The sequence below is a fragment of the Plecotus auritus genome (genome assembly GCF_963455305.1).
Source record: "Plecotus auritus genome assembly, chromosome: 4".
In the NCBI taxonomy this organism is placed as follows: Eukaryota; Metazoa; Chordata; class Mammalia; order Chiroptera; family Vespertilionidae; genus Plecotus; species Plecotus auritus.
Genome location: NC_137775.1, coordinates 10,379,320 through 10,523,498, shown reverse-complemented (window position 1 = coordinate 10,523,498; position 144,179 = coordinate 10,379,320). Strand labels below are relative to the sequence as shown.

Genomic DNA, 144,179 nt, shown 5'->3' with positions numbered 1-144,179 from the left:
TGCAACCCTCCCCAAGCTGTCAGGTGATAGGATGGGTCTTCCTGTCCATCAGAGCTCCCACCAGGTCTTTAGTCCCTCTGGGCCCGGCCCCCCCCTCCCCCCCCCCCGGAAGTTCTGACTTGAGTGAAAGAAGGCTAATGAGCCATTCATTACTCACTTTAGCCTGAGCCCAGAACATCTGTAGCAGGGCTGGGGTGACGCTGTGATGTGCAAAGGGTGGGCAGAGCTTGGTACAGGCAGCTGGTCCCAGGGCAGGGTGGCAGGTTCAGGGAAAGACATGACTCTGGTGGGGGCAGGGCTGACAATAGGGAGTGACTGGGGTGCTGTAGCCCCAGGAGAACTGACCCAGGATTTCCTCAGCCACTGGGACCAACACTCGCCCTTTTCTGCAGGCTGCTGATGCGATGCGACCAAGGAGGCCCTGGTGCTGTGGACTAGCTCAGCGACTGCCTTTCGCTTGGCTGCCTCCGGATCACCTGCTGTACTTAAAAAAAAATTCATTTATCTTTTTAAATCTTTATTGTTGCAAGCATCACATATGCTTTTCATTTTCATTTTGTTTTAAAAATCATTATATTTTGTAGCTTATTGGGGTGGCAGGTTAATAAAATTATATAGGTTTCAATTCTATAATACATCGTCTGTGTCCTGTATTGTATGTTCACCACCCCAAGTCAAATCTCCTTTCATCACCATTTATCTCCTTCACCCTCGTCTACCTCCCCCAGCCCCCTTTACCTCTGATCATCACCATATTGTTGTCTGTGTCTATGAGTTTGTTGGGTTTTTGCTTAATCCTTGACTATTTTGACCCAGCTCCCCTCTAACAGCTGTCAGTCTGTTCTCTGTATCTAAGAGTCTGTTTCTATTTTTTTTTGTGAGCTTATTTTATTCTTTAGATTCCATATATACGTGAGATCATATAGTATTTGTCTTTCTCTGACTGGCTTATTTCACTTAGCATAATATACTTCAGGTCCATCCATGCTGTTGCAAAAGGTAAGATTTCCTACCTTTTTTACAGCCAAGTAGTATTCCATTGTTTAAATGTATCAGAGCTGTTTTATCCACTCATCTATTGATGGGCACTTGGGTCTCTTTCAAATATTGGCTTTTTTTAAAAAAAATATGTTTTATTGATTTTTTACAGAGAGGAAGGGAGAGGGATAGAGAGTTAGAAACATCGATGAGAGAGAAACATCGATCAGCTGCCTCCTGCACACCCCCTACTGGGGATGTGCCCGCAACCAAGGTACATGCCCTTGACTGTAATCGAACCTGGGACCCTTCAGTCCGCAGGCGGATGCTCTATCCCCTGAGCCAAACCGGTTAGGGCTCAAATGTTGGCTTTTGTAAATAATGCTGCAATGAACATAGGAGTGAATATATTCTTTCCTATCAGTGTTTCAGATTTCTTTGGATATATTCCCAGGAATGGAATGGCTGGATCATATGGCAGTTCCACTTTTAATTGTTTGAGATATGGAGATTTGTTTTATAACCCAGCAGAGAATTCACAGCATCTCACTGTTCCTCCATGTTAGGGGTAAACATTGCCAGTGATTCTGCTAGAACTTCTTGTGGAAACAGAGAATGTAAGGGTCACTCTTCAGTTAGCAGGCATCTTGCATTGGTCTCAAATATTTCGCTGATGCTCTGGATGCAAACAAATGTTCTGGGACTTAACCAATGAGAAGATCATGATTTCTCCAGTTCCACCACCCAACACAGCAACTTTCCTGTTGGTGATCTCTTCCTCCCCTGACTCACCTCCTTCAGTGAGAAGTAAGCCTTCATGCAGAAACACCTGTACTTCTCAGAGTTGTATAATCCCCTTATAACAAAGGATCAGTATCCGGAATATATAAAGAGCTCCTCCAAATAAATTACAACCTGTCAGATTCCTCCAAGTGCAGGATAAAGGATGTGAGGAGTTTATAGATGGAAAATACACTTTGAAATGATTGAAAATCTCATAAATAATATAATACAAATGAAAAGTATGAGAGATACCTTTACACACCCATGAAATTGTTAAATACTTTAAACTATATGAACCCTAATCGCTGGGCAGGAAAGAAAACAACAGGAATTCTGTGCATGGTTGTTATGTCTATGAATTGAATCAACCCTGCGAAATATAATGTAATAACATCTGGTACCGTGGACTGTATACTCTTCCTGCAACATGGCAATCTGAGTGTTAGTTCCAGTCTTACAAATTTGGACCAGAAAGTATGTGGATACTATATGGTTTTTTATTGTAGAACTAGAGGCCTGGTGCATGAAATTCATGCACTGGGAGGGGAGGGTGTCCTTCAGCCCTGCCTGCACCCTCTCCAATCTGGGACCCATCAGGGGATGTCCGACTCTTAGGCCTAAACCAGTAGTTGGACATCCCTCTCACAATCCGGACTGCTGGCTCCTAACCGCTCGCCTGCCTGCCAGCCTGATTGCCCCCTAACCACTCCCTTGCCGTCCTGATTGATGCCTAACTGCTCCCCTGCTGTCCTGATCCCCCCCCAACTGCCTTCCCCTGCTGGCCCGATGACCCCTAACTGCCCTCCCCTGCCGGCCTGGTTGCCCCCAACTGCCCTCCCCTGTCGGCCATCTTTTGTTGGCTATCTTGTGATGATGCGAGGGCATGAGGACCACCTAGGCTTTTATTAGTATAGATTGCTTTTCATAGCAAAAAATTTGCAAAAGGTTAAATATCCAGAAGAGGAAAATCTATTGAAAATATCAGCAAAATATTTCTATTTCTTTCTACCTGATAGACTAAACAATCTAAACCACTGTCAAAAATGAAACAACCAAATTGTTGGATGAAAAATTTTAAATAACCTATAATAATAAAAGCGTAATATGCTAATTATACCAGAGTGCTAAACGACCCTCTGGACGTCATTTCAGATGTCCTTCTGAACATACGTGCCACTGCGGGGGCCGAGGCAGAGGCTGTTAGGGGTGATCAGGCAGGCAGGCGAGTGGTTAGGGGCAATCAGGCAGACAGGTGAGCAGTTAGGGGCGATGAAGCAGGCAGGCAGCGTGGTTAGAGGCGATGAGGCAGGCAGGCAGGCAGGCAGAGTGGTTAGGGGCGATGAGTTAGGCATTCGAGTGGTTAGGGGTGATGAGGCTGGCAGGCAGGTTGAGCGGTCAAGTGCCAGTGGTACCGGATTGCCTGGGATCGGGCCTAAACTGGCAGTCAGACACCCCCTCGGGGTCCTGGATTGCGAGAGGTTGCAGGCTGGGTTGAGGGATCCTCCCGCCCCTCCTCCCCTCGTGCTTGAATTTCGTTCACCTATAATTTTGTGCACCTTGAATTTCTAGTCTATAATAATAAAAGTGTAATATGCTAATTAGACCAGAGAGCCGAAAGACCTTCCAGAAGTCCTTCCGCATGACTTTCTGGACAAAGCTGGGGCTGCCAGGGCTGGCCAAGGTAGGGAGGGCTGCGAGGGCTGAGCCCCTTACATGCCTTTCGTGCATCGGGCCTCTAGCTCAGGAGTAGACTTTCCATTGTGAGTGTCATTAGGTCAGCTAGGCCCAGCAGTCAGAGAATAGAAGTGAGCAGGGTCACAGGGAACATCCTATATAATAAAAGGGTAATATGCTAAAAAGATAGAGCGCAAGTCATTCTGGACCTCCGCCCTTCCTTCTGGACCTTCCAGCTCCTCTGGGAGGAATGAGGCTGCAGGATCCAGGGAGCTGCTGTGGCTGCGAGGGAGGGACCTGGCCCAGGCAGCCTGCCACCTGCCCGCCCAAGGCTGAGAGGGAGGGAGCCAGGCAGCCACCCATGGTTAGGGGTGATCAGGAAGGCAGGCAGAGTGGTTAGGGGTGATCAGGAAGGCAGGCAGGCAGGTGAGCAGTTAGGAGCCAGAGTTCCTGGATTGGGAGAGGGATGTCTGACTGCTGGTTTAGGCAGGAATGGACCATCGGGTCTAAACCGTCAGTCGGATATCCCCCAAAGGGTCCCTGATTGTGAGAGGGCATAGTCCAGGCTGAGGGACTCCGCCCCCCCTCCCCAACACGGCAACCCGTGCATGAATTTTGTGCAGCAGGCCCTCTAGTGTAAGAAATAAAGAGAGACGTCCCTGATCTCCATACCAGAAATGTTGCACCAGCACTACTCTCAGGTTGCATCGATGACTTCCTGCAGGGTCTCACAGAACGGAGTGGAGCAGGTGCCTATTGCTGCACGATCCACATTCTCTCACTCTGACTGTACCCAGAAGCCACAGGCTGGACAGTGATCAGTTCTGGCTCTTCAGCACCGAGGACAAATTGGACGGGACACCCATATGTGTGACTCGCTACATACTCTAAATGTTCGGTCCACAAAGTAGTACAGTGGCCACATCTGGTCCCCCATTCCTTCGCAGGTGGTCTCTGGCTGCTACTGCACCGTGAAGGTGGAGGTGTGTGGTGTGTACGGAGACAGGCACTACGTGGCCTGCGAAGATGATAACACTCACTATCGGTCAGTATATAGAAAGCACCAGCAGACGTGAGCCTAAATCCATGACCATCATGTGCTGTGCCTCCTCAGTAGGTGGAAAATATGGGTTTGGGACCCCAAAGAATTGGGCGGTAAAACCAGTTGAGCTGGGGAGAAGAGCAGTGACGGGTGAGGGCAGGTGTCTGAATGAGTGCCTGGGGTTGCAGGTTCTGTAATCCCTGGAAGAGTTCGCTTTGAAGCTCTAGGTGAAGAGAAATGGTTATGATGGAGGGTTTGCTGTGTGTGGCCAAGTGTGGGAGCAGGGAAGAGGCAAGGGTTGTGTGTTGGTGCCTGTGGGTGGAGACCCTGCAGAACATCCCTGTCCTGATAAACCTCTTGTTCCTGCTTCCCCAGATGTGGGCTGGTGGAGGGAAGGAGGGGTCCTGGGGTGGAAGAGTGTGTTGGGAGAGTGTGGGGAGAGTTGGGAGAGTGGTGGTTTTGTGGGCCTAAGCACCGCAGGCTCCGTATTAAGGAGGCATCTCCCTTCCCCTCTCCTTGGCTGCTGGTGGTGGGAAGGGTGGGGGTAGGAAGTGGACTGAGCTTGTGTGTCCGTGGTGCCATCCAGAGAGGCTGCTTTGGGGAGGGGTTGCCAGAGGAGTGGCAGGGCGCAGGGTGGAGGCCTGAACTTAGCCGGAGGGGGAAGTGGGTGGGCGGGGCCAGGCTGCGCAGCTCTGATTGGCGGGAGGAAAAGTGGTGCGGGCCACCGGTAGGTGGCGGGAAGGACAAGACCCAGATTTGAGGCTGGCATTTCACCTGCGCTCATTCACCTGCCGGCACTCTTCGCCGGGCGCCTCCTGTCCACCTCTCCTTGTCGCGAAAGCGACAACACCGGAAAAGGGCGGGGGGAGGAACGGTCTCGGCCTGGGACACTTTTCCCCGGCCCTCTGCGCCTCACGCCGCCGCAGCCCGCCCACAGCCGCCCGCCAGCCCGGAGGGAGCACATTCAACCGCTGCTGCTCGCCATGGCGAGGACCACGGGCTCCGCGTTCAGCCCCGTCCTCCTGCTGCTCGCGGCGCCCTGCGCCTGGGGGCGCGGAGGTGAGTTCCCGGGTAATCTCAGCGGCGGGCACGGGGACAGGGGCGGGGAGGGAGGGAGCAGAGGCTTTAAACTCGCGGGCGGTGCCCCTGGCAGGTCCAGAACCTTCCCTCCTCAGTCCCCTCCACGGGCTCCTTCCCACCTCGGCGTCCGGGCAGCGTGTCGTCTTCCGGGCAAGACGGGGACCAAACGAGTGGCCACGGGACAAAGTGCTGCGGGGCCAGCTCGCCAGGGAGCAGAGAGGAGAGGAGGCCTGCGGCTCCCAGTCCGCTCTCCGCCCGCCCCAGTGCTTCTGGGGAACTGGGACCCCTGTCCCCGCACCCGGCGTTTCTCGGAGTCGGGACCCACAGACAGGAGCCCACTCTTCTCCCAGCACTTTCACCCACGCCCTGCATCTCCCCACTCTGTCCACCTCTGAACTTCCCAAGGGCGCTCTGCCCGCACTTCCAGGAGGAATTGCTGAGTTACCAGGGTGCCTGTCATTACAGGCCTCTTCTCCTCTGGAGGCCCTGCTCTGCAGGTTCTGCCTCCCCACCCCTCTGCAGCAGCCAGCCTGTCCCACTCCTGTTACCTAGGAGCCACTGCTGCCCTCACCAGCCCACCCAGGTTAATTACCCATTTGTTTATGGTCCGGAAAACCAGTGCTTCCAATACCTTTTTATCCCTGACGTGAGCCCAATCACTCCTCAGCTAAGTGGCAATTTTGCCTGTTGCCTGAGGACACACCAGCCATAGCCTCAGCTCCTGGAGCAGGAGGGACAGCAGCGCATTTTTCCAAAGTATGACCCTGGCATGCTCCTGACACAGAGCACCTATACCTGTGATTTATTATGTTGACAGTGTCCATCCCCATTATACTGGAAGCCATTTTGGGGACTATAGACTCCAACCACATTCCTGACCTTCAGCTAAAGTCATCAGTGAGCTTCTTGAGAATTCTGGTGCTCTTCTCATCCATGCTTTCCTCATCAGCTTGATAAACAAGAGTTTAGCGTTAGGCTTTCTCAGGGAGCAGGTTGATTGGACACTTTTCTGCCTTTTCATATTATCTTCCCCTGGCATATTCACTCTTGTGAGCCATCTGGTCCCTTCCTCCCCTATGTGCCTCAGAAGTTCTGGCTTTTCTGTTCCACGCATGGTAGCCATGCCTTCTTCCAAGCTTGCAAGATCTATCCTAGCAGCAGGTAAGCACTACCTCCCTGGGCCATGCAAAATCCCATGACCCATAATTGTAAAGTCTCCCTTCTCCAACCTTGGACTCTATCCACATTCCCCCACCTGCCACCCACCTTCCCCAGCAGCAGCCCCTCCATGCTCTCCATGTCCCTGGAGGGTACTGGGCTAGTTTCTGACAATCCTCGGGCATCGAGAACTATCCTCCCAGCCACCTGGCATGTCCCTGCATTGGTTATGGGCTGATGATGAGTTTTGGCCTGGTGGACGTAGGGAGGACGTATCTGGAGATGTGTGGTTTCCTGGCAGGCAGAGGCCTCCTGGTCCTCCTCAAGCAAGGGAGGGGCACCAACCTTCCCCTGGTGAAGAGAGGCACTGGGCAGGGTCAGGCCTTGCTCTGCCAGCCCAGCCATCAGGGAGATTGTCTTGCTGTCACAGAGATGGGGGAGTGGTGTTTTGGGTCTTTTTCTTCCAACTGCAATCCTCAGCAGCATTTTTCCTCCACAGAGTCTCACTCTCTTCACTATGATTTCAACATTTCTTCTCATAAACAACCATGGTGTACGGTCCAAGGACAACTGGAAGAAGGGAAGTATCTTTTATATGACTGTGGCCACAATAAGCTCATTTCTATGAATCTCCTGAGAGAGGAGGGAAAGGCCATGGATTCCTGTAAAGAAGAGTTAGGTACCCTGAGCGACATGGGAAACGAATTAAAAGCATTACTGCCTGACATTCAACAGGAGAAATACGCAGATGGAGGTAAGTTTGAAAAATCAAAGGGCAGAAGTGAGCAGATTGTGGAGCTAGCTACATGGATTGTACTCATTAAAAAACAACAACTGGATGTTGGGCCTTCCCACGTAGCCAGTAGAAAGGTCAGGGAGAGCAGGGCAGGGTTAGAAGTGTTCAGAAGAGGTGGACACCAGGTGGGGCAAAGCATTTGTCAAGACCAGAGGCGGGCCCTAGCCGGTTTGGCTCAGTGGATAGAGCGTCGGCCTGTGGACTCAAGGGTCCCAGGTTCGATTCCAATCAAGGGCATGTACCTTGGTTGTGGGCACATACCCAGTAGGGAGTGTGCAGGTGGCAGCTGATCCATGTTTCTCTCTCATTGATGTTTTTAACTCTCTATCCCTCTCCCTTCCTCTCTGTAAAAAAATCAGTAAAATATATTAAAAAAAAAAAAAAAAAAAGACCAGAGGCTGATGTCTTTCCCATGGGGACTGTGGGGCAGTTTCTTTCACCCTGCAGGTCAGGATGACGTGCCAGGTCAAAGTTGATGGAAGCACCTGTGGAATCTTGGAGTTTTCCTTGGGTGGACAGAGGCTCCTTACCTTTGACTCTGAGACAGGAGAATATAGAGCGGATAATTCTGTAGGTGAACGGCTGAGAAAGAAGTGGGAGAATAATGAGGATTTGAACAAGTTCTTCAACATGACCTTAAGTGGAGACTGTAAGAAATTGCATCAATGCTGGGTGCACAGGAAGACAGAGCCGGAGACAACAGGTATCAGGGGAGACAGGGATGGTGTTGTTCTCTTGAGATAATCTAGACCTACATTTGTGTGAATGTGTGCATGTAAGTGTGTGTGTATATGTGTCTCAGCGTGTAAGCGTGTGTGTGAATGGGTGTGAGTGTGTTTGAAAAGTGACTAATCTGCGGTGAGTTCTTGGGAGAGTAATGGCCATGGGTGTGTCTACCATCTCTCTTTTCCCTTCTCATCTCCTCAGGAGTCTGTTTTCAGACCTGTTCTTTACTGTTCTCTCTTCTCGGCATCACTTTTCTTCTTCATCTCACCTGGCCTATTTCTGGAAATCCTTCAATATGACCTCAAATCAGCTCCTGGGAAGACTTCTTTCCCACCTTCCTCATGAGTGTCCTCCTCTTCTGTCGCAGCAGGAGTGACTGGTATATTATAACCCTTACTTCCCTCATTAGCTTTATAGACCCAAGGGGGCAGTGTCCATCTCCTATCCTTGCTCCAAGCCCAGGATCTGTCACTATTGCTGTCACACGTAGAGGGTAGAATCTGTCTGCATAACAGGATTGCCTGGGATTGTAAGGGCTGAGGAGGCATATCCATAGAATTGGGTTCTGTACAGATGTCACTCTTGTGTTCCATTGTAGCTGCATCACCCACTGCCCCAGCCACAATCCCGTCCAAGGCCACAACCAATACGCCCATCGCCTGGATCTACCCTGTGATCCTCACCTGCGCAACCATAGTTGGCATCCTAGGTGGGTCCTTGCAATTACAGTTACTGAGGGCAGGGTTGAGTGGGAAGTGAGGGGCAGATGGCCTGCAATGAGGTTATGGAAAGGTGAATTCCCAGCCCGAACACTGGGACACCAATGAAACTTCTCCTCCTGGAAATTAGCCCAAGAGTCTAACACATATTATCACGTCATAGCCATTACTTAGACAAGCTCAGCCCTGAGTTGGGCATCTGCTCACTGTTAATGCCAGTGGGACAGGGAAGGGCCCAGACCAAGCTTAAGGCCTGTAGGTGCTGAAGGGGTTTAGCGAATTCAGTTCTGACTCAGATTCTCTGTTTGGAAAGGGTGTTTGGGCCCAGTGTGGGTGGTGTGGGGCAGAGGCACACAGGGCATGGGCAGTACTCGCATTCAGGTGAGAGCAGCATGCTGGCGCATGTGCTGTGTCCAGGGGAAGGGAATATCCAGGGGGCTGAGAGGAGAGGGGCCTGGGCCTAATCCCAGGAAGGGGTGGCAGGCCTTGCAGACCCAACTCAAAAGGCTGGAGTTCACATCCGCCTTCCCAGAAAGTGGCTTAAAAAGAGCCAGTAAGGAGGGAGGCAAACAAGAAGGACTGTGTAGGGGGGCCAGAGTAAGGTTAGAAGGAGGCCAGTTCTCAGGGAATCCTTGGGATTCCCGGCTGAGCCCTGGTGCAGTCCATCACCTGGAAGCCAGCCTCCTCCTCACTCCAGATCCTGAGCCTCTGAGTGGCTCCTGCCTTGAGCTGGGGCTGACCATGAATGGATGGGGAAGGGTTGGGACCTTCATACTGAGAGTTCCGTGTGCTGCTAGGTAACAGGCTGGGAGTGAAGGGAAAAAAAAGGGTGTTTGTCTGCAACCCTCCCCAAGCTGTCAGGTGTTAGGATGGGCCTTCCTGTCCATCAGAGCTCCCACCAGGTCTTTAGCCCCTCTGTGCCCGGTCCCCCCCCCCCCCCCCCGGAAGTTCTGACTTGAGTGAAAGAAGGCTAATGAGCCATTCATTACTCACTTTAGCCTGAGCCCAGAACATCTGTAGCAGGGCTGGGGTGACGCTGTGATGTGCAAAGGGTGGGCAGAGCTTGGTACAGGCAGCTTGTCCCAGGGCAGGGTGGCAGGTTCAGGGAAAGACGTGACTCTGGTGGGGGCAGGGCTGACAATAGGGAGTGACTGGGGTGCTGTAGCCCCAGGAGAACTGACCCAGGATTTCCTCAGCCACTGGGACCAACACTCGCCCTTTTCTGCAGGCTGCTGATGCGATGCGACCAAGGAGGCCCTGGTGCTGTGGACTAGCTCAGCGACTGCCTTTCGCTTGGCTGCCTCCGGATCACCTGCTGTACTTAAAAAAAAATTCATTTATCTTTTTAAATCTTTATTGTTGCAAGCATCACATATGCTTTTCATTTTCATTTTGTTTTAAAAATCATTATATTTTTTAGCTTATTGGGGTGGCAGGTTAATGAAATTATATAGGTTTCAATTCTATAATACATCGTCTGTGTCCTGTATTGTATGTTCACCACCCCAAGTCAAATCTCCTTTCATCACCATTTATCTCCTTCACCCTCGTCTACCTCCCCCAGCCCCCTTTACTTTGGATCATCACCATATTGTTGTCTGTGTCTATGAGTTTGTGGGGTTTTTGCTTAATCCTTGACTATTTTCACCCAGCTCTCCTCCCCTCTAATAGCTGTCAGTCTGTTCTCTGTATCTAAGAGTCTGTTTCTATTTTTTTTGTAAGCTTATTTTATTCTTTAGATTCCACATATAAATGAGATCATATGGCATTTGTCTTTCTCTGACCGGTTTATTTCACTTAGCATAATATTCTCCAGGTCCATCCATGCTGTCACCAAAGGTAAGATTTCCTACCTTTTTTACAGCCAAGTAGTATTCCATTGTTTAAATGTACCAGAGCTGTTTTATCCACTCATCTACCCTGTTTCCCTGAAAATAAGACAGTGCCTTATATTAATTTTTGCCCCCAAAGACACGCTACGTCTTATTTTCAGGGGATGTCTTATTTTTCCATTAAGAAGAATACGGTACACATTTATTGTTAAATGAAAATAAAGGAAATTTATTACCCGTATACGGTACGGTAGTACGGTAGTTGTCAATACAAACCAGACAAACTGTGAATCCTACAGTATCAAGAATTTACTCATTTATTCAATGACAATCATGTCATCATCTTCTGGAACATCATCATAACAATCCAATTCCTGAATTTCCTGGTGAATTTCTTGTGACTCCATTTCTTTCAGAATCAGTGGACCAAATCTCTCATGTTTAGCAATAGCACTGTCTTTAAATGAGTACTTCTTGTCAAGGTAGCCTGCTCGCAGTGCATTTGCAATGCAACTGTCAGTGATTTTCTCCCATGAATTCTTCACCCAAGTCAGAACTTCTTGCAGTTTAGGTTTCACAAAGTTTCCACGCTGATTTCTCTCCATTCTATTTTCAATGTAGTCATTAATTTCCATGCGCAAATTGTCTTTGAATGGCTTGTTTATTGCAATATCAAGAGTCTGGAGATAGGCTGTCATTCCTGTGGGAATCATTATCTGATCTATTTTTCTTTCGTGCAGAAATGTCTTCATGTCTTTAGTGCGGTGAGTGCTGGCTGCTTCCCAGACTAGCAGACCTCTTTGGCTCTCTCGCATAACAAGCAGCAGTATTAAATCGACCCACTTCCTTATAACTGCTTGTGTGGCCCAGGCTTTTTCAGTTTCAAGAATAAAAATGGATGTTTTATTTTCGGGGAAACATGGTATTGATGGGCACTTGGGTCTCTTTCAGATGTTGGCTGTTGTAAATAATGCTGCAATGAACACAGGAGTGAATATATTCTTTCCTATCAGTGGTTCAGGTTTCTTTGGATATATTCCCAGGAATGGAATGGCTGGATCTTATGGCAGTTCCACTTTTAATTGTTTGAGATATGGAGATTTGTTTTATAGCCCAGCAGAGAATTCACAGCATCTCACTGTTCCTCCACGTTAGGGGTAAACATTGCCAGTGATTCTGCTAGAACTTCTTGTGGAAACAGAGAATGTAAGGGTCACTCTTCAGTTAGCAGGCATCTTGCATTGGTCTCAAACATTTCGCTGATGCTCTGGATGCCAACAAATGTTCTGGGACTTAACCAATGGGAAGATCATGATTTCTCCAGTTCCCCCACCCAACACAGCAACTTTCCTGTTGGTGATCTCTTCCTCCCCTGACTCACCTCCTTCAGTGAGAAGTAAGCCTTCATGGCAGAAACACCTGTACTTCCCAGAGTTGTATAATCCCCTTATAACAAAGGATCAGTATCCGGAATATATAAAGAGCTCCTCCAAATAAATTAAAACCTGTCAGATTCCTCCAAGTGCAGGTTAAAGGATGTGAGGAGTTTATAGATGGAAAATACACTTTGAAATGATTGAAAATCTCACAAATAATCAATATAATGCAAATTAAAAGTACAAGGGATACCCTTACACACCCATGAAATTGTCAAATATTTTAAACTGTAATAACTTTAATTGCTGGACAGAAAAGAAAACAACAGGAATTCTGTGCATGGTCGTTAAGTCTATGAATTGTATCAACCCTATGAAATATAATGTAATAACATCTAGTACAGTGGACTATATGCTCTTCCTACAACATGGCAGTATGAGTGTTAGTTCCAGTCTTACAAACTTGGACCAGAAAGTATGTGGATGGGCAGAGCTTGGTACAGGCTGCGGGTCCCAGAGCAAGGGTGGCAGTTTCAGGGGAAGATGTGACTCTAGTGTGGGCAGGGGTGACGATGGGGAATGACTATATGGTTTTTTTTTTTATCATAGCATTGTTTTTCATAGCAAAAAATTAGCAACAGGATAAATATCCAGAAAAGGAAAATCTATTGAAAATGTTGGCAGAATAGTTTTTTATTTTTATTTATTTATTTATTTATTTATTTATTTATTTATTTATTTAATTTAATAAATCTTTATTGTTCAGATTATTACAATTGTTTCTCCTTTTTCCCCCCATAGCTCCCCTCCACCCGGTTCCTACCCCACCCTTTGCCCTTACCTCCCCCCACACTGTCCTCATCCATAGGTGTATGATTTTTGTCCAGTCTCTTCCTGCACCCCCCATACCCCTTTCCCCCTGAGAATTATCAGTCCACTCCCTTTCTATGCCCCTGATTCTATTATATTCACCAGTTCTGTTCTTCTTAAAGAATACCTTTCAGCATTTCATATAATACTGGTTTGGTGGTGATGAACTCCTTTAGCTTTTTCTTATCTGTGAAGCTCTTTATCTGACCTTCCATTCTGAATAATAGCTTTGCTGGGTAGAGTAGTCTTGGTTGTAGATTCTTGCTATTCATCTCTTTTAATATTTCTTGCCACTCCCGTCTGGCCTGCATAGTTTCTGTTGAGAAATCTGCTGACAATCGTATGGGTGCTCCCTTGTAGGTAATTAACTGTTTTTCTCTTGCTGCTTTTAAGATTCTCTCTTTGTCTTTTGCTCTTGGCATTTTAATTATTATGTGTCTTGGTGTGGTCCTCTTTGGATTCCTTTTGTTTGGGGTTCTGTGCACTTCCTGGACTTGTAAGTCTATTTCTTTCACCAGGTGGGGGAAGTTTTCTGTCATTATTTCTTCAAATAGGTTTTCAATATCTTGCTCTCTCTCTTGTTCTGGCACCCGCATAATTCTGATGTTGGTACGCTTGAAGTTGTCCCAGAGGCTTCTTACACTATCTTCAACTTTTTAGATTCTTTTTTCTTTTTTTTGCTTTTCCGGTTGAGTGTTTTTTGCTTCTTTGTATTTCAAATCTTTGACTTGATTCTTGCGTTCCTTTAGTCTGCTGTTGGGTCTCTGTATAATATTTTTTATTTCAGTCAGTGTATGTTTAATTTCTAGTTGGTCCTTTTTCATATCTTCGAGGGTCTCGTTATATTTATCAGCCTTTTCTAGGATATTCTTGAAAAGCCTTATAACCGTGGTTTTGAATTCTATATCCAGTTGTTTGTTTTCCTCCATTTCTTTATTTTGTGATCTGTTTCTTTGTCTCCCCATTTTTCACTGCTTCCCTGAGTTGGTAGGGTGGCTTTGTGTGCTAGGTTTCCAATATGGCCCAGTGGGTTGGCCTCCCCAGTTAACCTGAGGTGGACACTCCTGGTGCACCCCTTTGTGGATTGTGTGTACAGCCTTGTTGTACTTAAGTCTTGATTGTTGTTGGTATCACTGGGAGGAATTGACCTGCAGGCCAGTTGGCTATGAGGATCAGCTGTGTCTACACTGGGAGAAGTTTGGTGCTGGAGACAGCCTTATAGGATTAGCCTTGCCAGATTGCAAAAGCCTCTGTGCTCAGCTTGGAAGGGGTAGAGTCTCAGGGCGGAGCAGACAGTCTTGGCTTCCTGTCAGCCCTGCCCTTGCGCGCGTGCCTCCAGACCTCTGCCTTCCGCGACCCTCCTGAGTTTTTCTCCTGGCAGTCCAGATTCCCCCTGTAAGAGCGTGGGTCCCCAAGGGCTCGCCCGGAACTGGGGTTCAGTGCAGTCGGAACTAGGGTTCAGTGCAGTCAGGAGCTTCCTACTCCCTTCCGCTAGGGAATGCCTGTGGCAACCTCCGCATTCAGCTTTCTCTGCGAGCACTTGCATGCGCTCGCGCGAGTGCACTCGCGCCTCCAGACCCCTGCCGCTGCAGCTCCCCTGAGTCTCCGAGTCTCCGTGTGCCTTTCTCTCTACCTGACAGTCCAAACTCCTCCTGTATGAGCCTGGGTCCACAGGGTTTCGCTCGGAACTGAGGTTCAGTGCAGTCGGGGGCTTCCTTCCCCCTCCCGCCAGAGAAAGCCAGCCAGGCACTCCGCCGCTCTTCTTCTCTGCGCGCGTGTCTCCGTACCTCAGCTCTTTGCTGCTCCTTCTCCGTGAGCTTTCCTCTTTCCTTCTAGTTGTAGAATTTCTGCTCAGCCAGCTTTGCTGTGGTTCTGGATGGTGTCTGTTCTATCTTTTAGTTGTAGTTTTGAAATTGTTGTGCGGGGCAGCAGTTTAGGTGCTTACCTATGCCGCCATCTTGGTTTCTCTCACCGGCAAAATAGTTTTTTTTTTTTTAAAATATATTTTATTGATATTTTACAGAGAGGAAGGGAGAGGGATAGAGAGTTAGAAACATCCATGAGAGAGAAACATCCATCAGCTGCCTCCTGCACACCCCCTACTGGGGATGTGCCCGCAACCAAGGTACATGCCCTTGACCGGAATCGAACCTGGGACCCTTGAGTCCACAGGCCGATGCTCTATCCACTGAGCCAAACCAGTTTAGGCCAAAATAGTTTTATTTCTCTCTACCTGACAGACTAAACAATCTGAGTTCTGGGGAGGTCTTAGTCTATTGTGAAGACTGGGGGAGTCCCTCAACCCCACTCTGTCTTCATCTACTGAGCCCTGTCTTCACTTACATGAGAGAAATAGAGAAAACCTCCTATTCTACACACTCAAAATGTAGGAAGTGTTTTATTTGCCCCTTCTATTGTCCAGACCTGACCCACCTCTCAATCTGCCATCTATTACTAGAAAGAGAAGCCAAGATCCAATGAGAACTCACGTCAAATCAACAAGTGCAAAGGTTCTTCTGGCCTTTCCCAAAGAGGCTCATGGCCATTGACTGGGGTATGTGGGTACTAGAAACAGATAATACCCTGACATTCATATTGGTATGTTCTGTTTATGTTCTTCACACATACACACCCACACCCACACACACACACCTACACACACTAATCTTCACCCGAGGATGTTTATTGATGAGAGAGAGAGAGAGAGAGAGAGAGAGAGAGAGATTGTTTGCTTCCCATACGTACCCCAACTGGGGATTGAATCCACAACCTTTTGTTGTAAGGGACAATGCTCCAATCAACTGAGCCATCCAGCCAGTGCTTTTTAGATGCTTTTTACTTTTCTTTTGAATTCTTCTTTGACTCATTGGCTGTTTGGAGTTTGTTGTTTAATTTTCACATATTTGTTGTTGATTTCTAGTTTCATACCATTGTTGCTGGAAAATACACTTGGGTAATTTCAATCTTCCTAAATTTGCTAAGACCTATTTTGTGTCCTGTCACATTGTATATCCTGGACAATGATTGGTGTGTACTTTAGAGGACCATGTATTCTGCCTCTGTTGGATGAAATTTTCTATAAATGTCTATTGGATCCATTTGATCTAACATACAGTTCACATTCATTGTTTCTTTGTAGATTTTCTGTCTGGATGATCTAGCCATTGCTGAGAATGTGTTATTGAAGTCTTCTACTCAAAAAAAAAAAAAAAAAAAAAGAATAAAGAAAGAAATCCATGATGCTTCTATCTATCTATTATCTATCTATATCTATCTATCTATCTATCTATCTATCTATCTATCTATCTATCTATCTATCTATCTATCGATAACAGATAGAAGCATCATGGATTTCTATATATCTTCTATTCCTCACCTAAGAACATGCTTAGAGAGAGGCAGGGAAAGAGAGAGGGAAACATTGATCGGTTGCCTTCTGTATATTCCCTGACGGGGGATGTAACCTACAATCCAGATGTGTGTCCCGACCAGGAATCGAACCTGCAACGTTTGGGTATATAGGACGATGCTGAACCAACTGAACCACTACGGCTGGACAAATCCCCTGCTATTATTATATTGTTGTCTATTTCTCCCTTTATATTTATTAGTATTTGCTTAGTATACTTAGGTCCCCATATGGTTCCATATATACCCGTAATTTTAATATGTTCTCTATGAATTGACCATTATATAAAGGTCATTATGTAAAGATCTGTGTCTCTTGTTACTGTTTTTGGCTTAAAATGTTTTTAGTCTGATATAAATATTGTTACCTTTGCTGCTTTTGTTTTGTTCTCGCACAGGCTGTCTTTCTCATCCCTTTACGTTGAGCCTATGAGTGTCTTTAAAGCTGAAATGAGTGTCTTGTGGGCAGCATATATTTGAGTGTTTAAAAATTTTTGTTATCATCCTGCCATTCTGTGCCTTTGTTTTTTGGCCTTACTAGTATTTCTTATATATACATGCCATCAACAGGTATCATTCTCACTTTATAATGAAAAGGGCCAAGTTAGGTAATGGGCCAAGGCCTCTAAGTGTCTGTGCTATCTCTAGTACAGCGGTCGCCAACCAGTGGTCCGCAGACCACTGGTGGTCTGTGAGGTCCAAAAGGTTGGCGACCACTGATCTAGTACACTTTCCTTCTCGGGAGGGTTGGCAAAGGAGTCCAGGCCCTCAAACCCTTAACACTAGGACCTATTAGGCAGGTTTTTGATGTCCAGGTAGGTAGGTAGGTAGGTAGAGGTGCCCCCAAACCTACACTCAGATCAGAAGAGAAAAGCACTTGTAAGCATGTAATGAACTTCCCTCCACGTGGCTTCAAGCTACCTGGACAGAGGCCCCCTCCACACCATTAATCTCGTCAGCCCTCCTGTTGAAGAACTTGGCCTACACCTTGACAAACTGTTTGGGGAGCTTCCCCTTCACCAGAACATTGCATTGTGGGAGCCGGTTGCACCACACCTGTGATAGGGCAGCTCCAGACTTGTTTTGGGCAGCACTTACCCGTCTGCTCATTGACTAAGGCCACAGTTTATCAAGGTTGATAGTTGGGCAGAAGCTCTGGTTCCTCTTGAAGTGGCAATGACTCATTCCACTTTTCCCACGTGACCTGGGTGATATTTGTCTTACTTAATGTTGTGATGATGCATGCCACCAGCATTACCTCAGCCTCCCGGGGGCTTCTGGGGTTTGCTGAGGCCACTGCCCTGGCCCTCCCTGGCCCAGGCTCACAGGACCCTGAAGTTTCTGGGTCTTCCTCAGCCTGGATGGCATGTCAGCAGATGAGATGAAAGCCACTGTGCGCCTTTTATTTTGTGCACTCAACCCGTTTACATTTACTACATTTATTGATGTGTATCTTTTAAATTGTTTTCTGGGTGTTTCCTTCCACTGTTTCTTTTCCTTTGTTTCTGCAAATTGGGGATTTCCCGTGCTGGCATGCTCTGGGTCCCCCATCTTTATCTTTAGTGCCTCTACTCTGGGTTTTACTCAGTGGTTTCCATGAAGTTTACATGAGACATTTCATTGACGAAACAGTCCATTTTAAGTGATAGCAACTTGACTTAGTCTACAAAAGCTTCTCTCCTTTATTCTTCATTGATTTTTGATGTTCCTTGTAGTTTTGAGTTGCTGCTTTTGCACATGAAGTGTTAGACACTTCCTGAAATCTTTGCTAGTTACCTTCAGATGGGGTGTTCTGTTAGATGGTGGTGCTATTATTAGAGGTTTTCTGTGTTTCTATATGGTACACCTGCTTCACTCTTCTTGTTCTTTTAATGGCAGAATTCGTAAGCATTTTTGTTTTGTTTTTTGCATCTCATCAGCCTGGCTAATAGAAACTCCTCTTTAGTTTTCCAGAAGATGGTGCTGTAATTCCAGCTTGTGGTTTCTCCCTTGCTCTTGCACCAAGGCATGCTTTCAGAGTGATTTCCTGATTCCTGGAGCTCTCCCACACCACACACAGAAGCTCACACAAGGAGCCAGCTGAAGAGTTGGGGGAGGTGTGGCTTTAGCACTTGCAGTGTTGGGGTGCTCACAGACCTGGTAGGGATCCTGGGGTGTGGCACTTCCTGTTTGTGGTGAAGTATAGTCACCAGGAATTACCTTCTTTATCTACCTTTTTCCCAGTCTCCTCCTGCCCCTCATTCATGCAGGTACCGCCTCTGAAGTCTGGTGTTGCTAGAGAGAAAGGGGTGTTCTCCAGCCACATCTCTCACAACTGAGGTAGCCAGGGCACTAACTTACACCACTATCCCCCATCCCCGCAACTCTCCCCAGAAGTCCTGACCCACAATTATATCAGCCTTGGCAGTGATTCCTTTGGTGGGAGGGGCAGCTGTGTGACCAAAGTCGTATATTTTTCCTCCAATGGCATGCTGGAATCTGCCCTAGAGAATACTGAACTTCTGCACCTTCTCTCATCTGTGGGTATCTGCTCAAAGTCAGCACTCTCTGACTGCCCAGAGAGAGGCCTTGGCAGGTTCCTCAGCCTGAGCTGGGGTCTGTCTCCCTATTACCAGGTGCTCAGGTGGATGAGACTTCTTGGTCCCTTAGCATATGGTGCTAGGTCCAACAATACCCACAAAGGTGCTTTTGTCATAGATAAACATCTAATCCATTGTTAACAAAGAGGGATACAAAGGAAGAATGTCTTACACCACCACGACATCACTCTTTGTAAATGACTCAATTTTTTAATTCCCAGTACACTGCATCTTAATCAAATTGTTTTATTGAGTCTCAAGAGATGTGGGGTGGAGAGGATGGTTGTGTTAGTGGGAATAGGATGTGCCAATCTCACAGAATAGATTTCTAGAGATTTCCAACCCTCAATGTTGTCCTTGATTTTTATGAGCAGAGTTCTTGCTGACCCACATTGGACATAGGACATGAGGAAGATATTAATGGCTGTTGAAAAAATAATGTAAAAATGTAAATTGTGATCAAAATACATAAAATGTATCATCTTAACCATTTTTTGGTGTATAATCTAAAAAGTGTACAATCTAAAAACTACCTAGTTTAAGTGTTGCTATGAAAGGCTTTGCAGACATAATTAAAGTTACCAATCACTGGCTTAAAAATAGATTATTTTAAAAAAATAAAGATAAAATAAAGAGATTACCTGGGGTTTTCTGAGTGGGCCCATGTAATCACACAAACCCTCAGAAGAAAGCACTTTATCAGCCCAGAAGCAAAACAGATGCTGTAGAAGAAGTCAGAGAGAGTTCACGCACCGTTGCTGGCTCTGAGATGTAGGGGACTAAGTGCAAAGACAGGAGAGAGGCCCTTAGGAGACAAGGAGAGCCTCCAGCTGGAGCCAGCAAGTCAGCGGGGACTTCATTCCTGAAACCCCCAAGGAACTGTATTCTACCAGCACCCTGCATGAGCTTGCTAATAGATTTCTCTCGGGGACTCTGGCTAAGAGCCCAGCTGGTCTACACCTTGATTTTGGCCTTGTGAGACCCAGAGCAGAGAAACCAACTGAGCCAGCTCAGACTTCTGACCTTCAGAACCATGAGGTCATAAATAAGTGTAGATTCAAGCAAAGCAGGTAAGTTTGTGATGATATGTTATGGCTGCAATAAAAAATGAATACACATACTTTCTTCATCTATCTATCTATCTATCTATCTATCTATCTATCTATCTATCTACCTATCTACCTATCATCTATCTATCTCCTATTTAATGAGAATTTGACTGGATATAAAGTTCTAGGCCCACAGTGCTTTTCCTTCACGTCTCTGGGATAATACGCCTTGGTCCTCTTGCAACCAGGATTGCTGTAGAGAAGACTGCTATTAATCTGCTTCTTCTATAGTTTCAGGACTCATGGGGCAGGGGCGAGGGCAGGAAGATTGTGCTCCTTTGCCCTCTCCGTTCAGTTGATTTTGCACTATACTAGGTTGCCAGTCATAGTCTCATGGTGGTGAGGGAAGGTTTAAAAAAGTTATAAACCAATAGATCAATAAGTGCACTTATAGGTGTGACAAGTTCCATGTTTTTCTTTTCTTCAGCTCTACTGGTCTTCTCTCCCTCCACCTTGTGTAAAAATCAAGTGTATTGAGATATCATTTACATTCAATATTCTCCTTTTTGAATCCAAGCACTTACAGTCACTCATCTTTGGGAGTACATGAGAAACCCAGAGGCATTTGACCAAATCCTAAGGCATGTTTCAGGCTGTGGAAGTAGAAGCAGATGAATGATATTACCTCAGCTAAGAATCATCTTACCAACCTGTAGATTCTACAGAGAATCATATTTCCAAGCAGTGCTATCTTCAGGTTTGCAGAGGGAAACAAAAGAATGATATTTTCACTGAACATGCTTTAGTTTTGAGACAAAGTGAATGCTGGGACTAGAATAAGTCACTTTTGCTTACTCTCATTTTTATATTTTATAAATTTCATAAAATCAGTCCACATAATCCTAGACTTGTTGTGAGTATGATAGATACTTTAATAAAATACCCAACCCCTTTTAGTCATTGGAAACACATATTAATTCTAGACTTTTAACAATAAGTAGCCACCTTGTAGAACCACAGCACTCTTTAAAAACTGAACTCAGCAGAATTAATCAGATGTTACTAGATAGTTTTAGGACTCCAACAGAAGCTTAATAAATAATTTTAAAGAGTTTAAAATGCATTTTTTAGAATATACTTGAACTATGTGATTTATAGTAACACCGTGCCTTTGAAGAGAAACTATTAATTGTGGATTTAACAAACAGAGTGGCACTATAGGGAAATATGTCAAGTCTGGAGACTTGTACCTTTAAGAGTACAAGGGAGTGACGAAAATACACATTACTAGGGTTACCTCATGGGATGCGTAGACATTTCCTTGCAATGTGAGCATTTTTCTGCCTAGAAACTGCATAATTGACTGTTCAGCTCTAGCTGGCAGACACCACGTGGCATAGCAACAGCAAAGCAAGAAAACCAGGAAATTTTCTGCTAGAAATTATGATTTCAGCTCTTCTTTTGAAAAGCATTTTGGCTAAGGTACCTCTTCTTCCCAACAAACTAACAAACAAGGAGCAACAGCAATGATATGAACAACAGTTAAGCTGTTCATTTCTGCAATAATGGGTTAATCTGTCAATAGAGGGAATTAATATTTGCCTTTGAAAAAAGATGTATGGACATAAAAAGAAAAGCTAATACACATTTTTCATGAAAAATTTTGCTTTATTAGTAGGTACATGCTAAACATTTAATTACACATGCAATTAACAAATCAGATAATTTTGTTTTCTAATTTTTCTGATTTTTTTTGGTGTATTACAAGACATTTCCTCTTACTTTTTCTTCCACAATATTAAAAAATGCTGAGAAATTTGCTCTTGTCAGAGAATGCCATCCATTTTAATTACTGTCAAAATATGCCTTATGTCTTCCTAAAAGTGAACCTTGCCTCAAAGGAGTGTGCTTTTCTATTTGATTTTTGCTTGCAGAACATTCTTACCTGATGTTATTGGAATTCTCTCTACCCCTCTCTCTTTTTTTATAAGGACCCTTCCTGGTCTCCATTCTGAGCCAAAAAGATTCATCTTTGTGATTATTGAGTTTAGTATCTCTGCTTTCCCACCTGGATAGCATTAAGTCAGCCACTGATACTGCACAGCTGAGTCTAAGTTTGCTGCAAACAATGCTCATTTTCTCACAAAGCCAGGTCTAATTGTTTGGTAGCCATTGGTGGGGAAGAGAATGGATTGGGCCTTAGGGTGAGCAGTCAAGGACATGCCCTGGGAAAGAAGGAGAAGGAGGAGAATGGGAAGAAACCCGAGACAGAATTGTATGAATTGTGAACAGAGGGATTAGGTAGTGTTTAGAACATTGCAGTTGTTCATGTGATAAACACTTGCCCAGGAATTCTTTTTTTAAAAAAAAAACTAAATTTATTAGAGTGACATTGGTGAATAAAATTGTATAGGTTTCAAGTGTACAATTTTATGATACATCATGTGTATATTGCATTGTGTGCTGACCACCCAAAGTCAAATCATCTTTCGTTACCATATATTTAACCCCCTTTACCTGTTACTATCTGTCCCCCCACCCTCCCTTCCCTCTGGTAACCACCATACTGTTGTCTGTGTCTATGAATTTTTGTTTGTCTTGTTTGTTCATTTGTTACTTTCAGTTTCATATCCCATGTATGAGTGAAATCATATAGTTTTTTACTTTTTCTGGCTTATTTTGAGAAGGGAAACCCCTATTTTGTAAAAACTGCTGTTTGGAATTCTCTGCTGTTTTTCTTAGACGGCCTCTTATTCTAAAAAAATAACTTTGCTTTCTAGCCTGCTTGAATAATGAGGACCATAAACTTAGCTGTCTGACCTGGTAGGCCAGAGACTAGATATGCCCATAATTTTAGCTGTCTGACCTTGTAGGCCAGAGACTAGATATGCCCATAATTTTTAGAACTGTGTTTGTTTTCAAAGACAGCAGCGAGATAACCACTAATTGCACAGAGGGCTGGCTCCTTAATAAAAAGGGAAGTCCTGCTTGTAGCCTTGCTTAGAATTTGAATTCATTTTCTCTAAGCCCACCGCGGTGAATAAAGTGTGACTCCAAACTCCCCTGCATTGTTTGATTATTCCGGTTTTCTGTAACAATTTCACTTAGCATGATATTCTGAAGATCCATCCATGCTGTCACAAATGGCAATATTTCATCTTTTCTTACAGCTGAGTAGTATTCTATTATATGTATATATCATGTCTTTATCTAATTATCTATAGAAGAACACTTTGGTTGTTTTCAAGCCTCGGCCACAGTGAAAATGCTGCAATGAACATAGGGGTACAACTCTTCAACTGATTTATCACTGTCTCCTTGGGCTCTCTAGTGCAGGGAAATTTTTTCTTGATGTTTCTTGAAAACACTATCTACATATTTCTCTCAGACCTTACAATTTTGGAAAAAAGAAAAAGACTCCCCCCCCCCCCCCCCATGAATCTCCCCTGAGGGCACAGACCCAGAGAGCTAGTAGCTTACTGGGAGAGAAGGGGCGTTGGAAACACATGGAGAAACATCTAGTTATCCTTCATATTGCTACAATAAAGTCCACTCAGTTGGACTTTATTCTTTGAAAGTTAAGCTGGGTAAGGACATCTGAGAATCATTTACTGCTGCTCTTCCTGTGCGTTCTAACTGGTTAAGATTCAAGATGAATCTGTCTATCTTTAAATGAGAAATATGACGTTTGAGGTGTAGAGTTTCAGCTCTCTGTCTCCAAAGTGAGAGGGATCTGTAACTCCCTTTTTAAAAACTCAGCTCAGTTTACATGAGAGGGAAATGTATATGGGCCCAAGGTGGAATGGGAGCAGGAAAGCAGAGTGGTGAACCAAGGGTAGACATTGTGGCTTTCCGGAGGTTGGTCGAAGGGCAGGGAAGGGAAGTGGAGGTTCTTGGCCTCAGTATGCTGGGGGTTTAGATTTCACTCCTATTCAGGGACCAGAGATTAGGTTATGGGCTTTATCCAGGTGGCCAATTGGACTGAGGCACCATATAAAGATGAGATATAGGGAAGCAGTGTATTAGAAAAAAGTCTGCTAGAGGGCACAGGGAGACAAGGCAAAAAGAGAGGGAAGGCCTGCCTTGGCCTGGGTTCTGTGTATAAAAACAAAATCAGCAAACAAATAACTGCAAGTTGTCCTCTCTGATATGGTGGCAGAAGGTCACTGGTTATATCACCGTGGCAAGACCCTTTCCTTCTCTGGGTCTTGATTTCTTTGCCTTGCAGATGAGGGAGTCGTCTTTCTCGCTCTGTAGGCCGAGTCGTGAGCTAACAATCTCCAAGTTTCTTACTGTAGAAAGCGAGGCTCTGGAAGAAGCGACTTACTTAGCATTTTACTAAGAAAGCAGTTGCAGATTATGGCTCCTAAGCACTTATTTATTTATTTATTTTACAAAGTCACACTTCTAATTTATCTCCAGATGCTACTTAAAAGAAACAGATGATAAAAATCACCACCGTGAAACACTTTGAAACAGGAGGCAAAGGCCAATGACTTCGGTTGCTTAAACCAAGAAAAATAGCAGAGGGCTCTTCAGTGAGAGTGAGGTGGGAGGGAGTACAAGCCGAATGTGGCCAATCTTTTTAGAGGGTGAGAAAAAGTGTGAGCAGAGGCCTGGTGGGGAACGTAGTAGGCCAGCAGTCTCCCATCGAGGACAAGTGAAAGCATGTCTGACTTTAGCCGCCAGCTCCCTGGGCGTGCATGCCTTCGGAGAGTGGTTGTGATAGCTTTGTTACCCTCGTCTGGACTGCTGCTATGAAGCTTAAAGGTTCGCATTAATAAAGTGAAAGCAAATAACAAGAACAAAACACTTTACCTTGTGCTGCAGGTCCGCATGCAGGGGAAGTGCTTCCAGGGTTCCAGTATTTGGTGACTGAGAAAACATTCTTGTTTACAGTGTCTGTCAACACAGGCTCCCATGGTACTTGGGGGAGAGGACCCCAGAAGTAAATGAACTTTGTGGCAGTTTACACACAGTGACTCCAGTCCTCAAGGAAACCAATTTTTTTAAAAATATATTTTATTGATTTTTTTACAGACAGGAAGAGAGAGGGATAGAGAGCCAGAAACATCGATGAGAGAGAAACATCGATCAGCTGCCTCCTGCACACCCTCCACTGGGGATGTGCCCGCAACCAATGTACATGCCCTTGACCGGAATCGAACCTGGGACCCTTCAGTCTGCAGGCCGACGCTCTATCCACTGAGCCAAACCGGTCAGGGCGGAAACCAAATTTGAAGTGCTGTAAAAAGAGAGGGAACCCGCTTTTTAACCAGGATGCTGGGAAGCTGGATGTCCACATGCAAAATGAATGAAGCGGGACCCTTACCTAACACCATATACAAAATTTAACTCAAAGTGGGACAAGGACCTAAGTGTTAGGCCTAAACCAATAAAACTCCTAGAGGAAATCACAGGACAAAAGCTTCAAGTCATTGGATTTGCAATAATTTTTTTTGGATATGACACCAATGGTACAGATAACAAAACACAGACAGATTGAACTTCAGGAAAATTAAAAATTTTGTGCATCAGAAAACACTATCCACAGCCCAGCCTGTGTGGTTCAGTGGTTGAGCATTGACCTATGAACCAGGAGGTCATGATTGGATTCCAGTTAGGGCACATGCCTGGGTTGCAGGCTTGATCTCTAGTAGGGGGCATACAGGAAGGAGCTTATCAGTGATTCTCTCATCATTGATATTTCTCTCTCTCTCCCTCTCCCTTCCTCTCTGAAATCAATAAAAATATATTTTAAAAACACACACATACCACTATTCATAGAGTGAAAAGACAACCCACAGGATAGGAGAAAATATTTGCAAATTATGTATGTAATATGAGTTTAATATTCAGAATATAAGAACTAGAACTCAACAAAAACACACATGCAATCTGATTCAAACATGGGCAAAGAACTTGAATAGACATTTCTGCAAAGTAAGTATACAACTGTCCAATAAGCACATAAAAAGATGCTCAACGCCACTAATCACTGAGGGAAATGCAAATCAAAACTGTGTGTGAGCCCTAACTGGTTTGGCTCAGTGGATAGAGCGTCGGCCTGCAGACTGAAGGGTCCCAGGTTTGATTCCGGTCAAGGGCATGTACCTTGGTTGCAGGCACATACCCAGTGGGAGGTGTGCAGGAGGCAGCTGATCAATATTTCTCTCTCATCGATGTTTCTAACTCTCTATCCCTCTCCCTTCCTCTCTGTAAAAAATCAATAAAATATATTAAAAAAAAACACTGTGTGATACCACCTTATACCCATTAGAATGGCTACTATCAAAAAAGCAGAACACAGCAAACGTTGGTGAGGACGTGGAGAAACGGGAGCACTGTGCACTGTTGGTGGGAATGTACTAGCAAAATGGTGCAGTTGCTCTGGAAAACAGTATGATGGTTCTTAAAACAAACAAACAGAATTTACCATATGATCCAGTAATCTCCACTGCTCGGCATATACCCCAAAGGACTTAGAGCAGCGTCTCCAGGAGACATGCGCACCTCATACTTGGAGCAGCATTATTCACAGTAGCTAAATTGAGGAAGCAACTCAGATGTTCATCAGCAGATACATGGATAACAAAATGTGCCACATAAATGCCATGGATTGTTATTCAGCCTTCAAAGGGAAAGGGAATCCTGCAATATGCTTCCACATGGCTGAGCCTTCAGGACGTTATGCTCTGTGAAGTAAGCCAGTCACAAAAAGTCAAATTCTGCATGCTTCCACTTATATGAGGTACTTTTAAAGTAGTCCAAATCATGGAGACAGAAAGTATAACAGTGGTTTCCAGGAGCTGGGGGCAGGGGAGAATGGGGAGTTATATTATTGAAAAGGTATAGAATTTCAGTTTTACAAGATAATAGAGTTATGGGGATGATGGTGGTGATGGTTGCACAGCAATGTGAATGTATTCAATACCATCAAACTGCACACTTAAAAATAAACAAGATGGCGACTTTTACATTATGTGTATTTTAGAGAGAGAGGGAGATGGGGCACAAGGCTTTAACGCCAGCGCTTGAAGGCACTTGGATAAGGGACGGAAGTGGGTTTACCAGGAACAATTCTAATTTCAAGCTATTGTACTTGATTGCTGCTCTGTCCGCACAGCTGTTGTCAGTGATTCATTAATTGGCACTATTGCTAAGCTTTGCTTTATTCCTTGGCTCCAGGCTCTCCTAATTCTGGCCCGTGGATACTAGAAACACACACCCAGGCCATCAGTGGTCAAGAAGGAATCTGCATCAATCCACCCCCCACTGTGGGGAAGCCAGGTCCACCAGAGTGTAAGCCCTAGGCAGGGGTCCTCAAACTTTTTAAACAGGGGGCCAGTTCACTGTCCCTCAGACCGTTGGAGGGCCGGACTATAGTTAAAAAAAAAAAAAACTATGAACAAATTCCTTTGCGCACTGCGGGCCTGGGAGGAGTCGGCTGCTAAGCAGGACAGGCAGCGGCAACCGGCGGGCCAGATAAATGTCCTCGGTGGGCCGCATGTGGCCCGCGGGCCGTAGTTTGAGGACCCCTGCCTGTGTGATTGCCAGGCACTGCGCTCACCCTGGCTCCACTCCTCCCAGGAATGTCCTTAGGTTGAGCCTAGGCCTTCCCTGATTTTAGAGACAAAGAAATGGAAGATTCCAGAGGTAAGTGCTTTACTCTTGTATCCTTCTATCGGCAATGCCTACCTACCCCCCTCCAGCCTGAGGAACGACCTCCTGGCCCCCACTTATCCCCCAGCTCCTTGTCACCTCCCCCAGGAGCCCTCCGGGTGCTCCTGTGATGTGATACACGTAGTTCCCCCACTTTTCTCGAGAGGGATTGAGATTGCCTGGGGAGCAGGCGCTGTGCGTACATGACTTCATGTCCCTGTCACCTAGTGTAGCCTGGCCTAGGGAATGTGAAATCCACAGATAAACGAGTGAATGGACGCACAAATGAATAAATAAACAGTATTTTAAGGTAGTAAATCCCCAAATGAGGAATTCATCCTGGTTTATGATCCCTTCGAATTTCTTATCAAGTCTCCCTCTTTACAGCTATTAACAGCCCTGGCCTGATCCCAGCCAGTAGGGGTTCAACTATCGCTGAGACAATATTTGGAAGTTTTGTTTAGATCAGCGGTGGGCAAACTTTTTGACTCGAGGGCCACAATGGGTCTTAAACTGGACCGGAGGGCCAGAACAAAAGCATGGATGGAGTGTTTGTGTGAACTAATATAAATTCAAAGTAAACATCATTACAAAAAAGGTCTTTTTTAAAATTTCAATAGTTTTATTCATTTCAAACATTTTAACAAGAAGAATGTAAACACTAATTATTATAATTTGAAACTTCAAAAAATGGAGGAATCATAGCACAATAACATACCTTATATTGAAGATGGCAAAGGCAAAATAAAATTGCCTAACAAAGGAAAGGTACAAAAGTCTTTCAAATTAAACTTAAATATAATAAAATAATTTAAAACTAAAACAAACAGAAAAGAACAAAATGTGTAAACAGTAAATTAAACATTTTCTTTAGTGCAACTTCCAAATGATGCCCGGGACGTAGATGTAGATGGCAATGTAGACTGGGTTGAAAGGTTTTTGGTCTTTAAAACACCAACTTCAGTGGGAACAGTGTTGTTGGTCTCCTTTTTTAGCTAATGCATCAAAGTCTGGAGTTAGTTTTGTTGTGGCTATTCTCAGGATAGATCTGAGGTGTTCGTCAGTTAAGCTGGATCTGTGAGGGGCTTTGTTGATGTTCATGACGCTAAATGTCTGCTCACAAACATAGGTTGATCCAAACAGCACCGGTATCTTCTGTGCCATCCTCCGGATGTTTGGAAAAGTGGCTTCATTAAGTGAAGCATAAAAGTCTCTTAGTTCAAGAGAGCTGAATTTCTCCTTTAGGACAAAGTCAGACTGAAGATCGATGAGTTCCAGTTGCACCTCTTCTGGTGCTGTTTCAGGGTTTTGTGACAAAGGACAGGCCACCAGTTGAAGTGACTAAAAGCTGAAAGTCTTTGTTGTTTTATTAACAAGTCATTGTGATGTACAGAATGTGGGAACAGGAAAAAATTGTGTTTGAGTAGAGCTCTTAATCTTACCTCAGAAAGGCTCTGATACTGTGCTCTCCAGGGGCGTGTCTCCCTACATCACCACGATAACGTGTCTACGCATTCCCAGGGTGATGTCGGGGGACGCGTCCGCGGGCATTACAAGGAGCCTCTGGAAGATGGAGAGGTTGTTCCTTCTACTGAATGGGCGGATATAAATCCACCCACTCAGAAGAAGGAGCTGCGGCCGTGTTTGCTGACGTTGCCATGTTAACACTGCTGCTGGTGAAGGAGCGGAGGGGAGAGCAAGAGAACCCTCCGCTCTTTTGGCTCCGCGGGCCGGATAGAACAGCCGAACGGGCCGGATCCGGCCCGCGGGCCGTAGTTTGCCCACGGCTGGTTTAGATCCTGCTGGCTCCATCCCAGTCAATGCTTTTGAGCCTCATGCCAAAAAGTTCTTCCATGGCGCAGCGTCTTGAGTCGGAACAGGCCAGTTTAAAGCATCTCACCTGTTGGCAATTGTTTTCAGCCCTTCCGTAATTAACTTCAGACTCATTAATCCTGTGTGCCCTTCAGGGAGACAGCAAATCCTCTGCAGGTTGTGCTGGTTTCGGGAAAGGTTTGCTTTCTTTCTTTTTTTAATAGTAAAAAAGGTTTGATGGCCCCCAAGAGTTCTCTCCTTCTGTGGGTAAATAACAGGCTGGAAGGAGTGCCCTGTAGAAAGGCTGATCAAGACCTTGCACCTGGGGCTTGGTTTGTGAGGTTCATTAGGGCAGTAAGTGACTTCCCATCCACTGCAGTCACTCCAGGGAGGAGCACAGATGTGCCTCTGAGACCTTAGCTGCTAGCAATGACCTGGAGGGGGACAGGCTGGGGGAGGAGCGTCACTTGAAAGCTTTTGAGCTGTAGCTCCTTCTCATCTCAAACTTGGCCCTTTCTACTTGAAGGTGTTATTTCACTACCCGTGTCACGGCTGCACCTAGTCAGGACAAGAGGCTGCTGACCCGACAGCTAAAGTAACTGGGATGCAAGTTCACTTTGGCTGCTGGAAGGCTTACAGAGCCATTTCAAAGTGTCCCTCAAAGAGCTCACCGTAGCGTTGCTTTAATTTGGTGCTGATGGTGTCCTTCCCAAGTGACCGTTGCCCACTCTATGCAGCAGGGCTGGGCCACAGAGCTGGTTCACTGGTTTCCCTTGGGCATGGCCTGTGCCAGGCCCTGTGGTCACTGTGCTACTGGCATGAGTCCCTGTCTTTGACACATGCAGGTAGGTTGGGCTTCCAGTCCTAAATCTCTGTGATTATTGCTGGATCAGGCAAGGGCAGTACAGAGGGAAATGGAAAACAGCACTACTTTCCATCTGCAGAAAGGAAGAAATCTTGGTGCTGTGAGGTGTTTTAAGTTAATTTCAGTGCTTTTTCTTCTGTAAACATGGTACTTCATTCCAGACTGGGGAGGGCATGAATTCACTCTTCTCACAAAGGTGAGCCCTCTGTTGACATGAGAATGGGTAAGTGGTCATCTGGGATGAAGCACAATTTCTCTTAGAGTGTGTTAGCTACACCCACTGCTCCCCAGTGAGACCCTGTATGATATATCCAGAGCAAAAGAGAAATACCAGAAGGATAAGAAAATGTAAAGCTTATGCATTGGGACCAGTCTTTGAAAGCTGCCTGGGGAGAGTGAACACAGTTTTAAGGAGGCAGGATTGAGAGAGGGGAAACGAGAGAGAGACCTGCACAGTTAGACCAGCTGGGCCGTGTGGCTTTGGAAACCTGTATCAGATCTGCCACTGGGCTGAACAGAGAAGGGTCAGGGGCAGCTTCCATGCCTCTGCCTTTCTGTCCACCCTTATACAACCATCTCGCTCACTCTCAAAGCAGAACCCCTGTGTGGCCAGATCTTTCCACGGTACACACTGGACTCACGTTGCAAATGGCTGAGGAAATGTTATTTACTCCATTTCTTAGGTGAGGAAACAGATGTGGAAAGGTGAACCAGCAGGCCCAAGGACACCCCAGTTAGTAAAGGTCGTTGAATTCAAACCCAAATCACTTGATGTCCAATGGCATGCTTTCTCTGCATTCTGGTTCTGAGAGAGATTCTAGGAACACTTCCTGCACTGATCTGCTGCCTTGCCATCATTCAACTTCCAGCAGAGTGTTAATACCATCCTCTGTGACCCAGTGGTTTAGAACTATTCACGACTCTATGAAAATCTTACATCCCATTGCCATGGGGAAGCCAGCTGCCACGCTCCCAAAGAGGGGGGAGGTGTCAAGATGGGATGGCTGTGTGTGGACCAGCCGGTGCTTCTCCGAGGCTGGCCTGTGGCCGGGTAGTTGCAGGAGTCCGGGAGTCTTAGCTTTGTTCCCTGGTGGCGGTAGTGGTGGTGGTGGGGAGCTAGGGGAGATGTGAGTTGACATGTATGGGGGACCTGCCACATTCAAGCACGGTGCTCCCTTATGCTGCATGGTGGGGAGGACCTAGGAAGGCAGATATTCTCTCTTCCAGCTCCTGGCAACCAGGCAGCAGGCTTGTGGCCTAAGTGTGCTGACTGGATGCTTCTGCCTGGGATTCTGACGTGACTGGGGTGGCCCATGGTGCAGAGTGAGCTGGGGGTGACACAGCAGCAGCAGGGAGCCAGTGCCTGGTAAGGCAAGCGTGGTGGCCAAGCAGAATGCCCCTGTGGGTGATCCTGGCTGGGCCTGGCCTGGCTCCTGTGGTTTGCAAGCCCGGATCCCCAGCCCTCCCTGAGAGTCTCTCTTTCAATGAACTCTTTCTTCAATGATGGCCTCTGCTGTTTGCATCTGAAAACCCAACTCAGCAGCCAGAAAGAGGTAGAATCAGGGTTCAAATTGGGTTTCTCCAGATACTATAAGCCCATTATGTATTCTTCTATACCCCCCAAAAAAACCTATGAGAACCTCAGTGACTGCCAGATCCTGTCCAGTTTAAGCCTTCATGGGAAATAGATTTATGAGTAGATCAATGATTAAATAGATCAATGGTGATCATATGCACACATACGTATAGTCACACACACACACACACACACACACACATTTAAATTGATTGGAAAGTTTTAATGAAAGAAATGAGTTAAGCTTTATGTTGCTGGCGTTTCCAAAGGAGGAAAGTGGACAGAACATTTTCTGAGTGGCTGTGGGCACAAGAGGCATGGGTAGGCGATAGAAGTGATGTGTTGGTTAAGAAGAGATTGGGGCATTAGGCAGATTGACTTCCATTCTAGGTCTACTATTTATTATTCCCTGTGACCTTGGATCAATTATGTATCTTCCTTGGACCTCAGTTTTATTATCTGCAGCATGGGGATAGCAATACCTATTTTATAGAGATTCAAAGCAGCGTTCAGTGCTTGGCCCATGGTAAGTGCTTAGTAAATGGAAGTTATTGTTTTTATTTAAGTGTATTGCCTAGTTCTCACAGCAATGCTAGTAGTAGATGTTTATCCTTTCCTGAATAAGTTTAGGAATCTTAACTTGTTGGCATGGCCTCTTACCTCCTTCTAGAACGGGAATGTGGGAGTGGGCGAGGAGCAGAAGAGATGGGGGGAAAAATCAAACACTCTTTATATAGTTCCGTTTGAGCCTAAAGTGTCTTCTGTTTATCTGTTTTCGGGTTTATTATTGAACTGTTAGTCAATAATGAACTTAACCTATTCATTTTACTTGCCATTATACCCAAGACAAACTTAGATTTAAAAGAGGCTGCTATAAAGGAGGGTTCCTCAGCATTTTATGATAAACTATGATACAATTCCTGATTGGGGTTCACCATGTTATCCCTGGCTTCCTGACATTCAGATGCTGATGCACCAGGCAAGGCCCACAGCTCTGAGCATCCCTGCAGAGCTAGCTCCTCATCCTGGGGATGCTGCTCACCCCGTGTCCCAGGCACCACGGGCAGGTCCTGAGTGGCACCAGTCCCCAAGCAGCCCCTTTACCAAGGAAGTGATGATGGTTTGGAGGAAGCAACTGAATCCATTTAGAAAATAAGTCAGTCAACACATATTCATTAATGAATACTTAGTAGTAATTCATGTTGTATTCTATCACAGGAAGTAACAAATACAAAGTCTTCGCCAGGATGCTTCGCAAATAGCAGGCACTAAGGGAATTTTCAGATCCCTTCTCCCTTTCTCATGCAAACGCTGTAACTTGTAAAAAATTTTCATTTGAATTACCATGTAATTCTCACAATGATTTTAAGAGATGTGTATTGTTTTTCATCTCTGCTCAACAGAGGTGGAAATCGAGAATTTGGAAACAGAATTTTTATAGGATTGTGCTGTCTGAAATGGTAGAATAGAGGCTTAACACCAAATCTTTTGACACCAATTCTATATTCATGCATTCTCCATTTGTGGATCAGCTGCCTTGTGCTGGGCTGGGCCCTGCCTGAAAGGAACTCGCAGTGGTTAGGAGAGTCTTTGCTTTTTGCCATCCTGTTTGAGACAGCACCATTTTTGTTTCTGGCCCTAATTAATGATCCATTCATACCCCAAGGCCAGAGGATGAATAGCTATATTCAGGTTTCCAATTTATGGTAATTTTCTTTGGAAACCAACCAGTTTCAGGTCTCTGTTTCAATCTGCCCACACAATTCATAGCTCAACTGTCAAAAATGATATGGAATGTGTAAATATTTTTACAAGGCCCCAAAGAGGGCCATTTCAGGGGTTCATGAAATGAACTCCCTTTAGTCTGGGAAAACAGGGAGGAAGCTGCCCCAGAGTCAATGCATGCCCAACGGTTGTGTTTTTGTTTTTAGTTTGTTAGTGTTTGTTTTACAAGACACAGCTGGGTTTATTGCTCACCCTGGTAAGGGAGACAGCTACTTCAACAGAGGCTTGCTAACATCTCAGAGGTGTGAGGGTAAAGTTGGGTTATTTATTGAGACTTTGAAGTCTGCTCTAATGCAAGCCTTTCAATGTGGTGCTTGATTTTGATTGTGTTATTGTTTTAAAGCTTGAGAATTATTATCTGGAGAGGAAAGGCTTACAAAGCCCTTCTAAAGTTTGGGGCTATTATCCAGGTCTTCCTTTGGTCACTCTGTAACATAATTAGTCCCAAGACAGCGGTGACATATATATGAGCACATGTGGCCACTTTGATGTTTCTTAGTTCACTAATACTTCCAATTTAATCCTAGGACAAATCCTCCTTTCCTCCCCATACCTCCAAAGATGGATCTTTCTGGAAGCACCATCTATATATGACACAATAATAATCATAACAATCAAAATAATACTCATGGCCAACATTTATTTGAGCATCATATACATGACAATGGAGTAATCATACCAATCACAGCAATGCTTATTGCTAACATATGCTGACCCCCACTTTGTTCAGAGAACAGGGCTAAGTACTTTACATGATTCTTCCTATTAAGCTATTAGTCCCCCTAACAATGCTGTGAGGTGGGTATGTTTTCTTCTTATTTATAAATTGGGATAATGAGACTCACCAAGGTTAAATAACTGGGACAAGGTGTTAAATAGTGCCGGGGCCAGAGTTCAAGCCAAGGCTATCTGAGCCCAAACCCACTTGCTCTTAACTATTATGCTATAGAAGCCCTCTCTCCTTTTAAAATTATGGTTTCTACAACTAACTTTCCTAAAGCAATGTGCAGATGTTTGCTCACCAGGGGAAAGACTGACTCTCTCACTACAGAACTCTCTTCTTTCAACCCCGAAGGAAGTTTGGCCTTTTATCCACAGGTAAGTGACCAGGTGGAGGCTGCCTCACTTTGTGCTGTTCCAACTGGTTTCCTGATTTCCCAGGGAAGCGCTCCAGGTAGAAAACCATTTCCTCAGTGACTGATAGCCCACCTCCTGGCCCCTCCGCCAGAGTGAGTCCATAGCTTTCTGATGAGTCCATAGCTTTCTGACTATTGGTTTAATTTTTAAAAAATATATTTTTATTGATTTTAGAGAGAAAGGAAGGGAGAGGGAGAGAGAGATAGAAACATCAATGAGAGAGAAACATCAATTAGCTGCCTCCCGCACGCCCCCTCCTGGGGATATAGCTGAAACCTGTGCATGTGTCCTGATGGGAATCAAACCAATCAAACTTCTTGGTGTCAACCACTGAGCCACACCAGCTGGACATGACTCTTGGTTTCTTAAAGGTGTTTCTGTTGGTTCCCAATTGCTTGGCTCATGTTATGACAAATTAGTGATGAAGACACTCCCTTGGGCTAGAAGGAATGAATATTCAAATAACTAAGATAAAACTGTCAACATAAGCGGTGGCTGCTATAGAGTGGGAGGACTTTGAGCAACTGGTTCATTTATCTCCCTGGCTTTCGGCAGACATATCTGATTGTTCCTGGCAGATGAAAGTCTACCATTTTCAAAAGCGCCGTAGAGAAGGAGATTTCACTGTTCCCTGTAACTGTGCAGAACAGTTGGGTAATTATTTTCACAGCTAATCGAATACTTCCACCTGGCAATCTTGATTTTATTTCCAATTGTTTTTTAGGGAGCAATGGGCAAAGGATTGCCCACCTAATAGAAGGGGTCACACTTGTTCTGCTTGCATGTCTTAGGAATTGGGGCTACAGTGGAGGAAAGGGCTCGCTGGCCTTTGTGGAAGTATGGAGGGTGAGGGGAGAAGTGAGCCCCAAACCCAAGCTCAAACGTGGAGGGCCAAGTTCTGGAAATCAGGAACCGTGGCCTTAGGACTTCTGGAGTTTCTGTAAGTTCTGTTTGCTTAGCTGGTGCTGTCTTCCTATTGTGAAAACACTTTATAAAGAAAGGCTTCGGGTACTTGCTTCCAGGGTAGCCAAGAGGAGGATGAGGAGGCGGCAGGGTGCTGGTTGAATCGACTTAGGAAATTGGGGGGGGGGAATGGCCTCGAGGGGCTTCTCTGTCAGGAGAGGGTGCAGGCTGTCTCCGCCACCTGAAGGACAAAGAGATAAGAAGCATGGGGAGTGACCTGGGGTCTCAGAGAGGATCCTGACATTGAGCAGTGGAACCCATCAGAGTTGATATGAGTCCTACCACGGTCTTTAACACCGGGAGTAAAATTCACGGCAGCCTGACACAGCCCTGGGAAAATCACACCTCCTCCCGAATTGTGGCTTCTGCACTTTTCGTATTTTTATCTGTTCCAGGCAAAGAGTATAATTTTATTTTTTATATTTCAATTATAGTTTACATTTAATTTTATTTTGTATTAGTTTTAGGTGTACAGCATAGTAGTTAGACAATAATATACTTTGCAAAATGATCCCCCTGATATTTCAAGGACCCTCCTGGCACCACAATAGTTATTACAATATTATTGAGTATATTCCCTGTGCTATACTTTACATCCCCATGACTATTTTGTAACTACTACTTTGTACTTCTTAATCCTTTCACCTTTTTCACCCATTCCCCTAACCCTCCTCCCCTCTAGCTACCATCAGGCTGTTCTCTGTATCTGTGAGTCTGTTTCAAAAAGCTATGGTACATATACACAATGGAATATTTACTTGATCATTCAAAAGAATGAGATATTATTTGTAACAGCTGGATAAATCTAGAAGATATTCTGCTAAGTGAAATAAGTTTGTGAAAGACAAATACCAGATGATTTCACTTATATGTAGAATCTAAAGGACAGAATAAATGGACAAACAAAATTGAATGAGAAATGAGTTATTTTATATGGAAAGAAAAAAATGGGGTAAGAAAAGAAAACATTTCTTGAAACAGGTGGACCTTTGGAAACACAGGTTTTCTATTTAGAAGGCAGGCACCAACAAATAAATAAGCAAAACAAAATAATAAGTGAGGAAAAAGAAGACAATAAAGAGAGAACACAGATGCATTATTCCAATATCACGTGTCTTATCATATGCAGTGACTTTCCAGTCTTCCATGTATTACATAAGTGTTTATTAAATACTCTTTTATGTCTAGGAATGGCACTGTTTGCCCTGGACGAAGCATACATGAACTGTATAGGCCCTGACGTAAAGGAGGTAGATGGTGATAAGTGAAAGATGGAGGTCCAGAGACAGTGCCGTGGGGCTCAGCGAAGGCCAGATCCATCTCAGCTGTGACCAGGAAAAGCTGGGGAGAAGGAAGCCTGAAAACTTGGACTTGAGGAGTGGCAGGTGGCATTTGGTCATGTCAGTCTGCTGGGAGGATGTCCTCGGTGGGGAGAGTAGCAAGGACCCAGGCATAGAATGAGACAGTGCAGGGCTCAGTACGAGGAGAAAGCTGGGACTACAGGAGGCCTGAATGGGCTGGAAGAAAACAGTGTTGGAAGGAAATTCAGAGCCAAGATGTGGAGGTTCTTGAATTCCTCCATTTGGTGGCCAGTGGGCAGTCATTGGAAGCTTTTGGCTTGTCAATAAGTGGCTGGAAGAAGTGGGGTGCAGACTGTGGGTAATGCTCTGGTTCTAGGGTGACTGCGAAAGCCCATCTCCTCCTGCCCACTGAAAATGATAAAGTTATCTGGGTAATTATCAGCGAAACCAGGAACCAATAGCCTGCTTCAGGGTACAGGGATGGTGCTGCTGGGAAAAGAACTGTGAGTTAGAAAAATGTTATGAAGGTTGCTAGGCAACTCTGGGTGATGTAAATGATGACTTCTGACCCCATCAACACCTCTCAGCTACGGTTTGCTCTGAGTCCTGCTAGTCCCAGCTCATGCTTCACTCTCTGATCATTGGGAAGCTGAACAACACCCCGTTTTTTGGAGAGTTTACATATGACGCATTAGGGAATTGCCTGTAGAGGATATACTGTAAACATACACAAATAGTCACTGTTCACGGGATGGCGGCTTTGTGTTCCCCCATCACACGGACCTTCCACGCTGTGGAATTGTGAAGAACTAAGTGAAGTTATATGAAAAACCCAACCCCAGGTGATCATGACCAAATCACATGTGTTCCTAAGTGTCGTTCCTCCCTCCTAAGGTGAACAATCCTGTAGCCGCAAGGAAGTATTATCTGGAAGTTGTGTACCTTAAGGGCAGTTCAGCATGCCGTCACCTCATACTCATTCTGAGGCCAGGTGGGCAACACATGTATTTAAAACTCCATCTGTCTCACTGTTGCGCTCAGGTCTGGAACAGCGGGGAACATCCATCTCCCTTCCTTCTACTTGCATGGCCCTCTCTGGGGTCTGACCTCCAGATGTGAACACTCTTCATCAGCCCCCCTGGCCCTTCCTCTTACGTTAAGCATTAATTACTGTAGAAGCTAGAAGTAGGGCTTGCTTAAATAGGTGCTCATTAAACTTTGTGGTCAGAGGGAACAGCACCTGCCTTTTCACTGACACCCTTCGACATTGGTTTATAATATAGAAGTCTAAGTCTTTAAAGAAGGGCCCACGGGTTTATATTGAAATATGTTTCATCTTGTTTTCTGTGTTTATGATACTTCCCAATGACACGGAATGGGAAGGCGGGAAGGCAGGAAGCCGATGACATCACTCTCCATCCTGAGACCACCAAGGAGCTCAGCTGTGGTTGAGCAGATGGGGTTTGTTACTCATTGTAGTGGGGAGGACACACAGCGAGGGGGTTATGGGGCGTGTCAGCAAGAGGGTGTGAGACAGGAATTACAGGGTTTGGGCTGCATTAGGTGCTTTGGGGGAGGGTTGGAGGAAGGGTTGCTTTGATCTGCATTGGATGCTGTCAGGAAGTAGGGAAAATCCCATGGCTGGGGGTCTTAATCATTCTTCTGTAGAAGGCAAAAAGGACAGAGAGGCTGGAGCTGTGACTGGGAGAGAGCAGCGGCCACTCCTACTTGCCAGGGCAGGGAGATGTTGGTCATTTGTTTCAGCAATGCTCTAATCTTTGCGTTCAGACGGATGGTCCTGTTTTTGTCTTGATCCATCCTGGTCAGAGAATGGCTGTGCGGTGTCGATGTTCTGTGAAAGTGTTTATGTTCCACAGAGGAACGCCAGGGCCTGGCTGGGAGTGTCAGGCCAGCTTCGGGGATGAGAGCTTGTGTCTTTGTCACCGACATAGCAGAGAGAGCGTGGAGCCTCAGCCTTGATTGTGTGTAAGTGCCACAGGAAGCAGGTACCAGGGGTCCTCAAACTTTTTAAACAGGGGGCCAGTTCACTGTCCCTCAGACCGTTGGAGGGCCGGACTATAGTTTTTTAAAAAAAACTATGAACAAATTCCTATGCGCACTGCGGGCCCGGGACGAGTCGGCTGCTAAGCAGGACAGGCAGCGGCACCCGGCGGGCTGGATCAATGTCCTCGGTGGGCCGCATGTGGCCCGCGGGCCGTAGTTTGAGGACGCCTGAGTCGATGATTGGGCTGCAAACAGAAAAGGCCTACCTTGAAACTCTCAGTCCAAAGCAGGTTCCATTCCTAACGCATACACATTCTTTATGAAGGGGAAATTTGCATTTAACGTTTTAGTTGGTACTGCCTGTTTGGGAACATGAAAAAAGTTTTCTCTAAGTTACATAAACGGGTCTTAGTTTATTTCAGTGTGGACAAGAGCCTTGTCTTTTTAAGTTCTCTGTTCCTCCCAACGCTGTCAGCATCTTCATGGTGCACCGTGAGGGATTTCTTTTCTTGGGATCCACAGATATAGAGGGTGACCCTTAGGTACACAAGCTGAGGAGCAAGCAGGTTTGAAGTGGGATGTGGTTACATGCTTTTCAGAAAGACTGCTTTCTGTTAAAACTTGGTGGGGGACATAGGAGTGTCCTAAGAGAGGCAGGAGGGTTATTGCTTAGCCCAGTAGACTTTGTATTCAGGCAGACCTGGGTTTGAGTGATCCCATACCTCCCATTTACCTGCTGTGTGACCTTGACCAAGTTACTGAACCTCAGTTACTTCCATTGTAAAGTGGGGATATCTACCTACCCATAAGTTTGTTGAGAGGAACACACCCACTGTGACAAAGGGAAACACATTGCTTGCATATGTGTGTCAAATGTGGTGCTTTATTTGTAGTTACCAGATAATTGCTGCCCACCATTCAGTCCTCAGAGTCCAGGGGGATTGAAGGGCGATGACAGTGAAGGTCTTCTGAGGGTCTTCCTTTCATTCTTGGATGCTGGGGTGATGGCTGACTGTTGTGAAAGGATTATTTATTTGATTTGGAGTCAGGTGACCTGAGTTCTAACTCTGGCTTGGTCATCAATTAATTGTAAAACTTTGAACAAGTCTCTTAATCCTTTGATCCTCAATTTGTTTATTTATAACAATGAAGTAATAATGTCTGATCCTTTGCACCACCCAGAGGTATTGTGAGAATGAAATGAAAACTAGTAACTATCAATAAATACTTACGTGACGGTACCACATGCAAAAAAAAGCGTGTCTCAGAAGCACACAGCATTATGAGATGTAAGACTCTGTTAAAGAAACGTAGGAATTGATCATAAATTTGTTCTAAAAAGTTGAGTTTAAAGTGGATGTCTATAGAGCATATTCTTTTTTCTTTCTATTTTCTCTTTGAGATATAACATACAAAAGTACACATTTTGACACGTTGACCTTCATGTAACTGCCACCCAGATTAAAGTCAATGTTTCTAGAAGTCTTCCAGAAATCTGCATTACGTCCCTTCCTAGCCAACACCTCTCCCCTCCAGAGGTCACCACTTGTGTCTCCGTTGATTCGTTTTTGCCTGTTCGTTAACATCATATAAATAGAATCATACAGTATGTTCTGGCTTCTTTTGTTCTCATAAAGACTGTGAAAGTCATTTCAGTTGTTTGTAGCAGTAGTTTGTTACTTTTGGAAATGATGAGTAGTGTTCCTTTATATGATCACACACACTTCCTCTGTCTACACCAACCATTCTACTGTTGGTGGACATTTGGGCTGTTTCTGACTTCTACCTGTTATAAGTAAAGCTGCTAGGAACTTTCTTATCTTGTAATATTGGCTTTCATTATAAAATTTTAGAAGTGTTTCCCAGAAAACATTTGGACTATGATGAGTAATACAAAGCATCAAACATCTGCACTCACCTAAGTATGTGTCCATCATTTTACTTTTTATCCAATCCCAGGGATTTCCCACTGCTTTGCTTTATCCCACCTCCTTAATCTATCACCAATGAATTTCATGTAACCCACCTATGTCCCTCCTTTAATTGCAGGGTATAAATACAAATGTAACACGCCATTCTCCGGAGCATTATCTCAATTCGTTGAGGTTCTGCTTCCCGGCATATGTCGACAGTTTGGCTCAAATAAACTCACAAAAATTCTTAAAACAAAAACAAAAACAAAAACAAAACAACAAAAAAACATTGAAACAAAGGCCTCCACACCTCAAGGGCAGTGAGAATTTTGAATGCAACTTTCCTGTAAGGAAGTGACAACCTCGTAGAGCAGGGTTCAGCATTACCCTCCCTTTGGCACAGAAGCACAAGTGGCCACAGCGGCGGTTTTCATGCTGAGATTGGTTGTAAAGTGAAAAAGCATTTTTTTAAAGAAGTAGAAAATAAGAGAAAAATGCAAACTCTTTAGGCCTGGGAAGGGAAGAATTGTATATTAGGACTTTCGTGTAAGTGATACATGCAAGTGTTTTCTGAGTTGCCACTCTAAAGGGAAAATTGTCCCAAACCCCACCTGGGACAGAATCCTGAGAGTGATGAAATTCACAACCTCCTTCTGGGAAGAAATTAGCATTCCAGGTAAAACACCAGAGTGATTTTCTGATGAACTTTCAAGGTATAAGACTTACCTACCTACCCTTTTGACTGTTAATGAGTATCAGTCACGAATCTAGTGACCTTTAGGCAAACATTTATTTTCTTTTCATTGTTAGTCTAACAATGAACCATCTTCTTCTTTTTCTTTCTTTTTTTTTTTTAAATAAAGTGTCCCCACCACAAATAGATCTTTGGATGGCCTACCAGAGGCCTTTTCCTTTGCAGCAAGATTGTAGAAATAACTTTAAAATGTAATTCATAAATTAGACTGATGAAAAGTCTCCTTAACACCATGTAAAATGTATTTCTTTATATTTTATGGGGCAGAACAAGTGGAATTAAATAATTTCCTGGATTCAGACATCAGATCTCTGCAGCGGTCAGAAGCAGGGCTCTAGGACTGTCCCATCCCCAGACGACACCTTCAAGAGAGGAGACCAGGTGAAGGGCTCGCCCAGGGGACAGAGCCTGCACAACAAGTGAGGCAAACAGGGTTCATGCCGGGACACTGGCTGTGGGCTGAGCCAGGCCCTGGGAGGGAGGGCTCAGTGGCCTTGGAGAGCTGACGAGAGTGGCCAACAGATGGAGGGCAGGGTGTGAGGACAGAGAGGGAGAAGGTGGAGTCTGCAGTCAGCCACAGGGACAATCAGCCCTGGGTCTTGTGTCTTCTTAGAGGTCCTGGCCCTGGCAAGCAGCATCTGGTGGCCTCACTAGATGGTAAGATCCAGGAAGGCAGCATGTTGCCTGTCTTGCTCTGTGATATGTACCCTAGCACATAGTGGGTACGGAATAAACATCTGTTGAAAGAATGAACGTGCTCTTTCTGCCACCAGGGTCCTGACTCGGGACTGGTTGGCAATGAATCTCCCTGGTTCCTGGGTTTCTACATTACCTGCTTCTTTCCCAAAGGGTCAGGGGCTGGAGCCTGACAGGTGGGCTTTGACCGGGGCCCAACAAATATGTGGTTACCTGGAACCTATTTCCAGGGACTTAGTGGAAGCTGGATCAGAGTATGAGCAGTCAGAGAAAGGAGGAAATTAACAGAGGAAGAAAAATAAAGCATAGATGATTATTGTGAACAGCACAGAAGATGAAGGGAAAAGAGAGTGTATTTATGAACCAATAAACAGTGAATGAATATTAAATGAGCAAATTCCTGAAAATGACTCAAGATACCTTATAATTCCATGTAGGTTACGATGCATTCAACTGGTGACCTGCTAATCTACATTTTGAAATGACAAATTTTAGAATATAAAACCTAAGACAAACCATGTTGCATATCTCTTCGTTTATTGACTCTGCTGGAAGCATTTGAACCTGAGTTATAAAAAGCAACTTTCAGAATGAGCTGGTACTACATATTCCAGAAAATATGTCATCGACTTTCCTTCCCCCACATCGCTGAGTATTTAAAAGCAGGTTGATGGTTTATTTCTTTACTTGCTTGTTTCCATTGTGTGTCAGCCTGGGTTCTGCAGAAAGAGAGGCTGAACAAAAGGCTTATGGATGAGGATTTTACTGCGGAGTGTGATCCCGGGGAACGGAGTCACTTAGCTCTTAGCCTGGCCTTGATTTTCTGTCCCACTGGCTGGTTAAAGGGGAAAAATAATGTTCATCAAAGTCCCCGAGGAGAGGAGGGAAAATTCAATTGAGTGACTGTTGGAAAGCATTGTTGAAATCAGCGGAATAGCCCTGAACTTTATAACATGTAAACTATCTCCTAATATTATGGTAATAAGGATTTTCCATGGGCGACCTATGTGAGAGGCATTGTGAGAGACATAAAACATGTCAGATATACTCCCCCAAAATGCAGGGGGAACTTATACACGTGCTTCATTAATGAGAGGTCAGAGAACCAGGTGCTGAGCGGTGTGGGGCAGAGATGGAGGCTGGCAGAGGGGATTTTGCCACATCCTGAGAGCCACCGTGGGAAAATCTAAGGAAGCACCTTAGGCTTAGATTGTATTTCACAACATGGTCAATGTTTTTGTTTGTCTGGTTTTCATAAAGTAGAATGGCGAGAAAATATTTTATCTAATAAGAGTTTCACTGAAAGTTCACAAGGTACCTTTTCTAGTAATTCTAGTTCCTGGCCATTTTTCCTGTGATGCTGAAACATGTGGATGAAGAGAGAAACATTCAATCATCTGTCTGGTTTCTTTTGTTTCTTTGCTTGATTGAATTTTAAACTGTTCTTCCAAATGTTGGCAGCATGCAAGCTGAGACAGGGCAAATGACAGAGATCCGATCCTGGGTTAATGAGAGCTGTAAGGGAATAATCACGGACATGTTGCCTTGCGTCAGTGTTTACTGCATGAGCCCGAGATTAATTTTATTTTAATTAGGATCATCACTGTGCCTTCAATTTCTTTAATAAATGCCAGGTCAAACCCATTACTTACTTCACAGCTGCGAATGAGTTCCATTCTTGGTTAACATTTGCATATTCCGGAGGTCCTCTTTTCTTTGTGCAAGAGGAAATCCTCTTTCTGTTTCATGTTTAGGATATTTAACTGGTTGGTTCTGTCAAAAACTGAACAGACATAACATTCATGATCACTGCTCCTTAGGTCGAATGGACTCATTTGACTTAGGGTAAAACTTGCCAACATCTAACAAAAATGATCTATTCTTAAGACAAACCTTAGATGACTCTTTCAGTTAGGTCAACCTCAACATATCCACCATGTACTGAATTGTGTCCTCCTTTCCCCATTCATATTTTGAAGCCCCAATTCCCAATACCGAAGAGTATGACTGTGTATGGAGATAGGGCTTTGAAAGAGGTGATTAAGTTAAAATAAGGCTATTAGGGTGGACCCTAATCCAATCTGACTGATGTGCTTGTAAGAAGAGGGAATTTGGACACAGGATGAGACACCAGGGATGGGCACAAGATGGCCATCTGTAAGCCCAGGAGAAAGGCCTCAGGAGAAACCAAACCTGCCGATACTTGGATCTTGGACTTCTGACCTCCATAACTGTGAGAAAATACATTTCTGTTGTTTAAGCTATCCTATCTATGGTATTTTCTTATGGTAGCCCTAGCAAACTAATACAACATCCCAAACCAAATTTATTTCTTTCCCTACCTAAACTCATTCATTCTGCAACAGAGGCATTTACTGAATAGCCACGAAATATCCTTAGAATCCCTGCCCACCTCTAGTTGGGTGGGGCCACGAACTAGTTCTGGTCTTGGGCAACAACAATCTTATCCCCTGTCACAAGAGGAAGCTACTGTTCCAGAGGCATAGCTCCAAGATGGTGGGGTTTCCATCTGGCCCCTGGGAGTCTGAGTGGAGCAAAACCTCCACAGGGTGTGTCTCCCAGGCGAGAAATAATTCATTACTTTGTTAAGCCTGGGATTTGGGAGATTCATTTGTTTCTTCAGCTAACTATATTTATTATTCCAACCAGTACAATCTCCATCCAGCTTCGTTCTCCTGGGACTGTAAACTTAGACATGTATCTGGATTCCTCTCACTTCATAGTTTCACATATTTCCTCTTACATGAAGAAAAAAGGTCCTTTCTATTCTACCTTTGCAACATTCCACAGATCTGCCCTTATTTTCCATACACAGAGCTGCCTTTTTTATCTCCCTGAACAAATGGTGATGACAATGATGATGATGGGACACTGTTCCAGGCACTGTTCTTCGTTCTTATAGAAAATATTTTAATCTCATACGTAACCCGTGAAGTAAGTATTATTACCATCTCCTTTTTAAAAATATGTATTTTTACTGATTGTAGAGAGGAAGGGAGAGGGAGAGAGAGATAGAAACTTCAATGATGAGGGAGAATCATTGATTGGCTGTCTCCTGCATGCCCCACCCTGGGGATCAAGCCTGCAATTCGGTCATGTGCCCTGACTAGGAATCGAATTATGGCTTACCATCTCCTTTTTCAGATGAAGAAATTGAGGTGCAGAGGGTTTAAGTAACTTGTTCAAGCTCATGCAGCTGATAAGTGGCAGAGCTGGGATTTGAACCTTGTCAACATGGTTTCCATTGCTTTCAAATAAACTCATGGCATTAATGACCCTGCATGTCCTAGTCTCAGTGCACCCTTTTAGTCTCTTCTCCTATCAAGGACAACCCTCTACCACTGATCACTTCCAAGCTTTCACTCTAGCTACAGTCTAAATTGTTTCTGTTCTCCAGACAAATCCTGCATTTGCCAACCTCTGTTGCATTGTCTAAGCTCTTCCATTAGAATTGCTCTCCCCCTTGGTCCTATGCATCAGCATCCTATGCATCCTGCAATGCCCCACTCAATAGCCACCTCTTCTGGGAAGCCTTCCTTGGGTCATATTCATTCAGCACTCTCATAATCCCTTGCCTGTATTTCCCTGTGGTCACTCATGGTTGACTTATCTGTGTGTGTGCCTCTCTTCTCATAAAGTATAAGCTCCCTGAGCAATGGGACCATGTTTTCTTTGTTTTTAGATGTCCCCTCTAAGTAATTAGCATAGTGCACTGCACACAATCTTTGGGTGACAAAGGTTGATTGCAATTAATTGAAAGGGAAGTTTCCTTGAATGCCTTGATATTTGACAGAAGATAATAATTGTTATCCCCTCTCACTTTGGCCACCATGGCTGAGAATTCCAAACCAATCTGTGTGAAAGTGACTTTGTTAACATCAGAACATTTTTTTTCTTCACTCCTCTATTGGCTGTCATTTCTCTGAGTTTGGTGCTATCACATCTCATCTGTGTCATGTTAGCAAATTGCTCCTTTGGTCTTTATATTAGAACTGAATTTCACTGGATTTCAATTATTGCTTCGCTTTGATTTGTTGATTAAGAGCAGTCTTTTATCTTGGTGGCAGTTTTCAAGCAAGTGGTAATATATGTTCCAGTGACTTGAAAGACAAGAGGATGGTGTTTCTGCCTCTCTTTTTCCCTGGGAGTCTCACCTTCGAGCGTTTCATGAAATCTGAGTCCTTTTCTTTCAGGGGTGAGCAGAAAGATGAAAGAAAAGTGGAGTTTGGTATTGCTGGTAAGAATGCAGGATGGGTTTGAAACTTGGACACCATTGGATTTTCTGAGGATTTCAGTTGATCGTTTCTCCTAAGAATGCACTGGTGTTACATGCGTTCTAACACATGCATTTTCCATGGCATGGCAGCCATCCTCCAGCATGGCCTCCAGTGGCCCTCGCCTCCTGGTATTCATGCTTTTGAATTGTCCCTCCCACACTCAATAGGGTAGCAATCTTGTGTAAACAGTAGGACACTGCAGAAGTGACAGGGTGTGACTTCCAAGACTGGATTACTAAAGACATTGTGGTGTCCACCTTGCTCTGTTGAACCATTTGCTCTGGGGGAAGCCAGCCTCCGGGTTGTGAGGACCTGGAGCAATCCTGCAGAGACGTGCATGTGAGAATGAACTGAGGCCCCCTGCCAACCGCCGGCACCAGCTTGACAACCATGTAAGTGCCAGACGTAACCAAGCCCTCAGATGATTGTAGCCCCAACTTTAATTCATGAGAGACGAAGCTAGATCAGCCCAGCAAAGCTGACCCTTAGAATCTGTGTGAGATGATATATGTTTGTATTTGTTTTAAGCAGCTAAGTTTTGAGGTAATTTGCTGTGCAGCAGTACAGAACTAGTGTACATGGCACATGAAGTTTGATTTTCCTGGTTGGTTTTCTATGAATCCATAGTCATGCATTTTCAGTCCTAACAATATTTTGGGCAGTATACAGAGAGATGGCTCTTTGTACGGTACAAGACAAATCAATGGTGTACAAACAAGATGGTGCAATGCTCAGTATAGAGAGATTGCCTCAGTTTCCTGCTTCGAATTGGGCCTGAATCCCCGGAACAGTTCCAAGTCATGCTCCCCTTACCTGCTCCACCCACCCCAAGACTCCCTTTGCTCCCTCCTCTCAGCCACCCTCACCCCTCTCCCAGGTGCTCTGCTACCCCTCTCTCAGGACTCAGAGGCACCCCCTTGGGCCGCCACACTCCTTACATCTACCACCATGCCTGGCTGCTCCGATGGGGGTGCCATGACTCTGAAGAACGTTAAATATTTTCTTCATCAGTCCCGTAAGGAGAGACAACACACTGAGAAAGAGACACAAGTGGAAAATCACAGAGAGTCCACAGCCTCTTTTTTTTTGCTAAAAGAAAGAACTGAAAGCTGTGACTTGTGCATTTCACTGGGTGGGAAGAGAGCGCGAGTGATTCAGCACTTCAGTAGAACAAACCAGCTCCAGACACAGAAGATCGTACATGAGGGACCTCCTTGACACCCATTACCTGCAGGAGCAGGTGAAGCCACCAGAGCTGACCTGCACAAGACGGGGCCTCAGAATCTGACATCTCCTGGACGAGTACCCCTGGGACAGCCACTCGTCAGGTATGGGCGGCTCCCCTCTGCCTGGGAAAAGGTGGCCTCGTCCACTCCTGTCTGTTTCAGAAGGTGCTGCTGGCTACCTGGGGAGGTTTGCAACACCTTTCCCTCTCCTCCGCCTTTCCTCCCTCTCCCCTCCTCCTTCTTTACACTCCTACACACAGGCACAATTATAAAATCAGTCCTTACATTTCAGCCCAGCTGGTGTGGCTTAATGGTTGAGCATCAACCTATGAAACAGAAGGTCATGGTTCGATGCCTAGGTTGAGGGCTCGATCCCCGTGGCAGGGGAGGGGGGTTTTGTGTGTGCAGGGGGCAGCCAATCAATGATTCTCTCTCATCATTGATGTTTCTCTCTCTTCCTCTGCCTTCCTCTCTGAAATCAATAAAAATATATTTTAAAAAAGAAATAATATATTTAAGGCACTTAGTTAATTAGTTGAAAGTTTGCATTGCTTTATAGGCAAGAAGTATGGAGAAAATTTGTGTAAAATTCCGTAAAAGTAATTTTATTACTTTAGGAATATAAAAATTGAAGCAAATATATTAAGTGTATATTTGTTTCCTATAAAATTTTTAAAATACAAGTCATTTCTAACTTAAATATTTGCCATGTATCTGCACAATTTAGAGAGAAGTAGAAGTTAAAATCTGCATGGTTAATGTAGTCAGTGTTCAAAACCATACTGGGTAATTTAGACAAAAAAATATACTTCATCTCCTTTGATTAAATCTGCAAGGTACTGTAGCTGCCAAATTTGCACTTGGCCCATATTGCACGGGTAGATTTGAAAGCTATTGTCAATAGTTCCGGCTATCAGGATACATTCAACACCTGCCACTACCCACCTCAGATCACTTCGGGTTTTAATCTACTGATGCTCACACCTGTGAATGGGTCAAGCTTGGCTAAGTGTCCATGACAGTGGCCTTTGGTGATCTGAAGCCATCCTGGTCATTTATCTGAGCCCCAGAGTCTCAGGGACAACAGAGGGCTCTGGTCCTTTCAGGCCTCCTAGAGGCTCATCTGCCCTGAGAATCACGGTCAAGTCCAGGCCTGCCTATGGGGCAGGGTCAGCTGTTTGCCCCTCAGCTCCTACCCTGCCTTCCCTCGTACCCCAGGGCTGGTCCATATAGCCTGGCTCCAGGTAACACAGCTCAGTTCTGGGAAGGAATGGTGTCTGGCTGCCTTTTCCTATTCATGGTGTTAGTTGTCCCTCTCCACCACCACCACCACCCCGACAAGAGCTATTGTGTTATTGAAACTGCTGTGGGCACTTCCTGGAAGCCTGTAATTCATCAAACAGAAACACACAATGAGAAGTATGAGCAAATTCTGCAAGTGTTTGCTCCTCTCCGAGCTGCCAGGGGAGGAGAGCACTTTGTGCTTCTTGCCCTTGGAGGGATCTTGAGGGTGCCCAGCTAGCCGACTCTCACTCAGTCACAAGTCATGCTCATGCTGCGCTGAGGGGAATGTCTGGAAGGGAGCACTGTTCTCCAGGAGTGGACTCCACCACCCAGGGCCAAAGGCCACTTCTGTGGCCAGTTCTCTGATGAGGCCTGGACTCTGAGGGACAGCCTTGGGCAAAACTCTGAGGTGGGTGGGCTTGTCTTACGGGTCTCTCCTTTGAGTCCTCTCCTCCAGCACATCCTTTCCTGGTTTCCTCACCCTCTATTCTCACCACTCCCAGTCCATGGCACTTCCTTGTTATATTGTAAATCAGAAGTCACCTTAATCAATAAGCCAAATTTATTTGGAGTCTTGTTCATTTCGCTAGCGCTAGCGGGCCCAGAGGAAATCTTGCTTCTCAAATTCTGGGGCCCAATGTGGTGGAAGTCTTTCCTATTTATATGTTTTTCAGCTCTTTGTTTTCCAAATTTGGAATGAGACTCCCGGACCTTCTGAGAAAAAGTCCCATGTGCTGGGACAGGGCCATGAGACCATATCTCAAGGCCTAGCCTGGTGCCAGCACTGACAACTCTGTCTGGGGCATAGTTTATGGCCTCTCTGGAATGGGGAGTAGTCTTATTTTTCCCTATTATTTAAGCAAGCAAACATTTACAGGAGCCAGAATAGCAGGGCTAAATTTTAAACAGCAGTTTTTACCCAAGATGGAGGTTACTATGCTTCATCCTTCTCTTCACTGGCTCCCAACCATCCAGGCTAACAGGCTTCATCCAAGGCCAACTTCCCCTCCGTCTAGGACACCCCAAGCTTCATCTTCTCATCCTCTCCCCTGGCTTGTAATTGAGAAGGTCCTCCCACTCATGGGATAAATAAAGAGACTCTAGCACCCCATGGTCTGCTCTGCTTTTGAGGGAGCTCGGGGCATCCCAAGATGCTCTGTATGTACATGTAAAATCACACCTTTCTGTAACCAAGCCTATGGGGGAGAAGGTGCAGCCTTAAGGTGGGGACATCACTGTGGGCAGGCTGTGGGGGCCACCCCTAGGGGCAGTGTAGGTCCTGCAGAGGTAACCCTCAACTGGGACAAAATTAGTTAACTGTTAGTTCACAACTAAATAATGTTCATGGGCATCTTTTGTTTTGCTTGCAGTTTACTTAAATTTTATTTTAGTTGACATTTTAAAATGAGGAGATTTCACATGAAAAATCGGTATTTCTGGATTCTCTTGAAAATCTAAAGAGGTGGCCCTGTGGGCACTGACTACATCGATGTTGGTGGACATGAAGAATGCACCTGTATTTGTGTGCAAATAGGTCTGTTGTACTCCCTTTGGGGGCTCAGGGCTGCGGGCTGGGGAAGGCCTTGCAGGTGGAGATGCGGTGCCACCGGGCCCCTGGGGAACTAGTGCCTGGTGCTGTTTTGGAGGAAGTTAGAGTCGAGATTCTTTGCTCAAAACCCCATGTCTGGAATCAAAAGAAAGTGACAAAAGTGATCCACTTGCACCTGAATAAACATGGTTTCGCAATGAAGCTGATGTCAGCACTTCTAACCAACTCTGAGGCTGTATTACTCAGGAAGTTCCTCAGAGTCAAGGAAAGTCAGTTCTGGGGCCGTGGGGGGTGGGGCTTACAGCGAAGACCTGTGCAGTCCCACAGGGCCGCATGCTTGGTTTCATGCCCTGCTGATGTTGTCTTGAAATTACTGATAATCTTGGAATAGTTTCATTTTACACTATGCGGCCTCCCCAAATTATGTAACCAGTCCCAGCGGAGCTTAACCAAAGCAGGACCTCCTACATCACCAAGGAGATCTTTTTGAGAGTGGTTTTAAAAAGATATAAAATGTTGAAGGATGCCCTGCTGCTCTGGGGTTTTGAGCAGAGAATAATTTTGTATAATACTGTGCTCATCGGTGAAATTAGGGAATCTGGTCAGTGAATGATCAAGTTCCTAGGAGAATGTGGGGACAACTTAACACGTTAAATGACCAGATAGCTATTTCTCTCTCCAGGAGGGTGAAGTTAACCTCTCTGCTTTAAGAACTGTTATCAGCCTAGCCAGTGTGGCTCAGTGGTTGAGTGTCACCTATGAACCAGGAGGTCACAGTTGGATGGATGGGCCAGGGCTGGCTAGGACCACGTGTGGAGTAATCGTGTCTGAAGCTGAAATTCCTCATGGGCTTTCAGGCTTTGGAAGCTTCTGGAAGGTGATCTACTCAGTGTTGCTACTTTTCTTGCAAAGGAATAGAGTGTAAATACAGGGCTCCCCCAGCATTAGCTCAACCAAATCAGTGCAGGGCAGGCCCTCTTCTGAAGGCCTGCCTCCAGGGGCATTTGACCTGGGCGGTTACAGAGGGCCCATGCTTGTTTAATGCAACCACCTCTTCTTGCTCTGCTGCCCGGCAGCCAGACAGCCAGGCTCAAGTAGGTTCCCCAGGCCTGAGTCAGGCACTGGTCCACCGTGTTCCCAAGCGCTATTGCTGAAGCCTTCCCCTCAGGATCTGAACTCAGGGGCCAAGAGCCTTCAGCCTGCCCCCTTGTGCGTGGGTGAGGGGGACTCCCAGCAACAACCCCCCCAACTCTTCTCTGAATTCCCTCAATGTGAGAGAGGGGTGTGCGAGTTGCATGACCCCTTCTCCCCACTTCCTTTTTGCAGTCCTAGGCTATGTTCTCACACTTAATTTGTTTGGGGGTCTCAGTGAAATGTGATTTGACTCCTTTTACAAGGGTTTACTCTGTGTCGGGCCCCATGTTAATCACTCTATACTATAGAGTCTAAGTGCGTGATCTTATTTCATCCTCGTGACACCGTTATGAGGTAGGTACTGTTCTTGTACCCATTTTACTGAAGCTAGGAAAATTTAACATCTGGCCAAGATCAACCAGCTACTCAGCGACAGAGCGCAGATTCAAAGCTAGGTCCAGCTGACTCCAGGGCCTAATGTGGATCACCGCAATCGTTAAGATTTTATCAGTTTTCAGTTGTCCAGAAAAGCCCTAGAAACAGAACTTTAAAATATTAACTAAAAGTCTCCCTATACCTTCCATTGTTCAGAATGGAACATCTTTGCTGAAAGTAGGAAATAAGGTTCAGGGCTTATCCATAATCTCACAACTCATTATGAGGCAGAGGTTGCTGTGGGCTCATCAAAACCTTGTTCTCCTTTCTGCCTGGGCACATAGCTAAACTCTCTTTCCCAGATTCCCTTGCAATTAGGAGTGGCCCACGTGACCGAGTCCTACCCAATAGAATGTGATGTGTGCTGGTTCCTGTCCTGGCCTCTGAAAAGCTACCCTATACCATCTTCTAGGCTTTCCCTCCTCGCCTAGGACTGTCAGGAGCGGAAGTTAGCAGTTTTTATGAGTCTGGCTGTCTTTCTAAGTGACTGCATGGAGGAGGGCCGCTATGGGGGAGGGCTGTGCATCTCCTTAGAATTAAAATATACACGAGCACGGAATACACTGGGTAGTAGTGCAGCCATTACATAGTTTGGGTCTTTGCCATAGCAGTTAGCTATTCTAATGAGCACACACTGTGTTACTAAGACACGAGCAGGTGCACAAGCAGAGTGTGCGGCTCACAGGCCAGATGGAGATAAGCGCAGCATAAACTCCATGGGTGGCACTACTTCCCAGAAAAATAAGTGTAAGGATTAAAGTTTTTTTCTGAATAGTTTCAAAATATCATTTCATGCCAATATAGGGTCAGCTAACTAGCTACAGCCTGGGAAGTGTCCTGGGGCAGTTTGAGGAGTTCATAAATAAACATGATCCAGCCTGGCCGTGTGTGACTCAGCCGTTGAGCACCGACCCAGGAACCAAGAGGTCACTGGTTCAATTTCCGGTCAGGGCACATGCCCAGGTTGTGGGCTTAATCCCCAGTAGGGGATGTGCAGGAGGCAGCCAATCAATGATTCTCTCTCATCATTGATGTTTCTATCTCTCTCTCCCTCTCCCTTCCTCTCTGAAATCAATAAAAATATATTGAATAAATAAATAGGATCCACATATTATCTTGACCTCATCAGGTAAATGATCCCCATTAACAAAACTCCCGCCGTCCCATTCTAATTTCTCATGTGAACTCAGGAGGTTTGAAAAAAAGAAGTCATCAGTCTTGACCCTGTGAATAGAATGATCACCACCGTCCTCTTGTTTGTCTGTTTAAAAATTTCACTTTTAATTCTGGCCTTTCTAACCATGTTCTGGGGTACATGCGACATCTGGGAAGACAGCTATTTAAGCAAACAAAGAGGTCAGCTTTTAAGTAAGCAAAGTGAGTTTATTTGCAAACACTAACTTTCCTCCTCAGGAAGACAAGCCACAACTCTAGGTCCTTCCAATTACAAAGTGATGTGTACCTTGCTCTTGGGTGTTACATTGGAAAGGACTCCTTGTACCTGCCTGATGGAGGTGGCGGGGGAGAGAATGGAGTGAGAGCTCGCTGAGTCTGGACATGAGCTTTCTGAAGGAGGCTGTGGGCTGTCAGACTCTTGGGTTTGGAGGAATGTGAGTGGGCGGTGCCCAGGAAGAGCTTGCCCCTCAGAGACTCAGAGTGATGGCCAGATGTGCTACTGGCATGCAGTGGGCACTTCATAAACATCTGCTGGAGATGTTTATGATGAGAGGGGGAAGGGGCTGCATTGGCTGGCTCTGCCTTTACCAGCTGTGTGATTTGGGCAAGTTACTTAACCTCTCTGTGTTTCCATTGCCTTATCTGCAAAATGATGAGTGAAGATTAAATAGTTATGTAAGCAAGTATGACAGTCACTGGCATTTTGTAGAGTTATATAAGTATTGCTGTTATTATAGTAGTAGTATTAATATTCTCCTGAATATTGACTTTTAGAACAGTTAAATAATTCTTAATGTTTCTTTCACAATGAGCCAAGTAGAAGAGTATAGAAGAGTTACAGATTACCAACATGACATTTTTATGTCCAAATAGCATTTGGTATTTAAATATCTTTTATATTTAAAAAATTAACATATTTAGTCATGTATTTATTCATTAAATCTACTGCTTGCCAAATACCATGCTAAGCACAAGGTAATAGAGGAAGCCAAATCATTTTTTTAATGAAATTTTATAATCTAAACCCTGTTGGTTAAAACTAATTTTTTTACAGCCTCACAAATTTTCTAAAAACACTTTTATTTTATATCTTAAAATGTTTAAACTTTTATAAGCTGGACTTTTCTTGCAGGATTCTTTTCTAACATTTTGGCCTACTAACTAGGTACTGGGTCCAGTTTCTGTTAATTAAAAACATCAACTGACACTCAGTGCATTTGAACAAGAATGAATAATCCCAGCCTTTTAAAAACATTTCGAAAAAGACATTTGTAAAAGATTACTTCTAATTCTAATTGTGGTATTTTGTATTTATTTCCATTTTCCCCCTGTAAGGTGAAAAACAAACCATTTCAACAGGCAGGACAGTGGGTGAGAGTGGGAACCGCTGACTGGAACCTGGGTGCCGAGCTCTGAGCCCTGGGAAGTGCCTCCAGCAGGACTGGCAGGAGGTGGCATGAGCTGCCGCTCTCTCTTCGGGGTGATGGCTGACAATACCAGTGCCCGATGGCATTCTTCCTTGCAGAGCCTGGACGCTGCCTCGCAGCCCTCCACCAAGCAGAGAGCATAGTGGCCCCTGTGAAGCCACACGAACCGTCATTTGAGATAAAACGTATTTTCCACCCCAAGTCTGCAGGAGACTGTAGTTAGCACACTCGCCTTTAAAGGCTCTGCATCGGTTCTTAGTGCTGGAGTAACAGAGTGCTACAGACTGGGAGGCTTAAAACAGCAGACATTTATTCTCTCCCAGTTCTGGAGACGTGGTCGAAAAGCCAGGTGTTGGCAGGGCCACCCTCTCTCTGAAGACTCTGGGAGAGGACCCTTCCTCCCCTCTTCTAGCTTCTGGTGTTTCTGACTTGTAGATGTACCGTGTGGCTTGGCATTCCTTGGCTTGTAGACACATCACTCCAATCTCTGCCTCCGTGATGACAAGCATTCTCTCGTTTTCCTCCTATAAGGACACCAGTCTTCCTGGACTAAAGGCCCACCCTACCTTAGTATGATCATATCCTCACTAATCCTAGCTAATAAAAGAGTAATATGCAGATTGACCATCACTCCAACACACAAGATGGCTGCCCCCATGTGGTCAAAGATCCTGCCCCCATGTGGACACAAGATGGCCACCACAAGATGGCCATCAAGGGAGGGCAGTTGGGAGGGACCAGGCCTGCAAGGGAGGGCAGTTGGGGGTTATCAAGCCTGCAGGGGAGGGCAGTTAGGAGTGACCAAGCCGGCAGAGGAGGGAAGTTGGGGGCGACCAGGCCTGCAGGGAAAGGCAGTTGGGAGGGACCCAGGCCTGCAGAGGAGAGCAGTTGGGGGGGACCAGGCCTGCAGGGGAGGGCAGTTGGGGGTGACCAGGCCTGCAGGGGAGGGCAGTTGGGGGGGACCAGGCCTGCAGGGGACGGTAGTTAGGGGTGACCAGGCCTGCAGGGGAGGGCAGTTGGGGGTGACCAGGCCTGCAGGGGAGGGCAGTTGGGGGGGACCCAGGCCTGCAGGGGAGGGCAGTTGGGGGGGACCAGGCCTGCAGGGGACGGTAGTTAGGGGTGACCAGGCCTGCAGGGGAGGGCAGTTAGGGGTGACCAGGCCTGCAGGGGAGGGCAGTTAGGGGGCAAACAGGCTGGCAGGGGAGTGGTTAGGGGGTGATCAGGCTGGCAGGCAGAAGTGGTTAAGGGCAATCAGGAAGGCAGGCAGGTGAGCAGTTGGGAGCCAGCAGTTTTGGATTGTGAGAGGGATGTCCAACTGCCCATTTAGGCCCGATCCTACCGGAATCAGGCTTAAACGGGCAGTCGGACATCCCTCGAGGGGTCCCAGATTGGAGAGGGCGCAGGCTGGGCTGAGGGACAACCCCCCCACCGTGCACAAATTTTGTGCACCGGGCCTCTAGTTTCCTAATAAAGTCACATTCTGAGTGTCCAGGAAGGACATGAATTTTGGGGGGTGGAGACACTATTCAACCCAGCACAGGACCTTTGCTGACTGTCATCACACAGCTGGTGTACCCCAGTCATTGGCTGCTTCCTTGGTCCTGGAGGATGAGAGGGAGGGCTGGCCTTGGGGAGAGAGAGGGGTAGGGGCCATGTGGGAGGGGAAAGGCTTGTGCGAAGCTCTGCCAGCGAAGGGTTGTGATGAGGGACAGAGCACTTGGAATCTGCACGCGAGGGAGGACAGGACCTGGAAATTAGGAAGAGAGACACAAATCACCCGTTCACAGCTTGGCTCCAGCCTGGAACCCAACCAGAACCGCATTCCAGGATTAGCAACCACAGATGGCCCAGCTCACCCGCTGCGTGCGTGTGGAGTCTGGCTTGCTCCTTCCCCGCCTGGCTGATTTCGCAGCACAATAGGTAAATTAGATTCTTCCTGTTTCCCAGGAACACTCCACATTTCTTGGTTCTCTAGAAGCATGCATTTACTAGCACTTTTATTTTCTGAAAGGATGGCTCCGATGACAATCGCAGTTCTGAGATATATACAGTGACAGTTCAGGAAGGACCTCGAGGCTTATCTTCCTTCATTATGCACTCCCGCATTCCAGGGCTGTTCTGTATAGAAACTCCTTCTAGGGGGTCAGACAGCCTGAGGGCATCTGTGGGGTTTTTAATAATTTTCTCTCTCTGTGGGTTGGGCAGTTGGGGCAGAGGAGGGTAAAGTTAGTTATTACTTATTCTATAGTGTGTGGCTCTGCTGTCTACACTGAGGACATTATATACACTGACTGCTTGGGTCCTTTTCTGGGCTGTAGCATTATTGCTCTACCATGACATACAGGGTTATAATTTGGTCTATATTTCAAACATTATGTATGCAACACAGTGCAATAGATCTTTGTTATTTTAACTATGAAAGCTGGAAAAAAACGCTATTCTCTACTTAAGGTGTTTTGTTTGTATGCTTGTTTTTTCTACTTAGGTCATTAGCTTTCTTGGTGGTGTGATAGATTTACACAACTGTATAATTCCATCTGATTCTTCTATTATTCTATAAATGAGGTGCTTTTGTCTGTTCCTAAAGGTACACTCTTTTTATATTTCAAATTGCTTCACCAGTTTCAAATTGTACAATGAAATTCCCACTGTGGCTGACTCGGGCATTTCTATAGAAATCGACCTGTTTGATTACACACTTACAGAGGAGCTGATGATGATGATTCTGCGTTTTTGTGTGGAGCAAAGCCACAGAGGAGAGAGCAGTTAAGAGTGGGGAAGAATGGGAGATGGCTGAGGAGAGGGCAGGGTGTGGGGGGTCCAGGTATTGCATGTGAGACTGTCCCTGAGAGCTGGGGACAGTGCTTCTCAACCCAGGCTGCGCAGAGGGATCACCCAGGCATTTTAAGCAGCATCAATGCCCAGGCCTGGCCTCCAGGGACTTGGACTTAGTTGGTGTGGGGTGGCCCAGCATGGGATTTGCATCCAATTTGTAACTGATGGTCGATTCCAGAGGCTCTCAGTTCTCAAAGCAGAGAAGGAGAAAGGAAAGACTGCCTTTATCAACAAAACAAAACTGGACCACTCCCAATTTGCAACGAGACTAGCAGTCTTTGTGAGGAGTGGATGCCACCTGTCCCTGAGGCTCCCTCACAATGACCCCAGGTTCCCCCACAATGGCCTCAGGTTCCCCATCATGACCCCAGGCACTCTCACAATGACCCCAGGCTCCACCAAGCCAAGATAGCAGGAAGGAAAGGGGATGCTTCATGTCTATAACCCCATCACCTGCCCTAAACACATAGCTCTGCCCTAAAGACCCTGCACAGGACTGAGAGAAGGCTGGGACATTCAAGTAAGATTTTACTAAGGACTTGGCCAGCAGCTAAAAAATAAGATCCCAACTCCATTGCACTTTTTATTTTAATTTTATGTGCCTCAGGCATGAAACAGGTCTGGCCACTGACACAGGCCTCAAGCGAGGATGAACTAAGGACTGTACATCTGCTTTGCCCCTGATTGATATAAGAGCAACACCACCATCATTGCACTTTAAACTCAGGGCGGGAGTAGGGCTCACTTAGCTTCTCGGAGCTTGGTTTCTTTATCTTTCCAACATGATCATCAACCTTGCATGTAGCTTACCATGCAGGGTTGTGGGGAAATTTAATGAAGTAACGTTTATATTAAAGCACCTGACACATAACGGGTGTCAGTGATGGGTAGCTTTTGGTAGTGTTAGACCCAAACTGTTAGAAACCTGGGTCATCTGCTCCAGACAAGACTAGCTCCGAACCTGCCGGCCATGGCTGTGGGTCCACTTCCCTGTGGAGGACACCTCAGAATCTAAGAATGAGGCTGGAGAAAAATTGCTTTGTTTTCCTTCCTCAGTGGTGCCTAAGGCGTTTGGCTAAATTTCAGGTAATTGACACTGGAATGTTAGGCCCTTCTTTGTTACCCAGCGCCTTGTCACTGGGATGGAGCCCATTGTAACACAATGTAACACACAATGCTACACAACGCAACACACAACACAGTGCAACTATCCCAGCATCCTGAGAGGCACATATGGAAACAGACAAAGGAAGGATCCTCACGCCACCCTCTCTAGCACACGGTATGCAGACAGAGCGATGGCTACGTGGCCTTGGCAGAAGGTGGCCATCTTTCTGGGTCACTGGACTCAGCCCTACTTTTTATTTTATTTTATATTTTATTGATTTTTTTACAGAGAGGAAGGGAGAGGGAGAGAGAGTTAGAAACATCGATAAGAGAGAAACATCAATCAGCTGCCTCCTGCAAACCCCCTACTGGGGATGTGCCCTCAACCAAGGTACATGCCCTTGACTGGAATTGAACCTGGGACCCTTGAGTCTACAGGCCGACGCTCTATCCACTGAGCCAAACCGGTTAGGGCTCAGCCTTACTTGTAACAAAGATTTTCAGAGGAAGAAATTAAAACCAGTGTCTCATTCTCTCAAGCTGGAAGGAAGTGCCCAGTTATTACTGCTATTATTGTAACCATGAAAGTTTATAAGCCAGTCCTAATGACAAAACAGGACCTTTGGTACTGCTTTCCCGACTGTGCTCCTGACCTGGTGCAGCTGCTCGCTGCTCGCTTGTGGTCCGTGGTGATGTAAGTGCAGAACTCGAGAGTAGATGCTTGGAAAGTTTTAGACATTTACATTTTTTTTCGGTTGCAGTTGACATATTATATTACTTTCAGGTGTACGACATAATGATTAGACGTTTATGTAACTAATGGAGTGATTGCCCCAATAAGTCTAGTACCCAGCTGGCACCATACATAGTTATTAGAATATTATTGACTATATTCCCTATTCTGTACTTTATACCCCCATGACTAATTTGAAACTACTAATTTATACTTCTAAATCTCTTCACCTTTTGCCAGGTGGGGTGGGGGGTTGCGGGAGGTAGGGGCTAACCAAGTTTCAGAGACATTTGATATTGTCGTGGACCCAATGGTACGGACTGGTGTCAGAGGGCAGGCTTTAGACCAGCGGTCGCCAACTGGTGGTCCGCGGACCACTAGTGGTCCGTGAGGTCTGAAAGGCTGGTGACCGCTGCTTTAGAGCACTCTTGGCGTCGTCAGATGTCCTTGGTGAGTGGAAGGTGACACGTGCTGCAGATGAATTGTGCACTGTAGGACCACACCTTGGTCCAATGACCTGGGATGGAACAAAGCTGGTCCTTCTCCACAGATGGCCTTAGGTAGTTGTCTTTGGAATAATTCCCACTTTTGCAGATGCAAAGCACCGCTGGGCGATGGCCTAGTCGGATAAGGGGAGGGTGATGGCCTAGTTGGACAAGGGGAGGGTCAGAGTCATAATCTGATTTTACACCTTATTTCTTAGTCATTGTCTCATAACGGCCTCAAACCAACAAGGTGTCGAAAAGCTGGAGCTGGACGCTGGAGGAAAAGGTGACTGTGTAGTACCCTGGGTCAATTGGGTGACAGTTGTTCCCTTTGTTACTGTGGAAACAGTAAAAACCCAGGGATCTGTAGATGGGAGAATTGTGACTTGCTATGATTTAAAGGGATAGACACACCAGACTGGGCCTTATTGAGGGAAGATGAGACAGACCTGCATTTTTGCATATTTGCATTGGAGAATGAAGAAAAAAATGTGGCATTGCTGGTGTGGCTCAGTGGTTGAGCATTGACCTTCGATTCTCAGCTGGGGCACATGCCCTGGTTGCTGGCGTGATCCCCCAGTAGGGGCTGCACAGGGGGCAGCCGATCAATGATTCTCTCTCATCATTGATGTTTCTATCTCTGTCTCCCTCTCCCTCTCTGAATTCAGTAAAAATATATTTAAAAAAATGTGCACAACCAGAAATGGAGAGAATTTCACTTGTCCACTATTTGGGGCCCCTGCCATGTGGTAAGTGCCGCTCTTGGTTCTAAGAACACAAATTCCAGTTAGGCATGTCCTCATCTTCAAGAGTTTACCATGTGGTGGGAGGGACAGATGACCTAACAGGCTCCTCTGTCACAGGGAGGTGCCTTGTGCTATTGACAGTCTCACACTATTTCAGGAAGTTGAGATATCAAGGTGAATGATAGAGTCCTGCCCGAATGAAGTTTCCATTCTGGTGGGAGACCGAGGCAGTCAACAACTACATATACATTTTCAAGTCGTCATAAGAATGAGGACGAGACAGAGAGGGTGAGGGGGTGGGGTGGTGGTGCAAAAACAAGGCCTGTGTGAGGAGGTGACACGTGGGCAGAGACGTGATCACTTAAAAGGTGTGATGGGTGATATGTGATGGGTGATATGATAGAGAGACAGATGGTGGGCAAACATGAGTGACACCTCGCTAGGAAATGGAGAAGAGCTTAGTTGGGAGTGTGTGGGCACAGGCAGAAATAGAGAGGGGCGATTTTTGATTTGAGAACTCCAAGTTGAGTGACATATTAGGCAGCATGGCCTGTGTGTGTGATGGGGTGGGGGTGGAGAATGTCTACACAGATGCTGGAGCAGAAAGCAAGGGCCAGAGCAAGAAAAGGCTCCTGTGCAATGCTACGTTGTTTGGACCTTACCTGAAGAGAATGGGGAGGGAAGTGATATGATCTCATTTGCTTAGTAATACGGAGAGTGGGTGGGAGGTTGGGCAGGGGAACAAGCTAAGAAAGCACAGGAGAAATCTGGGAGGGAGCGTGGGGACAGACAGGAGGGGACAGACCTGAGATCCAGATAAATGTGGGATCATTGGGATTTGCTTATTAATTGGGTACAGTGGATAAAGTTTCTAGATTGGACAAAGAAGGGGATGGTGCTAAACAGTCCCAGCAATAGGAAGATAGGAAGTGGAGCAGGTTCATCTGGAGAAGGCGGGGACTTCAGTTTGAATTTGTAACTTGCAGTGACTGCAAGGCCATCAAGGGGCAGGTGTCAACCGGGTAAGCAGTTGGATGTTGGCGTTCACCTCCACTTATTGGGACTTGTCAACGGGAACAATAACTGGACCGTGCTGTGTGGGGAGTGGGAGCAGGATCCCTATGGAGATGTTTTCTCACTGTTCTCCTCACATCCCTGAAGTCAGGATATGGTGTGGCCACAGACTCTTGGGGACATTGTTGGAACAATGGTGAGCCAGTCCTGTCTGCTATGGTCATGATTCCTTCACATATAACATAACAGCAGGCATCATTCTAGGTGCTTTATTCCCAGGAACTCATTTTCTCTCCGGACAGCCTGTGACACAAGCACTACTGATCATTTTACAGATGGAGAAATGGAGGCACAGAGAGGTTAAGTAACTTACAAAGGTCACACGGTGCCCAAGTGGCAGAGGCCAGACTCCATCCACGCAGTTGGGACCTCAGGTTTTTGCTGGAACCCATCACTGTATACCTGTCCTCAAGCTGGAGGCTCTACCAACCGCTAAGGGCCTTCTGATCTTATCCTCAGGCACTCGGCCATTTCCCGAGGGAGCGTGGAGGTCAGTGGAGGTGCATCTTAATGTCCAACATTCTTCTTCTTTAGTTTTTTTTTGTGGCACCTGCAGGAGGCTCACATGCATGCCCTATGCCAGCCATTTTGGGTCAACATTGTTTACATGAACACTAAGTAACTTAGTAATGACAGAAAGAGAGTGCCAGGCAAGTAAATAACCAGGCTGGAGTGTGCCATTAAGACTGAGGAGAGCCAGGGCTGGCACCTGAGGGCACTGTTCTGGCTGACAGCAGCAGTTTTCAAGTTCTGGGTTGCAACCCTTTAGTGGGCTGGAAATCAGTTTAGTCGATTGTGAGCAGCATTCCTTAAAAATAAGGAAACACAACAGAATAGAATAGCATGTGTCAGAGTACATCACGTAATTTGGGTAAGCTATGTGTGTGGATATATGTATTTGGGTCATGACATAAAATATATTTCTTACTGTGGTTTGGGGTAAATTAAATGTTTAAAAGATACTAAGCTAGAATATTCAAGAACATTTAATTGTACTGGACAAAAAGCTGTTCCTAAAGTGGTAACTAAAATTTCTATTGGTAGTTCATCTCATGGTAAAATTCCTGAACATGCAATGAAACTAAAGCAGTCATATTTTTGTGCAAAAAATTAAAATTTAAAGTTATCAAGACTGCATTATAAAATTTACAAAAGCCTCCATTAATCAAAAAAGGGGGGATAGTAGGGTAATATCATGTAAGGAAAAATATCCTATAAGTAAATTACATCTAGAAAATTTTTACTTTACAAAATTAATTTTCATTTGTAATGCTAACAGCAAGACACCCATGAAAAACACACATGATGTCTAAATAAGACAAAGGAAAATCGTTTGGGCAAAAATAAAAAGGATCCTCCCCCCCCCCCAAAAAAAAAAGATACTAAGCTAGAGCATCCTTTACTGTACTGACCATCCATAGCCAAAAATATATTCACTCTACTATTTTGTTCTCTATTGAGTTGATAAAGTTGTATATTAGTGTACTTCCAATAGAAATGTATTTGCATAGAGCATTGGGACTAAATGCAGTCTACCTGTGGATGTAAATCTCAGATCAGAAATCCGCTTTGATTTGGGGAGTTTGTGGCAGGTAGATGGTGGGAGGGGGTCAAAGCGGGCGCTTCAGCAGGAGACAAAATCACCTGGGGAGAGCCTGTGCATGAGCAAAGGAGGAACTGAGGGAACCACCCAGCTTTTACAAAAATATGTTTTTATTGATTTGTAGAGAGAGAGGAAGGGAGAGGGATAGAGAGATAGAAACATCAATGATGAGACAGGACCAGTGACCAGCTGACTCCTGCACCCCCTTCCCCCACCCCCCCGACTGGGGATTGAGCCTGCAACCTGGGCATGTGCCCTGTCTGGGGAATCAAACCAGTGACATCTTGGTTCCTGGGTCCACGCTCAACTGCTGAGCCACACTAGCTGAGGGGAACCACCTACCTTTAAGGCAGGGATGTAGGAAAGGAGCACACGCCAGTTGCTGCAATGGAAGAAACAAAGAGGTGGGTGTTGGCATGGGAGCCTGGAGAGAGTCTGAAGAGGAGGGAGAGGTTCAAGATGGTCAAAGGTGGCAGGAGGTCAAGTTAGATAAGAGCTGAAAAGCACCTGAGGATTGAGCAACGTGAAGTTTGATGGTGACCCTGGTTGTAGTGGTGATAGTTGGATGCAGAAGGTCGAGTGGCAAGAGGAAAAGACAGAGACATGGGCCAATGGGCAGCTCTTCCCAAACATTTGGCAGTGCAGGGGGAAGGCAAGAGGCTACTTGCTAGAGAGGGATCACTGTCCTCTCAAAACAACTTTGACCCTAGTTTACAGAAAGAGGCAATATTCCACAAGCTGGGTTTACAGGCAGGCCCAGGGATAGTTAACCTTTCTTAGGAGAAATGACATGAAGCTTCATTTCTATCCCCCTTACTTTTCATCATCTCTGAACAGTCAGGGGAGAATTTCTTCCTTCCTCCCTCCCTCCCTCCCTCCCTTCCTTCCTTCCTTCCTTCCTTCCTTCCTTCCTTCCTTCCTTCCTTCCTTTCTTTTTTTTAAAATATATTTTTATTGATTTCAGAGAGGAAGGGAGAGAGAGATAGAAACATCAATGATGAGAGAGAATCATTGATTGGGGCTGCCTCCTGCAAACCCCCCACTGGGGAATGAGCCTGCAACCCAGGCATGTGCTCTTGACCAGAATAGAACTGGGACCCTTCGGTCCGCAGGCGGGCGCTCTATCCACTGAGCCAAACCAGCCAGGGTGGGAAGAATTTCTTTTAATTGCTGAGACAAAATTTTACAACTGTGACAATGACAGCGGTTGTTCTGGTTGTTTATACAAGTAATGGCCAAATTGATTTTGGAAGTAGGATTCCAAATTGTAGCGCGTAATACAATCCAAGGTCCAGAATTAGGAGGAGGAAGAGAAAGAGAGAGGATGAAACAGGAAAACCACCATTGCTGCTATCACTCCATAAAGAATATTGAAATAATGGACCATATTCTGAAAACTCAAAGTGCTCTGAGTAATAGATCAATCCCAAAGGACAGATTAAATTTCTTCTACTTTTAGGAGGAAAACCAGTTTTAAAATTACCTTTGATTTGTCCTTTTGCTTTATGGAATCTTGGAGAGAATTTGGGTGTAGGCACCATATCACCTACACTGTTACTCAAGGTAAGAATTCCATGCTGAGGTCTGTGGGCCTTGGGGCTGTAGTTATCACAGTCTCAAAGTAGATTACCAGGTGTGGCATAATTATTGCAACACCTAGTGTGCAAAAAATAAGGAAATTTGCATCTGAGTATAAACATTTGCAGTTAATCCTTGTTTCCCTGGGGAGAGGAGAAAGCCCTGGGACCCCTGATTAAGTCACCTTGCCTACCAAGCTTTGGGCATAAAGATGGTTTCCAGGGGTGAAGGGGTGGCGGGTGACTTATATTATATTATTATATAATTCCTAAAATAAACTTTCCCCAAATGAGAGAGCAAGTAAAAATATTCAGTTAAGAAAATACAAAGCTATGCAGAAAGGATATCGACAAAGGAACTTTCCTTAGGTTGCTCTCACATCGGCAGGTAATTGCCTTAAGGTAAAAGCTCATTCCCTGTGTTCTAGAATGTTCTCAGGCCATTCAATTCTCTAAAAACTATTCGCTGTTTTTGATGAACCAGCATTTTGAAAAACTTGTCTATATAGGTTAGAAATAAAAAAGCATGCCTTGAACAAAATATCTGCATATCTCTCTGTCTTGTAGATGAGAAATATTGCTGTTTTTCCTGAATTTAAACAGCCATCCATGGGGGTCTCTAGCCTGAGAATAATTTCCTATTCCCGAATATTTTGAAACATAGAATTAAAAGTGTGTATGTGTGTGTATGGTGGGGGTGCAGACTATAGAGTTCACTCCAGGTGTAAATTGTGTCCAGGATGGAGCAAGAGGATTTAAAGGAAGAGGAACTCTCCTGTTAGTTCGACTCGTAGTTGCCAGTCAAGGTGACTCATTTTGGCATCTGAAGATCAATGTACCTGTGCAGAGACTGAATCTTCACTGGCTATTTTCCTATAAGATGCCTAAAACCCCACATTTCTTCTTACTATCTCTTAGTACCTGTCACTTTTGAAGTCATACGTGAGAGCTGAGTTTTAAGCACAAAGGAGGAAGTATGCTACGTAGTGAGAGAAAATTAACACAAGAATTTCTCAGGAAGAACTTAGTGAATTGTGACAAGTTCCTTGAAGTTTCTCTTGAATATATGTAGTTTCTTCTTCATGAACTAAAATGATGGCTGTTTTTGTTTCCATTGACATTCTCTTGGTTGGTTCGGCTGGTGAAAGCTGTTTCCAGCTAACTTGGATACTTGCCACATGTCCAGAGAGAGACAAGCTTATCCTGTGTGGGGAGATTTCATCTCAGGGCCTTCCCACCTCCTCCTCCTGCCCCACAGAGTCCCTTTTTGTTGAGGTGCTCACCCTCTTGGCTGTGTGTTCAGGGTTTAAAATGATCTAGATCTGTGGTCGGCAAACTGCGGCTCGAGAGCCACATGCGGCTCTTTGGCCCCTTGAATGTGGCTCTTCCACAAAATACCACGGCCTGGGCGAGTCTATTTTGAAGAAGTGGCGTTAGAAGAAGTTTAAAAAATTTGGCTCTCAAAAGAAATTTCAATCGTTGTACTGTTGATATTTGGCTCTGTTGACTAATGAGTTTGCCGACCACTGATCTAGATGCCTCCCGCAGGTGAGGGCGGAGGTGATGTGGAAATTGGTAATCCACCTTTAGGGCCCAATCACAGTAGTTCCATCTCCCCTGTCCCTGAAAGGGTGGGTGGGAAAGCCACCTTCTGATGGACAGCTGGCCTGTTCCATGGGGCGGAGATCTTTGATCCTCGACCCCCTCTATTATGACAGGGGTCCAAGACCCACACCCGCCACCCTATTCCACACCATTCTCACTAGATCCGTTCCTTTCACTGTTCGAGGCCAGGCCTGTCCTGTCCTGATGGCAAGCTTCAGGCATGAAACAATTTGGGAAATTCCCTACTCAGGCTCTTGCTGGAAAACCCCAAACGGAAGACTCAGAGCCGATCATAAATCTGGGAGGAGCAGACCTGGGCACTGTTGATGGAGAGCCAGAAGAGCCAGGAGATAGTTGCTGGTAGCTTCTTTTGTTTTCTGGGCCTTTACAGCTGTTGGTCTAACAGGGGTGGGCAAACTTTTTGACTCGAGGGCCACAATGGGTTCTTAAACTGGACCGGAGGGCCGGAACAAAAGCATGGATGGAGTGTTTGTGTGAACTAATATAAATTCAAAGTAAAGGAGCGGAGGGGAGACCAAGAGAACCGGATAGAATAGCCGGATCCGGCCCGCGGGCCGTAGTTCGCCCACGGCTGGCACAGAATCTTCACCATTGGCAGTGTCCACAGTAAAATGACTGGTTTACCTGTTTTATCTCTGAGAAACTTCTTTGTGTAGCTGCCAGTAACCTTTACCAGCTTAAAAAAAATCGTAAAAGCTCCTTACTGCGTTTGAGTATCTTTGTGGCTTCTTTCACTTGCCTGAACAGAAATGTAATGTTATGTACAACAGAAATATATTTAGTGTCTCCTTATAATTTTACACACACACACACACACACACACACACACACACACACACGTACGCACGCACACACGTACGCGCGCGCGCGCACACACACGCGCGCACACACACATGCACACACGCAGTTTTCTGTTTATAATTTCCGTCCCCATCTCTTTGCCCCAAACCTTATAATAATAAGCTCATTCATTCCCAACGCCACTTGGCTGCATGATGTTTTTAAAGTGGTTAGTCCTGCAGTGCTTTCCGGGTAAAAAGAGGTTGTTTGGAAATGGTATTGGGAAAGAAGCAAGCTGGCTATGCAGGGAACACACTACCAGTAAGACGTGTAAGACCAGTAAACCGGCCCTGACTCCTAGAGAAATGCTCGCTGTCTGGACGTCCCCAGCCCCTTACCCCAAGGGACAGCACGCCCGCTGCCCTTTAGATATGGAGATATTCCAATGCTCTGCCTATGAGCAAGCAGGCAGTTAGTCAGGAGCGAAAACTGGTCTGAAGAGTTCTCAGGCGTGGCGATCGCCCGATTGCACAAACATTGCCTCCTTGATTTTTCTCATCGTCTGATAGAGGAAGAGGCATGAATAGGAATGTGTGTGTGGAGCGGCGGGGTGGGGCTGGGAGCGGAGGAGACACTTCCCCGCCCTCGGAGGAGACGGTAGAAAGAAGAAAACCCTCGTGGGGAACCGGCGGCGCGGTTCCTTTCCCTGTCCCCTTCCCGGCGACCGCCGGCCCAGGGCCCAGGCCGCAGGAGGCGGAGGGTCCGTGCGCTCTGGAACGGCAGGGGGACGCGCGATTCCCGTCTCCGGGAGAAGAGGACACGCTGGCCCGCGCAGAGGACCATCCCTGGCACTAGACCCGCGCCTGTCCTCTCGGTGTCCATACAACGGCTGCAGCGCGTCTAGGCGCTCACATTCCCGCTTCTGCGCGCAACTCCCACGCCCGGGCCCCCTGCCCGCCAGGCGCCAGATCCGCCTCCCGGGCTGGACCGAGGGTCCTCGGCGGCGTCTTTAAGGCTGCGGTCCCCGCCCTCCCTCCTCCCCGCCCTCGTGGTGTAGCCGCGGCTCCTCCGACCTCCCGGAGAGCCCGGCAGCCAGGCGTGCGCGGCGCGCAGAGCAGGTGCGGGCGAGCCCCTCGCATGCCGCTGCCCGGCCCGCGGTGGTAGCGGCGCCGCGCGCTCCGCCCGCCCCTCCTCCCGGCCGCACTCGGCTCCGGCGCGCGGGGACATGTCGGTGGCGACGGGAAGCAGCGAGGCGGCCGGTGGGGCTGGTGGCGGCGGCGGCGCGCGGGTTTTCTTCCAGAGCCCCCGGGGCGGCAGCCCGGGCTCCAGCAGCGGCGCGGGCTCCTCCCGGGAGGACTCGGCGCCCGTGGCCCCTGCGGCCGCGGCCGGGCAGGTTCAGCAGCAGCAACAGCAGCAGCAGCAGCAGCAGCGGCGCCACCAGCAGGGAAAAGTGACGGTGAAATACGATCGCAAGGAGCTTCGGAAGCGGCTGGTGCTGGAGGAGTGGATCGTGGAGCAGCTGGGACAGCTGTACGGCTGCGAGGTACCTACCTGGACTCGGGGCCTGGAGGGCGGGGGCCTCCCTCTCCCCATGTGCCCACCCAGGAATTCTCCAGGGCCGGGCGCGCACCGTCCTGGCTCCCCAGGACCCAGCGCCGTGGCCGGGCGCGGCGCGTTCTCGATCCAGGGTGCCCTCTGGCCCCGGGGAGCCGCGAGTGGGATGCCTCTGACTGGGTTCAGCTGCCGGGTGCCCCGGAGAGCTGCAGGCCCCCTTGCTGGCTGTGGGGGACGGTGTGGGGTTAGGTCTTGTTAAGCATATTGCATTTCTGGGTCCCCAGGGGCTCACCCCAGCTGCGCTTAACCCCCTGGAGAACACTCGCCCCTGGGATCCTGGTAGTCCCGATTTTTGTGGAGAGGGAACCGAAAGGAGAGGTTCTGGGGATCTCAGAGGCCCCCCACTGCTCCTGAAATTCTACATCCATCCAAATCAGGAGAGGAACGCGTTCCCTCCCCCCCCCCCCCAAAAAAAAGCGTGTCCCCATAATTAATCCTTTCATTGCCCAAAGCTGCACACGTTGAGCTTTGTGGAAGCGGCTTTCTTGCTTCCTGGCCAAGCTCGGCTGCTCCTGTTGATGGTGCAGAATTTGAAAGCCTCAGGCGACCTCGAAGGGCGCCTGGGTGCCAGGAAGGTAGCTCAGCGGTGGTCAGGACGCTGTGACCTCCCACCGTTCAGGGGCGCAGGCCACACGCCACTCCGCCTGACTGTTTACATTTGATGCCGGGAGGAATATTCAGAATAAGCTGTGACAAAGGTAGGCTAGAAAAAGGACCAAAGCCAGTATGATCTCTCCGCAGAGTCTTTAATAACAGTAATTTAAAATGAAGTACTCTACTTCCGTTGCAGGAGTGGAATTTGGGAAGGGTGGAGGAGTGAGGAGGATTAGTAATTGAGGACATGGCGTCTAAGTTGAAGCTAGGTCTGTGTCCATACCACTGTTCAGGCTCTTCAGTAACAATGGAAGCCAGATGGACTCACTGGCTCTCCCATTGGTTTGGGGAAAACTAGATTTTCACACCTTTTGTGGCCAGTTGTGAATACATATCTTCCTTAACATTCTCATCACACAAGGAAACAGCATTCTCATTATGGACTACCGCTGAAGGGTTATGCTATAACGAAGCTTGACTATATGACTCATGGGCTTGTAAAATATATTGGTTTTCCAGCCCAGCTCTTATAAAAAGCCATTTTAATGTCACGAATAAAAACTGGCCAGCGTCGGAAGTGTTCATGTTTTTCCTTAAATAGGAAGTTGGCAAAACTCTCCAAAGGAACAATATATTTGATTTGGATGGGATTACTGTACGCTCTGTCTTGCTTCTGTAGAATCCAATTAATTTTCATTTGTTGGTTTCATTTATTTCATACAGGCCTTTATACTCCATTTTGAAATGGAAAGATTTGAGTTCATAGAAAAACTGTTGTTGAAGTGAACAATGCTTTGGCAACGCTCCTTTTATGGGAGACTGACTAGATGGAGCTTGGGCAACTTGAGAGCGTTCCAGACTCTCAGGAGGTTGGCAATTAATATGTTTTAAAAACTCCTCACAATAATTGGGGGGAAAAAACGGAGGATTGTTTGTTCACTGTATTGAACATGTAGGTATATTTTTTTAAAGGGTAAATATGACCTTGAATCTTTTCTTTGTATTTCTTCTTCTCTCATTTTAGACCTCCAACGTATAGCAAACAGCTTTGATTGGGAAGCTAGGTTTTGTGGTGAAGTGATACAAGATGCTATGTGCTGCCCCCCTGTCATTAAAATGTGGCAAGCACTTCTCTTCCAGTTGTTTGTTCTGTCATTTTGGAGTGAAGGAAGATAAATATTGAGAAGGTTATTGGCAATTTGTAATTACTATGCTGATGGCCCGCCTCCTTTAATAAGCGAAAGCACGTGGACAGATAATTAGCCATATAAAGGATTGTCTTCTTCCATCTAGTTCTCCTCTGGTAGGGTTCTCTTTTAGCCTGTTTCTCTGGCCTGGGAGCCTTTCCTTGCTGACAGCTTCAAGTAGTTCAGCCTGTGACATGTGAATCGAGAAGGACCTACCCTGGCTTAAAGCTCTGAATCTCATGAATATGAAGGTTAGGAAATACCCTTTTTTAACACCTTAAGTTGGTAATTTTTTCAAATGTTTATCACATGAAATTGACACAGAAAGCCAATATGCCTGAGCTAACAGCCAAGTTGGGGGTGGGGTATGGGGAGAGGGGTTTGAACACGTATTTAATTTCAGAAGAACTTTTATCAGGCAGGTCAGCAGTTAGATGACTTGTCCTTCACAGAGTAGACAATAATGATCTTTGGGAGCAGCATAAAGCATGAGATTTAAAATTAGAAAAGAGTGGGAAGGAAGAAATACACTTCCTGGCTGTGGTCTTATCTGGAAATTTGCACTGCAATCAGTTTTGTATGGAGAATAATGTAAAGGCAGGATGTGAGGAGAGCTTACTAGGTACCAGGTGCTGTTCTAGGCACTCATTCACTTAGTCTTTACAACAACCCTGTGAAGAGGGTGCTGCTAGCATCTCTGTCTCACAGATGAGGAAACGGAGACAGAAAGACTAAGAGGCTTTCCCAGCTCACATAGCTGGTGAATGGCAGGGTGGGGGTGGGAGTTGTACCCAGGCTTGCCTGAACCTTGGCAGGATCTCATGTAAGAGAACAGATGGAGGCCCTCACAGCACACATCTAAATGTTTTAAAGTTATAAATTAAGTCAACAAACGAGCATTTATCTACCTGCCTGGATACCAGTAGCTTCAGAATGGCCTGGAAGGTTAGGTTTGGATCTGGAATTCTCAGGCTTCCCAGAGCTCACAGCTGGAATGCGGTTGGGGGAATCTCCCCTGGGCCTGGGGTCTGCCTCCCTTTGCCTCCCACCCCTGGTGCAGTCCACCTGGTGAAGGGTATAGTGTCCATGGGCATGTCCAGTCTTTGTCCACACCCTCTGCCCCCCCTAAACCATGTCTCTGGCTCAGTGCCCATTGGGAAGACAGATCTGGGAGGAGCCCTGGAAGTGGCTTGGTGTTTGATCAGGGGATTCTGAGGACCTGCAACATAGCCCACAGCCAGTTTTGGCTAGCTCCACTTGGGTCCAGGAACTCTTCAGGAAAATGAGTGTGACAGGAGCGGGCCCGGCCTCCTCACCCAGTTGAAGGCATATGATTTCACACCACGTCTTACAGCTTTTTGGATGCATAGATAAGTGCTTTTTTTTTTTAGATTCAAAAATGCTTAGTTATTATGTTTACATTTGTTTTCCATTTCATCTCCTTGTACAGTTTCCATCTAGGAATTTGGTTATAATGGGACTGTTAGGTTAAGTCTATATCCACATTTAAGGCTTTCTGGTTTAAGACAATTTCCTATCTCTTCCAAACCCTGTCTGGTTTTAAGAGCATTTGAAATCCGGCATAGCATCTACGTGGACAAGTATTGCAAGATGACTTACTGAACAAGTCCTATCAGTTTTTCCCATCTTTCCCAACATCTAGATAATATCTGTACTCCCAACATCTAGATAATATCTGTACAGTTGTGCAATTCCATTTGCTTTGGAAATAAAAGCCTGTTGTTAATCTCAGAATGCCGGGGGAAGCCTCGCCATAAACAGGTTTGTGCATCGAGGGTTTTCCTGAGTTGCTATGCAGACTGTCCATTTCGGAGGCCTTTCTCTTTGCTGAAGCTGGCTGCATTTTAAAAAGTGGTTTCTGGCATATTACACCTTTTCTTCCTCCCTGACTCCCTACCATCCTCTGACTGTAAATCAGTTTTTTTTTTAATGGTGACTCATAAGAAGAAATACTCTTTGGATTGCTGCCTGATATACACACACAGGCACGTGGATGTATGAGCAGAGCCACAAGCACCCCCTAATGTTACTATGTACGCTAGAGAAAAAGTTACAAAGGAAATATAAGATGTGACTTCATTAATGCTTAAATCTGATGTTCTGTTCTATTTCATTTCCCAAAGTTGCTGGCTGTGACCCTCTAGATTGATCTCATAACACATTTCTGGACCGTGTTCTGTAGTTTAAAAAATACTGTAAGGTACAGCATAGGGAATATAGTCAGTAATATTCTAATAACTAGGCATGGTGCTGGATGGGTACAGGATTTATTGGGTGATCACTTGTTAATTTATGTCTGGCCACTGAAACTAACATAATGATCTATGTCAACTGTAGTTAAAAATAAAAAATGATAAAAAAAATACTACTTTAAAAAGGGAAAAGTCTAAACATATGTAATAAAATTAGCTGACATAGCCGAAACCGGTTTGGCTCAGTGGATAGAGCGTCGGCCTGTGGACTGAAGGGTCCCGGGTTCGATTCCAGTCAAGGGCATGTACCTTGGTTGCGGGCACATCCCCAGTGGGAGGTGTGCAGGAGGCAGCTGATCGATGTTTCTCTCTCATCGATGTTTCTAGCTCTCTATCCCTCTTCCTTCCTCTCTGTAAAATATCAATAAAAATATAAAAAAAATGTGGCCTTTAAAAATAAAATAAAATAATATAAAATTAGCTGACATTTATTGAGTGCTTTCTATGTAACAGGTATGATTTGTGTAATCCAACCTCTGATATTCCATTTCATGGATGTGGAAATGGAGGCACAGAGAAGTCTGGAAGTTGCTCCAGGGCCCTCAGGTGAGACTTGGCCGAGCAGGGATGTGCCTAGGAAGTCGGGTGGCACCTTAACCACCACTGCGCTGTCCCGCTTCCTGAGGGAGGACCGTGGGTCCCTTCTGTGAGCCCCGTCTTTCCCCCACTCTCCAGGTGTGATGGTTGGAACTTCTAAGCTGACTGACAGGGCCTGTGTGGGGATCCCACTGTCAGCAGGTGTGTTCTTGCGCCTGCGTCAGGCCTCTTGTTTGAAGTCCGGGTCCTTGCTTTGTATGTAGATCCATTGCTACAACATCACGTTAGCCTTAGCCTGCCGTGCTGCTTTGTGAGGCCGGGGCGGGAGGTAGAAACTGCTGCTTAGGATGTGGCCTGTGGATTGTTTGGTGAAACACCATTTGTGTGTTTGAGAATGAATAGCATTTTAAACAAAACTGCTTTAAGAAATCTCCACAAAGTCAACCTGTAAAATATTAAGGAATAAATTAAACATGTTAAAAGTCCATGAATAAAAGAATTCTAAGTTGCCAAAGGAAGAAAGGAAAACTGTACTTAGCACATTTCTGTTTGCAACAATGGTTACAGGAACTTGATGTGGAGGCTGTGGTTGAAAGAATAAATGCTTTGAAGCCAGGTGAACCTGAAGTTACCTCAGGCCCCAGCATTCATTCATTCATTCATTCATTCATTATTTTAAAATATATTCTTATTGATTTCAGAGAGGAAGGAAGAGGGAGAGAGAGATAAAAACATCAACGAGGAGAATCATTGATCGGCTGCCTCCTGCACACCCCTCAATGGGGATTGCGCCCACAACCCGGGTATGTGCTCCAACTGGGAATTGAACTGAGAGCTCCTGGTTCCTAAGTTGATGCTCAACCACTGAGCCACACAGGCTGGACAGGCCCCAGCCTTTAGTGGTAGTTAGAGATTAGGCAATTCTTTAACCTCTCTGAGCCTCGCTTTCTCCCTATATTTAAGGGAATCATCCTGGCCTCTTTGTAGGGTTGTCATGAGGACTGAATGCGTAAGACACAGAACCTGGTAGCTGGAACCTAGTAGGTGCCCAGTCATTGTTGTAATTTGAACCATACCCAGCCTCTAACTGTTGGTTATTCTCTACGATGTGGGGAGAGGGCAGGAGGAGGAAGAAAACAGGTATTCCCATCTACCTGGTGAAAGAATTTGGAGAAGGATGTGTGGGTACTTTGGGGTCAGAGATGGTGTGTCTATGCATTTGAACATTCTCTGTATCAGCGATCGCCAACCGGTGGTCCGCGGACCACTGATGGTCCGTGAGGTCCGAAAGGTTGGCAACCGCTGCTCTATATCATTTCCCTTTTTCCTAGAGCCTTCCTCATTCTGGAAGTTTCTGTGGTTTTCGGGGTATATATGCGTAGAGAAATTAGACTTCAACAATTCGAAGGCGGGGTCTGTCTTAATTTTCTTTGTCTATGGCCCTAGCAGAGCACAGTTCTTCAACCATGAAGCATTTGTTTGAATGAATAAAAAAGGGTCAGTCCTCAGAAAATCTTTGAAAAGCCACCAGTGTTTTAATATTGAATTAGTTGGTGGTGTTTCTTCGTCATAATCATGGCTAAGAAATAAAACTGACCCATGATTTTGTTACAATAATCCATATCGTATTCTTGCATCACTACTGTTTCATGTCAGCATTGTTGGAAAATATACCTTCCTTCATTGACTTATTTGCTTCAAGCAGGGATTTAAAAATAGCAGTGGCAGCTAATTGATTTTTAAGCTTAGATTGAGAGCATTCTTTTGAAAATTTGACCTTCCCTGCGTCCCCCGTCCACTCTCTTTTTCTTCGCTTCTACTGGGTCCCCTGCCACACTAGTTCTGCCTGCTGCTCTCACCTCTGTGTGTTCGCATCCAGCGTCTTCTGTTTTCCTCCCAGCTTTGAATCAACCTGGCTGCCCGTGGCACACCTGGCCTCGCTCATAGCTCTCCTCAAAGAAGCCACTCTTTCCAGCTGGAGGGAAGGCTGAAGGCTGAATTGTTCTGTTCTCCACGGGGTGTGCGCACGATTTCATTCTGTAGTTCACTCTGTTCAGTCTCCCTTCCTTGCACTTGGCTATTCCACACCTTCACCTGTCTTCAAGGCGCCTTTGCTCCATCTCTCTTCCCTTCAGAGGTGTCCTCGCAGCCTCCTGTTCAAGCCAGTCCAGCACCCTCCCAGCCCTTCCTCCCCTCATTACCCTCCTTTCTCAGCTGCATTTTCAACCTCCCCCTTGCGCCCAGCACGTACACAAGTTGAAGTCTTTCATTTGGGTTAACAACTACGCCCCTGTCCCAAAAAAACACTCCCCTTTCTCAATCCTGTATCTCCTCTGGTTGGCACCCTATCTTTCTCTCTCCTTTACTATCTGTTTTTCCAGATCTTTCTCCACCCACAGTCTGATGTCAGCGCTCCCCACGGCTTTCCTGAGGACCTTGTGGTTTCTCAGTCCAGTGGGTTTGTTTGGGTCTTATTTTACTTGGCCTTCTGTGCCATCGGGTGCCCATCTCCATTTCCTCTAGAAGGCCTTCTCATCCAGTTGCTCCCTAGCTCCTCTGGCAAACTCCTCCCTGGTTTTCTTTCTCTGCCCGCCTCCTCAGTGCTGATGTCACACAGGGTCTGCCCCTGGGCCCCGGCTCTGTCTTCTCTGTTTTTTTCACCCCTGCACGCTCTTTCTGGGTGTTAGGAATATTCCCGTGACTGCAGTTGCTGTCCATATGCCGACAACGCTTCAATCTACATTTTTAGCCCCGGTCTGTTTTCTGAGCCCCAGACATATTCAGTGAGTTTCGAAATGGACAACTCCACTCAGATGCTCCTAGCAACCTCATATTCAACTCGTCTGAAAATGAGTTTATCATCTTCCTCTGCAGGCCTACTCCTCTTCCTCACTTCTCTCACGTGTTGCCATCCACAGACGTCCCAGCCAAAGGCTGCGCTGGCGTCCTCCTCTCCCGCCGCTCCCTGGCCCGCCACACCCAGTGGTCACGAAGTCTTGTTCATGCTTGCTCCTACGGCTCTGGAGACTGATTCCTTTGTCTCCCAGCCACCGCTTTGGCCCAGCAGCTTGTAATTTCTCCCCTGTATTATAGCAATAGACACTTCAGTCTCGTTTCCCTCAAATTACTGCTAGTACTATAGTACTGCTGCTATTACCAGTCCTCTGTGCTTGCTGTTATTATTACTATTTCTGCCACTAGTGCCGCTCTGTGAGGGCCAGGTGATTTATCCGTCTTGTCTCCTACAGTCAAACCTCCCAATGCCTCGGTGCGGTGGCTGGTATCATCTTCATTGCTCATGGTTTGGAGGAAGACACTGAGATCAGAGAAGTTGTTACTTGTCCTTGTGTAAGATCATGCTGATTCCAGAGTCACCTAGCCACGATGCTACCATTGATCCCTGCAGCTACGTTTATTAAGTGCCTACTGCATACCCCGTCCTTCACAAGCTCTCACTGAATCCTTGCAAGGGTTCACGAACTCTTCAAGGTAGGTGAAGAGACTCAGCCCCTGCTGAGGAGGCCGCATCCCTGAAGTGGCCAAGTCAGGATGGCCCTCCGTCCTGTCTCTGACTCCCAGGCTGGGGCCTCTTCCTCTGAGCCCTCATCTCCATCTCTGTGACGCTTCAGAGCCCCCTCCACCCTGCCAGGGCATCTCTAAAATCCAGACTGGAGCTTGCTATTCCCCATGGCCTTCAGGATAAAGTGTGAGCACCTTAGCCTGTGACAAGGGCTCAGGGGACTGCCCCACCCACCTCTCTAGTCTCCTCTCTTGCCACCGTCCCCACCCCACTTCTTCAGTTATGAACCGAGATCTAATCAGGGAAGGCAGGAGCCCCTTCACATTTGCTTCTCCCTCTGCCAAACTCACCTCTCCCTCCCTCCCCACCTTACCTGTCTACTTGTTACCTGTTCTTCAGGCTCACCCTGGTGCTGCCTCCTCCAGGCAGCCTCTCTGATATGTCTCCTCACCGGCTGGCTTACAGGCCTTTGCTGGCTTCTTCTTACCCCTTCCTCAGCACTCTTTCTATAATCCTGCCTCCACCCAGGGCCCCCCACTCCTGTCCGCCCAGCAGCTTCAAGGGGGCAGAACCTTGTGGTCTTTGCAGCCCCACTGCCTCTTGCACACCTGGCTGCACCCGTGCCTGGCTGCTAAGTGAGTGAGACAAACTGGGCCTCACGGGCAGTTGGCAAATTTTCTGGTGCTTCGCTTTTCAGAAATACAGGCTGCATTCATGTAATTTGGCTCTGCCGGCATTAAAAGCCTGCTCTTCCATTGTGACTGGAAGTTTCGGCCCTTTTTCGTGGTTATGGGGTATGTCCATGCAGTCCTTTGAACCTGTGAACTAAAAGGAAGTTGTTATGGAATACAGCACAGATGCACGGGCAGTGAAAGTCTCCCAAGGAAGTAATCGCGGGTTCCTGCCTTTCTCTCCTGTCATTTTCAGTTTCCGGGATGTGCATGAATTCTGCTGTATTTGCCCAGTGATCGTTCATTTCTTTGGGAGGGGACGTGCTCGCTGTGCTGGGGAGTGGTGAGCGCTCCACCAGCAGAGAAGACCAGAGCGACAGGCTCGCACAAGTCCTGCGAGAACAGGAGTGAAAGCCAGGATTCCTGCCTCTGCTCAAAAGTTCCGGCAATGACTTCTCCCCAGACCCTCTTAGTCAGCACCGGCATTTTGGAAATCTGTTCCACTGCGTGAAAGCTTAGAAAAAAGAGGAGAGCAGAGTGCGGATTAGGCTCTAAAGCATCACTTTGTGGTCGAGGAAAAGTGATCAAAGAAGGGCTTTTTCTCTTTGAAAGAATCCGGAGGGCTGGTTGTGACAGGAGCTATGGAGGGCAGAGGTATTCATTCATTCATTCATTCATTCATTCGTTCACTCGTTCAGCACATATTTACATAGAGGAGGAAAGGGGAACAAGAAGACTTCATCCTTCTAAACTGTGTGAAGTTAGAAGTTGAAAAGTCCAGGAACCCTTCCCATGGGAGAAGAATGTGGGCATCCTTTGTGTTAGCGCATCCAGGAAATGATTCCCTGCATAGCGCACGTGTGCTTCCTTTACTCAAAGCCTGTTTTCAGGAAGGGTATGCTGAACGCATTGACACTGTAATGACAGCAACTGAAAACACTTTATCTTTCATTTTAATGGACAGTAAGTAAGAGAAAGTAATCTCTTACCAGCTGAGCTTTGGGAATTAATAAATCTGGGCAGGCTTATAAATAAATAACATTATTTGTGGGCTGTGGGACCTTGTTGGAATCTATGAGATCTATGAAATCAAAACATGTCCGCTGTTCCCAGCATGACGGTGCAGGCAGGGCTCTGGTCGTGGGACTCTGTTACAGCTCAGTGACCTTGGCAAGTAATGCTCCTGATAGACTTTTGTTCCTAGGTTTTCTTTCCCCATCTAAAAACGTGAGGGGGATCTAGGTCTTTCAAGCTCCAGACTTTAGAGATTCTTTAATAAAGTTGGCCCCACATTAGAAAAGATGAGATTTATTTAAGAGAAGGTTCTATTTAAAGCGGTGATAGAGCCCGGCCAGTGTTGCTCAGTGGTTGAGTGTCAATCTGTGAACCAGGAGGTCACGGTTTGATTATAGGTCAGGGCACATGCCTGGGTTGTGGGCTGGATTCCCAATAGGGGGTGTGCAGGAGGCATCTGATCAATGATTCTCTCTAATCATTGGTGCTTCTCTCTCTCCCTCCCTCTCCCTTCATCTCTGAAATCAATAAAAAATATATATTTAAAAATAACTAAGGCAATAATAGAAAGGTCTTTCACTTGCAAACCTAGATGAGAGCTAGACTAGTTCACTAAAGGATCATCCAATTTACATAGTTAATTTTAGTAGCTAAAGTGAACCTGTATTTATCCATCCTTTCCTTGGCATGATCTCTGGTGTGATGAGACTTAGGAAGGATCAGATCAAGAAGCATTAAAAAAAAAAAAAAAATCCTTCTAACCCCCTCCAGCACTTCCTCCCCACTATAAACTTCCAACTTAAATTTGAAATCTGGCAAGTACAGTTATTCATAGCTAACCTATCTGCCTTTTTGCTTTAATTGGGTTAACCTTTGAGAAGAGCTGGCCTATTTGACTTAAACACTTGCAGCGTATAATTTATAATATTGGCTGTCGGAGGGCCTTTCCTGTTCTTATTATTTGTCCTTTAGCTTGGCAGCTCATAATTAACCAATAGTGGTATTTATTTGAACTTGAGGAACATTTGTGTTGAGGTATAAAATGAGCATCTGAGTAGAATCACAGCAGCTTTAGGAAATAAAATTTAAAAACCGCGAAGGCTACAAATTAGCCTAAATAAGAAGCCAAATGAATCTGCACTAAACAAATTAATTTTCACTGGGGAGTTTTTTTCTGTAACATCCCTTTATAGTTGGTCTCAGAACTAACATGACAGGATAGAAAAAAAAATGTAGATTTCTCATGGACAGTGTTGGTAGGAAGTGAAAAGCAGAATTTAGCCCTCTTTGTAATGTTTATTTATTTTGTGTGATGATAGAATCCATAAAGCACCACCAGATAATCCCATTCAATCCACACAAAAACTCTTCGATGTGAGTCGTTTTCTCATTTTTTAAATGAGAAAACGGAGGCTCAGGGGGACTTAGTACCTGCCCAAGTTTAGATTGCCAGGAGGAAGAGGGGGAAGACTCAGACTTGCAAACAGCTGTGAGCATCCGTTTCCCCTTCACCACCTGACCATTTCCGTGAAGTCTAGTATGTTTGACCTCTACACCAGGCAAGGCTTTTCTGCTTAATTTATGTAATACATTTTCAAATAAGCTTCATCTTTAACAATTTACAGGCTGCCTTCGAGAAGCCATTTATAGGGTTAAGCTATTTCTTTAGAAAAATTTAAATCCGTTAGTTTTCAAGTATATATTCCCGTGAGCGTGTTACTTATTTCACTGATGGCCAGGTTTACACGAGCCCTTAGTCTTAGAGCCTTGTGCTCTCCATCTATCCATTCAGATGGAGTGTTGAGGTGAAAAGTTAGAAACTCACCTGAAATAAGCCCGAGGATACAGAGAGGGTATTTTATTCTGCATGTTTGAAAGGACCAGCTATTATTACCTTTGGCACGGTAGAAGTAAAGAAATAGAGCTTCTTCTAAATAAAATGCGAAAAATCCTTAACAACTTGTTCAGCTTCTATTAAAGGCTGCTCTTGTTCTGTGCACTGTGGTCAGTCATCTGTTGATATCTTTTATATTTTATATGTCGGAAGTGTGGCTGACGTTGCTGTTTCATTCATTTCTCCTAATATTAAATCAAATTTGATTCAAGCGATATAGCTAGGGTGTTGAGTTTTCAGATTGGCAAAAATGTCTTTTCTGCCTAGTTCTTGTGAGCTAATACTCTATGTAAGAACTCTAATTAGTTAACTGGTTTTTCTCCTGTTTGTCTTGGGGTGTGGAAGCTCTGACAGGTCACAAGAAGATGAGTCATGGATTTGATGCTAAAACATGATTATGCTTGCTATAATGAAAACACCCTACAAATATTACAATTACAAAATAACATATCATCTCTGGTAGACAAGTGCCTTTTGTTCAGCTAAAATATTCCATTTAAAAAATATATTTTTATTGATTTCAGAGAGGAAGGGAGAGGGAGAGATAGAAACATCAGTAATGAGAGAGAATCATTGATCAGCTGCCTCTTGCATGCCTCCTACTGGGGATCAAGCCCGCAACCCGAGCATGGGCCCTTGACCGGAATTGAACCCAGGACCCTTCAGTCCGCAGGCTGAGGCTCTATCCGCTGAGCCAAACCAGCTAGGGCAATATTCCATTTCCTCATCAAAGCCCCGATGGTTCAGTATTAAGTAATCTCATGCCAGAGCAGTGTTTAAGGGCGGCTAATGAGAACGTTTGTGTATCTAGGTAAACCGACTATCCCCTGAACTAGCCTGAGCCTCTCACAGCACTGAGCTGTCTCGTGCTGCCTCAAACCTTTGGGATATGCCCATTATAAACTTTGGGGAGGACTAGAGGGCTGTGTTTAATAAGAGCCCAAGCTTGTGTTAACTTCTTACTCCAGAGGAGGAAAAAATGAGGAACTAGTTTATTTATCATTGACACCTTACATAAATTGCCTTGCATAAAGCAATTTAAAACAGGGAAGGAGGGCAAAGAATGAGATTCAGAGCCTATATAAAACATTGAGCAAAATGAAATTCAAATTCTCAAGCCAGACATTGAGACTAAGACGCTGACCAACCTCTCCTGGGGTGCGAGGCGTTGAGTAGGCTGGAGGTGTGGGTGTGGACCTGCCTTCCTCTCAGGAACTCAGCTCCTCTCTTTCCCCCTCCTGGCCCCACTTCACAAAATCAAAATAAATGAAAAAGTCCCCAGATATGGCTTTTTACTAGTTGTGGGAACTAGTTTGTCCCATCTCAGAGATTCCTATTGGTTGTGATCAGGGTTTTGTTTTGTTTTGTTTTTTCATTTTTATGATATATATTTTAATCATATATTATATATTATGGGTTCTTTTCACATCTTTTTGTCCGAATGCAAGGAGTCCCATTCTGAGATAGACCCTTCCTTCTCCCAGGTGTGGGCTTGGTCCACCCAGGAGGATGGAGAGCTCTCCTGACCCGCCTTCATTCACAGCATGGCTGAGTCTTCATCCTTGGCTTCCTTTAACCCCCCTTTAAATGATAGAGCCCTTTCAGGGGTGTTTTCAGCATCAATAGTGTTAAAAATCATAATAATCACCCCAAGAAAAGCCCAGGGTATTTATGAAAGCTTCATTAGCAACATCTCTGACCTTTTTGCCATAATTAATTCTGCCTCATTAATACATATATTCAAATGAAAGGTATGTTCTTTGGCCAAAAAGAGAGCAGACATTTTTATCATTTGTTAATTTGAGGGTTTCTTTGGTGGAGTATAGGGCTTGATTGAAAATTTTGGTTACACATCAGGTTTTACGAATATAGAATAATCTAGTCAATATCTCAGAACAAAATATCTTGCTGAGAATTACCTTTTTAATTCAACAGAATTATGACATTTGAATTAAGTGATAATTGATAATAATCTTTTCCATAAGATACCTTTATAATTGCCTAAAATAGATTGCAAAGATTGCAAAGATATGTAATAAATATTAATTAGTGTCATTATGGGCAATGTTTATTTAATTTATGTTTCGTATAATGAACATGTATTCATTTTATTAGAGAAGGAATAATCTAAAGTTACAATGTTAAGACCATCTTTCTTAAAGAAGAAAAGAAAAAGACCACCTTTCGTGGTGTTTTGCCTTCTCTTCTTTATGAAGCAGCCAGGGTTTAAAAAAATGTAAATTGTACTAATAAATAAGGAAAAAATAAGCCAACAATTGTGTTCATATTCAGCTCTTTACACTTCCAGAATAAGCACTGATAACCCTTTTAGAAATTAGGGTGTCATCGTTATCTTTTTGGGTGAAAAGACCATCTCCAGTAAGGATGGTCGCCCACCATAGGTCAGAGGAAAGTTAGAAGTAAGATTGCGTCACCTTGACCTTCTCTCAGGAGCCAATCCGTTCCATCTGCTCAGGGACTTTCCTCTTCTTTACCTGCAGCCTCTCCTCCATTTCAGGAGCCCTCGAGCTGCACACTTAAGATCTGTGCATCTCATGATGTGGACGATATACCTCAATACAGCAGTAGGACACGCCCACAAAACTCTCCTTCCTCTCTCCTCAGTTTGTCTATGCTCTCCTGTCAGCCCCCTGCTGTGTCGCTTATCTCTATGGAGAGGATCATGCCCTCCATGTTACTAAGTCCCAGGTGCCCATCCCAGTTCTCATCGTCATGCTCTCAGAATGTTTGACTGTCCTGCTTCCCAGAGCCACTCCATCTATTATCCATCCATCAGCCATCCCAACCTCTGTCCATCCTCCATCAGCCACTGTGCTGTCCATCTGTTCCTCCCTCCAATATCCATCCACCTTCTGCCAGGCCCACTTAAAAAAAATAAACTTAACTTTTTAAAGATGGTTAGAGTTACGAAAACATTTTACGATAGTTCCCATATACTCTGCAACCATTTTCACCAATTAGTAACATCTTAAATTAGGATGGTACATCGGTCACAATTAATGAGCCATTATTGGTATATCATTATTAGTAACTAAAATCCACACTTTACTCAGACTCCTTAGCTTTTACCTAGAGTCCTTTACCTGTTCCCAGATTCCATCCAGGGCACCGCATTACATGCAGTTGTCATGTTTCTCAGATCATCTCAGCTATGACAGTTTCTCAGACTCTCCTTGTTTTTAATGACCTTGACAGTTGTGTGGAGGACTGTTTGGGTATTTTGTAGAATGCCCCTCAAATGGGATTTTTCTGATGTTTTTTTCTCATGATTAAACTGGGTAGACTGGGGTTACGGGTTATACAAGGGGTGGGGAGCATCCGGCCCACGGGCTATACAAGGCCCGAGAAATCATTTGGTCTGGCCCTGCCAAGGCATTAGGGATGAATTAATTAAATGTTTGACCAACTATAGCAGATTAATTTTTAAGTTGACCATTTTCTATGGCCCATGAATGACATTATAAATATCCAAATGGCCCTTGGCAGAAAAAAAAAGGTTCCCCACCCCTGAGTTATACAAATAGTGGTGAGATTACTGGTCTATAAGGTCTGTTCAGCTTCCCTAGATATTCCCAGGCAATTTTCTTAAGTAATTTCCTGACTTGCATTCCCACAGAAGTAATGAAAGTCCAGTTGTTTTGCATCTTTACCAACACTTGGTATTTTATCTTTTCCGTGTTACCATCTGTTAGGTACATAGTGGTATTGCATTGTGGTTGTGATGTGCACTTACTGGGACTAATGAGATCTAGCCCCTTTTCATATGCTTCTTGGTCTCCTGGGTGTCCCTTTTGTGAAGTGCCTGTTCAACTCTTTTCCCATTAAAGAAAAAAAACAACTTTGGATTGAACTGTCTGTCTTGTTCTTACTGATTTTTATATAGATCCTGGATACTAATCTTTATGCATACATCCCAGATATCAGTCTGTTGTCAGAATGTATGTTGTAAGTATTTTCTCTCACTTTGTGAGTTGCCTTTTTCACTTCTGTTAATTTTTAGTGTCTTTTGATGAACAGATGTTCTTAATCTTGTCCAGTTTATCAGTTTTTTTTTCCTTTGTAGTTAGTGTATTTTGCATCCTGTTTAAGAAATTTTTGTCTGCTCAAAGGTCAAGATGTTCTCCTATGTTGACTTTTAGATGCTTCATTGTTTCATCATTTATATTTAGATCTGAAATCTAAAATAGATTTTTATGTCTGGTATCATGTAGGCAACAAGATTCTTTGCTTTCTGCCTGGCCGGCATCGCTCAGTGGTTGAGCGTCAACTATGAACCTGGAGGTCGTGGTTCAATTCCCGGTCAGAGCACATGCCCAGGTTGCAGGCTTGATCTCCAGTGTGGGGTGAGCAGGAGACAGCTGATTAATGATCCTCTCTTTTCATTGATGTTTCTCTCTCTCTCTCCATCTCCCTTCCTCTCTGAAATCAATAAAAATTATATTTAAAAGAAAAGATTCTTTACTTTCCCACCAGGATATCCAGTTGACCCAGCACCATGCATTGAAAAGATCATCCCCTCGCCACTGCACTGTAGTCACAAACCAGGGACCTTGTATATATGGGTCTGTTATAGATTCTGGTGAGTGTGCTTTAATGTTGGGTGGGGCCTTCCCATCTTGCTCACTATACTCCCTCTCTATTTCCTGGCACAATGGCCCATGAGCGATAAATGATCAGTAAGTAGCTAGTTGATGGACTGGTTTGGACTTGCCTTCACGCATGAGTATTGAAAATACCTAGGCTAGCCCTAACCGGTTTGGCTCGGTGGATAGAGCGTTGGCCTGCGGACTGAAGGGTCCCAGATTCGATTTTGGTCAAGGGCATGTACCTTGGTTGCAGGCATATCCCCAGTAGGGGGTGTGCAGGAGGCAGCTGATTGATGTTTCTCTCTCATTGATGTTTCTACCTCTCTATTATCCTTCTCCCTTCCTCTCTGTAAAAAAATCAATTAGGTACACACACACACACACATACAGAAAATACCTAGGCTCAGGCTCAAAGTAAAGATACTCAGATTTCATTTCAGAGAAAACTTTACTTGACTAGTCATATTGTTTCAACAGGCCCAAATATGGGTTGGGCAAGTTCTGCTGGCTGAAGTCCTAAGGAAGGCCCGTCAGCTTCAGACTACCCTGTCATTAGTAGTGCATCTATCCAGCCATCCAGCCAGCCACACTAACATATTAGTTATGGGCCTACTTTGTGCGAGGCATGAAGTATAACTATGGAATAATGGGGTTCTTTTTAGAGTTTCTATTTTTAATATTAGAACATTTGTGTTTCTTTACAAATTAATGCTCAGTGCAAGAAGGTAATTTTTAGAATTTTCTTCTATTTCTTGTGTAGTTTGTTGTTCTGTTCTAGTTATTTAAAAAATTTTTTACGTGACAGTCTGGGTAACAAGCAACAGGCCTAAGAATTAGAGTGTCTACGTTGTTATCAGAATGTTTTAAAACAAACAAAACCTTACAAGAGAAAGGAGATTTTTTATTTTTGCAAAGTACATGATTTTATCTGGTAAATTCAACGAGCAGTTCAGTACTTTCCTTGTTGGCAGAATTTAGTGCCAGCCCAGAGACCACATTCAGAGAAAGACGTGTATTTCCCAAGGCTGGCGCTGTGCTCAGGAGGGGCCAGTGTTATGTCAGATGCAGGGTACGTGGGTCCCGCGCTGAGTGCTGGGTTGGTCCTGGCACCTGTCAATCAGGGAACCTGTCCATCAGGGCACTTGTCCATTGATGGCTTCTCCCCAGCTGCCATCTTGCCTGGTTATACCAGGGCCCTGGTTCCTGGCACAGGCCGCTCTGCTCCTTGTTCTCTTGGGCATGTGAAAGAGGAGTGGCAGGGAGGGCACATAGCCTAGGCTGGGGCCGGCCCTAGCATTCCCTAGCGGTGGGGCTGTCCCTCCCAGCTTCCTCGTCCACTGCTGCCCGTGCTGGTGGCCGCCAGGTCCAGCTGCTCAGAGGGCTTTGTGGACGTGGGGAGAGGCAGCCGGGGAGCTGGGCCGTGGGGCCCCACCCCTGCCTCAGGGAAAGGAAGGAGCCTGGCTACAGAACAGGGTGTCCGCTCTGGCGATTACCCCTTACACAACAGGACTTGCTCAGTGAGTCAAGTTGGCTCCATTTGCTTTATTTTCTAGTTTGTCTCAATGGGATGTTTTCTTTATTTAATGAAACCTCACCTATCTGCAGGTCACCAACCTCAATAATTGGGAACACAGTTAAAAACCTAGAAGAAAGCAGCTGAAACCGGTTTGGCTCAGTGGATAGAGCATCGGCCTGTGGACTCAAGGGTCCCAGGTTCAATTCCGGTCAAGGGCATGTACTGTGGTTGCGGGCACATCCCCAGTGGGAGGTGTGCAGGAGGCAGCTGATCGATGTTTCTCTCTCATCGATGTTTCTAGCTCTCTATCTCTCTCCCTTTCTCTCTGTAAAATATCAATAAAAACAAACAAACAAACAAAAAAACCTAGAAGAAAGCAGAGTGGGTGCTTTTGAGGACGTAAGGAGTTGTTCTTTATTTTTCAGAGAGACCCATAGGCTTTGCCTTGGTCTTTCCTTTTTCACATGCAATTTTTTTTCAATTTTCAATTACAGTTGACATACAATATTGTATTAGTTTCAGGTGTACAACTTAGTTTGTTGACTCTCCCTTTAGCCACAGTTCTTACGAGCTTGGTTTTCTTCCTCGTTCACTATGATTTAGAAGCAACAGACCAGGCTGCTACATGTAAGTCCTGGGGGAACCTCTAGAAGTGGCAGCTGACAGTCTGACAGCAAAGGGTTGAGAGCGAGTCTATAAAAAGCTCGGAGGGCTGGAGCCGTTCTGTATGAGAGAGAAAGAGCGGGAGCGTGTCAGCGGCCTGGAGGGTGACGCAGCGCAGTAGGACGTCTCAGGCGCTGACGTGAGTCATTGACAAAACACTGGATTCTATTGGTAGCCTCTGCCTCAGAGGCAGGCACGTGAGTGACACATTTAGAGGGATGTTCAGAGAATTTTAAGTGTTGGTATCTGAAAAAATTGCTTATACAGAGCCATTGTTTTCCTCAGGATACTACATAGGTACAGTAATGCTCCCTTTTTTTCTCGGTCGTCCCTTCTCTCTCCTCTCTTACTATGGGCCCCCTTTTGATTTCTGTCCCCTTCCCCTCCCCACTGTCCTTTACCTCCATTTCCTCCCCCCACCTCCCTATCTCCCAGACTGCCTTCTCTTCCCCCGTTTCACTTTCTCTTCTCCCCGCTTCCCTCCTCCAACACAATACACTTCCCCATTTTTCTCTGTCTTTGAAGGACACGAATGTTCATTGGCTGCTGGTAAATGTTTAACAGTGGGCTCTCAGGAGAAAACCTCCCTGATTCACAGCACTTGCCCATTTCCTTGGTGTAAATACTCCCACCATGGTTGATTCCAGGCTGCGATTGTGAAGTCGCCAGGCATGGAGCAGTAGCAGTGTTTCCTCCATATGGACACAATAGGCCTAATTAACCTCAAGAACACAGATAAGGGAAATATAATGAAATTGTTAGAAAGTGATGAGTTTTGAGTGTTATATTAACTTCATTTTAATTATAATTGATTTATTTGTATGTTTACATTGTTTAATTTTTAATAACGACTGTATTGAACAGCTGGTTTGTAAAATTCCTGAAAATGTAACAGTCATCTCTCATGAGCGGCTACAAGCCAGCACCAGTGCACTATGGCACATAACCAACACCGTATAGCTGAGAGATGCCTTGTTATCTTATTCGAGCATAACAACCTAAATTTTATAAGACTTCCAGAGCTCACAGTTAAAGAGCCCCTAGCGATGATCTCTTCTGCTCTCTCCACCTGACACATTAATTCCATCTACAGCCTGGTATACAGAATATTCCAGGGCTTCTGCTGCTCAGATTTCTCACGTCCCCACACAGAGCCCATGATTGGCGCACACATTTCAGAGTGAAGGGAAGTTCTTCAGGCTCCAAACCAGGATTGGAATTTAATCTCTTTCTCCTGTTGCTCTTTAATTTCATTTTCATGAAAACAATCCAATTCCTGATTGCATAATTTAGCACAAGATATTTTATTTGTAGAGATTGATATAAAAACTACCAAACCATGTCATTAAATAAAATGAACACATGCTTATTGCCACTTATAGTGTGATAGATGTTAAGAAATCTGTCCTATTTTTTTGTTAAATAATTTACTGATTCATCAACCATCTATCAAGGACATTCATTATATAGGTTTTATATAATTTTATTACATTTCCCTCTTATCTATGCTGTTTAGGTTACATAATTTATTACATGATATATTCATTCATAGGTGTATATATAAAACATGTATGTATATATATTCATTATATGATACTTTTGACATTTATAACTAATGAGAGTCCTGGTGCATGAAATCGTGCACTCGGGCAGAGGGTGGGGGGATCCCTCAGCCAGGATTGGGAGAGGGCGCAGGCCAGGCCGAGGGACCCCACCAGTGCACGATCGGGGTCGGGGAGGGACACGGGAAGTTGGCCAGCTGGGGAGAAACTGCAGGAGGGCTCCAGGGCATGTCTGGCTCCTCTTGCTCAGTCCTGATTGGCCAGACCCCAGCAGCAAGCTAACCTACTGGTTGGAGCGTCTGCCCCCTAGTGGTCAGTGCACGTCATAGCGACTGGTCAACTGGTCGACTGCCTGCCCCTGGTGGTCAGTGAATGTCATAGTGAGCAGTTGAGTGGCCTTAGCATATCATGAGCAATCATTAGCATGATTGGTTGAATGGACAGTCGGACACTTAGCATATTAGGCTTTTTTATGTAGGATGATTCAGGTTACTATAGGTAGGAAATAAGCAATTCCCTCAGGCCAGTGCAATGACACCTTTCTAGAAGATCTCTCTAACTCCAGACATTGGTGCTTTTATGACAAGGTGACCCTCTTTTGTAAAGCTGCAATTCTGTGTTTGTGAAAGCAGCAGCCCATACCTGGCCTACTGCACAAGGCCCCTGGTATAGTGGGAAGAAGATAGCCTTCAGAGCAAGCCAGTCCTCAGTCTAAAATCCAGCTCCGCCATCCTTCATCTTATTCAGTCTTCAGGACAGTACCTATGAGGAACAATTCGGAAACTGAGGCACAAAGAGGGTTAAATAACTGGCCATGGATGGTCCCACACAGCTAGTGTGTGGTTGAAGGAGGATTTGGGCTGACACAGTCTGACTATAGACCTCAGGTTCTTAAGCACCCTTGTTTCTCATCTCAAATTCAAGATGGCCCCGTGGGTTTTGCTCATCCCATTCCTAGTACTTTCCCCCAAATACTCCCTCTCTCAGTGAAGAGCCTCTCCAGCCTCCAAAGCCCGGCTCGGATCCCGTTTCCATGATGTTTATCATTTTGGGCTGAAACCAGTCTGCTCACCCAGCACTTCTTATTATTTACTAGAGGCCTAGAGCGCGATTGAAATCATGCAAGGATGTGCCCTGCCTCCCGCTGTGAGAGGAGGCACCCCGCGGGGGGCTGGGACCCATGCCTGACTTGCGCAGCACTGGCCACTGTGGGAGTTAGGCCGGACCAGCGCCGCAGGAGGTCAGACCGGCACCATGGGGGGCCGGGACCCGTGCCTGACTGGCAGGGTCCCCTGGCCCCCCTGCCTGTGTCTGCTCCAGGGCCACCAGAGCCACTGTGCCAGCTCGGGCAGGCCCCCCTGTCTCTGTGTCCGTCTCCGCTCCGGGCCTTACCTGCACACACAACCTCCTCCTGTCTGGTCGTGACCCTTTACAGTGTCCCGGCCTAATTTGCATATTACCTTTTTATATATACTAGAGGCCCGGTGCATGAAATTCATGACAAGAGGGGTGTGTCCCTTAGCCCAGCCTGCACCCTCTCCAATCCAGGACTGCTGCCTCCCAATCGCTTGCCTGCCTGCCTGATTGCCCCTAACCACTTCTGCCTGCCAGCTTGATCATCCCCTAACCACTCCCCTGCCAGCCTGATTGACGCCTAACTGCTCCCCTGCTGGCCCAATTGCCCCTAACTGCTCTCCCCTGCAGGCCTGGTTCCCCCACAACTGTCCTCCCCTGCAGGCCTGGGTCCCCCCCAACTGTCCTCCTCTGCAGGCCTGGTCACCCCCAACTGCCCTCCTCTGCCGGCCCTGTCACCCCTAACTGCCCTCCCCTGCAGGTCTGATCACCCCCAACTGCCCTCCCTTGCAGGCCTGGTCCCTCCCAACTGCCTTCCCCTGCTGGCCTGATCGCCCACAACTGCCCTCCCCTGCTGGCCATCTTGTCGCGGCCATCTTGTGTCCACATGGGGACGGCCATCTTTGACCACATGGGGGTGGCCATCTTGTGTGTTGGAGTGATGGTCAATTTGCATATTACCTCTTATTATATAGGATAGATAAATCAATTAAAAATAAATGCTATAGGCTCACCAAGCTGGCACTTATTCTATGCTGCCTGTGGTTTCTTATGGGTATGTACCTTTCCAATTCGACTGGAAGCTCCCAGAGGGTAGGGACTTTGCTTTATAATATGTTGTGTCCTTCAAAAAGCCCAGCAGATAGTCTCTATTGAATAAATGTGTTTTAAATAAATGTGATTTCTTGGAATTTTATTTGATACACACTGAAGAGAGTGTTTCCTTTTGGTCTGATTCTATTGGAAACAGAATCAATGGCTTGAATGTGGCTTATGGTGTTGCTATGGCATTTAATCCCTGTTGACTAAATAAGAAGACCACAAGAACAGTGACTCACACGGTGCTCACTGTGTGCTGGGCCCTGTTCTAAAGGCCTTTTCCACATCAGCTCTTCATTCCCTTAACAAACGTATGAGGGGCTGCTATCACTAAGTCCCATTTTAAAAGGGTGGGAACCAGGCACAGACAGGTTCACTCACTCACTGAGAGCCACCGAGGAGCTGGTGAAGCAGGAGGGATTGTCCCCGTGGGCCAGCTCTCCTGGATCTGCCCCTGTGGGGTCTTTGCCAGCACAGGTCACAGATGGACACAGACCCCACTTCCTCTTTTTGTGAAATCAGGGTGGTCATGGACTGAGGATTCAGAACATGGATATATTGAGTGCATCTTGGGGAAAGTGAGTTGGCGAATGTTGTGAGCCTTTATCCATATTTAACTTCTTGCCCTTCAGGACTGCCTAGTAACTTCCTTTGTAAAGTATTACTTCACCAGCAAACAGCACAAATAATGGCAGCCCCGGAGCACGGCACATGGGAGGGTGCCTTTAACTGCAAGGAAGTGGCTCTGACAGTTTCTGGGTGGTGGGGTTTGGGTTTCCCCAGGGTGCAGGTACTGCCAGAACTCTTACTTTCTGTGCCTTCCCTGTCTTCATGTTTAGTCATTTTATAGCATCTAAGCAGCCACCTGTTATGGGTAACCATTGACTCTGCTGGGATTTAACATTAGTATTTTTCTCAGCAGAATTCGTTAAAGTAAAACTGGATGTCACACCCTGGTCTGGGAAATGCCATCTGAACCACAGGCACAGATTACTGGGTGTTCTTAACCGCCATCTCCATCTCTACAGGGTGCCATGGCCTCCTTCAGTCATTAAGGCAGTCATTACTCTGAAATATCAAGCGTGAGGCAGGCTGCCCATGGTGCAAATTGTGTCTGGCTCCTCTGGCAACTGCCCCCTGTCTTGTTTTCTGCTTCAAGGCAGTATCTTCCGGTTTAAACTGAACTTTCTCCTGATTGTATGTCTTAGAGCCAAAGGGATCACAGAAAAGCGACTTCCTGTTTCTGTCTATGCTATCTTATTCAAAGAATCAAGTGCCTGGCCAGAGTGGCTCAGTTGGGCATTGTCCCACACACCAAAAGGTTGCTGGTTCTATTCCTAGTCAGGGCACATACCTGGGTTGTGGGTTCTATCCCCAGTTGGGGCATGTATGGAAGGCAGCCATCAATGTTTCTCTCTCTCTCTCTACTTCCTTCCTCTCTCTAAGCATGTCCTCGGGTGAGGATGAAAAAATAAAAATAAACATGTGAGAACTTCCTTAGTTCATTTGAAGGAATTATTCTCTGTTCTAATCACAAATCTGCTTCTTTCTACGGCTATTTTAGTGATCTAGTGGATTGGTGTCTCGGGCGCCATAGAGTTGTTATGATCATCGTCAACTAGTCCACATTCTAACAAATCCCTTTCAGGCCACAGAAGTGAGATCTTTCCTTTACTCTGTTATTGGGGGTGAGGCCCATGTAAGGGCAGGTCCCTGCCATTGCTACCGGTATCTGGTTTGGCAGTGAAATTGAAGGAGTGGCTGAATCAGGAGAATCTGGTTCACTGTGAGGGGGAACCTAGGGGAGAGACAGGGGGTTTACACTGATTGACGAGACCATTCAGGAAAGTGAGAAGCAAGACTGCTAGGAATAGCCAATTAGTTAAGGCAAGTCCCACTGGGCAAGTGATCTGGCCTTACCCTGTATACCAGCTAGCCCGTCATTCTCCTCCTCTGGCTTCCTGTGTTTTTTTTTTTTTTTTTTTTTTTTTTTTTAATATATTTTATTGATTTTTTACAGAGAGGAAGGGAGAGGGATAGAGAGTTAGAAACATTGATGAGAGAGAAACATCGATCAGCTGCCTCCTGCATACCCCCTACTGGGGATGTGCCTGCAACCAAGGTACATGCCCTTGACCGGAATCGAACCTGGGATCCTTCAGTCCCCAGGCCGACGCTTTATCCACTGAGCCAAACCGGTTTCGGCTGGCTTCCTGTGTTCTTGATTCCGTGTCCTGTTTGCCAGAAATCCTAATATTCGTGTTTTCCAGCCTGCAAACTTCACCCAAACCTGACAGATGCCTTGCTGGGTGGGTTTGCTGTAGAGTTTCTGATGCTGCAATGCCCTCTGGACAGGATTTAGCCCGTCGTAACGCTCAGCAGGAGCGTGCAGGCCTTTCCCTGCACTGCCAGTTGGAGAGGGCATGGCACACATCTGCCCAGTCCCAGGAGCACCTAGATGGTGCCTTGAAGCAGAAAACAAGACAACCGTCTTGTTGCAGAACCCTCTGCCTGTTGTCTCTGTGACGGGATCTGCAGAGAAGAGAGGGAAGGTGAAGTCAGAGTTTGGACCCATATATGGGTCTCACTTAATGGTGCTCTCAGGCCAGGGTTTATACTGGGACAGGAACTATCTTGGTTGATAAGAAGTGAAAAGTCTTGCCCATGTGACCGAGGACTGGACCCTGTCTGTTGACAGCAAAGAGGGTAAAGACAGGGTCCGGTGTGGAGTGGCCAAGGGGCTGTGACTTGGCTTTTTGAACATGCAGTGGCTTTCCACGTAGCCGCCACTTCCTTCCTTCTTTCCAAACTGCTTTGCTGTCTTTTTCTCCTTGGTACAGGGAGGCAGAGGGCAGGTGGGCGTGAGTTACTTTAACTGGGCCAAGTGGACCTGTGTCAGAACCCCAGGGGCCGGTTCTGCCCAGTGACTCCCAGTGTGTAGACGGGGACAAACTTTATCCCTGGGCATGGGAGATGGGCTTCTCTCTGCTGCCTGTGTCTTTCCCCTTTGCTCTACTGTTAGCCTGGGTCGTGGTATAAATATTGTCCAGCTACTCATCAGCTTAATGTTTTACCTCACTGGTGAGTAGGCTGCATACTGTGACCATAATCTCCCAGAGGGCTTTGTGTGTGTCTCTCTCTCCTGCCCCCCCCAGGGGGCCCTGCACCCCCACCTGCAGACACCTGGGGCTTTTGTGGAGGCTCTGTGCCCTCCCCGTCCACCTGTGCCCTGTGATCAGGGGCTGGCACCACACTGGAAAGGTTTATGCTGACCTATCTCTGGGCCACGTGGGAGCTGTGATAGATTTGGGCTAAGGGTCCAGCGGGTCTGTCTGATAACCCAGCCCAGGTGGGAGATGGAGGAAACCCTCAAGTGTGGGCAGAGGAATGGGGTCCCAGGGACGCCGGAAGCCCTATGTAGGTTGACAGAGGGGCAGGACCAGCATGAGAATCTCGGGAGGCTCCAGCTGCAATGGGAGGGGAAGGGGGTTACGGGATAATATCTGTTGTTCTCCTAACATGCAGGACCAGCCCTTGGAGTTGAGTTCTTCAATCTAAGTAAAGTGAACACAATTGATTTATAGACTTACTGGACGTATCTCAACCAAGAGATGACTGTGTCTAACCTAAACATAGTAACAGATGTGTTATCTTGACTGCTGCTTCCTCTTTCTTTCTTTTGAATCATTAAAGATAAAACATGCCTGGCTTTCAAAATTACCATTGTTTTACAAAAGCGAGTATCGGAAATACGACAGAGGATCTTTTTTCGCTCTTGGCGATCGTGTTCCTATGAGTGGAAGTGATCATCTAAGATGAAGAAAGAGCTAGCTTCTCTTTGTCTCACATACCCTGACCCAGCTTAAGGAGATATGGAGGCAGCTCAGTGTGCTCTCTGATAGGCAGGTTTCCAGTCTCACAGGTGACTGACTTCTTCAGCCACAGAGAAGGAGAGAAAATGAGACCTGGTGCCTCCTGGATGCCTGGCCCAAAACCGGCATGCGCAGGCAAAGCCCGCTCTCCAGGGAGGCCAGCCAGCTGCACTTGCCACTTTCTAGACGCTCTCTTCCTGTGTGGAGAGAAGGCCTACTCAAAGCTCTGTTCGGCTTCCTCACATCCCCTCCAAATCACTTCCTCCTGGTGGAAGGCAGGCCTGTGGGTCTGCCTGTCCAGAGACTAGAGCCAGGACGGGGAGGCGTGCCGGGGGTCCCAGTGAGGAAAGAGTGAAGGGAGGGAACTGCCCAGGTGAGGAGAGTCCCAGGCAGCGTCTAGATTTGGGGGTCTGGACACACAGGCCTGTCTTTTATATGGAAACTAACTACCGATTTGCCCTTTATTAGACTTGGAATCCCCCAATACACATGTCATGTTAAGTCTTTGACATTGGTTCATGGACTATTAAAAATAGTTGATAACATCCATGATGAGGCTTTCATATTGGTGAGATGAGACAACCTTATTATTATTATTTAGTATAGTTGTGGTGTGAGTAAATAACGTCATGCATAGAATGAGTGAGAAAGACAAGAGTCTGAGTCAGTCTGACCCTACACTGACTGACGGGGGAAATTACTCAGCCTTTTTGTTCTTTGGTTTCCGCCAGATTTTACCCAAACAATTGGGGTAACAGAAGGGATGTGAGATGTAACTGAGGTGATCCGCGTAATACATAGCATTTAGCACACAGTCTGGTAGAGAGTAAGCACTCAGTCAATGTTAGCTGTTACTATGTTTGAGACAGAGTGAGGCTGGTACAAGTCTTGGCTTCCCCTCCGAGGCAAATAACTGAACCTCCCTCTCTGAGCCTCAGCTTCCTCATCTGTAAAATGGGGATATTGGTTCCACCTACATAAAAGGGTTGTTGTGAAAGCTATGCATCGTGGGCTTTGGGGAAAGTACTGTAATGAAATATAAACACTTCGGACTGTCGGACGTGTGAGTTTTAGATTTCATCCAGCATCGCATAAGGAGCGCTACCCGTGTAGATAAAGCACGTGTTTTCTCTTATGTAAGTGTGGCCACAGCCGTACAGGCCCTTCTTGGAAGAGCTGTTTTAAGCCTGTGTCTTGAAGACCTCCCTGTAGTCACTTCAATAGGTGACACACAGGTTGCGGTCTGTGTCAGCAGCTTGAGAACGTGTAACACGGAGATAAGAGTGAACCCAGCATGATTTTGAGGACAGGGCTGTGGCCAAACAGGGCAGCTGGGGGTTGGGTTGAGTGAATGAAAATCGCAGGTTTGAGTCTGGAGGAAGCTCAGTGTATTTGCAACCAGCAGTGTGGTTTTGCTGGATGACTCACTGCCTATGTCTTGATCACCGAATGGTCGCTGTGGGGTTCGCCTGAGATGGGTGGGAGGAAGGCAGAGAAACTCTAGCTTCTCCCTTAGGAACCAACGGTCGGATTTAAATGTAGTAATGAGTGATTATGTTTTGAAAAAGTGAAATCAAATAGCACTGTCTTCAGAAGTACAGCTTTCATCCCCTCTACTGTGTCTGCTGATGAGTAAGTGGCTGACCGCTTCCAGGGAGGCTGGCATCTTAGGAAAGATTCTTGAAAGGGTTGCCTGGCCTGGCCTGCACCAGATTCATCTGTGGGAGGGAGTATTCGGGTGTGTTTCAGGGAGGACAGTGGGCCTTTCTCTTCCTTTCCACTTGAGGATTCAGGGTGTCCTCAGAGGAGAAGATCTAACAGTATGGTGGAACATTTTAAAAAAATCTCATCTTGAATTTCAACTGTTGATAGCATTGTCCTTGGCTGTTACCCCAGCTCTTCACTGTTGGGCTATTTCCTGTTTTCCCAAGTACCCTACTTCTCAAATTAAAAAATGTTTTTTTTTCACACAATGTTTTTTGTTCATTTTATTTTATTTTGTTCTGCTTACACCTTAATTAGGAGAAATGTCACATATGAGCCGAGTTTTCTTGTTTCTAATCTAGTGAGATGCTTTGACCTTTGCCCTAATTGCAGCATGCTGGAGAGCCAGGCCACCGAGGTTTGGGTGGAGACTGTGAGTCACCTTTCTGAAAAACAGCACACTGTGTGTATCTTTAAGATCTTTCATTAATGTGATGATGTCTTTTTTATTTGGGTTGTGACAGATTTTTTTTTTCATTGCTTCTCTAACTTGGGACCTGAAACACAACTGTGTTGTGCAGTAAACAGTTTTCGGTATGGTTATCCCCTTTGTCTCCTTCCATAGCAATTGCTTGATGAAGTGAGAAGTTCGAGGCAGGGGTAGGATAAGAATTCGTTTTTCTGGAAATGCTGAGTTTGACACAGACTATATAACTAACCAGCATAGGTGTAAATGATATTAAAGACATCAAGACTAAACCTTGTCATTTGACTAAATTCAGCCTCTTTGTCCATAATAGGAACCTAGTGATCATTTATCATTCCAATAAATAGTCAGTGACAATAATCAGCTCAGTGTATCAATCAAGACAGACTAGGTTACCAGTAGACTACAGTGAAGAAAGTCCCAAAATTTCAGTGGCTTAAAACAACCAGGTTGTATTTCTCACCCGTGCTATGTACACAGTGTTGGCTGACATGGGTGTTCTGTTCCTCATTGTCACCCAGGGACCCAGGCCAATGACGCTTCATCAGGACACATGATTACATGATTATGAAAGCAGGTCACTGGCCATGGGAGGCACCCATTGTCTCTGAAAGCTTCCAGCAGGAAGGGTATAATCACTTCTACCTTCCAGGTTATTCCAAAGCAAGTCACACGTTTATGTCTGTCTTCTGAGGGAGCTCAGACCTACCCATGTTCCAGGAAGGACCACCAGAATATTGTGCTGATGAGTGTTACCATCAGTCCCCAAAAGGATTGCTCATTGCCACGTCTCTACCCTCATTTGAAATAATCAGTTTATTTAGTCAGGGACAAAGGACATCATTCCCTGGAAGTTTAGCAAATGGGGTTTTCTCTTGTGATGGTCTTTCAAAGCCCCAGGAACAATGTTCCTCTCCACTTTGAAGGAAAGAAGTCCACTGTCTAAAGAGCAAATGTGCTACATGATCTAGAGGCAGACCTCGAGAGGGAGTGTTTTACATGAAAGGCACCTCAGTGAACTCACTTATTTATTTAAAATATATTTTTATTGATTTCAGAGAGGAAGGGAGAGGGAGAGAGAGATAGAAACATCAATGATGAGAGAGAATCGTTGATTAGCTGCCTCCTGCACGCCCCACACTGGGGATCGAGCCTGCAACCTGGGCATGTGCCCTGACTTGGAATTGAACCATGACCTCCTGGTTCATAGGTCAATGCTCAACCACTGAGCCACCCCAGCCAGGCCGAACTCACTTATTTTATTGGGCTTTTGCTGAGCCTCTCCATGGCCTTTGGTTCAGAGGCATATGTGACTTGTCATCGTATGAATTGGCTGCATGTCCAGTAAACCAGCTTTGGTAATCCATGCAGGAAGCTAAGCCAGCCTCTGGGGAGTAACCCCTCTGTGCTCAGCACTGAGCTAGGAGCTGGGGTCCCTGGTTATGTGGTAAAGTGGTTAATAGACAAAACGATGGCTGCTTGGAAGAAGGAGAAGGAAAGGGAAGTGTTGTGTTAGAGCAAGGGAAGGTTAGGCCACCTGAGAGCAGGTAGGGGAGGGCCTCTCTTAGGTGAGGACTGGAAGCTGAGAAGTCAGCTAGCCGAAGGGAAAAGGAGGGATACGGTCAGAGCATGAGACCCTTGGGGGCCAAGTCTGGGAGTCAGAATTTTATGTTTAGCTAGAAGCCATTGAAGCAAGGGAGAGAGGTGATCAGATTTGAATTATTTTTATGACTATTACAAAAGTTTGTTTAACAACAAAGTTCACTAGGGAAATGTACACAACCTGATTTTCATGTCATAGTAAAGCAGGTGCTCTGGAGATCAGAGCCATTGTGTGTGCTGGTCCCAAGGCTTCCAACATGATGGTACTATTACCTCGTATTACCTCCATTGCAATATCGTTCTGTTGCCCACTAGCTGCCATCACCACACATTCATCTATCACAAGATTCATAAAGGGATCAGAGCTCCACAGTATTCCTTGGACTTGTCTGCCATCATTTCATTTCAATGATAATTTCTTGTCCACAAATTTTTTTCATCTTGGGAGAATGAGCTTTGCTCATGGTGTCTACTTGGTGAGCTCAAAGATACCTCCCTCAAAACAAATTCCTTGATTTTTTTTGGTTTAAGTTATATTTGATTTATTCATTATTGTCTACTTGCTTTTTGGGGTTTAATTTATATCTCCACAACTAATTTCTCTATACAATATTTCCAGAGGCATATGTTTTAAACCTAAAATTATATTTTACACTGAATGACCACATTTAAGTCTGATCCTTTCCAATATTTTTCATTCACACAGAAAATTCAACAATGTGAAAAAAATCAAAGTAGAATATTATACTCTAACATAAATTCAGTCACTGTGGAGAGAGAGAGATTTATCACTGGGACTTTTTTATTTCATTAGGTGATGACTACAACTTGTTGTCAAAATTTAACTTTGTATGTATTACTTAAAGCATTAAGGGCTTCTAATTCAGAACACATTCAACTATTTCTGGTTTTGCTGGTTTTGTGGTGAGATAATCTACTTATTTGAATCTTTCTTCTTTTGGTAATAGCTTAATTAGATGGCCAGACAAATCTTTACACAACACATTCAAAAACTATTAATTTTGTTCCTAAGTGGTTGAAGGTAGGTTAGAGTTTTGAAAAGACAGTGTGGCTACTCTGTGGAGAATGGCCAAGTGGGCAGTGTAGAAGGTCAGGTGACAGTTAGGAAGCCAGATGAGGCTGTGTGGCCCAGACCAAGGTGTTGAAGGCGGGAATGGGGAAGGGTGGGCAGATGTGGGTGCTCTTTGGAGGTAGGATCAACAGAATTTGCCAGTGAATGAATGTGACATCTGGCAGGAAGGTGACAGTAGTCATTTGCTCAGAACACATTGTCCTGGTGGGTGGGTGCCCTTGGGAAATGAGACAGGAAATCAGAAGCTTGCTTGGTGAACAGAACAAAGGGCACCGCCTTCTTGAGAGGTATTTTAATTTACACTTTGTTCACTCATTAATTTCCCTTCTTGGCGTTAGTTTTGTGGATATAACCCTCGAGGGTCTGTGTGATCTTTTTCCTACAAAGTGTAAGATGAAGAGTGTTGCATTTAAAATGTTTGAGTCTACTCCCCATCTCCCACGTCTTAATATATTTCTTTCTGTTGACACAGTGTCAGCTCAGAGGCCTTAATGCAATAGAGCAGATTGCAATGTTCTTTGGTGACTTAATTGACACCCTCATCCCATTTTTCATGGTCACAGTTATTGGATTTGAAGAAGACTCTGGTCTCTCGATTGGATAAGCAAGCCCTCTGGGTGTCTCTGATTGAATTCAGCCAACATTCCAGCCTTGTTGTGGAGGACTGGGGAAATACCTGAGTCTCATTTATAATATATCATCAAAGCATCTTTTACGTTGGAGGGATTTCTGGTGATGGCTAAGCTCCTCATGTTGATATTGATTGTTTTAGGTTTTCTTTCAGTGGAAACATTTCCTGACCTTGAATTCTAGGGCTGCTGCCATTTGGAACCCTTAAAACCTTTCTCCAGACCAATATGGAATGTTTTATTATCAAGTGTGCCTCTGGATAGAGTTTGAAAGCTGTGGACACTTTAACACCAACAACCACAGTTTGGAATCTTAACCTGAGCCAGTTCTACACTGAATCCAGCCCCTCCTCTTAGTTCTTATGAATCCACCAGCCCTATCTCTACCCCCTAAAACAGAACACCTCTAGGAAGCTATAGGAAGTCCAAGGCCAAGGCCGTCACTGTTCAGCAAGGCCCTCCAAGCTCTTAGTCTGGCCTTGATTCCTCATCTCACTTTAGGTCAAATCACATAAGTTCCCAAAGTCTTCATTTTCTCACTTGTAATGATAGCACCTGCTACTAGGGTTGAGATGAGAAGTAATTAAACTCTTGATTTTAAAAGTTATTCACACAGTGCCTGGTTCAATCATACTGATAAATATTAGCTATTATTGTTTTTATAAAAGAGGACTGTCTTACTCAAATTTGCACTTCTTGACCAGGCCTAGGAATGTACTTTGTGATAGTTTATGTTTTACATAGATATTTTATTTTATTTTTATGTGCCTCAGGCATGAAACAGTTCTGGCCATTGACACAGGCATCAAGCTAGGATGAACTAAGGACTGTACATCTGCTTTGCCCCTGATTGATATAAGAACAACACCACCAATCAGGTGTCTCTTTGCTATGGGGTTACACAGATACTTTAAAGCAAACAAACACGTGGGCTCCAAGTCACTGATTCATAGCTGATTTATGGTTCAGAACTTTGCCTCTTTATATTAACCAAAGTCCCCACTCTGGGACTGATTTACTGATTCTTAGAGGGTGTAGATCAGGTGAATTGCTAATCAGTCTTCTGGACAGAGACCCACAATCCTTAAAAGATGCATAATAAAACTGACATTTTGAGCTCTGTAAACAAAGGCATCACCCAGATCTGATAAAAATTTGAATCAAGACTAATCTTTTCCCTGGCCCAGGTCCACTGTTGATTTCTTCAGACTTACAGTAGCTCTCATTGGTGAAACACTTACTATAAGGCAGGCACCGTGTTAGGCAAAGACATACTATCTAATCCTTGAGGCCCAGTGAGGTGAGTTCTATTTTTATTTATTCCAATTTTTTTGGATGAGGAAATTGAGGTACAGAGAGGTTATGTCACGCAAATAGTAATTGCTAGAGCAGGTACCAGAACCCAAGTCTGCTTGGCTTAAAATCTGTTCTGAAATACTATTAGGTCAAGCTGATGTCGGGTTTCAGAAATATTCCTTTAAGAGCAAATATTTAATGGAGTGTCAACAATGTGTAAGGTGATGCTTGAGGTCCACTAAGAAGGAACCTGCTTTAAGTGTCCAATTACACACTGTCCCCCGTGTTGGTGTTACTTGTTCTGGAGGGAAAAAAGAGCTAGCCAAACTTTCTTTGTCCAGTTTGTGGTTTGTTGATCTCTTCTGAAATATTTGTGAATCCACTCATTCATTCTCTGCGGGGGTTCACTATGAATTCATGATGGGTAACTACAAGCTGGCCCTCATACTTACACTATGTTTGTCTAGAGACCACCAGTTCTCCCATTTTCCTAGGTGACATATGCATACCATTCCTCTTCCTCCATTCTCCAACACCTCATCTCAGCCATCAGCCTTGTTTCCTGTTTCACTGAGAAAATAAAGACAATCGGAGGGAACTTCCACAAGTCCCCACATGTCCTCACTGGCACGTGTCCACACACACTGTGTGTCTTCTTACAGTGGATGAACTGTCCACATCCCAAACTAGGGACTGTAACTTCTTGCCCACCCAGCAATAGTGCTCTGATAATTTCACCTCACTGTCCTGTGTCATAATTATTTCCTTCTCTGCTGGTAGTTTCCATCAGAGTATAAACATGCTTATTATTTCTTCACTTTTAAAATCTAAAATTCTTTCTTAACCTTCTTCTTCCTCCTCTAGCTAGTAAACCCTTTCCTTTTCTTCGAAACAAAACTTGAAAAACCTATTCTATATTCTTGAACACCAAACCCAGTCCCAGCTGTCCTTTGTCTTGTGAAATGACTCAGGGTTTCCCCACCAACACTGCACCAAAGCTGTCTTGTTAAGTAACCATGACTCTGTGTTGCTCAATCCAATGGCCCGTTCTCATTCCTTATCTCGCTTGTGCGTTTGACACAATTGATCAGCCCCTCCTCCCTTAAGACACTTTATCTTCATCTGGCTTCCTAGGCAGCAAACTCTTCCCATTCTCTTTGCTGATTCTAACACATTTTTCTAATTTTTACACATTGGGATAAGCCCTCAGACCTCTTCTCTGAGCTTCTTACATTCCATCTCTTGGGGTTCTTTTTTTAGTCTCATGTTTAAGTTGTCTTCTGTATACTGATGAATCCCCTATTTATTTATCTCTAGTCTATACCTCTCCACCAGACTTCATTCTTATGTATTCAACTATCTCCTTGACATCTCCACTTGGATACCTAGTAGGCAGCTCAGCTTTAACATTCAAATACAAGCTCTCAGCCCTGTCCTTCTCCCAACCACTCTTTCTGCCTGCCTTGTTCTTCTTAGTAATGGCAACCTCATCCCAACAGTTATTCAACTCAGAAACATTGGTGTCATCCTATCCTTGTATCCTATATTCAGTTGGTCAGTAAATCCCATTGGTTCAACTTTCAAAATATACCCAGAGTCTGACCTCCTCTTCCTTGGTCTGTAACACCAACTTCTCTTGCCTGGATTATTTTAGTAAGTTCCACCTGCTCTCCCTTCTTCCTCCTTCATCCCCTACCACTTTATTCTCAACACAGAAGCTAGAGTGATACTAGTCATATAAATCAAATTATATATATACTAGAAGCCTGGTACATGAATAACTCCTGGTCGAGGGGACAATTTGCATATTAGGCTTTTATTATATAGGATGTAGCATGTGTCTTTACACTGATCTACAAGGTCCCCCACCTCATTGCCTCTCTGATCTTGCACTTCTTTCCCCTTTACTCTGCTCCCCCTACTCCCCACTGGCTTCCTCATTTCTTAAACATGCCACAAGTGTTTCCTCCTCAGGGCTTTGCAACTTGCTGTTCCCTCTGCCTGGAACATTCTTCCCCTAGATATCTGCGTGGCTCACCCCTCACCTCCTTCAGAGCTTTACCTACAGTGAACCTTTCAGGATCATCTTTTTTTGTTGTTGTTTGTTTGTTTGTTTGGAATCACAACACCCTCAACACTTTCTATTTCCCTTTCCTGCTTTAATTGTTTTTACAGCTCTTATCTCCATCTAACACTGTTTTGCTTATCTAAGTTCCAGGAGGGCCAGAATTTTGTCTGTTTTGTTTCCTACTCGATCCCCAGTACCTAGAATAATGCCGAGCATATAGTAGGCACTCAAAAACTATCTGTGGGATGAATTTATCCACAAAGTGTTTATTTATTGTAACTATGCACAAAGAAGAGTGCTTAGGGTTGGGAGGGGCACAAAAATAAATCGACATGTATAATATTCTTCGATTGTCCCCCACAGTATGACACAAGCGTGCACACGGACCCTCCTTTTTATTATCATGAAGTGTCCTGGTGATAAGAGACTAAAAGACAGAGAGAGACCTGACACTGCCAGCTGTTCTGGAAGGAATGGTCTCAGGCATGGGAGTGGTCTGCAGCTGGAATGTGAGGTGTGGGTGGGGCGGGAGAGCATTCCAGGTGGGGATGCTCCTGTGCCCGAGTGAGGCGGGAGCACTCAGTGTGGGGAATGAGTCACTTGGTTTAGCAATTTTCATTGGCTTCTAAGTTTTCTGTTTGTGAAGTGCAGCGTCTCCCTGGAGGGGTGCTGAATGCTTACCTAGGGTCCTCACAATGTAGAAATTCAAGGCAGGAGATTTGATTGGCTGCAGGAGTAGGCTGATCCATTTAGACTTTTCTCACCCATTTTGTGGACTTGATTTGGACATAGTTACTTAACTGTCTCTAAGATGTGGCCCGCATTATTCACATCGTGCTTGAGCATGCTATAGGATGACATGGGTACAGTACATTCGGTTGGCCTTTTAGTGGGATGGAGATAGACCCTATAATAGACTGAGGGCTCAGTTCCCTTTTTCTGCAGTCTCTTTTCTTGATCTCTTATTTAACTACAAAGTAAAAATCATTTATATAGGCTGCCACTAGCAGACCTGGGCCAGACTTTGATTCATGCAGAGAAGGAAGCTTAGAGGTTACCAAGTACTGTGTTTTGAGAACTTGTTGCTTATCAGAGTCATCTGGGAGCTTTTAGAAACCACTCCAGGCCTCCTTAGTCAGCATCTCCAGAGAACACGCCCAGTAATACATACTTTACATATGTAAAGAAGTTGTCTGTGATCTGGAGGAGGGAGGGAGCTCTCCCATCAGCCTCTCTGGGTCACTTGGATCTGTCCTTCCGAGGCAGCCATTCGTGATAACAGCTCAGGCCCCATTCCCTTCAACTGCCATTTCTGTGATGTGGCTCCTGCCCTGCTGCCCCAAACCTCCTCACCCTGGCTCTCCTCCAATTCCTCAGCAGATGTTTACTGAATGCCTGATGTGGGCATGGCTTTCTTATCGCCTTTCTTTCTCCAAAGCCCTCTTCTATTTTGGAGACAACACATATACATCTCCAAATGGTTACTCAGCCACTTCATAACCCTTCTGGGGGTTTGGACACAGCTCGAGCCAAGATTTATCTTTGTAGTGCACACCCCTGTTTATTTTCTGGTTAAAGAATGTGCACGAAATGATGCAGGACTTTAAACGGTGTGTGTAACGTAGCGAAGAGAACCAAATAATGTTCCACCACCATTTGTATGTCAAGTACCAATCATCCTTTTATCAATAATTAAAGGAAGACTTCTTCAATCGTCTACCAAGCAGCAGTTTATTATCCTAGGATGGTTTTTTGAATGTTACTTAAAAATGATGAAATATCTTTCCGTATAAGATACTTTACGTTTTATTAAATTACGCTGGCTTCTCCTCACTCTGAAATGACTCTCCCTTTTGCACAGACAGAGACGGGCTCCTCTGGTCTCATGTCACCTTCAGCACAAATAGTCCTGTCGTTTGTGAACCTGATGAAATGCCTGGCGCGGGCGGCTGGAAAGCGTACAAGTTGCTTTTACAATTTGTTCCATAATTTAAGACCCTGTGCATTTATTTAAATTGCTTGGCAATAGATGGTTGCTGTTTTTTTTTTTTTTTTTTAGCAGCTCAATGAATAAGTGGGAAGTCTGCTCAAGTACTTACGCATGCTGACTACTAGTATTGACATGGAATTTAAAGGTGAGATGGAGCCAATTCATAAATATAACAATTGACCCAAGAGGCTCTCTGTCTGGGATGAACCGATCAATGAAGGCTAGAGTTAGAAAAAGAATATAGCTCCACTGTCCCTTTGGACTTCCTTTGCTTACACACCTAGGGCAGTTGCTGTTTATAGCCTTCCTTATATAACCTGCGTGACCATCGCATCTCCAGTCCTCAGTCAATTTCGAGGGGAAATAAAGCACCCGTGCAATTATGTGGGTTCCTCTTCCTCTTAAATCAAATACGCTAGGAAATAGGTTGTGTGATAGTTTTAGGCTTAAACGTTGTATCTGGGAGAGAGCTTCCATTTATTTACTCACTCAATAGAAAAAAATGCACGTGTAAGTATGTGGGTTGGCTATCATGCTATGTATGGGGGTTACAAAAAGAAATGAAACACCGTCCCTGTCCTCAGGGGGTTTTTAGTGTGCTGGTGGAGGCAACACATACACATCTCGATGGGCTTTAATGTGTTGGTGACTATGATGAGATTTAATGTGCGAATGACCACAGAGCTGTGGGAGGTCAGAGGACAGGAACTCCCGGTGCGGACACAGTGTCACGTCTTGGGCAGTGGTCAGCCTGCATGACCTTCACCCCACCTCCAGATGCACACTGGATACGGAGGGTGGAAGGCCTGACACCCTTCAGCCTGCTCATCATCGGGGCTGCAGGACCCGCCTCAGTGAGTGGGGCTATGGGATTCCCCTGGCCTGTGTCATAGGGACTGAAGCTGTGGGCCTAGGAGACTCCCTCTTTCTAAGCAAGAGCACCCTCAGGGCCTTCTGAAGGGAGTGCTCACAATATACCGTTTTTTCTGCCCTTGGGGCCCCTTGGAACAGCTAGAGCAGCCGTGGGCAAACTACGGCCCACGGGCCGGATCCGGCCCGTTCGGCTGTTCTATCTGGCCCGTGGAGCCAAAAGACCGTACCCTTTTATGTAATGATGTTTACTTTGAATTTATATTAGTTCACACAAACACTCCATCCATGCTTTTGTTCCGGCCCTCCGGTCCAGTTTAAGAACCCATTGTGGCCCTCGAGTCAAAAAGTTTGCCCACCCCTGCCAAGGATTTATGGTCATGGGGGTGTGTGTGGCACCTGGGCAATCATAAATCTTCAGCCCTGCCTGCCTTTCTAACAACGAGTTCGCTTGCCAGTGCAGAGAGCCATTGGAATTCAAAACAAACCATTCTGTGGGTCACTCCACAGGTAATTATGGAGTGTCCACTGGGGTGAGGCACGGTTTCCTCTCCCTTTATGCCATTCCTCAGCAAAGGGGGAGGAGCAAGGCATCAGGTTCTGGAATCTAATTTCTGTTCCAAGGCCTCTCTTTGTTTTAATTCCAAGGTTGTTGTGAGTGTGTCATTTTCCATCCAAAGTGTTTTCTGCTCAGGAGAAAAACCAATAAAACTTTGGGGAAAGATTTGACCATTCAGCACCTCTTTCTGGGAATAAAAATATAGAACAGTGTAAGGCAGTGATTTGTGTGTGCCGCAAGTGTTTTTAAAACATGCAAATACCGAACTATTTAGGCAGGGCGCTGACCTCTTTTCCCTTAGATTGTCAAATAAAAAAAGAAAAAAAAGACAACAGCCAACACAACAATAGCCATCCAGTGTGAATGAATCCAAATTATACCTATTTTTTGGTCAGATTGGCAAAAAACAGAAATATTTTTTGTTGTGCCACAGCATTTTAGAAGTTTATGTGTGCCATGAGATGAAAAAGGTAGAAAATCACTGGTGTAAGGAATTTCCCCCCTTGTTATTGGCCATCAGTTTTTTTTTTTTTCCTTTGAAAAATATATGTGTAGTTCAGTTGATCCATTCGTTGAAATTAAAGATAAGGCCTGGCATCCCCCTTCCCTTCCACCTGTTGTCACTTGTCGTCTAAGACGATGTCTGTTCCAGGAGCAGAAGTCACAGATGTCGGTGCGATACCAGCGCGCTGCTTTCCACTGGAAGCTTAACTTCTTGACTGAGTCCGAATAGCTCACCCGGAGCTTTGGGAGTTATTGGAGTTGGGTTATACGCTGCTTGTCTGGATCTGAGCTACCAAGCTGTTACTTTAAAGGTGAAACTGTCACCGTCAGGGGACGTTTGTGGAAGACAGATGAGGGTTTCTGGGGCCGAGGAAGGAAGGCGAGAATGCTCTTTCCTGCCCTCCCTGCGCTTCACACAAACCTAGCCTTTCACCCCACCCCCGACGAAAGCTTGAACTTCTGCTACTTGCTTCACCCTTGTGGTTTCCAGACACGGAACCTTGGGCAATGACTCAAATCTCAATCCTCGAAGGCCCGCAGAGGGTTACAAGGATTATCAGCCACGCGTGCCTTCCTCAGGCCTTGGAGAGGTTCCGGATGGAGTGTTTTTGAGGGAGAGGAGAAAGCTAGGAGGGGAGCCCAGTGTAGGAGGCACTGCCATGTCCCTCGGGGAGGAGCCCTGACTCTCTAGTTCCTGCTGTTTGTCTAGGAAGTGACACTGTGGGTCTCTCACCACCAGCAGCCGGAGGGAGAGGCGGGGTCAGTGGGCAAGGCTCCCAGGCTGGCAGTCACATGGCCTGCACAGAGCAAGCACTCACTCAGTGGACGTCTTTACGGTAATTATTAACAAAGCCGCAGACACGCAGCCGCGTCACTATTTCCAGGAAGCTCTGCATCTGGGGGCTTTTGCTCGCGTTTTCTTTTCATCCTTATGGGTTGGAGCACATTGGGAAGGTGTTAGGTCTTTACTTGCAATATCCAGGCACCGGAAGTGAAAGGTTCCTGGGAAGAGACACTTGCATTGGACTTCTTTGTAAAAAGAGGAACCGATGGTCCTCGGTGCCCAGATGCTTAGCACCGTCTGCGGTCTTTGCTCCCCTTGCTGCGTGTGCGCTCCCCGCCCGGCCAGCTCCACGCGGGCTTTGCATTGAGCTCTTGGAGTTAGATCAGGCGTCCTCAAACTACGGCCCGCGGGCCACATGCGGCCCGCGAGGACATGTATCCGGCCCGCCGGGTGCCGCTGCCTGTCCTGCTTAGCAGCCGACTCGTCCCGGGCCCGCAGTGCGCATAGGAATTTGTTCATAGTTTTTTTTTTTTTTAAACTATAGTCCGGCCCTCCCACGGTCTGAGGGACAGTGAACTGGCCCCCTGTTTAAAAAGTTTGAGGACCCCTGGGTTAGATAGTCGCCCCCGTTTTACATGTGTGGGGCAAGGGTTGGGAGGGTGAGCTCGCTTTCCCCAGCTCACACTGGTAGTGAGGGGCTGAGATGGAATTGAAACCTGGGCCGGTCTCTCTCTCTCAACTCCGTGCACTTGGCCACTCACCCCCAGGGTCTCATTTGTGCTGAGAGGCAGGTCAGCGGGGCCTGGGAGGGAAGATGGAGGATTTGTTCCCTGGGTTCCTTCTGTGCCCTGTTGACCCAGACCCTCCCCACCCCCCCCCCCAGGTCCTTTTATCTCACGAAAGAGTGGCCTCATGACCCCCTGAGACCAAGGGTGGGACACGTAACACCATTTCTGCCCGACTCTGAGTCCTTTTCTAGAAACCGTGTCTGGAGAGTACGATGATCTCTCCAGAAATACTCATTTGTTCAACAAGTCACTGTATGTTGGTTTTAAGAGGGACAGAGATTGGGGGTGGAGGAGGAGCGCCCTGCATGGGGGGTGGGGAAGGGAAATGGGGTTCAGACTTGGGAGAGCACCTCCTCGGCTTGGCTCCACGTCACCCCGCCGCTGTCCCCCCAGCTTCTCCCTCCTGCAGTCAGCATCCAGTGCTCCCCTAACTCCTCGGACTGAGCACCTCCTCACCAAGTTCCCCTCTCTGCGGAGTCCACAGCGCCAGTGCTCACACCCACCATTGCGCCCAGCTGCTGCCCCGCTCAATGGGTGGCATTGCTTCCTCGGCTTCCTGCGGGCAGCGGAGCTGCTGGGAGGCCTGAGGGCACTGCTCCCCTGTCCTTCCGTGACCTGTTTTCCTTCTGAGAGCATCCCCGTCTCCCTTCATCCGATGTTCTGATGCCCCTTCAGTGATGTGGCAAAGCTGGGCTCCTTGTTCAGTGAAGAAATGTCTTGCAGATCCCAGGGCTGATTTAAACGTTTAATAATATAATATTGAAACATGTACCGCTCAATACCAAGTATAAACTCCTTCTGCTTATGGTTCTTCCAATGATAAAATCAAATCAAAATTGCAAATCAAACATAAATAGCCAGCCAACGGCACTCAGCTGTACAGCCCGAGGTCCCTGTGAGGCTGGTGACACGAGTGTGGGTTGGGAATGAGGTTCAGACGGCTGCCGCTCAGCATGCTCGGAGCGACATCTCTGGCTTCGCTTGGTGTAAATAAGTCATTTAAGTATTAAATCTACCCTTTGGCCCTTTTCTCAGTCGCCCATGACAACGTAATTCTGCTCGATGCCAATGTGTACACACAGAGCCGACTTGGCTAGCGGGCGGCCATCCAGACGATTCTTAGAATAAATAGGCTTGCTTATAGACATGGTTTGGATTGTCATTAAAGTGAAACCATGGTATATAAATATTTTCACAGGGCACTCACACAACCCCCAGGCTGCAGGCTGCAGGTTGCCTCTGCTCTCCGGCGTCTTCCCGTGTGGGTTTCTCCTGCAGGTCTAGAGCAAGGGGTGCTCAGGGGTGCTGGCTGTCATCACAGGTTGTCTCCACCCCCGGCCCCGCTGCCCATGTGTCTCCCTCAGCTGCCGTGTTCGCAGCGCTGCCATCCCAGGGCACTTCACACCCCCATTTCGAGGTGGAGACTGTGCTGTGAGCCACTGTCACCTTCGGCGAGCTGTTAAGCTGGTTGTCATGGAGCTTGAAAACCATAATCCATTTTCAAGCTGTTTTAGCTTGAGCAGTCCTGCCCCCTTCACTGTGGAGAGAGGTGAGCGTGTGTATTTTTTAAAAGCTGACACCCCACTTGACAGGCTTCATGGTGTAAAATTTCTGGCTAGTTAGAAGTGTGTGTGCGTGTGGTGTGCGTTGAGTGTATGTGTGGTGTGTGCATGTGAATGTATGTATGTGGTATGTGCATGTGAATGTGTGTATGTGAGTGTATGTGTGTGTGTGGTGTGTGCATGTGAATGTGTGTATATGAGTGTATGTGAGTATGTGTTTGTGTGTGGTGTGTGCATGTGAATGTGTGTGTGTGGCATGTGCATGTGAATGTGTGCATGTGAATGTGTGCGTGTGGCATGTGCATGTGTGTATGTGAGTGTATGTGCATGTGAGTGTGTGTGTGGTGTGTGGCGTGTGCGGTGACCCAGGCTGACTGTTTCGGGGACCTGCCTCAGTTGCATTGCTGCAGCCTGGCGCCTGAGCCAGTGGGGAGCTCCTGGCTGTTGCAGGCCTGGTGGCAGGCCGAGGGTTCTGCCTGCAGGGCTGTGCCTCTGTCACTCAGCACGGCAGCGTGCCCCTGGGTGTGCCAGGAGGGCAGCTGGCCCAGCTGCAGGGCCTGGGCAAAGGGAGGAGGGGAGGAGGCTGCTGAGAGGCACTTTGCTCATGGATCATGGGGCGGGCACTGGAAATGGCTTACCTGGAAACTGCTTGTTGGTTTGTGAAATGTCCTCAAGGCCCCAGCGTGGTCTTATTAGGGCGTCTTTCTCCAAAACCTCTCAGCTCAAAACCTGGATCTGCTCTGCTTTGTCCTTCTCCCTCGTCCACTATCCAAGTCATCTCCAGATTTCAGCTGGTTTGCCCTCCCTGTTTATCAGTGTTTGAAATCTTCGTTCTCACCACAACTTGTGTTCAAGCCCTGACACGTGGTGCCTCATACACAGTGGATTCCCGGCAGGAAAGATGCACCAAATAATCAGGTGCCTTGTTCCGTGGGTCCCTACAGGAGGGCCTGTGGCTAATGGCGCCTTGTTCTGTGGGTCCCTACAGGAGGGCCTGTGGCTAATGGCGCCTTGTTCCGTGGGTCCCTACAGGAGGGCCTGTGACTAATGGCTTACCACAGCGACTCTGAAGAGATTGTTTGATCTGTTTTTAATGTGGGGAAATGCCCAAACCCAAATGAACTCTGGTACACCAGAGTGGCTGTGAGGATGGCATGTCACCTGTTTATAGGTTACCTGATTTGTCGCTGTGGTTACACTCAGTGATACTGCTTTATACAGAAGGTAGAGACACAGAAAACTTCAATAGAATATAGACTGTTTCCACACACCTCATTAAAAATATTAAATGCCAATAGACACAGGGTTCTGTACCCGATACTAGATCGGCCTTTGCTTCCCAGGCCTCTCCCACACGTGCCTCTGTGGCCCGTGTCCCCATGTCCTTCTCATCCAGGCCTTGGTTTGGCATCATGGATGGTGGGACTGCACCTGGGCTCAGGCTCCCCCTGCCCTCTGATGGATGAGGGTGGGCAGCAACATAGGTTGGTCGCTGGTGCCGATGCCTCATGATTATTGTAATGCCTCAGGGACTAGTTTGTGTCAGCTTTCCCACCGGATAGCCACGCCCAGGGTTTCCCAGCCACCTGCCTTGGGTAATGGCGGTGGCCTGGCGATGCATTTTCTTCACTCCTGTTGAGGGTCTCTGAGAAGGGAGGGAGCTTTGCTTCCCACCTCTAGTGTGTGGGCTCCAGGGCAGTGCTGTCCAGAGGAATGAGAGCCTCTATGGGGACCGTCCAGGCAGTAGCCACTCACCACAGGCGGTAATTGAGCACTGAAATGTGGCTCATGTGACTGAGGAACTGAATCCTCTGTCGATTTCATTTCAGTGAATTTAAATTTAAACACCACAGAGAAGCATCGATCAGACCATCAAACCTCAGAGGGAAGGTTGGGGAGGGTGGGGGTAAGGGGGAGAGATCAACCAAGGGACTTGTATGCATGCGTATAAGCCTAACCAATGGACACAGACAACAGGGGGGTGAGGACATGAGTGGGGGGGGGGTGCAATGGGAAGATAAGGACACATATGTAATACCTTAATCAATAGAGAAAAAAACTAAACACCACCTGTGGCTGCCATGTTGGGCGGCCTGGATCTCGAGGACTGGGGAAAATGGGTCATGTGGGGCCTGAGGGAGAGCTGGGTGGAGGGCACCTAATTGCTGGGGCCTCCGACGTGGGCGGGCCTCGATCTTGCAACACAAGTAAAAGCCCTTTTGACCAAATTGGGCGGGTCATCAAAGCTGAAAACAACTGCAGGAATATCCTTCGGCGCTGTTCTGGGCAAGCTATTATTTACTTCTGATTTCCTTTAAGAAGAGCAGACACAGAGGTCCCTGTACCTGTGACTCCTGGAGCAGGTCCTACACTGTCTTCCTCTGCTTGATTTCATGAACTGTCACATAAATATAACCTGCTGCTCAAACCTAATATAAATGCTGCACCCAAATGACTGATTTGGGGAGAGGAGGGAACTAGACCATGACGGAGATAGGCCATGGCCGGGCAGGCCCCGAGGCTGATCTGTGCTCACTGTGCCTGCCCAGCATCACTCCGAGTTCAGGGGCTGCCAGTGGGGTTGTCATCAAGGGGATTTCTTGGATGGTGTCTCAGGTCTCACCAGTCCTTTCACTCTGAGAAGTCCAGCACCCTTGACAGCTCTACAACTGTCATCTTAAATTCTCCCTAAACGAGTCTTCCTTTCAGCAGGGTTTCACATAGACACAAAAAGAGGCAGTGGGGCAGGCACAGGCAGGCGATGGAGGGGAAGGTTAGGGCTGGGTAGGCGGCAAGGAGACCAGCACCCCGGGAGCGGGGTGGGGGGGGGCAGCACACATGTCCAGTGTGGTCTTTCCGGTGTCCTGACAACGGAGTGGAGCCTTGGGGTCCTCCCGGCATCCTCTGCCCAAAAAAGAGGCCACATCTGTACCCACCTCTCTGCTCTGCCCCAGGAGGGCTGAAAGTGGCCCCGAACACTCAGAGAGACAGAAGGACTGGAACAGCCGTGGGCAAACTACGGCCCGTGGGCCGGATCCGGCTGTTCTATCCGGTTCTCTTGCTCTCCCCTTCACTCCTTTACTTTGAATTTATATTAGTTCACACAAACACTCCATCCATGCTTTTGTTCCGGCCCTCCGGTCCAGTTTAAGAACCCATTGTGGCCCTCGAGTCAAAAAGTTTGCCCACCCCTGGACTGGAAGCAAGTGGGCCCGGTGCATTCCAGTTCAGGGCAGCTGCCCCTATGGTTTCACAGCAGTGCATCAGAGTCCTCAGTGTCCTCAAAACACTTGGGTCTGCTTTTGTGTTGGAACAGGGAAGAAAATGTTCTTAGTAACTGTAATTTACCAGAAAGGAAAGACTCAGGAAGTCAGCCTTGCTCTGAGGACCAGATGATGCAGCTGACACAGAGCGGCTAAGCCGGGCGGATGCACAGGTGTCCCCCGACAGGTTTCTCAGTCGCTTCTCGCCCATCCCTGTGGCTGGGGGGTTGGAGTGCAGGTGACTCCTAATGGGAAGGTGCAATGCAAAATGACAGCGTTTCTTAGATGTGATTTGACTTCAGCATTCTCAGGGGTATGGGGGAAGATCAGGTAACAGAAGAAATGAGAAGCAGCAAAGACCTACTTTGGGTTGGAAGTACGGGTTCCAAATCAGTGAGGCCTTTCACACATTCCAGCCGGACTTCCTAGCCCTCCTTTCCGGATTGGATGTCTTTAGTTTTGGGAATATTAAACTCCGGTCATTCTGGCTGAAATGATAACAGGGATTTACTTGTGAAGGTGCCCGTTTTAGAAGAGGTTTGACTTGGTGACTGAGTGACATTCTCCAGAGCCCCCTTACCCTGTTTCTCTGACCCCGCCCCTTGTGGAGTCGGCCCCACTCCTTTCCGGTCCCATGAGGACGGCAGGCAATGTTCAGGTGCAGAGCTTCCCCAGCCACCATCAGATGGGAGGGAGAGCGGAGGGATGCGTCTGTTGGAAGAGCTTCTATTCCCAGAGTCCCTCACTGGTCTCAGTTGGGTCTGAGTCATCTCTTGAGTCAGTAACTGGGGCTGGGCTCAGGTGAGGCTCATCCAAGTGCCCCACCTCAGAAACCTGTGATAAAATCAGGTTTGCCTGAGCCCCAGAATCATAAAAGAAGTTATCCAACCCCCCGGAAAGAATCAAAGATCCGGTAGTCACTGAGAGAAGGGTGGTCCTTGGGTAGGAAACGACGACTCTCACCACTCTTTCTGTAATTTACCAATCTTTATTGTGTACTTACCATTGCAGTTTTCTGCCCAAAAGCAGGAAGTTATTTTTGAAAATTTACCTTTTACTGCTTTGTGACTCTTAAACTTGCTTTGTTCCCCCTCCTCCATCCCCCTCCTCCCTCCCTTCTCTTTTTTCTCCCTCCTTCTCTCTATTTTTCCTTCCCCCCTTTTCCTCTCTCCCATTTCCCCTTCCTTCCCCTCCTTTCCCTCCTCTTCCTCCTAGTCTCTTCTTCCCCCTTTATTGTCAACTGGTGATCTAGTCATGTATTTAACTCAACTAAGTTGGTTTAGCACAATGTAGTTTCTCGCTAAATAGAATGCCCTCCCATTTGTCCTCCAGGAAGAAGAAATGCCAGATGTAGAAATTGATATTGATGATCTTCTTGATGCAGACAGTGAAGAAGAGAGAGCTTTAAAATTACGGGTAAGCAGCTTTCAAAATCTAGAACCTTCCGGTCGTAGCTGCTTGGGCTCCTGAGCTTGCAGAGGGGAAAGCGGTGGGATGCTAAGTATTCACCCTCATAAAGCTCATCTTTGATGGTAAAGCAGTTCTTGACAACAGTCAGTTTTTCTTTCTTTTTTTTTTTATAATATATTTTATTGATTTTTTTTACAGAGAGGAAGGGAGAGAGATAGAGAGTCAGAAACATCGATGAGAGAGAAACATGGATCAGCTGCCTCCTGCACACCTCCCACTGGGGATGTGCCTGCAACCAAGGTACATGCCCCTGACCGGAATAGAACCTGGGACCCTTCAGTCCACAGGCTGACGCTCTATCCACTGAGCAAAACCAGCTTCGGCAACAACAGTCAGTTCTTGAAGCACCTTATGGATGTGAGTTTCGCCAGCCTCTTCTTCTTAGGAGGGAGAGCTGGCTCTGCCTCCTGAGATCCATTTGCCAGAGAAGGAAGAGATGCCCCACAACTGTATGAAAAGGGCTGAGCTAGAACTGGGTGTCTAAACCCAGGACTCCGGTCTTGCAGTTGTGAATTATATCATTCATGACATTCATTTCTACGTAAGATTATGTACAACACAATTCCGTTTAATAAAGTTTCTTTTATTAGACTATGCTCACCTGATAGCATCCTGGCACATGCTGAGATGTCTCATGTTTCCTTGGTCCACAGTAATACAATATTTATTTCCTTTCCCAGAGGAGGTCAAATCTATCATTTAAATATCTGTATTTGGGAGTTTCTAAAACCAGTCAACCTTTGACCTGCCAATGTTTTTAACATACACAGAAAATTACTGTTAATGGCAGTTGGTTATTACCAGTGGCAAATGATTGCTAAAGGCAATTAAAGGGCACATTTTAATATAATAATGTGTTAATCATTACTAACATCTCTTGAGTGGTGAACAGTCTCCGTTTAATGATTATTTCTTGTTGGTAAATTTAAGCGGGAGATGAAAGTTAAAAAAAAAGTGAAGCAGGCATCAGTTTTATACAGCATGGAATAGCATCAAGTTTTCTTAACATTGAGAACTTGAACTTTGGTGCCCAGGTGGGGGCACTGAAACCTGCAGAGCCGTGACAAGCTGGTTTGTGGTTGACTCACAGGCAGGCCCCTGACGCTCCAGTGCGATTATCCAGTGTGATTGTCACTGTCTTTCATAGGCTGTCTCAATTTAAGTATATCCCATTTATTATTAACCAAGTTGGCAGCCCAAAGGAAACGTGTGTGTATGCCCGTGCGTGCATGTGTTCTGGAAGGTGTAAGGCATTCCTGCATATGAAGGACACAACTCTTTATATCTTTTTAAAAGTATGTTTATATTGATTTTTAGACAGAGGAAGGGAGATATAGAACCATCAATAAGAGAAAAACGTTATCGATTGGCTGCCTTCTGCATGCCCCCTACTGGGGTTCGAGCCCAAAATCCCGGCTCATGCTCTGACCAAGAATCAAACCCGTGACCTCTTGGTTCCTGGGTCAAAGCTCAACCACCGAACCACACCAGCCCCGCACAACTCTTTCTATCTCTAGGTGGCCAGTGGGTATTGAAATAAAGTATAATTCTAGATAGTCAATATGAAATGTTGATTCACCATATTTAGAATAATACTATAAAGAAGAAATAATTTTTAATTTCACCTTTAAAATGATACTGATTTTTAAAATAATAAAACTTACCTTCTGTGTATTTCATTCTAGGAAGCTCTCGTAGACTGCTACAAACCAACAGAGGTAAACAAATCATGTTTCCTAAATGCCATGTTTGAATTGGTTTTTATTAAATCAATTTGTCTATTTTTAAAGCCAAACCACAATAAGTGGGTTTGATTAAGTATATACTAAGTAGCAATTATTCCCCATAATTATTTGTAAGCCTGAATATGCCTGGTTTAGGAAGACTTAAAATGAATTGATTTTCATGCGTTGCTTGCTTTTATATAAAAGCCAAACTTCAGAGGTAATTGTGAGAGGTTTTGGAATCATTTTAGCAGGGGTTTTAGGTTGTAACTGGAGAATACATTCTATTGGTGTCTAGGTGTGTATTCTTAAGAAGCTTACAGCTAATTCTGTTGTTCAAAATTGAACATTTGCCTTTCTTGGAAGGAGCAATTTTATGTTTTGTCTGGATACTTATCAAGTGTATAAGTACTACTGTGAAAAACAATGGATATTAGTTTGGTTAGACCGAAGCATTTAATGTATACACTAAAGACCAAAAGAACAGTGTAGGAATTGAGCATTTGATAAGTTAAGAAAATATTGCTGAAAGAAGTACTTCCGCTGTATCTCTGTGATAAATCAGAGAAATAGGAAGATTTATCAGATGCTTTGGAGTGCATTGGGTGGTAGGACTTCTGCTTTTTGAAGTGACATAATTATAAAGTGAGGGGAAAGCATGCTTTTATAAGAATGTGTAAGATTTAAATGACTGGGGTGTTTTATGATCATTTGGTTTGTGGCCAGTTACTAACTTGAGCTTTATTCTTACAATCTCCAGTTCTTTATATTGATTTTATCTTGCGGTCACAGAGATTTTTAATTTTAGTTATTAAAAGTATTTTTAATCAATATACTACATAGTCATAATTTCGAAAGCCAGATATAAGATTAGGCTTCTAAAGAAAAAAAATAGCAGTGTCTTTATTAAATCAATTTGTCACCGCCCCAGATTTGGACATCCATTTTTTTTTTTTTCTGGAGAGGCATTAAAATAGAGCTGATTGAAATGTAGGAAAAGGATGTCTTTATGTAATGCAAGAAGAAAAGGAGTATTTTTGTTTGGTTATTACTTGGATTTGGAGGATCCGTAGTTAACAGCGTAGTGGACATTGTAGCAATCAGGGGTGGGGGTACTAGGAGGAGCTTGCTTTTCTATTTCTCACTCTAACTTTGCATGATTTTCAGATCTTAAGATCACATAGGAGCACCCCCATTGTATTGGGGTGTGGACAGAAAATACATTCAATATGGGCTTGAGGGCACCTGTCTTAGCATCTGTTAAGGTAGTTGCCAGTCCAACCAATGGGCTTTCAGAAATCTCTTCTTATAGCTGAAGGTGGCTGTGCCGTTGTTGGATAAACATCCAATTTGTCTTCTGTGCATCTCATGTCTGAGAAACAGAGGTTGTGGTATTTCCTATCACTTTGGCAATCAAAGCCTGTAAGTAGATATGATCAGGGGTTCATGCAGATGACTAAGTCTAAGAGTAGGTGGTGGAAGCATCTCCGGGCCTCAGTAACCTGCCAGGTCATGGAAATGTCACAGCCACATGTGCTCACACACTTAGAATAGGGCTCTTTATACACCAGGCCTCCTCGGCCCAGGAAAAAGAGCCGGGCCGTGCTGGAGCTGGCGTTTGGACCCACATTTGAGTTGACATCCTGTGCTCTGTCTACTTCTCACCTCCTTTCTCTGAATTCTTACTGGGTGAGCACACGCTCCACTCTGGAATATTTATTTATAAACCTGATTAAGATGATCTTCATTGAGGAAAATCAAGCCAGAAACATTACTAGTAGGTGAGCTTGCCAAAGTCACGAAGTCATGGAGCAAAACTCTGCATTTATTTCCTGGTCTTCATTCTACATCCTCTGCCAAGTTAGGGAACCATCCACACCACCATTCTCACTTCTGACACCAATGGCAAGTGCAAGACCATACTCATGTCTGCTATTTTGCTAGAAGGACCCACAGGACTCACTGAAAGTTGTCACGCTCACAGTCATGGTTCGTCACAGTGAAAGGCTACAGATGAAAGTCAGCCAAGGGAAGAGATGCTTGGGACAGAGTCCAGGGAAGTTCCAAATGCAGAGCCTCCAGCCTTCCTCTCCCAGGGGAGTCACAGTGTTGACTCTCAGCTACGATGTGTGGCCGTGTGGAGAGTATTGCCAACCAGGGAAGCTCATCTGAGCCAAATATTTTTTATTGGGACTTGGTCACATAGTCATGGTTGACTGCCCACAATGACCTCAAGTCACCAGCCTCTCTGGACGTTGAGCTGGTACCATGTGACCCAAAGCCCCCACCCTACATCACATTGTTAGACTGTCTTTCATGTCCCAAGGCCCCAGGTGAACAAAGACACTCTCATCAGGCAGAACATTCCAAGGGCTTACAGGCGTCCTCAAACTACGGCCCGCGGGCCACAGGCGGCCCGCTGAGGACATTTATCCGGCCCACCGGGTGCCGCTGCCTGTCCTGCTTAGCAGCCGACGACTCGTCCCGGGCCCGCAGTGCGCATAGGAATTTGTTCATAGTTTGTTTTTTTTAAACTATAGTCCGGCCCTCCAACGGTCTGAGGGACAGTGAACTGGCCCCCTGTTTAAAAAGTTTGAGGACCCCTGGCTTAGAGCTTGCCTCCCAGGAGCTGAGGGCAAAAACCAGACATCTTTTTGGGCAAGGTTAAATTCTTTACTACACACTCTTAGAAGCAGTTTGACCATGAGAATAGTGATGATGATGATGATAACAATAATTGTGATGTAACATAAGGAAAGGAAAAAGAGATGCCTTGATAGGAAGAGCCACACGTATTTTGCTTTTGGATACTTTTCTTCCAGTAATTAATGATTGTTTTGTTGTTGTTGTTTTTTTAAAGTGAGATGGAGGAGGAGGAGGGTACAGGTTTTAAAGGGCAGTGGACCTTTAAAATGGTTGGCATTTTTGAGTGATTGGTTGTGATTTTGTGGCCTTTCCTTTTTTCATTAAACTCAAAATGAATGATCGAGTTTTAAAAGCTGGTCAACTCTATCTTAAAAACAGCTCCACATTCTCTTCTTGTGTTCAGATTTATCTAGACAGAAGAAGGATGAGTTAAGAGCAATTTAACACATGACATTTGGATTGTTATATTTTTTAGCAAAGGGAGTTGCTATCAAAACCAAATTTCAAAGTTTGGAAATGGGTTTCTTTCATTTAGTTGAGATTGAGGTTCTTATAGGAAATACTATTGTCCCTTATTGGTAATGGGATCCTTGATGAAATTATTTTTGTGGTGATTATAAAATGGGAGATTATAATTTTGCTGAATTAACTCCATTGGTTATTTGCATTGGTTGGATTACTTATGTGGATTTTATGTTATGTTGTCTGAATCCCAAGTGTGTGGAATTTGAGAAAATTATTAGTAAGTGAAAGAAGAACTAAATGCTGGTACGGTTGAATATGGTGAGAGCAAAGGAACTGTTGTTCTGCATACAAATAAGGGCTAGAATTTGGGTACAAAATAAATTTGCCTAAGAGCAGTGGTCTGAATCTAAAGTAGATTAAGGGGACTGCTCTTATCAGCAGAACAAATTCATTTTTAAAGGCATATAGTCAAGAAAATTAATGGACAAAATAGTGTCAGTGGTTTTTAAGTTAAAGGAGATGGGGTGTGGGGGTCTTAGGCATCCTGTCAGCCAGGATGCCTAAGACCTTCAGGAATTTCTGTTGGCAGAAGTGATTATAACAACAGCAGGCACAAACCTTTACTCATAACAGATTCATGAGCCTCTTTTCAGATAATGAAAAATAGGATCAGTTCTGGTGTGCCCTGCTAGCAAATGAACCTCTCCAATGATAAACAGCACTATTCACCCTCTCCTCTGAGAGGAAAGAAATTAAATATCTCAGTGGGTAGTGATGACAATGATGCTGAAAGCCTGTGACTGCAGGGAGCAAATCCCAGTGTCACAAGGGGCTGGGGACACTGAAGCGGTGTTCTCAGTGCTGAATCACTGCCTGTCCCTTTGGCCTCCTGTGTGACATGAATATTTAAGCCAATAAAAGTTTACAGTGTGATGTTTAAATGCTTTTCTGGTTCCTTGGGTGAGGATATATTGCTATTTGGAACCATTTTCAGGGTTGCCATCATGTTTTAAAAGAGATACCTATTATCCTTCCATTGTCCTCACTTACCTAAACTTTGTTAAATCTAGAAATTCATCTTGAGAGTATGGTAACTAGAATTAATACGGTATTGTATATTTGAAAGTTGCTAAGAGAGTAGATCTTAAAAGTTCCCATCACAGAAAAAATTAGGATAGCTATGTAGTAGTGAATGTTAACTAGACTTATTATGGTGAGTATGCCATGATATTGCTGGTGGGAATGAGGTCCTTCCACTGAGTTGCAAGAAAAGCATTTTGGGGACCCACGTATGGGAGGATGAGATGTAGTGGTAAGATTTATTGGAACAGAAATAAAAGACTGTTCCCAAGTTCCTGATGTCCCATCTCCGTCTGTCCCACTGTGGAAGAAGTCCAGCTTTGTCTTCATCAAGCCCAGAAGTAGGGCCAGAGTCTAGAAATTCTGTGCCATTGCTTTGGAGCCTGCCTGGCTGCCTTGGAGGCTGAGCTTGGGGCCTGCGCAGCTGCTAGGCCCACATGGCTGCTATGGAGAGAGAATGCACAAGGGAACGGTGGAAAGCCCTTGTCATTGTTGAGCTTCGATTATATTATCTCAGGCTTTCCAACTTACCAATCTCTTTCCCAGTCCTTCGTGGTTTGTACTGGGTCCACCCCCTAACTAATCCCTTTTCTGGATCTTCCAGGGTTTTGTGTCCTTTATCCAATCCTACCCTTTTCCAAGGCTAGGCACCTCCCTTTTATGGGCACCATCTTGGCTCCTGCTACACATGCACCCAGCAAAGAAATGATCCCCTTTTTATGTTATTTCTCCCTCAGTCATCCTGGCTAGTGACCAGCAATGATCCTTCCACCCGTTTGGGGAATTAGGTGCTGAGGGCAGAGGATGCAGCCGTCCTGTGGGGAGCCTATGGATGCTGCAGCTTCCTAGTGAAGCAGGCTTAGTGTTCAACTCAGTTCCCTAGTTCATTATGCTTCATGTCTGATTCCCTTGCTCCCTTCCTTTATTAACATTTTTAAATCATTTCTTTTTATTCTTCAATTACAGTTGACACACAGTATTACATTAGTTTCAGGTGTACACACCAATGATTAGACATTATAAAAATTATTAAGTGATCATCTCCCAAAATCTCATGCCCATCTCATATTATACCTAGTTATAGAATATTATTGACTTGTATTCCCTATGCTCTACTTTACACCCCCATGACAACACTGTAACTACTAATTTGTGTTTCTAAATCCCTTCACCCAATCCCCTGACCCCCTCCCATCTGGTAACTGTCAAAATGTTCTCTGTGTCTATAAGTCTGTTTCTGTTCTGCTTGTTCATTTATTTTGGTTTTTAGATTCAATTATTGACAGATATCTATTTATTGTATTTTATTGTTCATATTTCTTCTTCTTCTTCATCTTCATCATCATCATCATCATCATCATCATCATCAGTTTCTTCTAGAAGATCCTTTAATATTTCATGTAATATTGGTTTGGTGGTGATGAACTCCTTCAGCTTTTTCTTGTATGTGAAGCTCTTTATCTGACCTTCAGTTCTAAATGATAATTTTGCTGAGTAGAATAATCTTGATTGTAGGTCCTTACTTTTCATTACTTTTAATATTTTTTTGGCACTGCCTTCTGGCCTGCAAAGTTTCTGTTGAGAAACCAGCTGACTGTCATATGGGTGCTCCCTTGTAGGTAATTAACTGCTTTCTCTTGCTGCTTTTAAGATTCCCTCTTTGTCTTTAACCTTTAGCATGTTAATTATGTATTTTGAAGTGGGCCTCTTTGGATTCATCTTGTTTGGGACTCTCTACTCTTCCTGGACTTGTATGTCTATTTCTTTCACCAGATAAGGGACATTTCCTGTCATTATTTTTTTCAAGTAGGTTTTCAATTTTTTGTTCCTTCTCTTCTCCTTTTGGCACCCCCATGATGTGAATGTTGGTATGCTTGAAGTTTTCCCAGAGGCACCTTATACTATCTGTATTATTTTTTATTATTTTTTCTGTTTGCTCTTCTGATTGCGTGTTTTGCTTCCTCATATTCCAAATCACTGACTTGATTCTCAGCATCCTCTACTGTTGTTTTCCTATAAATTATTCTTTATTTCAGTTAGTGTATCCTTCATTTCTGACTGATCCTTTTTTAAAAAAATATTTTTATTGATTTCAGAGAGGAAAGAAGAGGGAGAGAGAGAGAGAGAAACATCAATGAGAGAGAATCATTGGTTGGCTGCCTTCTGCATGCCCCCTACGGGGGATTGAGCCCACAACCCAGGCATGTGCCCTTGGCCAGAATTGAACCTGGGACTCTTCAGTCGGCAGGCAGATGCTCTATCCACTGACCCAAACAGGCTAGGGCTCTGACTGATCCTTTTTAATGTTGTTGATGTTCTCATTAAGTTCCTTGAAGTTTTAAGTTCCTTGAGTATCCTTACAACCTTATTGCAGGTGCCCCACGTTGGGCTGCCAGTTGCAAGTGTCCTTTCCATGTCCCGCGTGGTTCAGGGTTCAGGCTCTGGAGGAGGCTGCACACAAATGAAAGAGACTAGAATAAATTTGGGAATTGGGGGCCAGGCGGGAGCCCAACTCAAGGGGAAGGACTCCACCCCGCACTGGCCTTGCTATCCCTTTTATTAAGACCAAGGGATACACCCATAGCCTTTAGGCAGGCAATTCCAATAATAGCCAATCAGCAAGGATTTATATAAAACTAAAAGGTGGAAGTTGCTTTAGCTACCATTGTCTCAACTAAACAGTGGGTGGTTGGCTCTGACCTTTCAGAGCTTCAAGGTTGACCAGCCTTCCTGGTTCCTTGTCCACACCTCTCTGCTAGTGAAGGCAATGGGCTGCTTCCAACACCTTATAACCATGGTAGTTTGCTTACTTCCATTTCATTTAGTTTTTTTTCTGGGGATTTCTTCTGTGTTTTTTTTTTTTTTTTTCATTTGCCACATGTTTCTTTGTCCCTGCATTTTTTTTTGTTTTTTTTATTTTTTCATTTTTTTTATTTTAATAAATCTTTATTCAGATTATTACAATTGTTTCTTTTTTTCCCCCCATAGCTCCCCTCCACCCAGTTCCCACCCCACCTTCTGCCCTAACCTCCCCCCCACTACTGTCCTCATCCATAGGTGTATGATTTTTGTCCAGTCTCTTCATGAACCCCCCATACCCCTTTCCCCCTGAGAATTATCAGTCCACTCCCTTTCTATGCCCCTGATTCTATTATATTCACCAGATTATTCTGTTCCTCAGGTTTTTAATTCACTTGATTTTTAGGTTCACTTGTTTTTTTTTTTTTTTTTTTTTTTAAATAAATCTTTATTCAGATTATTACAATTATTTCTCCTTTTTTCCCCCATAGTTCCCCTCCAGCCATTTCCCACCCCACCTTCTGCCCTTACCTACCCCCCACTGTCCTCATCCATAGGTGTATGATTTTTGTCCAGTCTCTTTATGAACCCCCCCATACCCCTTTCCCCCTGAGAATTATCAGTCCACTCCCTTTCTATGCCCCTGATTCTATTGTATTCACCAGATTATTCTGTTCCTCAGGTTTTTAATTCACTTGATTTTTAGGTTCACTTGTTGATAGATATGTATTTGTTGTTCATAATTTTTATCTTTCCTTTTTTCTTCTTCCTCTTCTTTAAGAATACCTTTCAGCATTTCATATAATACTGGTTTGGTGGTGATGAACTCCTTTAGCTTTTTCTTGTCTGTGAAACTCTTTATCTGCCCTTCAATTCTGAATGATAGCTTTGCTGGGTAGAGTAATCTTGGTTGTAGGTTCTTGCTATTCATCACATTGAAAATTTCTTGCCACTCCCGTCTGGCCTGCATAGTTTCCGTTGAAAAGTCAGCTGACAGTCGTATGGGTGCTCCCCTGTAGGTAACTAACTGTTTTTCTCTTGCTGCTTTTAATATTCTCTCTTTGTCTTTTGCTCTTGGCATTTTAATTATGATGTGTCTTGGTGTAGTCCTCTTTGGATTCCTTTTGTTTGGGGTTCTGTGGGCTTCCTGGACTTGTAAGTCTATTTCTTTCACCAGGTGGGGGAAGTTTTCGGTCATTATTTCTTCAAATAGGTTTTCAGTATTTTGCTCTCTCTCTTCTTCTGGCACCCCCATAATTCTGATGTTGGTACGCTTGAAGTTGTCCCAGAGTCTTCTTACATTATCTTCAACTTTTTGGATTTTTTTTTTTGCTTTTTGCTTTTTCGGTTGAGTGTTTTTTGCTTCTTTGTATTTCAATTCTTTGACTTGATTTTTGTGTTCCTCTTGTCTGTTTTTGGGTCTCTGTATAATATTTTTTATTTCAGTCAGTGTATGTTTAATTTCTAGTTGGTCCTTTTTCATCTCTTCGAGGGTCTCGTTATATTTATCGGCCTTTTCTAGGATATTCTTAAAAAGCCTTATAACCGTGGTTTTGAATTCTATATCCAGTCGTTTGTTTTCCTCCATTTCTTTCGTTTGTGATCTGATTCTTAGACGCCGCATTTTCACTGCTTCCCTGAGTTGGTAGATTTGTGTGCTAGGTTTCCAATTTGGCCCAGTGGGTCTGCCTCCCCAGTTAACCTGAGGTGGACACTCTTGGTGCACCCCTTTGTGGACTGTGTGTACAGCCTTGTTGTAATTAAGTCTTTATTGTTGTTGGTATCACTGGGAAGAATTGACCTCCAGGCCAGTTGGCTGTAAGGATCAGCTGTGTCTATGCTGGGAGAAGTCCGGTGCTGGAGACAGCCTTATAGGATTAGACTTGCCAAATTGCAATAGCCTCTGTGCTCAGCTTGGATGGGGTGGAGTCTCAGTCTTGGCTTCCCATCAGCCTTGCCCTTGCTAGCACGTGTGTGCCTTCAGTCCTCTGCTTTCCCGGCTCCCGATTCTCCGCCCGAGAGTCCAGACTCCCCCCACAAGAGCGTGGGTCTCCGGGGGCTCGCCTGGAACTGGGGTTCACTGCAGTCAGAACTGGGGCTCACTTCAGTCAGAACTGGTGTTCAGTGCCGTCAGGAGCCTCTGACTCCCTTCTGCTAGGGAAAGCCTGTGGCAGCCTCTGCAGCCTTTGTGCACACTGGCGCGAGCGGACTTTCAGTCTTCCGCCTTCCCCGGCTCCCGAGTCTCCGCCCGAGAGTCCAGACTCCCCCCACAAGAGCGTGGGTCCCCGGGGGCTCGCCTGGAACTGGGGTTCACTGCAGTCAGAACTGGGGCTCACTTCAGTCAGAACTGGGGTTTTGTGCCGTCAGGAGCCTCTCACTCCCTTCCGCTAGGGAAAGCCTGTGGCAGCCTCCCGCAGCCTTTGTGCGCACTGGCGCGAGCGGACTTTCAGTCTTCCGCCTTCCCCGGCTCCCGAGTCTCCGCCCGAGAGTCCAGACTCCCCCCACAAGAGCGTGGGTCCCCGGGGGCTCGCCTGGAACTGGGGTTCACTGCAGTCAGAACTGGGGCTCACTTCAGTCAGAACTGGGGTTTTGTGCCGTCAGGAGCCTCTCACTCCCTTCCGTTAGGGAAAGCCTGTGGCAGCCTCCCGCAGCCTTTGTGCGCACTGGCGCGAGCGGACTTTCAGTCTTCCGCCTTCCCCGGCTCCCGAGTCTCTGCCCGAGAGTCCAGACTCCCCCCACAAGAGCGTGGGTCCCCAGGGGCTCGCCCGGAATAGGTGTTCAGTGCAGTCAGAACTGGGGTTCAATGCGGTCGGGGGCTCCCTTCCCCCTTCCGCCAGAGAAAGCCAGCCAGGCACTCCGCCGCCCTTCCTCTCTGCGCGCACAAAGACCCTTTGCCGTACCTCCAATTCTCTGTGAGCTTTTCTCCTTCCTTCTAGTTGTAGAATTTTCACTCGGTCAGCTTTCCTGCGGTTCTGGATGGTGTCCGTTCTGTCTTTTAGTTGTAGTTTTGAAATTGTTGTGCGAGGCAGCAGTTTAGGTGTTTACCTATGCCGCCATCTTGGTTTCTCAACCTGTTCACTTGTTGATAGATATGTATTTGTTGTTCATAATTTTTATCTTTACTTTTTTCTTCTTCCTCTTCTTTAAGAATACCTTTCAGCATTTCATATAATACTGGTTTGGTGGTGATAAACTCCTTCAGCTTTTTCTTATCTGTGAAGCTCTTTATCTGTCCTTCAATTCTGAATGATAGCTTTGCTGGGTAGAGTAATCTTGGTTGTAGGTTCTTGCTATTCATCACATTGAAAATTTCTTGCCACTCCCGTCTGGCCTGCATAGTTTCTGTTGAGAAATCAGCTGACAGTTGTATGGGTGCTCCCTTGTAGGTAACTAACTGTTTTTCTCTTGCTGCTTTTAATATTCTCTCTTTGTCTTTTGCTCTTGGCATTTTAATTATAATGTGTCTTGGTGTGGTCCTCTTTGGATTCCTTTTGTTTGGGGTTCTGTGCGCTTCCTGGACTTGTAAGTCTATTTCTTTCGCCAGGTGGGGGAAGTTTTCGGTGATTATTTCTTCAAATAGGTTTTCAGTATCTTGCTCTCTCTCTTCTTCTGGCACCCCCATAATTCTGATGTTGGTACGCTTGAAGTTGTCCCAGAGTCTTCTTACACTATCTTCAACTTTTTGGATTTTTTTGTTTGCTTTTTACTTTTTCGGTTGAGTGTTTTTTGCTTCTTTGTATTTCAATTTTTTGACTTGATTTTTGTGTTCCTCTTGTCTGTTTTTGGGTCTCTGTATAATATTTTTTATTTCAGTCAGTGTATGTTTAATTTCTAGTTGGTCCTTTTTCATATCTTCGAGGGTCTCGTTATATTTATCGGCCTTTTCTAGGATATTCTTGAAAAGCCTTATAACCGTGGTTTTGAATTCTATATCCAGTCGTTTGTTTTCCTCCATTTCTTTCGTTTGTGATCTGATTCTTTGACGCCGCATTTTCACTGCTTCCCTGAGTTGGTAAGGTAGATTTGTGTGCTAGGTTTCCAATATGGCCCAGTGGGTCGGCCTCCCCAGTTAACCTGAGGTGGACACTCTTGGTGCACCCCTTTGTGGACTGTGTGTACAGCCTTGTTGTAATTAAGTCTTGATTGTTGTTGGTATCACTGGGAAGAATTGACCTCCAGGCCAGTTGGCTGTAAGGATCAGCTGTGTCTATGCTGGGAGAAGTTTGGTGCTGGAGACAGCCTTATAGGATTAGACTTGCCAAATTGCAATAGCCTCTGTGCTCAGCTTGGATGGGGTGGAGTCTCAGCCTTGGCTTCCCGTCAGCCTTGCCCTTGCGTGCACGTGCGCACCTTCAGACCTCTGCCTTCCCCAGCTCCCGAGTCTCCGCCCGAGAGTCCAGACTCCCCCCGTAAGAGCATGGGTCCCCAGGGGCTCGCCCGGAACTGGGGTTCAGTGCAGTCAGAACTGGGTTCAGTGCGGTCGGGGGCTTCCTTCCCCCTTCCGCCAGAGAAAGTCAGCCAGGCTCTCAGACGCCCTTCCTCTCTGCGCGCACAAAGACCCTTTGCCATACCTCCAATTCTCTGTGAGCGTTTCTCTTTCCTTCTAGTTGTAGAATTTTCACTCAGCCAGCTTTCCTGCGGTTCTGGATGGTGTTCGTTCTGTCTTTCAGTTGTAGTTTTGAAATTGTTGTGCGAGGCAGCAGTTTAGGTGCTTACCTATGCCGCCATCTTGTTTTTTTCTCTGTCCCTGCATTTTGACTGTGTCCCTGTGTCTGTTTCTATGGATTAGGTAGAGTTGCTAAGTCTATCAGACTTGGTAGAATGGCCTTGTGTAGTAGGTATTCTGTAGGACCCAGGAGTTTAGCCTCCCCAGTTACCTGAGCTGGGCAGTCCAGATGTGCCCCTGTTTGGGCTCTGTGTACTGTCCTATTATAGTTCAGCCTTGATTGCTGTTGACAGCACTGGGAGGGATTGATCCCTAGGCCAATTGGCTGAGAGGACCAACTGTGACTACAATGGAAGAGCTTCTGTGCAGGAGCTGACCCAGTCTTGATGTGGCTTCTCCTTTAATTCCCTAGTTGTAGGACTTCCATTCAGCCAGATTTCAGATGGTTCTAAATGATGGTTGTTTTTTAATTTAGTTGTCATTTTGATGTGCTTGTGAGAGGAAGCGAGTATTGTGTTTACCTATGCCGCCATCTTGACCTTCCTTTATTAGTATTAACTAGCTACCTACATTAACAATAGTGTGTGTGTGTGTGTATGTGTGTGTGTATATATATATATATAAAATCATTATGTTGTACTCCTGAGACTAATATAACATATGTCATTTATGTCTCAAATTAAAAAAAAATTCTTCCTCCACCTGATCACAACTTGCCTCACTCTCATGTCATCTATTCAATGTCATGCTTTTTGGAAGAAATGTTAGGTAGATGTGTGAGCTGGGGGCTGGGTGAAAAAGGGATTGAGAAGTACAAATTGGTAGTTGCAAAATAGTCATGGGGATGTAAAGTATAACATAGGAAATATAGTCAATAATATAGTAATAACTATGTATGGTGCCAGGTGGGTACTGGAAATATCACAGGGATTGCTTTGTAAAGTATATAATTTCTAACCACTATGCTGTACACCCGAAACTAATACAAAATTATATTGGGGCGGGGGAAGGGGGAAGCGCAAGCTGACTTGATTTGCTGTTATCCAGCAGAGAGTCTCAGACCAGGAGCAGATGGTCCCTGTGACTGTGCATTTTTAAGGAAATGACTGGTGCATCGACTAGGGTGACAAAGACAAGACAGAACACAGGGAAGTTGCTGACCCACGTGAATCTCAGCCTTCAGAATCCTCACCTGCTCTTTCTCCTCACTCCACCCTGTACTCTGTGTAAGGGGTGGATACTTTTTTGGAAAAGCAGGTCCAGCATTCAGAGTCCTGCTAGGCACGCTTTATTGGAGCTGGCATGATCTATATAATTAACGTGTTTGGTGACACCATTCACCAAGCGGTTTAAGCATTTCTTTCTAAATTTCTTTTTTTTTTTTCCAGAAAATACTTCTAATCAAAGGGCTACCACATAATATCCATTTACTTTATCTTTTTAAATGACTTGAAATGCTGCAATAATGACATAAAGGCAGTTTATGCACAGAGCAGTGATTTGCAACGATGCTGTGGTTTCTGCTTTTCCTACTTTCTGATGGAGCCATCTTCGCTTAAGCATTGCAATATCCTCAGTGAGAGTAACAGATGAGTCACTCAGTGTCTAGGTAGGTTCCCAGACGCCTGGCCCTGGTGATAATTACAAAACCGGTGTCCATCTGCCACTTCCTGCACAGGATGGAGCTGGTGGGGGGAGGTAGAAGCTGAGAGCCACAGGGCCCAGGAGGGACCGAGGGATGAGAGCTCAGAGTACAGTGTGGCCACTGTGATTTCATGCCCTCTGACAGTGCCACATGGCTGAAACTCCAGAGTGAGGAAGGACCTTCTGTGTTCACAGTGGCTGCCAGGCCCCCTCGGAAACCTGCTTTGGCTTCTTTGTTTCTTAGAAGTCTCTTGTAAGTCGGGTGGCTGCATGTAATATAAAGTCAGGTTTCCAAGGTTACTGGAAATGCTAATTTTCTTTCTATTGCTTTTTTGATCTCTCAGGTAGGGCTTCGTGTGCACGCTCATACACACACACACACACACACACACACACACACACACACACACACACACACGCGCATCCTAGACTCTGCCCTTTCCTAAATGCTTCCTGTCTTCCCTAACTTCCCCCAGGCTGGCTAGTGTTTCAGGGCTTAAAGGAAAAATCTCTAGAACCTTCCTCCATAGTAGCTGCTGCCAGTTGATAACTGTATATAATCCCACACACCCCAGTTGATACACAACGGCCCCTTTCTTGCCAATTGAATAGCTTTGTTTGTCTTTGACTTTCTCAACTTTTATCAGCTCTTGACTTCATTGAGCACCTCTTCCTTCTAGAAACACTAGAAAACCTTCTAGCCAACACTTCCCTTGTCTTTTTAATAGCACACTCTAGCAAGCATGTCAAACTCGCGACCCATGGGCCGCATGCCTTGTTTAAATAAATGAGGTATGTGGACCACCGGCTGCGAGTTTGACATGCTTGCTATGGGTTTCCCCCATCTCTCTCTCTTTTTTTCAGTCTCCTTTTCTGACTCTAACTCCTCTACCAGACCTCACTTGTTAGAGGCCTCTGGCCTTGGGGTCTCCAGCCTTCTTTTCCTCTCTACTTATGCTTTTCTCCAATGTTACTGCATCTAGTCCTGTGATTCAAAGCATTGTCATCTGCTGTGTCCGGTAGAATTTTCTGAGATGATGGAACTAGTCTGTATCTGCTGTGTCCATTATGGTAGCCACTAGTCATATGTGGCTATTGAGTACTTGAAATGTGGCTAGTATGACTAAGGAACTAAATTTTAAATTTTATTTATTTTCATTAATCTGAATTTAAATAGACACATGTTAAGGGCTACTGTATTGAATAGACTCAGTTTAGATCATTGTGTTTATAAACTCTGGGTGATAACCCATTAGCTGGTTATGGCCTGTGTTTTTTCAAAATAAAATAGAATGAAAATACCAAGATGTATTACATATAGTAAGCATTATCTTTTAGTCACAAAACTTTGGTTTTAGTCTTTTTTCTCTGTCTACTAGGTTGCTATAATAATGTGTGGGTCACACATAGTATTTTAGTTTTTCAGTTTGTTTTTTAGTTGAAAGCCACTGATCTAGTGCTGGTGGTGCCCATATTTATGCATTCAACCATGAACTGAAACTCAAAGTCACATTTATCTATTCTCTTGATGTCTCCCCACAGATGTCTAGTAGACATCTCATATCTGTAAATCTTTCCCCCCCTTCAGTTATCCCCTGTCTCCGCAAATGCCACTGCCTTCTTCTAGTGACTTCTGAGGAGGTCCTTAATTCCCTTTTCTCCTGTCCCTGCTCCCCACTGCACCTTACCCCCATTCAGCCCACCAGCAAGGTCTTTTGGCTCTGCCTCTGAAATGGATCCCAAATCTATCCACTGATTTCCATTTCAGTTTCCATCAACTTAACTCCAAGACACTGGCATTTGGACCACTGCAACAGCTCCACACTGATCTCTCTTTCCCTCCTGTCTTCATAAAACCCATTCTCCACACAGCAGCCAACGGGATCTTTAAAAAACCCAAACCAGATGATGCTCTTGTCCTTGAAAGCGGCTGGTGACTTTGCATTGCACCGAGAACGATCTCTCATCATCTAACTGGCCAACAAGGCCCTAGCATCTCTACCAGGGCTCCCACCATGCTGACCTTGGCTTTCCTTTGCCAGGAATGCCCACTTTCTCGCTGGTTTCTCTGCAAGGCCTCTGCATGTGTGCGGTGACCTAGAGCCCCATGCTGGCTTTATTTTGTTAATTCAGGCTTAACTCAGATGTCATTTCCTCAAAGAGTTAACCCTTCTGTGACCAAATGAGTGTCCTTAACCCAAGTCTAAGTGATCTGTTTTGGAAGTAAATGAGATATGTTATTACTTATATAGAATATTCTTGAGTAATAGAAACCAAGAGCTATCAATCAGTATTTTTGATTACAGATCTTTGAATTTTCTTTGTGAATTGTCTTTAATCAACAAAATTTTGTTGCAAGTGGTGTTGTCAAGTTTCTATCTGGAGAGTAAATATTGATCTTGCTATTTTTTAACTTAGTGAGTTGAGCATCTCATTATGCAAATTTAATGAACAGTTTAAAACATGCACAATAGGCTATATTAAGTTATAGACATAAATTATGTTAATATAAAATTTAAAATGAGGCTTTTTAAATGTTAATATATCATATATACAAGATGAGTTATGTATTTTAACTTTTTAATCACTCAGATTTTTACACATCATAACTAATGTTTTAAGGAAATTTGAATTTGATTTAAATTACCAAATTACTCTTATCTTGAAGAAGAAAGGTCTGTAGTTTAGGTTACATCATTTCTTATATGATTTTAGTCTTTATTTTATAATGATCTTTATGAAAAATATTATTAAAATAGTGAAGGAAAGTTACCAGACTTATTAACAAGATAAATGATAGGGTTTGTAATTCTGACTTTTGCTTTAAAAAAAAAGAGAGAGAAAGGAAATCTTCACTTAAATGCTGGAACTTTTCACAGCAGTCAGCTGAATAACAGATTAAAAACCACACAAAATTGAAATGGTATGTGCAGCATACTCTGCATCGTTGAAATCACACAGTAAAAGGGGCAATAGGAAATGCATTTAACTTTTCAAAATGGAAACTGACTATAAGTGGGGAAATTCAGCATCATTTTATCCTAGAGAATTCTTTAAATTAGATGAAATAGTGTTCAGAAACTGAAAATAGGGCCTCATTTTATTCACATGGATTTCATTCTGTCCAAGTTCAGAAATGGGTGGCGATGAAAATGTTTTTGTCCTTCGCCCCACTTTGGGACTGCTGTCCAAAGGGAATAATCCAAATTGCAGGCGAAGACTGGTGCACAAAGACGTTAACTGTGGCATTGTTGATCATTTTGAAAAGCCAGGAACTAACCAAATATCCACTGGTGGGGGAAATTAAGCAGATTGTAAAAATTAATTTTAATGGTTATACAATCTTTTATTTTTAGAAAGACAATTTAATGTTGTGGGGAAAAGTTCTGACATAATGCTAAATGGAAAAAAAGGATATATTTATACAGTATAATCTTAATTAGGTAAAAAATACTTTCCATAGAAGAAAATATGTTAATAGTGGTTCATTCTGAGGAGTAATTATTGCTGGTTTGTATGTTCTACTTTTTCTAGGCCAAGCTCATACTGCTTTTATAATAGCAAAAAGATTATTCAAAAAGGAAATAGGGTGTCTAATAGAATATGAAATATTCAAGCTTATTGTGTCTTAGAGCCAGAGAATGGTTGCAGGCATCATTAGCCTGTGAGCTGGTGACTAAGGGCTGTAATTGGGGTAGGAGATAGTCTGAGAGCTTAAACAGTGCAGAGGCGTAATGCAGAGGAAGGTTCCTTCGTGTTTTTGCTCAGTTCTGCATTGCTGGCTGTCACTTGCTGATCAGAAAGTGTCTTTGACTAACACAAATAGGAAGGCAAAGTCATTATCTAATAAATATGATCTATTTAGTAGCCAAATATTTTTGTGTGAACACAGACTTTGAGTTTTATTTCATTGCAAGTGAGGCAACCTATGTGCATATTCTTTTTCTCATCCAAGTTTTTTAACTGCTGAAATTGCCCTTAAAGAGACCACAAACATTGTAAAATGTGTTTAATTACTAATTCATTAAATTTTCCTGTCAATTGATACCAGATATTTTAAAACATGAGGCAACAGTGAAAGATTCCTGATACTGTAAATTGGAAACCATTCTAGATTGTTCTTCAATGTTTGGGTTCTCAGCCATGAATCATGAAATCACTTCAGTGGGTCTCCCAGCATTACATTGTAAGTGAAATTAGCATACATAGGAAATATAGGGTCCATTGTGTATAGTAAGTATGCGTTCTTTACATTTTTATTTTAGGGGTGAGTTTATATGTCCTGGATTGTAAATGGAAAACATGTGTGTTCTTAAAATGATGATTTGCAGTAAAAAAAAAAAAGTCTTCTTGTGACACCATCAGTATAGGTGTCACTTGAGCGTGTTACAGATGTGGATTCTCGGGCCCCACCCAGACCTACTGAATCGACACTCCGGGGGTAGGCCCAGCACTCTGTGGGTTAGCAAGGCCCCCTGGCCATTCTGGTGCACACTCACATTCAGAACCACTGGTCTCGCCCTGCCTTCCTGGGTGTGGTCCGGAGTCTAACACTGGCATCACCTGGCAGCTAGCTGGAAATGCAAAATCCCAAGCCCCAACCTGGACCTACTAAATCAGAATCTACAGGCTTCAGGGGTGATCTGTATGCTCGTATTAGAGGTTTGTCAAAGGTTTGGAAGCACTGATCTAAACCACATATGCCTTCAGGGGCCAAGTGGGCAATGTCAGTGAATGAAGGCAGCCTGGACTTCTCTGTAAAGAGCACAGCCCGTCCCTGACTTATGATGGTTCAACATATGATTTTTCTACTTCACGATGGTGCAAAAGTGATAGTTTAGTAGAAAATATACTTGGAATTGTGATATTCTCCCTACTAGCGATAAGCAGTACGATAATCTCTCATGATGCTGGACAGCGGCAGTGAGATGACTGCCTAATTGTAGCTCTGTTAGTGTTCTGAGCCTGTGTAAGGGATGCTAGGCTAAGCTATGATCTTCCATACGTTAGGTGTATTCAATGCATTTTTAACTTACAGTATTTTTTCCCCAAATATATTTTTATAATTTCAGAGAGGAAGGGAGAGGGAGAGATAGAAACATCAATGATGAGAGAGTATCATTGACTGGCTGCCTTCAGCATGTCTCCCACTGGGTCTCGAGTCCGCAACCCAGGCATGTGCCCTGACCAGAATTGAACCATGACCTCTTGGTTCATAGGTTGACACTCAGCCACCGAGCCACACCAGCCAGGCTCAACGTACAGTATTTTCAACTTAAATCCCTGGTACGTCGAGGAGCATTTGTATAGCAATTAGAAGGCATTATGGTGTGAAATTTAAGCACTCTTCATTTGTTTAGAAATGTCCTGCCTTATATCAGTTGGGGTTAATACATCCAAACAAACTCACCAACTGAGGTTAACTTCAATTGACATCAGTTACTTCAAGTAGATTTTCAACCCACATTTTAATAGAGTGACTCCCTCACATTAACTTCTGATCTCTTTTAGGAATTTATCAAGGAGCTGCTCTCTCGGATAAGAGGCATGAGGAAACTGAGCCCCCCGCAGAAGAAGGCTGTGTAATTCTGCACAGGATGGAGCTGCCTGGAGACCCAGACAGGGTCCCGGGAACTGGACTTTACTCAGACTATTCTTTAACTTTTTTGGGGGAGAGGGGGTCTGTTAGACATTTATTCAAGAGCGTTCCGTTTTTGGTTTCTAAAGGTTTTGTTAGTGTACTATTTTAATAGCAAAGATATCATGACTCTGGTTTCAGCCCAACCAGGAATTGTCAAACCAGACAGACACCCAAGGATGGGCTGGGTTAGGCAGTATTTTCTTTGAGAAATCCGATGTTGATGACATAACTATACAGGGATGATGGTTTTGTTTTTTTTTTAACAACTAGTTGGGTAATCCTTTTTTTCTTAAGTTCTGCATTTGACTCAGACGTCGGCTTTCTCATACTTGTATATATCCACACACAACAGAGTTACAATGTAGATGTGAGCTTTATTTCACATTGAGGAAATGAACATGTGGTCGTCCTTTAACTGGAGGTCACAGCACGTGTGTTGGCCAGAGGCCACTAGGTATTCTTCATGTGAGTGCTGCTGACCTCCAACATCCGCTTTATGCACCAAAGTGAAAGAATCCAGTGTATCCGTTGTTTGAATGAGCTACACTACAAAAGTGTTGAGTTGGTCAAGGGCTTAATTTATGGACTTTATATTATTTCATTCATTGGGATGCTTTGCCAGGTCGTGTACTTATTGCCTCATTTGTGGTATTTTAAAGTTTTACGAATCCTTCGTTGGAAGAACTACTGGGATGTCTAGAGAGGAGCCCACGCTATCTGAGCAGTGTTTTCTGTGGAAAATGGGAGCACTGGGTAGCAATGAATTCTCTGCTTTAAACCAAGTACTGTGTAATATTCTCTCCCTGAAAGCAGGTCAAAAGGAAGCCAGCCGATTATGCATCTCCCTTCTTAGAAGTAGGTTCTGGTCACTTCTGTGCTGGGGCAGCAGCAGACCGGAGGGGGTGCGCTCGGTGGTGAGCAGAGGGAGAGGTGGGGAAGCTTCTCCCACTCTCAGGAAAGTTGGTAGAGGAGCATTGGCTGGTCGGGAAGCTCGGTGGAGAGTGCGTTTCTGGTTTCTCTGAGCGGCATATGGTGAGGACTCTGGCTCTAGGCACCCCGATTCCCTTGCCTGGAGCTAGTTCTGGGGCGCCTGCCCTGCCCCTCTTAGTTACATACCAGCTCCCTGGGGGAGGCTCAAAATTCAGATGGACTCCGGTGGAGCAAAAGGTCAGAGTAGAAACTCTTGCTTCCCTCCAGGAGGTCCCGCTGCCTCCCCACAGAGGCCCCACCTACAGTGAGCTACGTCTGGGGGGATCCTGTTGGAGCACAGGGGTCAGGCATTTTCTATCAAGGGTGCTTTGAACATATTTTATTTTTTAAAAGAACTATGTTTGTGAATTTTATGTATACTGGCAAGCTTTTGAAAATGTATTTAATTTTGTAATGTTTACCAATGATTTCTTTACAAGCTATTTACTCAAATAAATGGAGCTGCTTACAACTCTGCTCACCGTTTGCCTCATAAAAAAAATGGCCACGTGCTGACTTCACCCTGTCAGGTGCTCTGCAGAGGAGGGGCCAGGCTGCTGTGTCTAGCCGTTCCTTCTCAGGCAGTGGGTCCCGGCCCTCTCCTGATGAGAGCAGCAGAGCTAGAGGACTTTCCAGGGTTGAGAAGGAAACAGAGGGTGAGTTCCGGGCACTTGGTCCCGTCTGCCTTCTGTTCCAACCCTCTCCTCGGCTGTGCCCCTTCATCTTATTAAAGCTCCCCTTTACCCATCTGATATAAATCCTCAAGAAGATTTCAAATCAATCAGGTATTCCAATTACCACGAGAATGCCATGCACCCTGTAAATACAGAAAAATGCAGGATTTGTACGATTTTCCTTTGGCATGACCAGCCCAAGTTATGGTCTTCAGATGAAGCAAGAATGAGCTTTTCCTCCGAAGGCCTCTGATCCTGCCACAGAACACACTCCCGCCTTCCCTCCCTTCCTTCACTCAGGGCCTGGCAGCACCTGATGTGCCCTGAGCACTCAAGCCACAAGCGTGGGTCATCTCTGCCCCCAACACTCCCCCCCTCCACAGTCACTATGCTCTTCTTCCCCTAATATCTCTCAGATTCGTCTCTTGTGAACGCTTGCCTTGATGGCTGGGACCGTTGGAGTTGGCTTCTCCATGTCCAGTCTTGCCTCTCTCTGATCTGCTCTCCACCCAGGAGCCAGCATAATCTTTCTGAAAGACAGCTCTGATCATTCTGCTTCCCTCCTAAAATCCACACATTGCTACGTTTCTTACAAGGAATTGGCCTCTGGCTCTCCAGCCCCACCTCTCTTGCAGTGATGGCTGGTCTGCTGAGTTCTTTGGGATATCTGGAACGTTGGACGCGTTTTCTCCTCTGGGGCTTTGCAGAAACTATTGCCTTGGTCTGGAACCTCCTCGCTGCCAGCAGGCTCTATCTGAACAGCTTCCAGTCTGACCCCTCATGGCACGTGTGTCCACAGTATTATTACTGTCAGTTCCCCTGTTCGTCTCTTCTGTTAAACTAGAACCCTTGAGGATGGGACTGGATTTTATAACTCAACACCTGGTCTTGTGCTCGGTCCATCACAGGGATCAATATATGTTTGCCAACGGAATCAATAACATAAAAGGTTCTTCAAGAAAACTCAGTTGTTTCCTTCCCAGCTGGGATAGGGGTTCTTAGACCTTAATGTACATTTGTTTCATGCGGGAAGCTTTCAAAACTGCTGAAGCCTAGACCCTCCTCCTGACCATTTTAATCAGCAGCTGTAGGAGCAGATTTTAGGCACGCATCTTTACTAGCTCCCGGACTGAGCACCCCTGGGCCACTGTGTCATTCTTGTGTCGCCTGATGCGTGAGTTTGACCTCACCTCACCATGTCTGTGCTGTTACAGCAGGTGGCAGCTATGACATCAGCACGCTGACTGTTTCTCATTTTATTTTCTGCTGGAGAGGAATGAAAGCACAGCAATGGGGGATGACTCCTCAGTCTCCAGCTTCTAGTCCAGTGCTCTCTTCAACACTGAGAAATCTGAGGTTCAACTTTACCGAGTGGCGTCTGTTCTCCACAATAATAGTAATGGTTCCTGTTTATGTATCACTGTGCAAAGGGCTTACATACCTTATCGTTATCAGGTAAATTGCACGATCCTCATTTTACAAATGAGAAAACGAAAGGTTGAGCAGTTTACCTGAGGCCATACAGTTACAGAGCTGAAATGCAAACCCAGTCCTGTTTGACTCCACACCCCTTGACCATGAGGCTTTCCTGCCTCTCACAGGGGGTTAATTTCATCCTCGCTCACATGAGTGAAAACCATGAGCCGCATCTGATGTGAGCTGGGCCCCCAAGCCTATGTGTGGGGGTTGGGGTGCTCTGTGATAGGAGAGGGTCCCTGGCCACCTGCCGGTTCTTCCTCACCCCAGGGGTTCCCTGTGCCTGAGCTGCAGGGCAGCTGGCTCTGTGCTGCTTCTCCCCTAACAAAAGGCTCCTGACGTGGCCGTAGCTGCTGAGCAAGGACTGTCCTTTCATCAGCCTCCTGAGAAGGCAAAATTGGGAGAAAGAGTGGCTCAGGGTAAGGTGGTTTGCAATTCCTGTAACAGGTAGGTATCTGATATCCCTGTACCACCTGGAGTCCCCACGAAAGATTGCGCAGAATCAGCTTCTCAACAGTAGGTGAGTATGTGATTATATCTTGCTCTTCCAAGATGATGCAGTGGTTGGAAACATGAGGTCTTTTTTTTAAAGAAACCTTTTTTTTTAATTGATTTCAGAGAGAGGAAGGGAAAGGGAGAGAGAGATAGAAACATCAATGAGAGAGAATTATTGATGGGCTGCCTCCTGTATACCCCCTAATGGGGATTGAGCCCCAAATCTTGGCGTATGTCCTGACTGGGAATTGAATCATGACTTCCTGGTTCACGGGTCAGTGCTCAAACACTGAGCCACACCAGCTGGACACATGAGGTGGTTTTGAGCCATGACTACCACTTCCCTACCACTGACTGAAGGGGCCAAGGCCAAGACAGAGCCAGACTGGCCCGGGCACTAGGCCTGCCACCTGGAGAAGCAGGTGGGAGAGGACCCCGTTCCCTTTCATAGCACAGGAGAGGCTGCAGGCGGGAGCCAGACACTTGCCCAGGGGCCTAGCTCTGCGCTGGGCACTGCTCCACACTCAGCCTGCTGCGATTGCGTCTGTCATTCTTTACGCATCTTCGTTTTTAACAAAAAGTTTTAAAAGTTAAAAAAAAATAGAAAAAAGCTTATAGGATAAGAATATAAATAAAGAAAATATGTTTGGATAGCTGTACAAAGTGTTTGTGTTTTAAGCTTAGTGCTATTACAAAAGAATCAAAAGTTAAAAAAAGTTTATAAAGTAAAAATAACATAGTAAGCTAAGGTTAATATTATTTTAAAAAGGTAAATTCTTTATAAATTGAGTGTAGCCTGAGTGTATAGTGTTTCTGAAGTCTCCAGTGTGTACAGTATGTTCCAGGCCTTCACACTCACTCATCCTCACTCACTCACTCACCCAGAGCAACGTCCAGTCCTGAGAGCTCTGCTCATGGTAAGTGCCCTCCCTATACAAGTGTACCATTTGTATCTTTAACCACATTTCTACTGAACCTTGTCTATGTGTAGATACACAAATATTTACCGCTAGAGGCCCGGTGCACAAATTTGTGCACAGATGAGGTCCCTCGGCCTGGCCGGCGAGCCGGGCTGATTGGGGCCCTCTCGCCCAGTCCCGATTAAGGCGATTGGGTCTGGCTGGCCAGGGGGAGGGACCGTGGGAGGCTGGTTGTGGGAGCGCACTGACCACCAGGGGGCAGCTCCTGTGTTGAGCATCTGCCCCCTGGTGGTCAGTGTGTGTCATAGAGACTGGTTGACTGGTTGCTTAGGCTTTTATATATATAGATTGTGTTACGATTGCCTACAGTATCAGTACAATAACATGCTGTATTGCTTTGTAGCAACAGGCTATAGTTTACAGTCTAGGTGTGTAATAGGCCAGACCAGTGGTCGGCAAACTGCAGCTCGCGAGCTTGCCACTCTGTTGACTAATGAGTTTGCCGACCCCTGGGCTAGACCATCTAGGTTTGTGTAAGTGCATTCTGTAATGTTTGCATGACCATAAAATCACCTAACGACACATTTCTCAGGACCTATCCCTGTTAAGTGACACACGACTCTATATACTTGATCATATTTATATTTTCAATTCAGTGTTACCCTTGTTGGGAGAAAATTCCATATGGGTCTCTCATGTTTCTGCATGTTTGTGATCAGAGAGGACCATAGTTCTGAATAATTGTTTTATGTAAGTATAGCAAATAGCCTTGGAAGATATAGTTTCTCCCTCTAGGGCAGTGATTTTCAACCAGTGTGCCCCAATAATTTTAAAAATATGCATGTATTGTGGCATATCGGTTGAAAATTATTGCTCTAGAGCAGCGGTCGCCAACTGGTGGTACATGAGGTCTGAAAGGTTGGCGACTGCTGCTGTAGAGCAAAGAGCAGGGGAGCTTACTGCCCATTATAAAAGATGAGGGTTCCCTAAGTTCAGAGTTCTTTCTCCTGTAATGTAACCCACAGCATGTGCAGCTGTCACCTAGCCTTCTTTGTAACCCCCTGTGGGAATTGGGGCTTGAGAAATCAGTGCCAAACTATGCTGCTATTCTGGCTACTGCTATTTCTGTGAGTAATAAACCATCCTTTCCTTGTGACCCAGGATTGTTCCGTCTTCCACAGGCAGCATTGATGACGCTGTCGCAGGCAAACTTGTCAGCTTGTGGTAGGGTCCGATTTCATAGCCTGCACAAATCTTGACAATAGTCACTCTTCTTGGTATCGTTCTTGTAGCTAGGAGATACCTTCTTATATTTAGACCCTAACTCAACTACTCATTTTCAACTATTAGGGTCAGAAGTTTCCTTTAAAGGGATCTGTGCCTGAAAATGGTTGTTCACAAAAGCCACTTTCTCCCTTCCTCCTTGTCAGCAGCTAAAAGGGAATGCTGCCTGGTGGAGATCCGAGAAAATGAGCGATGGAAGAGAGACACCCCAAATTTACAGAAAGATGACACCCCAGTGAAGTGGAGAAGACAGGCAAATGGCAATTCTTGCCACACATTTTTCCCTTTAAAATATGTGCCAAAATAATATGTGTAGCACATTATCACTTGCTATTTTGAAGTTTCTAAATTAAACTCCAAAAGCAGTTTTGAGACCAATTTATTTGCAGTATCATAGTCCACCCAGTGGTAACTGAAACCAGAAATAGAAACTGAGCTCATGGAATATCTGGTGTTACCAGATTGGTTCTCGTCAGGTCGAAAAGTGATCTATATAAAGTGTGACCCCACAAACCCCGTGGGTCACAAGTTGCTGTGAGTGATTTACCATCTGGTTTTTCTATTGTTGGCAACAGGTGCTGATTAGATTTATGAAAAGTGGACTCCAACTCCCTTTCTGATAGCTCCTGGAAAGGGGATAAATAAGATAATTTATCTTTTTAAAAAAATATTTTATTGACTTTTTACAGAGAGGAAGAGAGAGGGATAGAGAGTTAGAAACATCGATGAGAGAGAGACATCCATCAGCTGCCTCCTGCACGCCCCCTACTGGGGATGTGCCCGCAACCCAGGTACATGCCCTTGACCGGAATCGAACCTGGGACCCTTCAGTCCACAGGCCGACGCTCTATCCACTGAGCCAAACCGGTTAGGGCTAAGATAATTTATCTTTTAAAAAAATATCGTATAGCACTCAGCACAGCACCTCACTTTTCGGCTACAAACTACCGTGTAGGCTGGTGTCACTTTCACAGAATACCCCCAAAGCCTTCAAGCAGTGCATCTTTCTGAAACTGGTGATGAGTCAAACGTCTCAAACAGTTACAAAAAAAAGCACAGTTTGTGGTCTTTTTTCCTTCCCCCTTTGAGCCACCGAGAGAGACCATGTGCCGAGGAGAGAGTGCCAGAAAGAGGGGGACGGGAGAGTGGCAGACAGGAACGTGCAGAGGCGAGAACATTTCGGAAGGAGCGGGTCTGTTCTATCCTCAGGTTCTCTAAGGTTCACACCCACGACAGGTAAAGAGCCAGGCCCGCGACTCGGAGGCCCTGCCGGGCAGGAAGCCAGGCTGCCGGGTGCCCCTGCAGGCAGGCCGCCCTCGTCCTTCTTGGTCTGTTGCCATCATTCATCTGATGCTGCTCAGCCGCACGTGTGAGACCAGGACGTTCAGTGGAGTTGACAGCGCGTCCTAACTGCGAGGCCAGAATTAGGAGGTGTCGCCAGAAGCCAGGCTGTGCGGGACAGGCGCCTGCGCCCTCAGAATTCTCCAGCTCTCCAAGTCCAAGTTAGACATGGGAGACCTGAAACACTTACGTTTTCACCTTTGTTGTCTGTGTATTACACTTTCTACTTCCTAATTTTGAAATGTGTTTTTGTCATTTCTCTCTCTTGGGGTCATATTTGGCTGGGGGTGAAGGTCGCAGTTGAGCAAAAATCCCATATCCAATGGCCATCCCAGAGGGCCAAATTCTTTTTTTTTA

The 144,179-nt window shown here is 45.5% G+C and overlaps 1 protein-coding gene and 1 pseudogene across 2 annotated transcripts; one reads left to right on the top strand and one right to left on the bottom strand.

Moving 5' to 3' along the window:
- The first annotated feature begins 68,457 nt into the window (after positions 1-68,457).
- On the top strand, positions 68,458-138,104 carry PPP1R14C (protein phosphatase 1 regulatory inhibitor subunit 14C). Its single transcript, XM_080665052.1, has 4 exons — positions 68,458-69,176; positions 115,861-115,944; positions 117,684-117,716; positions 136,534-138,104. Exons 1-4 carry the CDS (start codon positions 68,859-68,861, stop codon positions 136,606-136,608), a joined length of 510 nt encoding a protein of 169 aa, XP_080521178.1. The 5' UTR covers positions 68,458-68,858; the 3' UTR covers positions 136,609-138,104.
- Positions 99,316-99,586, bottom strand: LOC308245896 (small nuclear ribonucleoprotein G-like; annotated as a pseudogene). Its single transcript has one exon. The product of its transcript is annotated as a small nuclear ribonucleoprotein G-like (transcript).
- Positions 138,105-144,179: the final 6,075 nt, after the last annotated feature.

What these genes read in the sequence shown, in the direction of transcription:
- PPP1R14C (XM_080665052.1), top strand. Translation starts at nt 68,859, where the DNA reads ATGTCGGTGGCGACGGGAAGCAGCGAGGCGGCCGGTGGGGCTGGTGGC. An exon ending in GACAGCTGTACGGCTGCGAG is followed by an intron (nt 69,177 to 115,860) that starts GTACCTACCTGG and finishes TTTGTCCTCCAG; the next exon opens with GAAGAAGAAATGCCAGATGT. An exon ending in ACTGCTACAAACCAACAGAG is followed by an intron (nt 117,717 to 136,533) that starts GTAAACAAATCA and finishes GATCTCTTTTAG; the next exon opens with GAATTTATCAAGGAGCTGCT.